Raw genomic sequence first — 144179 nt, 5'->3', positions numbered from 1 at the left:
TGGCCCGGGGTAAAGCTGCGGGTAACCGAGGGCTGGGACGAGGACGGCCACCACTCCGAGGAGTCCCTGCACTACGAGGGCCGCGCCGTGGACATCACCACCTCGGACCGGGACCGCAGCAAATACGGCATGCTAGCCCGCCTGGCCGTCGAGGCTGGCTTCGACTGGGTCTACTACGAATCCAAGGCGCACATCCACTGCTCCGTCAAAGCAGGTAAGGCGGGCAGCCTGCCCAGGGACGTGTCGAGGTGGGGAGACACCCCCGGGCCACGACTCAGCGCCCTAGAGCCTTCTGTCGCCTGTCTCTGCCGCGGGGCTCCCTCCTCTCGTCCCCGCAGGGTCCCCATCACCCGGCCTGCCCCGCCGGGGCTCCTGCAGAGCCCCGAGGGCGCAGCCGGCCTTCCCCCCGCCTCTTAACGACCCCGTAGGAGGAAAGGAAAGAGTGAGGGGGAAAGAAAAAACAAAGCCCAGCCAGCTGCAGCAGTTTTTCACAGCACTTTCATTTGGGTGATTTGCTTGGCCAGCCTTCCCACGAGAGCTGCGTCGCAGCCACACACCCTTCTCCTCCCCCCGTGGGGTCTGATGCTTTCCCCATCCAAGGAGCATGTTCAACACAAACACTCGTGGCCGTCTCCAGCCGCCTCTCTGGCTGCACGCCTTACTCGCGAGTGCTAATCTCCAAGTGGGAGCCGGCCAGGAAAATAAATAAGTAACGTGGTCCCCAGCCTCCTTCAGCGGTAGCCGCTAGGAAATTCCCAGATAGGGATACACATACACATAAATTTTTTTCCTCCCCTCCCCTGTGCTTACAACGCCACACGCTGTCTCAACCCGGGAACAGCTCGCAAGAAATCCCCGACTCGCAGAGTTTCTTTTCTTGACACTTGACACGTTTTTTGGTGGGGCAAATCTGTCAGCGAGTGACAGCCCCCAGCTCCACCACCTCCATCCATCCATCCAGCTGTATGACATCGAAAGCTCTTTTTAAGAGCATACTCTAGCTCAGCAACCTGCTGGATGTGTCAGGAGACACTTGGCTGCAAAAGAAAACAATGGGTTTTCTTTAAATATAGCCGTTTGCTTTGAACCCAGCAGCCCCATGGCAGGGAAACCAGCCCTGCCCTGTCGTGCCCACCTGCAGGAGGGGTTCATGTCCTCCACTCCAACTCAGAGCTCCCCAGAGGCTGAGCACCTCTCCTGGCCCCATGTGGGCTTTGTCCTGAGAGCCTGCTACTGCTTTTGTTCAGCTCCTGGGTCCTTTCTAGCCGAAAAGAGGCCCTGCAAAGCTGTCAGCTGCGTGGAGATCTGAAACACCCCTTTCAATAGCCAAGATGGGCTTTGTAGCACAAGGTGTCCGATTGTGGCGCCCGGTGACCTTAGCCCAGGAGCACCTCCTAATCCACCCCAGGGGTATTTCACAGGAGAGGAGCCACCCCAAGCTGCTCATTGAGATTCGGCACACAAGGACTCGGGGGCAATATTTGGAGGGTGTCAGGCAGGGTCGTGTGACTGTATGAGGCAGGCTGAAGGGAGCAGGCTTGAATTCCGCTCTCTCAGCCTGATCTTAAACTGTCCAAACCTCATTTCATGACAGAGCATCTCATGAGAAGATTAAATCCCATAATGCCAGCAGGAAGATTCTTTATCTAGATCTCTGTTTGCAAAAAGTATGATCCAGGAGACTGGAATGCAAAGAAGAGTTCCCCCAAGGCTTGAATTATTGTCACCAGAACAGAGGAGGGAGAGGCAGGGGTGGTAAAAGGGACATTGATAATGCGCTACAGCAAGTATTTAGAGCAAGCTTCTACATTTAAAATTCAAATACAGATCTTGAGTGCCTTGGAAAAGTGGCTCTGCTGTGCAAATAGTGCTTGGAAGGTCCTGGGTTTTTTGGAGAGTATGTGTGTGAATTGGCACATAGGGTTTCTGCACCTGAACAAATAGGGAGGGGGAGAAAAGGGGGGGAAGAAGCTGGGAAAAAAATGGAAGTGTCCTCTCTTCCAAGAGTGTCTGCATTTATTACATGAATCAGAATGACAATGCTGATCCTTTATTGGATTTTAATTAGAGAACCCAAACAAGTGCTGCTCAAAGAAGCAGATTTTCACACCTCTGCCAATTCACTGGCATGTTTGTAGAGCTGCTACACTACTACATCTATTCATCAAGTCCCTGAATATGCAAACAAAGCTCTAGCCAGACCTTTACTGCCAGCTTGTAGGAAGGTGTAGTTTACTAGCAGAGGCCTCCACATAAAGCACATAGCTTGTTTGTTGCCATGTCCTCCCTGAAGAGGGAGGCCTTGGAGATCTTGCTGCTTCATTTCTGAAGGAGAAGTGATAAAGTCATTAGCAAATCAATAACAGTCTAATTTTCACTCTTCCTGTCCTTCCTGAGAAAGTCATTAGGAGACACTCCAAGGATTTGTTTAAATCATAGGAATTTCAGTAGCAGTCACAGAGGCAAAATATAAAATCTGTCCATCTTTAGGAGCTAAATCACCAGGTCTTTTAACTGGTATAGGAAGTAACTGAGAGAAAGCAGGGAAAGGCAAGGGAGGGATGGAGAATCTCAACAGCTGTAGACACTTGCAACCTATAACCCAATATTTAAAAAAACAGAGTGGTTAGGAACACTGCAAGTCCCTCTGTTAAGACCGAGATCAGCCTGGAGCTCAGCAGACTTTTTTCCCACCACCCCACAGGTGGCTGAGCTTCCAAAAAGTGATTTGCAAGAGAGACAGAGTCGTATTGCTACTTTTGCTTTCTTTAAGTCTGAGATTGTTCCTCTCAGTAGCACAGGAAAGCAGCAACAGCTGCTCTAAACTCTGAGTAACTCCCAAGAGAGCTGGAGAAGGTGGAGGAGGCTTTTGCTTGGGCCTGGCACAGGTGTTGGGCTGCGCTGGGACCACACACTCTGAGATAGAAAAGAGCATGCTTCTTCTAGGGGGGAAGGAGAGGTCTCTTTCTTTTTTGAGAGATTGAAGCAGAGTGCTGGAGATGCCAGGCAGGGGTGCTGCCTGAGTGTGGGATGTGCCCAGTAGCTACCATTCTGATCAGGAAGGCTGGAGGCAGCATGGGGGCTTGTGCAGCACTGTGCAGGGGGATTTGGGAAATTTGGGTTGCTGCTTTGCAGTGGCAAAATTTGTGTGCACCTCGGGCAAAGTCTGCTCCTGTTCTCTGCTGTTTGCTGCCCTAGATGTGCTCCTTGAGTAAGAGCTGAGTGAGGACCCTGAGCATTGAGAGCACAGGCACTTGCTTACAGAAGATACTTTATGCCAGCAAAACCACTCGGCTTTGAAAGTCTGCAAGTTATCTAGCATCAGGTGTCAGTGCAGGGTAAACAGTAGCCAAATGGGAACTTCTTCCAGAAGAGATTTTGTTCTGGATCAGTTTTCTCAGTGGAAATATTTTGGCTCATTTCCTTTATGAGACAAATCACTCCTGTAACTCCTAATCCAGAGGAGATTTTGCACTGGCTCAAATCTGGCAGGAAAGGGATTCTCAATGGACCCACTGAGTGCAAATGGGGCGTGTTCATAGAAGAGGGTGGAGGAATTTCAGAGGGGTGTCTGGCTGTGTCCTGAGCTTTCTTGGTGGGTTGGGGTGGCTGAGGAAGTGATAAATTGCTGCATGCCCCTGTGTCCCAGCCCGGCATGTGTCTCTTCTAACCCTGCTGTGCCTCTCTCCTTGCACAGAAAACTCAGTGGCGGCCAAATCTGGGGGTTGCTTCCCTGGCTCGGCCACGGTGCACCTGGAGAAAGGTGGGACCAAGCTGGTGAAGGACCTGAGGCCTGGAGACAGGGTGCTGGTGGCCGACACGGAGGGCCGTCTGCTCTACAGCGACTTCCTCACCTTCCTCGACCGCGAGGACGGCTCCCACAAGCTCTTCTACGTCATCGAGACCCGGCAGCCCCGGGCCCGGCTGCTGCTGACGGCCGCCCACCTCCTCTTCGTGGCGCCCCAGCAGAACCAGTCTCAGGCGGGGACCGCCAGCAGCCGGGCGCTGTTTGCCAGCCGCGTGCGGCCGGGCCAGCGCGTCTTCGTGCTGGGCGAGGGCGGGCAGCAGCTGCTGCCGGCGGCCGTGCACCGCGTGTCGCTGCGGGAGGAGGTGTCGGGCGCCTACGCGCCGCTCACCGCCCAGGGCACCATCCTCATCGACCGCGTGCTGGCCTCGTGCTACGCCGTCATCGAGGAGCACAGCTGGGCGCACTGGGCCTTCGCTCCCTTCCGCCTGCTCCAGGCCGTGCTGGCCGCCCTCTGTCCCTCCGCGGTGGGGTCCCCGATGGGAGACCCCACGGCCCCCGGCATCCACTGGTACTCTCGGCTCCTCTACCACATCGGCAGCTGGGTGCTGGATAGTGACTCTCTGCACCCGCTGGGCATGATGGTGTCATCCAGCTGAGGGGACCCCGCGCCATCCCGACCGCCCGCCAGGCTCCAACGGAGAGACAGAGACACGGAGGGAGAGAGAGAGAGAGAGAAAGGAGAAAAAAAAAAAAAAAAAAAGGAAAAAAAAAGAAAAGAAAAAACTAAAAGAAAAAAAAAAGAAAAAAATACATATTTTTAAAAGAGAGCACGGATTAAGACTTAAAAATAATAATAATAAAATAATAATAATTAAGTAGGACAGTCCAAAGTAGACTTAAAGGGAAACAAAGACCCCTGGAAGTTCTGTTCTGTTTAGTTTATAAATATATATATATTTTTATTTGTTCTTTTGTTTTGTTTGTTGGTTTTTGTTTTTTTTTTTTCCTCCTCTCCTGGATATTTATTTCTTTGGTATTTTGAATAGATGTTTTAAATGATATGAACCGGACCTTCAAGAGCCTTAAATAGTTTCTTTGATAATTTATTATCATGTGAACTGTACTCACAGGGGAAAAAATTATTTTGTGAGGCCAAGCAAAACTGCGCAGAGTCTATTTTTCTACATGTCACGTGTGTCCTGACTTTCAGAAAGCAAAATTCTGTACTTTCCCATCTCTCCATTACATTGCTCCTTCATTTCAGCAAGTCTAAAAAACAAGCAAACAAACAAACAAACACACATAAAAAAGACAAACTTCATGGGGGTCCGTAAATTATATTTTTATACACAGAATTGTAAATTAGATTTTTTTGAGAGATCAATACTTAACTGAATCACATTTCGTTTTTTGAAATAGTGTAAAATATGAGAATATATTATTTTAATTTAAATAGTTTCAAATGTAACATCATTTCCTGTATTGTTTTCCATGTTTTGCTTTGTAAAAACATCATTTGGCCACGTTCATGGAAGTTCATGGAAGTCAAGACTGTTACACAAACTTTTTATTTGCAAAAACCGTAAGAAACTTTGTTATTTTTAACTTCAGAAAAAGTTTATTAGAAAATAATATTTTTAAAAAAGCGCACATGGCGGCAATTCTGTGACGATGGAGATGGTAGTTTGTACAGAGGGGGGAAAAGGATGTTTTGCATTAATAAATTGAGAAATAACTGCTGTAAATTTACTAAAATGTATTTTTGAATATTTTGTAATAGTTTTAATAGTTTTATAGAAATAAAATGTGCCATGCACAGTTTGGTTAGTATATAATAACTAAGAGTTCCTGGTGCATCCCATTTTTTTTTCCTTTTTGCTTATTGGTTTAGGAAACATGATGCCTAAATGAGTGCCCGTTATTTTATTTAGATGTGTTGCTTATAACATTTAATTTTGGTACTTTAATTAAGGAAACGAATCCATCACATCTGTGCATAACCTGGAATCTCTTGTACTGACAGTAGAACCTCACTTATTTGCACGAGCGACCGGCAGACGGGTTTCCCTTTGCCAGAGCCCTGGCTCCCCATCCCTGCTCAGGCGATGCTCCTCTCTTCCAGCTCCAGCCCCAACTCCACGTCCACTTCCCAGTCTGGAATGGAGACTGTGGATGCCTCTTAACATTGATTTCTGAGGGTGCTAAATCAAGTTTTCCCTTTGAAGCGCATTAATACGGAGGCAGGCAGCTGCCTTCACCTTGTGACAACCGCGGGATTTTGGTGGGCTTCAATTTGGGTGCCCAGAAGATGGAAATCTGAGGGAGAGACATTGACTTTGGTGAGTTAGAGGGATTCATGTGGCTGGTGCTGGAAGAAGGAGACAGCCACCAGATTTCACTGGCCACTTTGAGTAACAGCACAGAGTTTGTGGCCACTGAGAACAGAGCAAAACACCCTTTGCAAAACAAACAAAAGGATAAAGATTTGCTCATTTATCCTGAGAGACATTCCTTAGCTGTAATGCAGGAGTCTGTCCCGAGCCACCCATGGGTGAATGTGCTGGAGATGTGTTTTAGGAGCTGAGTGCACTGGGGACAGTGCTTCATCCCCTGCCTGGTCCCAGCCCCAACCCACCCCGAGGGGATCATCCTTGACAGGTGCTGATCAGTGAGGTTCTGCTGCACCGTGTGCTCCTCCATGGAGGGTTTCCAGGATCCCTTTAAAAATTTTGCAAAACATTGTGTGTGCCTGTGTGTGCGCATCTGCGATGGGACCGTGCCGGAAGGGAGCTTGCCTTGAATGTCTTCTCACCTTTTCTTTGGTTTCCATTGCTTGCCATTCTAGGATGTTCATCCACCTGGCCTTTTGCTCCAGAGACACAGCCATGTTCTCTGCTGGGATGGATGGCAGCTCCACATTCTCCCAGAATGTCCCTGACTGGGGCCATCTACAGAGAGATGCTCTTCCACGCTGAAATCCCAGGAGCTTCTGGAGTGCTGTGAGGAGCTGGTGGCCGAGTTCCATGCATGAGCACTGCTGTGTGAAGCCCCGAGAAATGGATGTGGTTTCTCCTTCCTGTCAAGTTCTAGTCCAGCCCCACTTACAACCTCCAAAGCTTGGACATGGCCAGGGTGATGAGACTTTGGAGTGACCACAGTGTGCTGCAGCACCAGGAGAGGAACCAAGCCACCCTCATGCCTACCCAACAAGAGGCATCACGGGGGACTGTGGACTGCCTGGTGGGTGCTGAGGACCTGCTGCACACCCCATCTTGGACTCTGCCACCTCCCTGTCTTTGGGGTGCGCTGAGGGCTGCAAATCCAGATGATTTGGGGCATGTGAGGATATGCTTGTGGAACAAATGAGTCTCTGCTCTAAGAGTCTGGCCTTAGTTTGGCAGCATCTGGGTGTCTGAGCTCTCTTTACTGTCTCTGAGAAGTGGTTGCCATTTTTTAAGGCCTCTACACTCAAGGAAATGACCATGTTGGAAGGTGCCTTCTCCAGAGGTCAGGTGGTGGAGGTGTTTAGGGATGTCAATGATCAAACTTAAAGCCACTGGTTGGAGGGCTTCAATCTAAATTGCAACTGAGATGTTGAAGAGCCATCAGACCAGAGCCCACACTTGTGTCAGGACAGGGCACATGCCTGGATGGGACCACACCAGACATTGCCTTATTTAATCTTCACCCAAAGGCCGAGATGAGCTCAGAGCTTTGTGGTGTGAGAGAAGCTTAGATGCTCTTACACCAGGATCAGCCTGTTTCACTGAGCAGAGAAATGCTGTGCCATGTTCTTCCTCGCACTTATTCCAAGCAGCTTAATGTCTTCCTCTCATCGTGTCTGAATTCCATCTCTCCATCTGGCACCTCTCATCAGGATCACCCCTCCGTGGTGTGTTAGAAGTGCTTCCTTAGATGGGCCAATCCAACCCATAGCCGCAGCTCTGGTATGAAGGATGTACTGTCATAACCTTGTGCAAAACATCTAGGAGATGTCACTGTCCATTTTCAGGATCCGAGTATGGCAATAGTTTGTATAAAATGTACACATAGTGGTGGCTACAGAATAGTTTATGACTAAATACATATCTATTACTGTCAAAATAATGTATAAGAATGTACTTGAAGCTATTATCCTTGTGCTCTGTTGTCTGAATAATTAAAGAAATTACAGAGATTTCCTGAAATGTCTGATATGTGATGGTATTCCTATTGCACACTCTCTGAGGATTTCACCCTGATGACATTGAAACCCAGAGCGGGGATCCTGTGGGATTTGGTGTTGAACTATTCAGACCCACCAGGAATTGTGCTGGTGTGGCTTCATGCGGTGGCCACAACCTCCTTGTCCTCCCACCTACAACCAAGTAGACACTCTGTCATTTACCTGTGAAATATTGCGTGGCTCTGCGAAGCCAACTCATTTGGAAGGGTTCTGAGGGGCAGCAGAGGTGCCCTGAAGGGCAGTCCACCAGCATCTGCTTGTCCTCTCCACCTCCCCCACCCAAGCCAATGTGAGAAATGACCCTAATGAGACTGGGACAAGTTTGTGTTTGCTTGACCAATAGCTCAAGCAGTGCCCTGGTGCTCAGACACCAGGTAAACCCTCCAAAGGGAAGCTTGGATGTGCCAGGAAAAGAGGATCACATCCACAGAGCAATAAAAATCCAAGCAAGAACTGGGGTAAACCAGGTGTTTCCCAGCCAGGTAGCTGTGCTGTGCCTCAGCCAGCAGCTCTTTGTGCCCTCACATGGGAAAGTTTGCCTAGCTGGATCTTTGAACATATATGCACATATATGTATACATATATAATATTATTATTATGATATTAGGAGCTCAGCACATCCCACCAGGATATAAATGTTTGCACTGGCCCTCCTGAGCATTTCACACCATGCTGAGGCTGAGCAGGAGATGTAAATCAGCCGGGCTGGGCGATAATTGGGCAGCAGTTTTGCAGCCCCAGTACAGCATCCATTTCAATTACAGGGGGAAGGAAACCAGAAAGAGCATTTTATCTTACTCATTACTACAAGCCATAAGGGACCACTAGATTTCTTAAGCTTTTGAAATTCTCTGTTCAGCAGTTTCTGCCTTAAAACTAGTTCAAACTTAACTGAAAAAAAAGGTCAATTTTCTGTGTACAGAGCCCTTCAGAGCTTTCAAAAGAGCAGTGTTAATGTGATCCTTGGCCTACGCGGGCTGAAAGGGAAAAAAAATCATCTTTAAAAAAAAGAATCTTTACAAGCGATGGGATTGTCTCAGATTTGATAGGGGCCCCACAGCCACTGTTTGGGCCAAGATTGTTAAATATAATTTTTAATGCTTTGCATTTGGGATGCTTAGACTTACGTATTTAAATAATTTTGGTTTTCACGGATGAAAAGGAGTGAATAAATCCAGGAAATATGAGTTTAATGATCTTGTTCTGGTTCCAGTGAGGGGCATGTTCCAAGAGTGGCATTCAGAGTTGATTTGAGTGCACAGGCAATTGTGCATCTTAAAGCTGAGAGCAGGACCCTATATAACTTCTTTTCCTTTCATTTTTAAGTGAGAGAAAGACATCTCTTTGGACAAATACTACTGCAAATCAGGACTGAAACCACAAGGTCAGGAAATCTATTTGGGGCAAAAATATTTGTTTTGATGTCCTGTGACCTAAATGTGAAATAAATATTAGATTTGCTCAGTTTGGTGTGAACAAATGTCTGTTTCTATTACTGAGGAGGAGAGGTGACAAGGGATGCTCTGTGTGGCGTGACTGTCAGGGGTCCTTGGCCACCAAATTCACATCTGGCAGGAGGGGTTGGATGTGCACAGGGGAGCAGGGATGCTCTGAGAACACCGTGTGCTTCATGCAGCTCTGCCCAGCTCCTGGACTCTGGGAATGGCACAGGGACCCCTTCTTCCTCAGCCCATCTCTGGGGCAGAGCTTGCCTGGACCAGACCTCTGTGACATCAGGACGTCTCCCTTGGAAAGGGGATGTGCTCACAGGGAAACCATACTTGGGAATGCTGCATCATTCCAAGTTTTGAGACTTTTGATGGCATTCCCTGCAAGGGAATGGATGGTACATCTGTGTGCAATTACAGCAACTTCCTTTTGGTCTCACAACAGACAGACACTGTGTCACAGACCTGTTGTAGGCTTTCACTGGGTGGAGGAAACTTATTTACAAGCAGGGTACAGATCAGGCTTTGGCTAGTTTAGAGCATTAAAGCATTTCATGGGCTTTTTTTTTTTAGGCTGTAAGCAGCCTCTGGTGGTCCCAAGTCTCACCTCACCCCATACTGGACCTGCTTAGAACAATCTGCTGGAGGCCACCCTCTGTCAGGTCCCACAGGTCTGCAAGGATGGAGGGGCTCCATCCCTCTGAGTAACTGGTATTGTTAAATAAGCTAACAGTTTTCCTAAACACAGCAGCCTTGCATCCCATCTACCAAGAATCTTCCTTTATAGTCTTCTTGCATTTATCCTGTGAGGAAGGAGACCAAAGAGTTAAAACAAGATTAGTTTTAAGAAACCCCAGACTCAGAATCTGGGACATTCAGAGCTCTGCCAAGCTCTGCTGCTGCTGCTCCTGCAGCCTGCCCTCAGCAGAGAGCTGAAACCTCACTCACCCAGCTCACCTCTTCCTTGTAAGTCAGCCCCATCCTGTTTTCTACAGCAGTAAAAACTAGTTTTAATTATTAGATAGTCATGACTGCAAATAAGTATTAGTCTCAGGATTGCTCATGAACAATTCTCTTGCAATAGTCACTGGTTGGGTGTAAGCTTTGCTGGCTTTGCCAAATGATGCCCTTTCTACTCAGCAAAGTTTTTCTGGAAACAGGAGTGTAATAAATGTACAGTATCAAACAAGTCTGTTCTGGCAGGGTATTTGTGTGAATAACCATTTTGTGCTAACACCAATGGAAGCTATGGGGTTCACAGGCATCAGAAAGTCCAATTGCCATTCAAATATTTGCAAATAATGCATATGTGATCCCACAAATAACAACAAACCAACCTGGTTGCTTTCATTGAGGAAAATGATTATGAATCACTGTGTACTGTGGGCTCAATCCAACAACCACCAGCGTCAAAAGAAACCTTTCCACAGCTTCAAACAGGCAGGGAGCTGAGCTGTGTTTGCTCAGCTTTACCTGGTGCATCCATCACTCTCATATTGCACCATCAAATAACAGAATTTATCAGGCGAGGAAGAATTTCCTAGAGCAGCCAAGAGTGGGCACATTTCACCTCCTGACTGCATATGTGCAGCTCCCACTGATGTCAGCAGGGTTATGTATGGGCAAAATGAGGTCAGACTGTGTTGTCCTACTTTGCGTGCCCTGTGGTATTACACTCAATTAAGTTTTGTCTCCCAGGACACAGCCTCTCTCCCACTTAAGTCACCAGGAACTTTGTCACTGCACAACAGTGCAGGAGGAGGCACGAAATGCCAGTCTTTGATCCAGAGTGCAATAAGTTTCAATCCATGTATTCAGGAACTTTCAGCTGCACTCTGAAAAGGGTGGGTTAAAATCAGTAAAAAATAAATATATCCATGAAAATCCAACATGGATCATCTTCAAGAGAAGGTAGCAGATTTGCAAACTCACCCAGAGCCTTGCAGAGTGTAGTAGACTCAGCAAGAGTGTCTTCCCAGGGCAGCAGGGCATCTTTCCTGCCCTCTGCAAACAGCTCCCCACTGATCCCCACAGAAAGATCCTGAATTTCATGGGTAACACTTCTTAGGCAGCACAGCAGAATCAGCCACATCTTCTGTGTGAGTGACCACATGCTTGACTACTTTGAAAATATTAACCACTGGTTATGAACTGAAACTATAAATAGGTGTAGGAAGGGGAAACATTAAAAAAAAATCCTTATTGCAGACAAACAAGTTGCCAGAACAATGCTGGGCTTTGAGTGAACCAGGTTTGGTCCTTGTCCCTTTGATGGGGTTTCTTCTGATTTTGAGCAAGTAGTTTGTTGTCCCCCTGGCTTTACCAGAAATGGGCAGAAAAATATCTCTGAGGATACTTTTCCACAGTCTGTGGGGTCAACATGATGAGAAACACAGTAAATCAGACATCAGATACTGCCCATGTGCCACTCTGAGGGATCTCCTCTGTGGGCACATGGTGAAATGCAGGGACTATCCAAAACCTTTACTGACAAATAGCCAGACTATTTGAAAGCCCTCTTGATTTATACATTGGTAAAAAATTAATTTAATTTTTAGATGTCTCACAGCTGCCAGTATTAGGCATCCTTATATATAAAATAAGCATGCTTCCTGCCAGATTTTTAAGTCCATTATAAATACCTTTGGAAAAGAGGACAGATGGCTTTTTGCATGATGCTAAACTCTGCATTACAGACATGCATCACAGGGAGGACCCACAAGGCCTTAGCCAGATCAAGGCTAAGAAATTATTTTGGCTTTTGATTGTGTCTCCCTGTGCCTCCATGGAGAAGAGATCCCTGCTGGCTGGAGGTGTCTGGCTGGACAAGAAAGATCTCTATGGACTAACGAGTGAGCTGAGACACCAAGAGCTCACAGAGACAGCTGCAAATATGCCTGAATGTAGGTGTTCTAACCTTCCTTCTGAATTCTGCCTAAAATGTCATGTCCGCCTTCTGCAGAGTCTCCCCATGAAGGCCCAGGCTACACTGGGACCATCTTTGTCTCATCCAGTGCTCCTGGTGTGGGGTGCATATAGACTTAGCTCTGCAGAGTGACCAAGCTCTGGGCCCAGACATTCACCCCTCTCTCTGTTCTGTGCTGGGCTAAGCCCAGTGTAGTCCAAACCCAGGGCTTTCTCTGGAGCTGGTTCTCCACTGAGGGATTAGAACTTCAGAGAGGCCACAAACCCAGTGCCTCTCTTTCCAAGAGCAAGGCACACTTGTTCAGCCTTGCCTGTGTAGGTATAAACACTGTGCACATTCAGCCTAGTTAATTAAAACTATTCCCACTTGGTTTTCCCCCGGGGGAAGGAAGGGAGAAGATAGATGCTCATGGGAGGGGTGCTAATCACATTGCTCAATGTGATCTAGAGTGGGACATGCAGTGCCGTGGGGATAAAAAGCTGTGGGGGGCTGAGGGAGCACCATGGAGAGCTGTCCCTGGAAAGAAATTTCCTTTAATGTGTGAGATGGGGAAAGGAAGAAGTGATGTGTTTCCAGGAGAGAGAGCAGGAGACCCAAACCATCTGCTCCCCAAGGCAAGGAGGCATGGATGGAAGCTTGCCCTGACACTCACCCAACATAGGCTTCTTGCTTGGGGCTTTTGGGGATCTTGGGAACATCCCACCTTCCAAAGCCCAGTTTTTGGGCAGCTCATGGAAAGGGCAGGAGAAGTCACCAGGGCCTGGGTGTGGGCACGACACAGCCGGGTCTGTGCACTGGTGCTCAGGCTGAGCGACACAGCACTGCCACCAGGAGCTGTCCTGGGCATCAGACACAGAACAGCCACAGCTCTCCCACCCTCTGTTCCTGAGTCACCCATGGGCACACCAGGAGTCACCCATGGGCACACCAAGAGTCACCCATGGGCACACCAGGAGTCACCCATGGGCACACCAGGAGTCACTGGGGCTTGCCTTAGTGGTGTGTGGATGTGAAAGGGTTCACAAGCAAGTGCCCCGGTCTCTTTGTGACATGCAGCATCACAGGTGTTGTCCTTGGCCCCCTGGCTCCCAAGCACAAGTACAGATATCCTCTGCTCTGAGCACAGGATATTGGGCCAAGCCCTTCTGAAACATTTTAATTCCAAGTCAGCTCTGGCTTTTGTCAGCGCTGAGCAGCGTGGTGCTGAGTTGGTGGTGCCACCATGGAAGGGATGCAGCTGGTACCCCCCAGAGCATGGGGTGATGCAGATGCCTCAGGTGCTCTGGTGCCTTCCAGCAGGTGCTGAATAATACCAGGTGCAGAAGAAAAGCTGTAGCTTTGTGGGATCTGCTGGTTGCAGCCCAAGCTGACCTATGTGCAGCAAGAAAGACCTAAGCAACACCAAGATTCTGGGCATGCCAAGTGTTCATGCCTTTCCCAAAACAGAATTAAACCAACTGCCTGTAGAAACAGGCAGGATGCTGCCACTCATCAGGGCAGGGGGCATGTCTCTGTGCAGCCCCTGCCCCATCAGGGACTCAGCATGGAGACATCTGGACAGCAGTGATGCCATTCCTGAGGGAGATGTGCCATGGATTCCTCACCTGGGGCTCAGGCTCTTGTGAGCCTCTGACAAAGGAAGCTTGCAGGGCAGGACCAAAGTGTCTCAAATGTTCAGAATGAAAGAAAAGTCAGATTTCATCCTATAGGTCCCCAAGGAGGGACCTAATTTTTTCCTTACAAATGTAAAAAAAAAGGCCAAGTTTGGACTCCCCTTGGAATTGCTCCTTGCACCTGGGAAGTGTTTTGCCTGATCACAAGGTGTTCCTTTTTAGGGGTGTTTTTTCTCTTAACAAGGAAATGTCTGTACTTTGTTTATCAACTGAAGCAAGGAATTAAATACACCTAAATGTTTCTCCTCATTTGGGTGTAACTGAAAAATTGGTGTGCAGGAAAATTGGAATATCTTCTTGTAGATTATACATCGGAGCAATTTTTTTCCTATTTATATGGATCTTGACAGGACAGAACTATTTATTGAGAGTTAAATAATGACATCTGCTATCAGGAATATCAAATCCAGTAGAAGATGTTTCATATTAAAATAGAAACTCATGGCCAAATTTCCTCTTGATGAATATAGACACAGCTTTATAAACTTCTTCAAAGTTTCACTCTTTACACCAGAATAAAATTCAGCCCAAGGAGCTTCTATTAACAAGTCTTATCCACATGTGCAAAAAGAGTCTGCTTTCAAAAAGCGTCTCACAACAACAACAACAACAACAACAACAACAAAAAGGCAGAAACAAATCCCCAGACCTTTCAGGCTTTGTTGCATTAGGTGGAATCAAAGTGACCTCTAGTGATTCCCTGTTAACCATGCAGCTTGGCAGCTGCCTGCACTGAGCTCAGGGGGTGAGAGGGGATGTGTGCTGCTCTCTCAGCTGGTAAAAATGCAATCAATACCTGATTAATGCAAAATTACGGCAATTAACAGCCTTTACAATAGCAATTCTTACAATTCTAGCGTAGAATATTTTCCCAATCTCTACCGTTTCTTTTCATGCAAGCTGTGCATTGTTAAAAGGAGTGTTTTTATCAGTCTGTTAAAAATCAGCAACACAATGAATTTATTAGTAACTTATCATCCATGTGTATTCTGGCACTGCTGACGTGCTGTTCTTTGGGAATAGACAGGATAGGAAGTGCACTAGATTTGTGATTTAACTCATTTGTTCCTATTTTTTGGAACAGTCACAGGCTGATCACAAAATTATTACCAGTTGTGTAGGGAGTGTGGAATGTTGCTGTGGGGCTAAGCCATACCCATCCCCAGGTTCAACCAGAGAGATTATCACCTCTGCAAGGTCATCTTTCCTCTCCCAGACTATTAAGGGTTTTTTTTTTTTTTTTTTTAAGAGCATAGAGAGAGAGGATGTTACAATTCATCAGTGGTGGGGGAAATGAAAATTGTGTATCAGCCAAATTATGTCGGTTTACCATGAAAATCAATACCAAAGGGGGTTAGAAATGGGATGTCATCATTCAGAGACCATGCAGGAGAAGATCTGTCAGCAGCAAGACGGCTGTGTGCTCTGTCCCAGTATTCCCCAGGGATATTTCAGGGTTGGGGAAGGCAGAAAAAATCATTGATTCCTCTGGCACAGGAGATTGGGATGGGCACAAAGGAGATGCTCAGGAGATGCTGAGCTCTGCTGGGACTCAGAATGTAGATATTTAAAAAACAAGTCTTTCATAGGTTAGATGTGTCAGTCTCTGAATCAGGGGTGGGTGAGAACCAGGACCCTATTCCTACCAGGAGAAAACCCACCCAGCTGCTTTGGTTTCATTCATGCTTCGAAGAATTAATCTCTGACCTCTGATTCTTTCCTGCCCTATCTCTACATCCCTTAAAGACCATGAGGTTTGACATCTGCAGGAAGAAGGACAGGAACACTACTTCTGCCTTGCCCTCTCTCCCTGCTGTCAGCTCTCCACGATGGCCATGCTGAGAGCAAAGTGCTATTTAAATAATTTCCAGGGTTGATTTTGCATTCCCTGTAATTTTCATGGAGTCTGTGCCACAGCCACTGCAATGGAACGAGCTCCCTTGCTGTGGTCAGTGCCAGGCTGATTGCCCACTTGCAATAAAGATCCTTTTTTCCCCCTGGATTTGTCATCATATTCCACTCCCACCAGCCAGTACTATTTGGGACATTCCTCAGACACACTTCAGAAGGACTTCACGTGGACATGAGGAGTTCTGCAATGGGAGTTGCCTGACTCGTTGTCTCAGCCTGACCCTCTGCCTGCTCTACCAGCCCTGTCAGGGATGCTGAGGACCCTCCTGCCTCTCTGGGGTGTCCATGGTGTAAAACCAGGCTGTATTCCTAAAAACATCTGCTTTCTACCCCCAAAATGCAAGGTTGGACCTGAGTTGGGCTGTTATTGACAGTGTATGATTTCACCTGCCACTGCTCAGGAGCATTTTCTGAATTCAGCCTCCTCCATCCTGTGGCATGAAGCAACTTGAAGGAGTAAAATGATGCCTGTGTTTGTCCAGGGCTAGAAATCAGCCAGAGAGAACCTATTTGTCTTCCAATAATGCATCCAGCCACCAGAGAGTCCCAGCCCAGGCTCTGCTCTGCCTGGGTAAACCTTCTATAGAGCCATGACTGGGGGCCAGGCAACAGGTCCCATCCACATTTCCCTGTGAAGTCAAATATGGCTCAATCTCTGTTTGTTTTTAAGGCTTAGAGACTGAAGGGAAACATTTTTATTTGTTGTGAGCAGCAAAACCAATAAAAACAGGTGGATGAGAAAAAGCAGGGGGCTCAGCACTGGATGATCTGGTGCTGACTCTGAATTATCTTTTAGGCTGAGGCATCTTTATTGGTGTTAAACCAAAACAGAATCCTTCTGTGCATCAGTTAATTTCTTTCACAAAGAAACATGCACATTTTATTAAGCTCCTTATAAATTTCATTTTCATTTTGGATTAAATGATATAATTTTAATGAAAGGCAGCAGCTAGAAAAATGCATTTTGTCTTGAAAGAATCACTTTCTGGTAAAGAACCATTTCCTATTTTTTAAAGCCAGGACTGTGATAATCCAAATACTTGCATAGCCCTTGGTTACCAACCCTGAAAGCTGTAAAAATATAATTTATTTTACAGATGCATGCGGTGGGTTTATTTTTCCAGCTAAGGAATGAGAATACAGAAGCTAGTTTCACTTTTGTGGTCTAATAGGTCAGTGCAGATTTACCATTTTAAACATGTGCAGCCATAAATACAAAACAAAACAAATTGTTGCTGCTGCTGTGATCCAAACTCCAAATTAAAAACAAATACAAATTAGAAATCCCCTTTAGAAATCTCATCTGTCTAAAGCTGCTGAAATATTGTCTTGATGACAGAACTTCTCACATAACAACACTGCATAATAGGTTGACCATTTAGAGTATTTTTACTAAACTTTTGTTTGTTTTGAATATCCTCAGGGGCATTTTTAAATTTGACTCTGTGAGAATGTGTTTGCATGTCAATTCCAGATTGTGTTGGTTTTTTCAGGTTATCTTTCGGCCTTCTTGTCTGCAGCAAAAATATTAAACACGTGAACCTGAAATGTTAAAAAAAAAAAAAAAAAAAGGAAATTAAAATAAAACTTGCTCTTGTATTTATGTCATGGTAAAGTTTGCACAGTTGAAATTGGGATCAGGAGATTATTCAAAAGTAGCAGGGTAGAACATTTAAACTCTTTGATGCTGGAAACCATAGAAAAGTGTAAATCAGCCAGCTGGGTACCAGCCCACCCAGCTCAGCCTGTCCACAAGAGAGTCTTGCCCCAGTCCTCCATGGGCACTTGCTTGAAGAAGGAGAAACACAGTGGTGTTGCATATTTTATAAAAGGCTCACTGCTGCCTGAAGGAAAGTTTTCCTAAGGGAAGGAGCTTGACAATCTGTTCCTTAGGAAATATCTTGCTGAATTCATTGGGACTGGAAGCAATGGTGGGGTGCAGGAACAGAGACTGCCCAAACAGCCTGGAGAAACCAGTGCTGCACAATGTGCTCCTGTAGATTCCTCACAACCATCTGTGGAGATTTGGGTTTTCTGCCTTGGTACCCAAGAGTGGACTTAGAAATGTCAAGGAAGAAGCAAGAGAGAGGAGGGGAAAGCACTGGGACTGAGGAGCCCCTTCAGCTCCTCCCCAGCATCTCCTGCAGGGTTTCCAAATGGAGCCAACCTCCAGACTTCCCTCATGCCAGAGGGCAGTGAGTCAAAATAGTATAACTACACAAGAGGTAGACCCCACCTGGTCCTGGTGGGGCTGCACAAGCTGCCAGGCACATTTTAGAACCAAAAGCAAAAAAAAAAAAAAAAAAAGTGTTTACCAACAAAACCTAACACTAATGGAAAGGACAATGCCTGAAAGCACAGCACGCTTTGAAGGTGTTGAGACTAGTGGCTCTTCCCTCTGTATCTTCCTGGGCTGTGTCTGTGGTTTAGCCAATTTTGTGATAGCTGTAAAGTGTTGAAAATTCATTTCCAGTCCTCTTCAGGCACCCTTGCACAACGCAGACCCTGACACATAACTGCAGGCAGACTTCACTCCTGGAGACAGCTAGCAAGCCTCTGAGTAGCAAAGAAGCCAATCTTTTTGGAGGTTCACAAGGAAAATTACTATAAACCAGGTTTTGCAGCTTGACTTTGCATAGGAATAACCTAAAGATTGTTGAAATGTCCAGGTAAAGATGGAGGTGTGCAGGGATAGCTTCATTCATCCTGCAGAGAGGAGCAAGTCAAAGATAACTGAAGTACAGCTGGAAAAGCACTTTGCTGTGGTTTCCAGGAAAATGCTGATACTGGACATGGGAGGAAGAGAGAAATGGCTCATGGATGCATATGGAAAATTACTGGATCCACCACAGAAATTCAATTTGTGCCTTTAAGCCCTTAACCAAGAATCCTTGCTGCTCTCCCCCCAAGAGCAGATGGGAACCAGCACTTGAGATGACACATCCAGAGAGGCTGATGTTACACAGGTCCATCAAATCAGCTGGGTTGGCAGGGCAACCGTGAAAGTAGAAACTAATTTGTGATAGGGAGGAGAGTGCCCGAGCAAGCACAAGTCAAATATCTTGACCCTGGTATTGCACAAAAAAACAGACCAGGTTTTAGATGAAAAAAAGGATCAAAGATTGAGAGCCAAAGATTGAGAGCCAAGATTGAGAGATTGAGAGAATGGGATTTATAGTACCAGACTGGGTTAGTTAATATAGAAGAGTTCTTTGGTAAAGTCAGCGATTTTATTTTATTTTTAGAGAGAACAATTGATCTAAGGTGAATTTGCAATGATGTTACATTAGAATGTGCTTCCTCAGCCCGAGAGGATGGAAACAAGCAGGGCTCATGTACAGGCTGAAGGCTTGGCAATGAGGGGCTGTGAAGAGCTCACCGTGAAAATGGAAGGAAGAGACAAATGGATTTCCTCACACATTGATTGTTTCACTTATCTACTCTAATGTCCTGGCAGAAATTTAGGAGTGTGTGATGGTAGGTGACAAGAGGAAAGCTGACACAGTCAATAAATGTGACCAAAATACTCACCAGGAAGCCTGAGACAACCTTGACCAAATAATAGAAATTATGAGAAAATGATAATCAGAGGTGAGTAAAAACAGTTATTCCTGTTATAAATGGAAGGCAAGAAGGGAGAACAGAGTCCCTCAGGCATTAACCACATCCACGAAACCATCAGGAATGTAGCATGCCTGTGCAAAAATCCAGCATGATGTTAAGAGGTATCAGGTGAGGCATTTCCACCAGAGCTGGGGGGAAAGCTTTGGGAAGAAGCATATAGGCACAAGGAAAAAGGGGTTTTGAAGTTGAATTGTTTTGCTTAGAATTCAAGTGAGTCAGATGATGATGGAGATATAGGAAGAAAGTCGGGGGGTTGTGTACTCTGAAAGAGGAAGGATTAGAGACGGGCCCTCTGCTGAAGGTTGCTCATCCTTTATGTACATTTACACTGGAAAATGTCACACCACCCATGGAAAAACAAACATTCAGCAACACATCACGTCTCTCCAGGAATTTCAACAGGTTTCACACGTATCTCTACAGCTAATTACTTGTTACTTAAAGCAGTGTTTAGCTTGCACTTACATGTCAGGAGAGGCTTCCAGGGCTGACCAGCCTGCCCTTTGGGTGTTGGAGCAGCAGTCAGGAGATGGGCAGAGGTCAGGGTGACACTGAAATACCCATCCCAACCCAAGCTCTGGTAAATCAGCCCAGAGGACAGAGGTTTGGCAGGAAAGAGCTCCAGGACAGATGTGCACACCTGGATGGGATGTCCAGGTGAGGTGCCTGGGAACGCTCACTTATGGCTGATGGTATTTTTGGTGACTGCAGTCAGAGCTGATGTGATGTGGGCAGGAAGTGAAGCTGTGACCTCAGCCAGCGTGGGCTGCTGAGGCCAGCCTCAGGCCAGCTCTGCTCCTGCCCAGGAGCATCACCCCACCACAGAAAGGTGCACAGGGCAGCCCCTGATGTCAGGTCCAATTTTGGGTGGTTCCTGCATGGACAAACAGAGTGCACAGCTCAGCCAGAGCCCAGTTTCTTCCCAGTATGATGAAGGGACTTTTGCCTGGCCAAACTTGAAGCCCACACCCAGCTTTTCCCTTGTCCAGCTTGGTGCCCAATTCGCTATTTCCCGTAGCAAGTTTCCTTTGGTTCAATAATCTGCTCTTCAATATATCCACAGTTATTATTGAACTAAAACCTTCCATTTTCAGCTTCATTCCAGGTAAAGAAACTAACAATTAACCTGATTCGGTTGTGAGTTAATTCATTTAATCTCCAGGTGCCCTTAATCTTGAAATTAATACCCCTAAAACATGGCTAAGTAGCATTCAACCTTCTTCCTTTAATTATGTGTATAATGAAGCTCATTTAGAGAGCAGCCAGCAGTATGGAGACCACACTGCAGGTACTGCCCCTCTTTCCCACTATGATCCAAATCCCCTTTTCCAGGTTAGTGTGACAGTCAGGACTTCACTCAGCATCAGCTGACAACATTGCTCCTAAAATGTCTCACATGGCACAAGGGCCTGGTAATTTTTGTTCTGTGAAATATGAAGAAGAATCAGTCTCAGTGGACCCAGCTTGTGGTGTGTTATGGTTTTGCTGCCCTCTGACTGCAGGTAAAGACATTTCAGTGGCAGCAGTCTCCTCCTGTTTCTCCCACCTCTCCCTGCATTAATCTTCTGCTCTGCCACACAGGACCCTGGCATCCTTCAAATGCTGCAACTGAGCAACAAACTTGAGTTGAACTATTGTTTTCTACCTGATCTCCTGAATCTGGAGGAAAGGAGGCGCTGGAGAGACCTTACCACTCTCTACAGCCACCTGAAAGGAGGTCACAGCCAGGTGGGAGTCAGTCTTCTCCCAAGGAACAAGTGGCAGGACAAGGCAAAGTGGCCTCCAGTTCTGACAGGGGAGGTTTATATTGGATTTTAGGAAAGAATTGCTTCAGAGGGAGGGCTGCCAAGCACTGGAACAGGCTGCCCATGGCAGTGGTGAAGTCCCCATCCCTGGAGGTATTTATAAGACATGTAGTTGTGGCACTTGGGGACATGGTTTAGTGGTGGGCTTGGCAGTGCTGGGTTAACACCTGGACTCGGCACCTTAGGGGTCTTTTCCAACCTAAGCCATTCTGTGGTTCTATGACATTTGATTTACCACGAGGAGGAAGGCTGGCATGGAACAGGGGTGTGGCAGGAGCTGTGTCCTGCAAGGAGTGCCCTTCCCAGCAGCCCAGACTGCAGCAGGCTGCTTTTCCAGAGCTGCTTGTTTCCTTTATGTTCATTATGCTCCTGTATAAAGACTGCTGGGGATGCCAGAGGGAAAAAAAAAAAAAGCCAAAAAAAACCAAAACAACAAACAAACAAACAAACAAACAAACAAAAAACCCTACCCAAACCACTGGTAATTAGTTTCTGTAAATGGGTTTCAGTCTGGTTACGTCTCTGGCTCAGTCTGATGTAAGATTTTTTTCACGTCCTTTCCAAAATCACATGTTAAAACTGGTTCTCTGAGACTATTCTGGGACATTTGGTGTAAACAATTCTGATGTAAAACTGCAACAAGGTGTTCTTTGGGGGTGTTTCTTTGTGTTTCCTTAGGGTGTTTCAAATCATGGCACAAGGACCATATTCCTGTAGGAAACATGATCTTGCTCTCCTTACTCTCTGCTCCCCTGGGAAGCTGGGCAGCTCATCCACCACTGCACACCTCCCAGCACACCAGGCACCTCTCCTGGCACTTCTGGGCTTGGCAGGAGCAGCCAAAACCCCAGCATGACCAACACCTTGTCCAGCATCACTCCTCCCCCATGGCCCAGTATGGCTTGTGCCAACCCCATGTGGGTCCATGTCCCTCCAACACCAAATCTTACTGCAGAGACAGGGGGAGGAAGGGGAAGATTAGCCCTACAAATGGATCTCTAACCCATACAAGGGATTAGAGAAAAGCACAGGCTCTTCCTGGGATGGAGGGTTCCCTTCTGAGGTGGGACAAGGCTCCCCCATCCCAGTGGCTGTGCTGGAAGAGGCAGCAGTTCAGGTAGAGGGTTAGGAGGAGACTGGGAGGTCCTGGGGAAGAATTTCTCAGGGAATTGCATAATGGATTACTGGCCTTGGGATGGGCAAAGGTGTGGCTGAAGGATGTATACCAGACTTATTTAATTTTATGAGGCTGAGAAAAAAGAAAAGCCCTTGTACCTTCATGCCCAGCATGAGTTCTTGTAACCAGGGCCAAAAATATCACAGAGCTGGCAACAGTCATTCACTGTCTGTCACACTGGCCCATCCTCCTCAAGATTCCCTCACCAACATAAAGAAACCTAAAAAAAAAAAATCTGAAGACTTTTGTTACACTTGGCATTCATTCTTCTCCTATACTTGACACTGGTGAGGCTGCATCTTGAGTGCTGTGTCCAGTTCTGGGCCCCTCAGTTTAGAAAGGATATTGAGGGGTTGGAGCGCGTCCAGAGGAGGCAACAAGGCTGGTGAGGGGCTGGAACACAAACCCTGTGAGGAACGTTTGAAGGAGCTGGGGTTGTTTAGCCTGGAGAAGAGGAGGCTTAGAGGTGACCTTATTGCTCTCCACAACTCCCTGAAGGGAGGCTGTAGAGAGGTGGGGTCGGTCTCTTTCACCAGGCAGTAACTGACAGAACAAGAGGACACAGTCTCCAGCTATGTCAGGGAAGGTACAGGTTGGATATTAGGAAAAACTTTTTTCACTGAAAGAATAATAAAGTACTGGAATTGTCTTCCCAGGGAGGTGGTCAAATCACATCTCTGGATGTGTTTAAAAAAAGACTGGATGTGGCACTTGGTGCTATAGTCTAGTTGAGGTGTTAGGGCATAGGTTGGACTTGATGATCTTAGAGGTCTCTTCCAACCTCATTATTTTGTGTTTCTGTATCTTGTCATGGGTAACTTCACACCTCCACTCAGGAAGCAACCCCAAATATCTTGTGAATAAACACCACCTTCATGGAGAAGGTTGCCATCCATTGTGTTGCCCTCCCTGCACTTTTAAATAAAACCCAGGAGATTTGACTAGAACGTGTCAGCATTTTTTTCATTTGCTTTGATGTTTTTGATGTTTCAAAAATGCTTGCCTTCAATACCTTGACCCCATGGCCTGTAAGGCCTCCTCACCTTCCCTCAGGTCTCTTCCTGATCCTTGGAGTGAGCATGACCTTCACCTGAAGCCTCCCTCACCCTCCTGCCCAGCTCCTGTGGATGGAGATCTGGGCTCTGGTTTGTCTCCTCCATGGTAAAGGATCAGCTGCAGCAACTGAATGCTCCCAAGTCCATGGGACCTGGTGGGATTCATCCTGGAGTTCTGAAGGAGCTGCCAGATGTTATGGTAGGACCCTTCCCCTACCAAAAGTCCTGGAAGTCTGGGGAGGGTCCCTCCTGATGGGAGCTACTCAGTATGAAAAAGGCGTGTGAAGGAAGATTCAGGGAACTACAGACTCTTAGTTCAACATCAGTTCCTGGAAAAATTATGGGAAAGACTATACTGAGTAGGCAATGCCTACTGAAAGGCATTTAAGGAATGATACAGTCACCAGGCACCATCACTGCGGGTTCACACGGGGAAAGTCCTGTCCTCAGGGTTCATGTTTTAGCAGACACACGAAGCTGGGGGAGCTGCTGGGCCACGCTGGTGACCAGGAGCTTGTGAGGAACTGATGATGGGTGGGAAGACACAGGCCTTTCCTGCTTGGGTCTTTTAGTCTGATGGGTTGGCTGGGTTTGCTTGCGGGATTTTTGGGTTCTTTTAGGGTATTTTTAGGCTCTTTGGGGTATTTATTGATACTATTTTGATAAGACAAGTACTTCTGTGCTCAGTAAATCACCTGCTTCATTTAAGCACCTTGAGAGGAGGGGAAAGCAAGGATGCTGCCAGGTATGAGATGCTCAGAGGATGCTGCCTCTGGGGCTCAGCAATCTCTTACACGCTGCCTTGTGTGCCCACCCCATCTCCTCTGAGGCCAAACCGAGGGGGAGAAGCCAAGTAGGCAGCACCCCTTAGCTGGAGGAGGCCACACTGGTGACACCGTGCACTCACTGTCACAACCCGCGGGACCTCGAGCACTTCACGGGTTAAATTCTCACCTCAAAATGCAGAGTCTCTCCAGAAACAGCCACATAAAAGAGGAGCAATGAAACAGAGAGTGATGCCGAGCCTCACTGAGCTGCTCCCTCACTGCTGAGGCTCCACAAAGCCCTGATTGCACCACGGTGGCTCACGGCAGCCATCTGGTGACCACAGTCTTCATCTTCTACAGACACGGGTGAGGGATGGCAGTGACGGGGACAGAGTGCTGTCAAGCTGCCGACAGAGCCTCCTCCCACCCTCCCGAGCTGCCCTGAGATGGTACCTGTTTCCCTCAGGCAGCACAGCACAGCCCTGGAGGGGCTCTTGCACAATAACAATTAATTAGATTTCAGATACATCATTTTCAACGTATCCAGTGTTTGCCTTGTCATCAAATCAGTGACAGAGCTAATAGAGCCAGAGAAATACAGAGACATTCAAGCCATTGCCATCATGCTTTTGTGTTTGACTTCATATGTGTTTCTTGCATACTCAAAATATTTAGGGTCTGATTTGTGTGTGTGTTGTTTTTAAGGCTCCAGCACAATATGTGAGGATGCAGGTTTAAGACTGGAGCACCACAAGCCCTTTCCCTTTCCCTTTCCCTTCCCCTTTCCCTTCCCTTTCCCCCTCTCCAGCTTTCAAACAAATGCACTCATCATATTTGTTCCTTGCAATTGATTGGACAAGAAGAAAAAAAGCCAGGTGCTTTTAGATCTTAATGCACATCTCTGCAATAAGAAACACGAGGGCTCTTGCTTTGAAATAAAACAGGCTAAGAGACATTTGCCAGTTTTAATCAATAACACAGGGAATATCTTTGCTCTGGACTCATTTATGCAAGAAGTCGTGTCAGGGTTTTGAGCCTCCCCGGGAGCAGAAGGGCAGGAGGGATGTGCTGAGTCACGGGAGGACATCACCCTGTGCAAGAAAACCTTGGTGCAGGATGTTGGCACGGGGTTCAAGCTGCCAAGATGTGGCACAAAAACTGTCGGAAAGGATCCTGCCTGCTCCGGGACAGCCCCTTCATCAGCAGCATTCACAGTGTGAGGACCCATTTCACCTCCCTGAGAGGGGGTAATTATTTCTTGTCAGTTAGACTCAATCACTGAACTCCACACAGCTGGTGGCAGAGAACCATTTAGCCTCATTTACCACCCTGATAGCCTTTTAGCTCTTCCACATTTCACACGGTCTCTGCCATTTCACCCATAAATTCTTCTTAAAAAAAAAAATCATAAAAATTTATGAGGAAAAAAAAAAAAAGGGCATAAAATGGAGGCAGCTAAGAGAAAAGGTACTAAAATTTTCAAATGAAGATGAGGTTACGTACCCCCAGCTGTTTCAAGTGCAGTGATTGAGGGTCTGGCTGATGAGGGATGATTACATTCCTCCTGCCCCTCACCCCCATTAAAAGCAGTGTGCATCCTCCCTCTGGATAGGGCTGATTAACAGTAGCACAGGGAAGACTTGCAAACAACCACATCTTCCCTGTTTTGACGCAATCCCTGAATTTTCCTGACTTAAATTAAGGAGCACAAGCCCTCTGCAATAAGCCAGCACCTTTAAACAGTCTGAAAGGTTTAAAGCAGGAGGAACTGTGGGTATCACTTTGCAGAGAGACCCTTTTGTGGCAGTATTTAAGATGGAAAATATACAGAGAAATTATCTTCTCATCACTTAATTGGGATTTGGCTGCCAGGACTGGTTTTGCCACACAAAAGTCCAGGCTAGAAACAGAAAAGGACATATTTACAATGCCAGGGTTCTCAGACTGTATCCAATCCCCACGATTCAGATTTTGCATCCAGCTACTGTTTGCAGAAGTGCCAGTTTCAATAATAATGTTAACAACGATAGCAATAATAATATTTTTAAATAAGCAAATTATACAAAGTGATGAAGAATTGACTGAGGGCTGAAGGAGCAGCCAGGCATCCCAAACCCCTGAATAGCTTTTGAATCTTATCAAAACAAGTGAAAGAGTTGCCTTCTCCTTTTTTTCTTCGAAGCTTTTAGCTATTTCCCCATTTCTCAAGTCCTGCAGTGGGATCCATGGTGATGAAGGCTGTGGAAGGCACCTGACTCACTGCACAGATAAACATAGGAAAGTCTCCCAGACACCCCTCCCTCTGCTCTTACTGGCTTCCCTGCATGTAAAGACTGTACAGGAACACCACAGTTACAGAAGGCACAGCCTAATTTGTTTGAGACCCTAGAAAACAGGATTGGAAAAGGCTGTGGGCCTATGCAGTCCATCCTCGTGCTGTCTTAAAATCCTTTTTATGAAAGGAGAATCCTCTCCTCAGTAATTGAATGAAAAGATTGTTAATTAGGTAACAATCAGTGGCATACAGGACTAGAATCAGAAGAAATAGAAATGCTTAATTCCCATTTTCTCTCCACAGCATTCCTAATGCCAACAGCATCTCCACAGAACAATTTTCCTGGTCAGCATCTTTATTTTTTCACCAGTTGAAGGCACACATTCCCCTGGGATCTTTTCAGAACAGCACAGATGGGTGAAAATATTTAATGTATATTCAGCAGTTACCAGAATTGACATCTGAAACCAAGGAGCAGTGGCACCGTGTGACCAGGCAATTCTCATTGAACCCAGCTAAGGATGTTTTCTGTAGCTTCAGCCCTGGTCTTTGAAAGGCTGAATGTGTAGAGCAAAAGCAGAGGAAATCTTTGACAGATGAACCATTTTAAAAAATCTTCCCAAAATAAATATTCACAGGGTGTTACCACTTATGGCAGTGGGGAGGTGGTTGATTTGGTTACAATTTTTGAAGTCCAGCACTAAATCTTCATACCACACATACACATGCTAATAACTCAATTCTGGAAGTGCCTGATGCATCCAACCTAAAAAGGCAGCAGTCTTTTTCCTCATAGATCACCCCATCTATAGATCAGGTATCTGCAATTAATTCACTGCTCTTCCTCTTTTCCCAGTGACTCTTACAGCAAAAATCCTTATTTATTAATACCATAGTGCATAGCTTTGCACTTTGCAAGATTAAATCGAATCTCACCTCTATGATTCTAATTCTCTAGCTCATCCAATTCCTCTAAGATACTCTGATCCTCCTCCTCAGCTGAGCCCTCCCTCATCTGTCTCCCAGCACGCTTGGTGAGCACGCTCCAACTTGTCCTGCCCAAATCATTACAAATTAATTAAGGTCAATCAAGACCAATTTTTGAAGCACACAACTAGGCATTTCAAGATTTGATTTTAAAGGTTTGTTTGCACCTCCCTTGGTCACCCCCTTTTCATCCCCTCAGTAACCATTTCTTAGCCACATTGATTTCATCCCTCTCTCCCTGGCTGTCAGCCTTCCAGCTCTCAAAGCACATCCCTGCATGAATCCTGCAATCTTACAAAATCACAAGTTCATCAGCAGAACATTCAACTTCTGAAGATCAACAGACTTCTATGCCCAATCTTCACCTGCCCTCTTGAAAAGGGAGCTGTGCAATGTTCAATCCATTCAGTTTAGGGCAGGAGTGGACTGGAGTCAAGGCTCAGTGGTGCTTCAACTTCACTAAAACATAAATTCCTGACCCAAGACCTGCTAGGGGCAGGGAAAGGTGGTTCAAGGAAGTGAGGAGATAGGACTCATTAAGTTTGGGGTTTGAGGGATTTTGGTGAGGTTTACTTTGGTTTGGAGGAGATGTGTAAGAGGTGATGTACTTTGTCCAAAGGAGGAGATGTGGAAGAGGCGATGATGCAGTCGGATATTTACAGTGTGCTCCTATTGTTAATACATGACAAAATCAAAGGTTGAAAACTAAGTTGTAACTTTGCTCACAAAGATGGCTCCCTATTTAAATCACTCAGAGGCAATTTTTTAACCCTGATGAGCCTTCTGAGGTCACTGTGTTGGTGTGCCCTCCTTCAGGCTACCAGCAGAACAAACCACTTGGGGTGTCGTTAGTCTGCCCCACGTAACGAGGTTCTCTTGAGATCCACCCCAGTAATTGTGTGACAAGCTAGAAATGCTTCCCTGGAAATGTATACACTGCATCACAGCTGCCACTTCCAGTGATGCCAGGATTTTTACATTTAACTTTGTGAACAATGTTAACAGACTACTAAAAACCCCTATGAAGTGCAAGACAGCTGATTCTGACCTCTTTTCTTGATCTACAGTAGAACAGTGGAATTAGCCTCCATTTATGTTGATATAATTGTGTTCAGGAAGTAACTGATGGCTACCAAACTGAGCTTGCCAAGAGCTCCTCTTTATGGCATGAATTAAGATAAGTAATATTTGAAAGTAGAGATCTTTCATTAGACATGTCAGTATGGCTAAAAAGCACCACAAAATCTTTAACACTCACAAGCTTTCCTCCTGTATGTATGTTATCTCTTTAAAAAGACACCCCTCTTATTTTCCAGACCCTTTGAACTAGCCACACAAGCACAAGTTCCTTTTACCCTCAGCCACTTTTGTTCCATCTGGGGCACCTTTACACAGCTGGTGAAGAACCCTGCCCTATGCTGCTGATGTAAAAATAAGCCCAGAGATGATACCATAATAAAAATGGTAAAATAATCCAGTGTGTGAAGCCTTTTTTGACAAGTCTGAAGTTGTACATCAAGCAACAACGCAGGAAATTATAAAAATCGGGTTTTATTGACATATTTTAGGTACAATAAATATATTTACATGTTCACATTTCAAACATGGAAATACATGTAAAAAACTTGTACACGAGATCATCTTTGTGTTTCCATTTTTACACTCACTCAAACAGGTACGACAAAGATCTCTTATGCACGTGGAGGATTTGGTATAGTCCAGTATTACACTCAAGCAATCAGCAGTGCACACCTTGTGCAGATGATGCTGTAGAAAACATGAGGCAGACGCACTCCCAGTGCAGTCAGCATGATACAGTCGGCTGCTGAATTTATATCCTGAACTGCTAATAAACAAACTCTGCAATCCAGATTAGAGCAGTACATTTGAAATGATTCTCAAAACACCCAGATACAGATATATATGTGTATATATATATATATTTATATACACTGCTTAGGACTTTACAGGTTAGGAAGGATCACATTCAGTAATAGTAATAGGAGGTAGAATCGTGTCGACAGTGTTGGTATTTCTACGTGGCAATAACAAAAAGTGCTATTACTATCACTGAATTCAAGAACAGAGCTCCTGAAAAAGTGAAAAGGATAAAACAGTTGTTAATCCTGTTCAGCCTGGCTAAATGCTCAAGCATGTAAAGGAAATGTCTACCTTCCCCAGCATGGGTAAAACTGCAAAGCAAGAGTGTTAAGTGGTGCTTCTCCAATGCTCGGGATGGGCAGCATGGCCTAAGGGGTGATACCTGTATCAAAGCAACCTCAACTTCAAGCACCAGAGTCTGCAAAGAAAAGTATGGTAGGGGGGATTTCAGGGCAGGACATCTTGGGTTCAAATACCCTCAAAAGAGCTGGAAGAACAGAAAACAGAGCAAAAGATTGAATGCAATACACTCAGTAAAAAAATCAGAGAGATGAACAGGGAGTGAGAAGGGCAGGAACATAACAAGAACACAAATGGAAATGGAAAAATGGGGGCAAATGAGATGAAAATGAGAAAAAGCATAACAGAGAGGCAAAGGGTACCACAGGAAAAGAGAAAGTTAACTTAATTCAGGGGCTCCTTTATAAATAAAATTATATGCAATGGTACAGAAGGTCAGCTGTGAATAAATAAATATTAGTATCTGGTCTCTGCTGGATCTGTAAGAAAAAAATGTCTATTAATTAGAAGTTAAACTGCTGAAAGAAGTTTCATCATCTGAAAAAGAAAACCTGCAAAGAAATAGTTTTGTTATTCTCAAAACAGAGATAAAACTGTAAAGTTCCAAGCTCAGCCTGACAGACACTAGGAAAAAAATACCATGCATATTAAAATCCATTAGATACACACAAAGAAAATCCTGAACAAACACAACATCAATAAAGCAGTGTTTGAAACTGTGATCTTCCATGTGACTACACACAACATTGCAATACAGCTACATTTAACTGTACACAGGTTCTTTTACAAAAGTATTTTTAATCTGCAATACTGTTTGAAGTTTAGATGGTAAAAACCACTGAACACAAGTGCTGTTACATAAAATAAGAGCAGTGTAACCTGTTGAAAAAGTGTATCTATAAAGCCCATTTCCAGTTAGAAAAATCAGTGCATCCAACCAAGAAAGCAGAGAGCAACACAGGCACCTAAAGACCCTGTGAGATTAACTTTCCCCTCGAGGTTTTCTTTAGTGCAATAAGGATCACACTTTCCACCAAAATAAGCAGAGAAGTAGAAAAGGGAGTTTGTTTGAAATTAAAAAACCCAACCCTGCCAAAAGCAGCATTATAAAGAACAAAATGATCCTTCCCAACCATATGACACCAGAAGTTGGCATACGCAAGGATCCAATATGAATCTGGTTTTGTACACAAGCCCCTGTGCTCATGTGGACAGTAAGTTATCTCCATGTTTAAAAATCAGGTTACAAAAAAACCTTACAGAAAATCCTTAGGATTTGATACTAATTTAAGATAAAATACTTTCAAGTATTATGTTTATGAATTAATTAGAGGATAAGGCATGATTTAAGGTAACATTGAAACAAAAGCTCTATGTTACCCTAAATGACCTTTATAATACAGCTAACTTTCTGCAATCTGTTCAGGATTTGTTTCCTTTACATTTAATTTCTCACCTATCACGATGCTAAAAAAAGAAACGAAAACAAAAGCACAAAAAAATGCATTAATAAAAGGTTTATGTCTCTCTGAACAAAAAATGCCTTTTTGACAGTGAACAGGTGACAACAGATTTCTACCCTCAAGTACCTCGACTGGCATCACAGACACAGTACTACACAAAGGACAGGAAAAGCACAATACTATGCCAGAGGACAAATCCAGGGTATCTCCCAAGCAGACAAAAAAAAAAAAAAAAAAAGAAAAAAAAAGAAAAAAAGAAAAAAAAAAAAAAAAAAAAACAGGCCAAAAAAATTCTCAAAAGAAGAAACCCCAGAGCCTCCCACCCCCCTCTCACCCCAGCTACAAGGGTGACACCCCCACACACACACACAGCCACGCAGTTAATGAGTGCAAACGGCAGCAAGTGCCTGCAGCAGCTTCCAGGGAAACTGCATCATTTTAACCTACACAGATGAAGGATACTATGTTTAAAAAAAATTAAAAAATATAGCACCAAGTAAAAGGTTTTTTCTTATCCCCAGTAGCTGACGTTAAAAACAAAACAAAAAAAAACTTTGAAGACCTGCAAGGTTATTCTGAAATAATCTTCAGTTTTACTCTCATCTGTGTCCTTGCAGTGGAAACCTAACATAAGTGAATTGAAATGCTCAGTCTGCTTGGCATTTTAAAGGCTAAAAGGACTTCTTTACAGAAATTCAGAAACCTGAAGCAAATCTTCAGATTTAAACAGGGTGGGGAATAAACTAGATATGCAAGGATACCATGCAGAGGGAGTGCCTGCATCCACTCCTCCTTCCCAAAGTCACACTGGGGATATGTGTGGGCTGAGGACAGCATCCCTCTGGCTGTGGAAACGCTACAGACCTGTCCTTGTCCCCCTGCCTGCAGCAGGGACCCTGAGTGTCCCCAGCACCACACCACAGGCTGGTGTGGCTCTGATAAGGTGCGGCACTGATAACACTGTGATGCACCAACGTGCCACCAACCTGGCCTACATGTGAAACCCAAACTGTGAAACCAAAACAGCCCCAACTTTTGAGGACAGTATTACACCACAGACTCGATTTGTCCCTGCAAACAGCACAATGGAACAAACCCAGAAAGACCCTGTGCCTTGGTCTGACAGTGTTTCCCCTCAGAAGTTTAAGGACAGAGTTGTTTTAGGGGTTTTTTTTTTAATTTAAAAAAAAAAAAAAAAGTAGAACATTCAACTAAAATACCACAGATCATATGGGTACTTCAATATTTTAGTCAAGGCAAAATATGAATAGTTATAAAGTGAATTTTCCAGTGGTACAAGATGGAAATGAAATAATTTGGAAAAAAAAAAAGCTGACTTCATAGACTTCATATAACCACCTGCTAGAGTTGCCTATTTAAATAATTATAAAATTATGCTAATAAAAACTGAACAAATAATACACAGATCAGGATATATGTATTGACTTACTAGCATCTTTATAAAAATTTGAAGATATACACAAAAACACATCAACATTTATGGAACCATATCCATTTAAATTTAGATAAGACAACACAAAAAACTAACAAATAGCTAAGATGTGGTTGACTGTAAGCGCTTTGAGTAGCATTTTAATTTTAAAAGTTCAATATTTACATACTACAATAAATGCCTTCTCTTTTTTTTCCATTATGCATCGTATTGTGAATTCACTACAAAGAAAGAACAAGATAATGGTTGCAACAGATCTTCCAAGAAAGTTCACTTAAAATGCTCAGATTTAACTCTGTGCTGGAGGAGAACACATCAAGAACACGTCTGTCTAGCTTTACCTCTATTTCCTTTGGGTTTTTTTGGGAGGAGACAACAAATGGATCTAAAGGAGCTGTATCATCCAAACCAATCAATGCCAAGAGATCCACTTTAAGTTAGGATTTGAGAAGTAAGAGAACATAAAACATTTTAAAAAATGACTCACCTAATTGCTAGTTTTGCTACTGAGTTTTTTAGGATATTAGAGAGATATGGTGACAACACAGGGTGTGAGTATGTATGTATGTGTATAATAAAACAAATATAGACATACATACATATGGTAGGTTTACATGTAGGAAGGTACTCAGATACTGCAGTAAGTTGCTGAATTAATCCCCAGCAATCCACCCATACCCTGTCTATGCACAAGCATAAATCTCCTGCAACTGCTGTTAAAGAGGATGCATCTACTCATTAAACAGGCATTGCTCACGTCACTCCTTCATTTAAATAGATATGAGGCCATTTCGTGTCTTTATTCCAAAGCCACACATTTGTCTCAAAAAAATAAAAGTTTAAAAACCCAACTGAATAAAAATTTTTAAAACTTAAGTTGGCTGAACCTCAAGCTCTTTGGGATGGATTCAAAACCCAAAGCAGGAGCGTTTCTACAAACTTCTTTGACTTTTGAATCAAACCCATATTCTTAGGCTCCAAGAAACCCTCTAACCCCAATAATGTTTGCTTCTGACAGGACAGCTGATCAACTGCAGATGTTCCTACTGCTGAACTCAGCTGCTGGCCTGTCTGGCGTTTGCATCTATCCCAGATTTCCAGGCACGCACTACTATAACTCCACTCTGAGATGTCTCCTTGTCCTGCTCACTGCAGAGAAGCTGCTCCCTAACAGTGGGATGAGCAACTGTTTAATGCCTTGTTTTAAAGAGCAGCAGTTATTTCTTAAGAATAAAAGTGACATAACCTGAGGAGGCAGCATAGGGGTCCCAGAGCTAATGGTGTGAGGAGTCAAACAGCCTGGGGCTGATCACTCTGCAGGCCTTTGGGGTTGGTCCCACTGAGCACTTCCTACCTGCAGCTCATGCTCTGCCCTGGGCTTGGCTCTACCCTGAAGCCCTAACAGCACTTCATGTACAGCAACTGTGGCTGTCATTAAACATTATGCATGAATTATACAGGTGGGTGTAAACCTCACCTCCATGAGAAGATTCTCATTCTATTACTGTGTCTTGTCACTAAGTTTTAAATGGACTTAAAGAATATTTCCAAAGTACCATGTTATTTTATATTATTTCAATGAACAGAGAACAGGTCTACCTAGAAGACTTTTGACAGTACTTATTCCCTTATTATTTTTGGTAACTTTTACTTAATTGAAAATCTGGGCCAAAAGTGGAAGAAAGCCAATTAGGTATCTGTGCCACTAAATCATCCCCCCCCCCCCCCCCAAAAAAAAGATACTATTAAAAAAAGGTACTTTAAATTTGCTTAGCTCGTGCCTTCCAGCTTGGCATGCCTATTTTGGACCTCATTTGCAGCTCTTGTATTTCATACCCACAGTGTTTTTCTGCAGTCACTCAGGTAACAAACCTACATTTCTGCAAGTCCCTTCCTTCAAAAAGTAGGTGGAGTGCTTAAGAGTATTCCTAAAATAAAGCATGAAGCAAAACATCATGGTCCAAAAACTAAGGAAATGTTCATAAAAACTGGAATCCAATATAAAGATGACATTTTAATAAGTTTATTCAGAAGTAACTAAAAAACTTGTTACTTTGGCAACCCCGTCTGGATGGTTCTAACCAAAAGGAAATATTACGAATTTTAGTTTGAATAAAATATAAGCTCCTTAATGTTTGCATGGCATTTTTGGGAACTGACACGCTCATCAGGAGATTCACAATGTCCTTATAGTCCTTTATGTATCAGGAACCCCACATCAAAACAAGTCCCTTCAGTTACGTGTTTCTTATGGTTCAGCATTAATGACAAAATAAATCTCAAAGAAAAAAACCTGATGGAAATAAAGCATGAGGCAACCATGAAACACTAACCCAGAAGAACTATCAGGAATGCACCACTCTTCCTGCGTAACATTTTTGAAGTGACCCACCAAATACTTCTTTTTCCTTGCATCTGGCAGAGTTATTTAAAACAACCTAATTACAACTCAGAGTTCACTACCCCACGATGCTACTGAAGGGCGAAGATCCTTGTTTTTAAAAACCAAGGGAAAATACAGCAGTGTTATTCCTCCTACACAGGATATTATGGAATAAGTGGAGTTGGAAAGAGAAAATGGAAGTCTATATCGGAATAGAAAAATGCACAGACTTATTTACAAAGATCAAAACTACAATTTTCCAGTGTCACCTCCAAAGCTTCTCAGCAAACTGCTATTCAGCAAAGCAGACCATGTTCAAATCTATGCAAGAATACCTTCTGTGCTCTCAAGTATACAATGCAACTAATTTGTTTAGAAAAATGAGTTTTCATTCAAATACCTTGCACTGAAGATAAGAGCAACCATTATCAAATATTCTTTGCTATTCTTTGAAAGTTTTTCAAATCTTTCGCTGTAACCGTTCTCTCTCAAGTCACTGCGGTCACACAGTAGGATCCTGAAGAACAATGTCTACATGCATCAAAAGCATTTTGAAAAAAAAAAAACCTCTATAATTCCATGTGGTTACAACAGAATGTGAAGAAACTGAACAGAAATTCCACCTTTGCAGATCCTCTCGAATTCACCTCTCCTGGAGGTCACCTTGGTGATTTCTGTAGTTCAACAGAGCAGTTACAGACTGAGCTGACAGGGCTCCCAACCCGATGGATTTTCCTCTCTGAGTCTGTAGCTCCACAGTACACTGAGGCTGGTGCAGGGGCTTCTCTCAGCAGACATCACTCCACAATCAGCGCCACGTTAATGTGGGACAGATCTATCATGTGCCTGTTAAAAGTTAAAAGAAAGTTAAAAGAAATTTAAACGTGGTGCTCAGACTGATTTGGGCATGGAGCTTCTATGAAGGTCACTAATCAACTAATCAGATGCTTGATTGGATTAGAGAAACAGTGAGCCAGAGGAGACTGATTTTATCTTCTGAAAGGAGGGAAGGAACCACGGCGGCAGCAATGCTTAATTATTTACCTGTGGAATTTCTGTTGAAATGCTAAAGCATGTGCTGGCTCCTTGAATTTTGCTATGGCTTTCCGTTGCTGAGGAAGCATCTGTAAACTCTGCAGAGACAAAAAGCCAAAACATATTTTTAATATTCACTTCAAGATCCACTTCACAATAGTCCCTTATTTTGCATGAAATCAACTGAAATTTTGCTGTATTTCTTTATTCAGAAACATAATTCTGTTCTCTTATTTGCATGCAATAAAAAATTAGACCAGAAACAGACTTCTGAGACTGCAGTCAGGGTCCCAGCTGATGGTGTTTGAGTTGGTGCTTTAAGCAAGTGTCCCACCCGGAAAACCCAGACTCTCACTTGTTAAGCAAAGGTGACAACTCTTCAATTCAATCCACACAGATGAGCCAAACCCCACAGCCAAACTCCCACCAAGTAAGAAGCATTCAACTGGTCAGAGCTCAACTGCCCACACAAGCACCTGGAGTCATTTACCTGAGGTACATTAAGGGATCAGGGCTTTCCACAGGTTAAGCAGGGCAGAAACAGAAAAAAGTGGTAAGTTCTCTCAACTGCATATCTTCACACTGCTTTTATAAAACAAGTGGCCAGCTTTTGGCAGACACCACCACAAAACCCCACTGAGATGGGTCCTCCACACAACACACATCTCCTCAGACAAGTCCATCTGGCACGTGCCTCCCATACCATGAGAGCAGCAGTTCACAAAGCTTTAGCTATGACAAACCCCCTACATAGTACTGAGCTCTCCAAAACTACAGCACACCTCAGCCAGGACTCTGGAGAACTCATGTCCTTATTCCCTGCTTGCTGATTCCAGAGAGCAGTCCTGTGGCCTTGGTTAAGAGGTGTTATCACACTTATGAAGATTAAAGTTTATGCTTTGAGTTAGCCCTTCAAGTTAGAATAATTTTCCAAAAGGCACTTGAGAAATTCAAGAAGATGAAGCTTTACACATTAAATAGCTACACACTCAACAATCAGGGAGAACATTCAGCAAGTATTCAGCATCACAGAATACTCAGGATGGAAATATGATCCTGAAATCCTGCTGCCTGTGAACACAGGCCAGAGATTCCAGAGTAATGAGGTTAAAACAGATCTGAAGGCTTCAAACAAAATTTCACAGTACCACAGTGATTCCAACATCTCACAGAAAGTTCTGGATGTTTAATAGCCTATGCTGCAGCACTTTAAAGACAGAATTGCTCTGATTCAGTTTCCAGTTATTCTTACAGCTTTGGATGCAGAATAAAGAATTATTAACATTCTACTTTTCTGAGTTTCTACATAAAGGCAATACAGTTTTATACTGAAAGTTTTATATATACATATATATATATATACACACACACACACAGAGACAAATGCATGTATATGGACACCTTAAAACTTTTCTAGATTATGACCTCCTGATAGATAAGTATAAACATAATTCTTTGCTCCTGCATTTTGCCTGGAACTCAGCACTTGGAAGATTCCAGCCCTCTCATGGTCAGTCTTCAAGATTTTAAACTTTGCCTTCAAAAATTCTGTATTTCCATCTAGGCTGTTAAAAAAGCACCACAGATCTTTGGAGAAAGTAACGATTCCTTGGGAAACAACACACAACCCCACTCAATACATTTTGAGCTTGATACACTTTGGTATCTCTTAGTGAAAGAATTTTTAATCCCACTAATCTGTTCCCTGTTCATTCAATCTAATGGAGCATTTTAAGCAAGATGTCATATGTCTAGATGAAATTTGCTATTAAAATTATCTACCTCTTTTTTGAACACATAGGACTCTCTTGGTAAATGTGTATTTAACAAGAGCCATGGCACCTGATAAGTCATGTCTCTCTGTATCCAAGTCTGACAATTCAGTTTTGCCACTTTCTGTAACTTATCTATCTGTGATTTTGAAGCAATTTATTTTGCACCTTCTTCTAACTGACAGGAAACTTTCCTCTCTCCAGGAAAATCACAGATGTTTAGTATTTCCACCAGCCTGTGATTTCAAAGTGAAAGCTGAGTGAAAGTTAAAGGATTCAGCAAATCTGATAAGCATCAGTAAGTTAATTTGCATTTTATAGCTTTTGGAAAGTTGCTATGATGAAAAGGTATAGCTAAGTCATTGCAACTTCTCAATTTCTAAGCTGGTAGAAATAGCATTTAGCTTTAAAAAAACCCACTCAGTGGATGATCTTTATTTCTTTTTAAATGAGAATGCTCTTGACACAGTTAAGCCCATTTTACCAACAAGAATGCAGTCATGCTGCAAAAAGCTGTGGTGAAAGACCCTGGATAAAGCTCAATTCACCTGCAGGTTTATCTGCAGGAATAAGTGACAGAGATGCTGAAGTTTGTGTTCTCCTCCCTATACTGATCTCACTTTTTTACGATTTGTAGAACTAGATCTTAACACATGTTTTCTTGACACCACTTTGCTTGCTAAAAAAGAAAGAACCATGAACTAAGTAAGTCTTATCACTGAGGACTATGCTTTGAAGACTAAAATTTAAACACAGCCCTTAAGTAAGATTTGGGAAGAACAAACTTTAAGAGTATCTCTGAATTACAACCAAAGCAAACAAAAATCTGTTCTGTTCAATGAAGTCAACACTTTTAATAAGAGAAAAACCTGTTTGGATCACCAAAAGGATGAATATTTCAGTGAACAGTTCAACAAGAGGAGCTGTACAAGATCCTAGGGAAGCATCCTTCCAGCTGCACCCTGCATGTCCTGCTGCCAACTGACCCTCCCCACAAAGTGAGGTCTCACTCCACTACCACAGCAGATTCTCCCAATGCTTTATGCTCCAGACCCCTGTTGTGATCAGCTGAAGAAGAGAAGCTGCTTTTGGTGACTTTTCCCACAAGAACCGAGATATTACTGCATTAATATTCTTGAGAGGCGCAAAAGTAAAATTTGATTTTGCAGTTTATACAAGCATGATGATGAATTATTAACAAGTTTCTCAGTAATTAGCATGTAAAAAATTGACTAAATGAAGACAGTCTGGTGTAAGGCAGACTTATTAACAAAATTAGGCAAAGCATCTAAATATTATTATAGAAAACTTATTTATACTTTCTTAAGAATTAATAAGCTTGTTGACTGACTAGTTTGGGTACTGTGCTCTTACACTATTACTGCTTTATTTTCCAAAGCAATAAAGAACCCAAAAGCAATCAAAACACTAAATTTTAATACTCAACTACTTTGGCAACAAGGCACCAGTTCTTGGGTAAGTTTACTGAAAAGCATCTTTATCAGATTTAATTTCACTGATCAGTAGTACAACTATGGAAACAAAAAACCAACCCATCTGATCCTTCACTGAACTGCCTAAACATAACCCATCACCCAGCCTGGGGTAAGGCAGCATCTTTTCAACTGCTGCACTTACACATGCCTAGATTTAAGACCAAGAATTAAGGACTGCAAAACAAACGATAAACTAATGTTTCACAAACAATACTGCTCCAGTTGGAAACTGCCTGAGAAAAAATTAATTTAAATGGGTTTAATTCAAATTCCCAGCCTCTGCTACGCTCAGAATATGTCAGCAAAAATGATGCATAATCACTTCATGTTTTTTAAGGTATATGAGGTATATACACTTTCTCTGGGTATAGATTAAAAAATCCCATCTGGTTCTGTTGCAACAAGAGACAATTACTAAGCTAAGTTACTCTGAAGATGTGACCAGGTCCAAAATGCCACCATCTTTGCTGAGTTTTCAAACAAATCCTCATCTATCATGACTTGCATGTGTGAGCATCATGCATCCAGCTAACACAGATTTATTTATGTTCTGATTTTGGGACAATACCTTCTTACTCAACTTAACTATTTAAGCCTTGAGCTTTATGTTTTAAGAACATTGATGATACGGCACACAACACATTTACCATAGGTGCAGGGCCTGAGCTGCTGCCATCCCATCCCTGAGCAGACAGGCTATTGGCTGGGCATAGAAATTAAGAGTTCCACTTCAGCAGAAACCTGAAGTGAAATTACTGCATACTCATTCTACTGGATTATTTCTGTCTTTTCGAATTTGGGGTGATTTGCAGTTTAGAACTGATCCTACATTTGGATGATGTTAACAGCTGTAGTCAGAAGAAAACATTCCTTGTGTACCCTGTGGTATTTTATTGTCTCAAAATATTCAAGGCATTATCTCAAAGACTTACTCCATCAGCTTCTGCTTTTGTTGATTCCAAACAAACTTGCTAGGAAAATACATCCAAAAATTAATTCATTTTGCAAATCTTAATCATGTTACCTTGCTAGTTTAACACATTTAAACTTCTGAATAAACTTTGGAATAATTTGGCAGCTGTTTTTTTGTTTTTTTTTTCAGTGATAACATTCAATAGCCTCTCTCCCTTTTTGAAAACACATTATTATTTGAAAACACAGAGGCACAAACACCACTGCTGATGGCCTCAGCATTGGCTGGTGGTGGGTCCATCCTGGAGCTGGTTGGCATTGGCTCAATGAGACACAGGGGAACCTTCAGGCAGCTTCTCAAAGAAGCCACCCCTGTAGCTCCCCCACTACAAAATCACAGCCATGCAAATCCAGTAGATATTTCTCAAAAAGTAATTCAGTATGTTGTTCTCAGACCTGAGGCAGCACCACACCCAACTAATGACAACTGCTCTCTCCTTTTCAAAGAACAAATATTCCTACAGCAATCCTTGGTCTGATGATCTCCACTGTAATGACAAAACACATGGTTCTGTGTTTCCCAAAGCACAACACCTCAATAGGAATTTGATCAGAGTGTGGTATTATTCTGTGACCTACAGACTTTGAAAGGCCAGTGATGGGAGGCAGAGGAGGATGCAGGACTGCCGCTGGAGACCAGCTGGTTCTAGTGAGCATCACTTTATTTACTGGGAGGGCCCTCACTCTTCCTCCATAGGAGACTTCCTCATTGCCACACTGGGCAACACCAGAATCTCCTATCATGAGCCTAAACTGAAATACCACAATCCTCCCAAACGTCACAGCTCCGAGAAAACAACTTCATTCACATCTTCTCTTTAAGCTGACCTAGTCAGATGTTCACCAGAGGATGAAAACCTCTTCTGGGACCCACTCAGGTGGAAAGGATTGACAATACACACAATAACTTCCAAGGGATTTCAAATGACTGGTTACTTCAGAGATTTGGCTGTACAGATCTACCATGCAGCACTTCCTGATAGCAGCCTGAGGTCACAGGTATTCTGAGCATGTTCCTGTGTGAGTCTGGAGAACAGAGATTACATTCTGACATATTTCTAGCATTAAAAAAAAAAAAAGCTAGTTTAGAGTGAGGAAGAGTATTTTACATGGAAGAGATTTAGGAAGCACAAAGCTCATACTGATCTTGACTGTCTTCTTTTTCTGCTTAGGAACTGCCATGGGAAGATGCAGATCTTAGGCTGAATGGAAAATTCAAGAAACCCAGTATTTCATAATCATACTTTTGATTGAGCATTTGCTTACAAGCTGTTTTAAAACATACTACTTAACTCAAAAACTTAAAAAATAATCAGCAGCTCTGTCTTCTTCTGCAACTGAACTACTACTACTAAAGCATGAATATTATAAAAGGACCATTCCCTCTGAATATATTTCCTTAGGCCTGAAGATTTACACTGCTCTTAAATTTCTCCTCTGTCCAAGCTCTGTAAGTAAATCTGCACTTGTACAATACTGAAATAGCCACTATGATCATAGCAGCACATTAACCTCTAGTAAAGCTTCACTGCAAAACCAAGGGCCTTGAGACAAACAGCTGGACATTCTCAAGTACAGAACAAGAGACTGTTTGCAGAATGCAAACACCTTTGACACCAAAGCTCTCAGAGGTTACACAGAGAGTAACAGAGCACTGGGAGATGGAAACCAAGCAGGCAGGAATGAGACTGGAGCAAGCACTCATTTCAACTAAGAGAGACACACGGGAAATGAAAGTTTCCTCCTTTACTTCATTTCTCTCACTGAAGTAAATGTACTTCCCAGCAGACAACACGTTCAGTTCACCAGTGGGTTTGGGATTAGGGATGGCAGTTCATATAAAGCTGCTAAAAAACAGGTCTATGCAGAAAGAAAGCAAACTTCCCCAACCAACATCATCTCTAGTGTGTGATCCAAGCTGTTCTGCAACAAGTCAAACAGCAGCACAGCAGGCACTTTCTGAGCAGAATGACCAGATTCTATTTTTTCTTCCCTTCCATCAATAAATGCAGACATGTTTTTATTGTCCTCACAGTCTCCTGATACCTGAAGCATCTTTCCTGGCAGTGACACTTCCCAGCCACTACCAGCAGGCACAGAGGCTGGGACAGAATGTATTTATTTCACCCTCAGCTGTTGCAAGCTCTCTTCCACCTTCTGTTCCTCCTTTCTACTTTTCTGACACCTTTGACTTCCTATTATTTGCCCTTAAAAGTACTGAGCTTTCTTTTTCCATATGCAAGGTGTCAGGGGAAAGGCTGTTCTGTCCCTGAGCTGGGCATCTGGCACTCCCACACAGCTCTACAGCAAGGCTGAACTGGACAGGCTCATGATGGAGCTGCTCTTCTTTTCCCCCAGCCCCAAGGATGGAGCAGGACTGGCCATATCTTCTCCCACAGCTTCTACCACAGCTGAAATTGCTTTCACAAGTAGAAAGACCACAGTGGTCCTCCTGTCAGCCTGAGCAGCTTATGTCAGAGGAGAACCTCCCTGCTGCCCTGCAGGGGCACCCATGTTCTGGGTGTGTGCATCTATGGCAATTCCACCGATGCCTCTGTGGCCTCAGATAAATCCAGCAGCTGGGCACGCTGTCAGGGCAGGGGGTTGCTGAGGCTGCCTTTGCATCAGTTGAGCACTAGGTAGCACTGTCACTCCAAGAAAGCAAAGCCAGGCACATCAGCTTTGGAACTGCTTTTCCAGACCAGACCAGAAATGACTGTTAGCAGAGCAAACCCCTTATTTGTAGAACTACTCAAAGTACACCTGCAATCCCAACATTCTCCTCACCTCTGATATACAACAGTGTATCTTCCCACTTTCTCTATTTTTAAGCATCAGAATTGATCATAAATCTTCACAAATACTGAGTTTTTGCACTGATGTTTTCTGTTTGCATCAATTTGATGTAAGAAAACATGATTAAAGATGATGATGATGGAATACCTCCATAGAACAATTCCCTCAGTACTCAAATTATCTGGAGATCTAGAAAACAGTCTATTCTACCTGCCACCATCCCAAAAAAACTCAGTTCATCTGAGGGTGGCAATAACTAGGTGAACACAAATCTCTTTAGACAGTATAAGCATTAAGCCTGGATTCAAGAGCAAAAAAAAAAAAAAATACAAGTGCTGTTTCTCATGACCTTTGCAACTTATTAGTAATCTACTTTACCAAGTGGTTCTGGATGGATGTGCATTGAATGTCACTGCTCCACCACCATCCTCAGGAGGCTTTAGTTTGGTCATGTGCACAGAAATCTCCTGTACTTTCCAACACTTTGGAATACATAATTTTATTTATAACACATAATTATTTTAGGATCAGCAATGAAATTTCACTGCAGGTACATTATTTGCTTCTGAAAGCTCATCCTCTCCAGACAGCAAAGTGTATGCTGGTAGGAAGCATTTCTGCTGATTTCATCATGGTTGAGTTGTAAAAGGCAGCTATAACAAAGGGCATGCTCCTGGAGCCCCAAAGATTTTCTTATATTCAATGTCTTGAGAATCTTAATGGTATTTTTTCCCTGTGTTAATAACAGAGCCCCTCTAGTGAAGCAGGGATGAGAATTAAAGAGTTTTCAGTGATTAGGCAACAAAAGTTATTTCAAAGGTTATACATGGGAAAAGATAATTTTCTCCATTTCTAGGGTACAGGAATGGAAAAATGCCATATTTCCAACTTCAACTCTAAGTTTCCCCCATCCTGTCTTATGCATGCCCAGTTATTCCCAAACTGTGACTCACAGACACCTCAATGGCAAAGCTGGGAGCATTGAACATCATAAATTGAGAGAAGTTTTTAACTTCCCTTCCCAAGGTTTGTGCAAGGTACTTGTACCTCGAGAATGATACTGACAAGAAAAACCTAAAAATAAAACCCCAAGCCTTTTGGACCCAGAAAAGCAAAGTAATCTCTTCCTCCCTGTTAACTCCATTGATAGACTATAGACTTCTCCCACAATTTAAAACTGTTATGCCAGCAAAGATTCACTTTCTGAGGAAAGACACACAGGATGATCACACTGAAACAAATTCAGGATATTTGGAACCAAGAGCTGGTGTGGGATCAGTTGCTTTACAGATGCCCCAGCATGGAAGGTGAAGATTAAGCAGAGGTCCTCTACCACATAGGAAAAGTGCTTGTGGTCTGTCCTTCTTGTAAAAGAGCAAGGAGATCCTTGGATTTCTTTCTCCTCTCTGGGAGCTCTGTCTCAGCCACTCCCGCATTCAAACCCTGACTGCAGCAGAAATTGATACACGAGATACTTGGATTTCTGAGCTGTGTCTGCATGCTGCTTTAAAGCAAGCTGCTTGTTTAACATCAGAGGGCTGTGTCCCACAGTTTGTGAATCCTTACCTTTAACCAGGCATTGGGAGTTGGATATATGTCATTTCAAGACACTAGGCATGAAGAGAACTCCCTAAGTTTTGATTCAGATTTAAATTTCCTTTAGAATTGCAAAAAATAAGTATGAGTTCAACAAACTTATTTCCCCTGGAGACAAATAAAATTAAAAATCTTGATCTCAAAAGAGTTCAGTTCCTTAAGCAAAATTTTGGTGAATATAGTCAACAGCTGAAGACAGGATATTCTACATCTTAAAGACTGATTCAGATAGAACTGACTCTTCTTTCCCTCTTACTATTTATTCAGCTCCACCAGAAACCAGGTAAAAACCTGGGCATCTTGGCCTAATTTCAAAAAAAGAAGCTAGGATTTCACACCTTGCTATTTTCTCACAACTGCCATCTCCCCAAATCCCTCTTACTTCAGTCCATCAAGCTGCAACACTTAATCTTAGAGGACCAGAGCTCTGCAGTACCCAAGAACTGTTTGCTGTGGTCCATGCCACCCACACTGTCCTCACACAGGAACCCCCAAAGCCTGCATGGAAAGCAGCCACTACTGGGCTCTCTTCAGCAGCTCACTTCAGCACTCCTCCCTGCAAAATCCCTTACATGAAACACAAAGGAAGAATGAGGAAATAATTGAGTCTCCCTTTGCTATCAGAGCCTCCTGACCCTCCCAGCTGCAGGGGATTTCGTGCAGCGCTAAGCACAAATAAGAGTTAAAAAATTAATTTACAGCCAGGAGAAAATCCACTTTTGTACTTCAGGATATTGACCTCTCTGAAAATCTAGCACCACCTGTATAAAACTAATTGCTGTTGACAGCAACAATGTAGATTTTCAAACATTCTGTTTTCCATTCTTGTCCTCCAAGTCACTTAAAGTTGTTATTGCATGTTCCTCATTTGGTGCATTAACACTTCTCAGGGTATCATTAAAAAACAAAATCAAAAACCTTAAGTATTACAGGTGGTGGAACCAGTCTCATATTCTTCCTACAAAAGCATCACTTTTTTCCTGCATATCTCACCATTCACACTTGTGAAACATCATTTAGTCTTAAACAAGCCAGGAAATTTCTAGCTTTCTACAAGTCAGACTTGAAATTCAAGTGCAGAATTAGCACAAGAGCATTCTGCATCACTAGCTAAATTCAAGCATCTTGTTCAAGTACTACTTCTAGATTTCTTGTAAGGAAAATGGATGATGATTCAGAAAGCTTAATTTCCAAAGGTACAGTTGATGTTGCTGCAAGAATACAAGTTCTGGAGGGCACAGATATGCATCAAATCCCACTAGAAAATTAGTCATTGTTTTTTCTCCTGTAAGTACATGCTTCTAAAGGTCTGTGACATTGGTTTGAGAGACCAGTGTTTGGAGTCTGCTAGGAAACAGCAAGTACTAAATAAATTTTTTAGCACATTCTCAATAACTTCTCTCAATTGTGAGATTTTCTTGCAGGGTTTCTATTAATCTCCTTCTAATATCCTCATGCAAGATTTAGCAAGTAAACACTGAACAAATGTACTTTGGAACTGCATTAATAATTTCCTAGAGTACTACAGAACACAAAGGCACAAAGTATTTTGTGAGGGTAGTTTTGCTTTCCCAAACAAATTAAACCTCTCTGAATTGATGACGTAAATAATTCAGCATTATTCCATTTACTAAATTAGGAACAAGTGAGGCAGAGTGTTCATTTTTAGGAGAGCAGTCTGTTTTGCAAGAGAGATGATCCTAGTAATAAAGAAGTCTCACAGAACACCTCCAATTCATGCATTGCATTTGTCTGAAAATGTTGTTCCTGTCAAAAGGAAAAAAATTTCTCACCTGTATTTTTCATTATTCATTGACTGATATTTTTAAATGCAGTAACAATAAGTCAGACAGGGCCTCGTAAGCTTTTCACTGCTTTGAAAACCTCCTGCTTTCCTCAAGTCATTTAACTGACACATCAGTTCCAGGAGGCAGTTTGTGAACAGAAGCTGCCCAGCAGATAAAACAGTGTGTGCATGTCATAACCTTGCCCACAGGCCCCTACTGAAGAGAACCTTCTCAAAAATTAAGGATCAATAAAATCCTCCAAAGAAGACTGTGTTTTCCTCTGAAAAAGTAGAGGATGCTACACAATATAAAATGTCCAGCGGGCCATTACGTGCTTGTGCCCCAGGACTGCAGTGACAGGAAAAGGTAAATGTCAAAAAGGAGAGTAGGTGCAAGTCAACAATAAACAAGGACAGCACCCAAAATACATTTGCTCTGATATGACCATCTGGCTTTAACAACCTCACAGAATGGACAGGCTTGTTTTGCCCACAAAAATAACAGAGATAGCACAGGAACTCCAAAATGAAGGAGAATTTTGCAGCAGGAATGTGACGGTTAGCAGAATCCTACTGCGCCTCCTGTGCTGCAATATCATCACGTGGTTGTCTTTGCTACCAGGTGTAGCTTCTGTGGGTGAGGGTGCCTTCAAACATAAATTACCAATAAACACGCATTGTATTTAGTGTCAGGGAATTAATTGAGCTCTCTGGAATGAAAGCCTTTTGGCACAAAAATGATAAACCAAGGTTGACCTACCTGAATGGGTCCCACTGACATCAGCAGGTTTTTCAGTTGGACATCAGTAGTTGATGAAGAAAGCCCTTCAACTGACACAATACAGGGCTGAGGTTTGCACTCCACCACTCGCAGGTTCTGTTTATTTGGCATCAAGCGTCCTCGGCCCATCTGGCCTGCTACTCCTCTGCCTCTGCCGTGCATAATGACCTGCCAACAACAAAAGTAACAGTATTTTGATTTACTTACCCACTGACTCTGCTTGCTGCACTTGACAGAGGATATAAAAGTTGGCTATTTACTTGAAGACTTGATTAAAGTACACAGTGATTTAAAACAGCTTGTTGTTGTTTGCCAATTTGAAAGGCCACTTTCTAACATATTCATCCACTGCTTATGCAAACCTCTTTTAGCAAGATAACAAGTTATATATTGAGTTATATATACTATATTCATCCTAGAAGCCTTAGCTCTAGCACAGATTGATCAATCAAGCAGTGGAGGATGTCAGACAAAAACATATAACCTAGTTTTCAACAGTCATCACACCAGCAGCATGTGTTCAGCTCCCACATTTTGAGTATGGACAAAAAAACCCAACAGGTGATCCCTCTCCTTCTTCCATTCTTAACCCATAGTTAAATTTGATATACTCACAAGATCAGCAAAGTGTTCCAAGCACCTTCAATCTCTACTGCTACCAATTCTTGATCTGTTACCAGAATGGAGTTTTATCCGCATAAGGCTAAATAACTTTAAAATAACTTTTTTTAAAGTTCCTCTCCCCTGTACTCTGGAGCAGGAAATGCATGGATTTAATTCTTGCAAATTAAATGTTGAACAGTCAGAGAGTAGAAAAATAACAACGAAACAGAGTAACAAACATTAAACAGAGTTAACACTTAACACTGAGTCAACATTCAACAGTTTCTTGATTCCTACTTGGAAGGCCTATGATGGGTAATAACTTTTCATACCCTTCAACATCAGCAACAAAACTTTACCCTTGTATGAAGCAGGGAGATTATGGCCAACAGTTCAAAACCAAGAACTAACTTAAAAGCCAAAATGCCAGCTACTTTCAAGGAGTGTGCCAGCTTGCGAATGCAGAGAAGGCACACACCGCTGCCAACCTGACACTTCCCTGCCTCCTATCAGTGCAAAAATCAAGTTACAAGATCACCAACTGTTTTGAGTGATACCAGCTTTGGGGATCCAGCAAAGAGCATCCTGAAACTGCTACTGTGTGCTCCTACATATGCAGGAAACAGCCAAAATAAAATCTTAAGCACAACTTCAAAAAACCCACTTGGTTTTAAAGCCAGAAAGCACATTGGTTACCATCTCCTCCAGTAGCTGTCTCAGGACACGTGCACTTCCCCAGGGAATGCTGAGCTGGCCAGAACATCAGCAGATGAAGCAACCTAGAGGCACTGCCAGTCTGTGCTGGGTACAAACAAGTCTCTCTAGATTAAAAGCTTTATATGCAATTATGCATCTCCTGGGTCATGCAGCCCTGCACTAGCCGCTGACAAACAGAATGCTGGTTATTAATAGAGCAACAAAGCTAGACAGTGAAACTTCTAGCAGCAATACGCATCTAAAAATCACCTTTTTAGGTTGATGGATTCCCTGGATGTTTTTGACTCCTTGAGGAGCTGGTGAATGGATCTGTGCCTGCTGCTGCTGTTGGTGCTGCTGCACTCCCTTTGTCAATGTGACCTTCCGCACTGGCTGCTGTTTCGGCTCCGGGGGTTGTTGAGGCCGCTGGGGTTGGCCCTCTGGGTGAAAAAAGCCAGCATCCTCTCCCCCCTGCTGAAATCAACAACACAACAGCGGCTCAGTGTCCAGGCACTGCACACCTTTGCCCTGAGCAGACTCCTGCCACATTCCAGCTCATTCAGAGAGTCCAGGGCTTTGCCTGCTAAAGCAAACTGGTGGCTGTGACAGGCACGTGCAAAGGCTCAGCCTGGAAATTGCACTTCAGCCTAAAATAAATCCGTGCTATCTGAAGAACAGTTTACCTTGTTCAGGCTTTATTATAATTACAATGGTCAATCATGTCTTTTCATATACAAAGCAACAAGATGTTTTCACTTCTCTTTCCAAATCATTCTTCCTTCCAGGTTACATGTGAACTATGGTGTGTGTTATATTTTTATTACTTTTTTTTTTTAATATAATGAGAGACATACACATTTCAGAAGGAGGAGCAAAGAATGGTGGAGGCTGGAAGAATCAGGAAAATGCTCTGCTCATCTTTAAACCTCCAACCTCCCTTTAGTTAAAAATTGATATTTATTTTGAAATGCATACTCATTCTGCCAACTTCTACACCAGCAGCTTTTTAAGCAGTCCCTTTCCTCAGACACTGTCTGTACTTGGAACAGTTCCTCAAGGTGTTTTTTTGTTTGCCTTACGAAGCTCTTATTATAGATTTGTAATCATGAACACAGTGGAACACCATCTCAGTGTCTCTCTCATCCAAGATAACTCTTGCCATAACATCTCTTGGTGCAATTGGGCACAGTAAAACCATGAGCTTAAAGCACTGAAATTACTCCCTTCCACTGCCTCTACCCAACAGTTTGGTTTTTTTCCTTTAAACAGGTGATTCTTGAATTTGTGTCTGCCTGTCCAGATTAGAACAATCACTGAAAATTCCATGGAGCATGAACCAGCAGAGTCTGACAGAAGATCAGGTACTTCTGCCTCCATGGCGTGCATTGTATTATAGTATGGTTTCAACAGCAGCACCTATCCATTGACAGGACTTCAACCTTAGACATCAAATACTAGTGAGCATTTCAACTGCAGAGGGAAGGCTTTGACTAACTCCCTAAAAAACTTCTGGTAACCTCACAGAAGCCCTCAAATAGAATGCTTGTTTAAGGGAAAAAAGTAAACTATTATGGAAGCACCTTTATTTACACAGGGTTTTCTTTTCCCCTTCCCTTAAATATTCACAAGCCAAAATTCATTTTGCATCTGTAACACATCACAAACCAGAGGGTTTCATATTAACTGGCACATTTTTTGTGGATAAGGAGACAAAACACAAGGGTGCAGAAGGAACAGACTCATGGTCTAATAGCAAGATAATTTTAATTGCGAATATAAATTAGTACCTCTCTCATTAAAGAAAAGCAAAAGAAATACCAAGTTAGGACTGGTTAGTAAGCCTCAGCTAAGAAACAGTCTGTGGTATGTAGGCTTGCAAGTTCAGTAGCTCAGAATTTACACCTCTAAATCAAGGCCTCTGCATTATAAAGTATATGCAGGCTACAACTTCTCAAGAACTCAAGTACTTAAATCCCAGACAAATGAGCTTCAAACCTCCTTGCACTACAACTCAAAAGCACAATCTGTCTCAGGGAAAAAAATCCTAATGCTCATCATGGCATTTGTCCACAGTGTCCAAAACAAGAAAGCAACAGAAATGTACATCTGTCTTGTCCACCTCTAATCACAAACAGGATGTTTTCTCTGCTGAACTGAATGGCACCAAGTCTTCATTTAAAGTTTTGTATTTAAACCTTTGAGAGCAGCAATTAGCGAGAAATTACAAAGCTTTCCCTTTGGTTTCTCTTCAATTTGTATTCAAAAATACAAAAGCAAAAGCACTCCTGAAAGACCCAAACATATGCACAAAACCTTACCAGCATTAAATCCTTGTTTTAATATTAGTTCTGATATCAACATCACCATAAGCTCTATGCCTTGATCAGATAATTTCTTTTATTCAACCCTACAGCAGCTGGAAGATTATGAAACTAAAAGGAACAAAAAAATTCTAGGAGGAATTTAAATGCAGTAACTGGGAGTTAAAATCTAATCTCTGCTAAATGCCTGCTGTGAGAATCACAAATATTTGCAACCATTTCTTTCCAAACCAAAAAACGATCCCAGCACATCGGAAGAGCATCTGAGAGCAAAGCCCTCAGGTATAAAACACATCCAACATGCTCATTACTGAAACTTCAAAAGCAAAAAATCATTTCACATAAAAGTCTAGGATGGCCAACAACCACCCAATATTTAACTACCAAGCTCAATTATCACCAAATAAAACTGTATAAACTGAACAGAGAACTGCAAGAGAGTCAAAGGCATTAGCACACCACATTGGTTTGCACTGATGAAAAATCTGATGGGGTTTGTTCCCTGCTGGGGTCTCAAATGCCACCATTGGCCTTTGCTGCTACCAAGATGCTTCTGCAAGTCTGAAAAGGTGGAAAGCTCTGGACTTTTAAAATGAATTGATCCATTTCACAAATAAGAAAACCTACAGAAAACAATAAAGAATGACAATGGAACAAGTTTTGCTTGATCCTGCAAAAAGAAGTTACGGAAAAGCAACTGGATCAACCCCTTCTTTTACATTACTACTCTGAACATTTACTGGTTTTGAGACAACTCAAAGAGGGGAAGCAGAGACAAAACTGCAGCACTGCTTCTCCAGAGAGGTCCGTGAGTCAGACATGGTGCCCCAGGCCCAACAGAGCTGAGCAAGTCAGCAAGACACTAGTTCCTGTTCCAGGCAGTCTGGCTTCAACTGAAGATAAAAACCTGGTGGTTTTATTAAGAATTAAAAACCAAATGTAACTGTTAAGTGACATGTGCCAACAAGCAAAATGACCCAGAAGAAGCATTTCAGCAGTAAATTCCTTTTTCACTGGTTAAAGACACGACAGTGCAAGGACAAACACTGTCCAAGCCAAAATGAACAACCTGTGTTAGTACCATGTAGTGTTGAAGTACTCTCACCACCACCATCATTCTTTAAACTTCTATGCAAGAAAACAAGTGGCTTTTCCAGGTATAACAATGAAGAACCAAGTCAAGCAAAACACCTGAAAAGAGCTTTTTAACTTCTGGACTTAAAGCTACAAAACCTCAGAACGTTATGGACAGGTCACATGCTCATAGGAGTACACTGACATTTTGGAGGAAAGGACATACAGTTGCACAGATGACTTGTACATATGCTGACTCCTGATGCTCCCTCATGAGCTGTATGCACAACAAGCTGGCACCAAAACACACAGCAAATTACAGGCAAGCAGGTAAGTCCACTAAAGCTGTACTGCAGTAGCTACCCCAAATGACATCTAAATCACAGAAGCTAAATTGCTAACATCTCTTCTACTGAAAATGTCTCAGGTCTAGCTCATCTTAAATCAATTTTTGCTTTACCTAAAGACAATTTCTGTATTGCTATTTTTCATCAGATTACATCGCTGCCTTACCCAGATTTAAATATGCAACAGGGGGAGGTATTAAAGTTTTAAGCCTTCTCATGTCAAAATACATTTTCTTTCCTAGAGTATTTCACAATGTACAGAGCTGCACTAAATTTTTCAGAGATGCATCTATGCATCATTATGACCTGTCTCACACAATTTGATGTACTAAACACTGAACCCATGTAGAAAGCCTTAGTCAACCTCAGAGACCTGGGACTGATTGATACAAGCTCTGATACTTTATACTTCAAATTTCCTCTAAAGTCCTGAGTAGAAAAAAAAATTCATTCTTTGTCTGCAAATCAATGAAGGAAGAATGTTTTCCTCTTATTGTCTACGCCTTAATTTATAGATTATAAACCATCCAGAGTTTTGAGCTCCAAATTTCCAAGTTTCACAAAGGGTCTGCCTTCCTAAGATCTGGCCAGGAAATGGTTCTCTTAAAAGAAGAAGAAATGTTTCTATTACTCAATTAAAGTTGGAATAATGAATTTTTTTTTTTTAAAGTTGCAGTTCTGTTCAGGGGAAAGTATAAAAAGTATCTTTCAAATTTCAAGTACTGAAAGATTGTGAGCAGTGCCAAAACAAGTTAATCTCAAATACTGTGTGTATATAAACAATGGTCAAAAGATTGAGGTAAAAGGATTTGATTTACATGGTGAATGTTTTTCAAACCTCTGCTCTGGAAGAATCTACAGTTTGACCTGAAACTAGACTAACAAAAAGAAATTATGCTATTCAATGGCCATAACTTTTAGATCCAATTCACTGATACCTATCAAGGCTGTTTTTCATCAGCCTCTCACTATACAGATCCATATATAGTCAGTGTTGTGTTTTGAGCAACTTAGAAAGAATTCTGTCAAATATGAGATCACAAATTCTAAAAGCAGAATTCTATGAAGGACTGCTTGAATTTAGCAAGCTGGAGCCTCTGTCATATCATTATGACAGTTTTATGATGAAGATGAAGTTTATTTGCCACCAACATTAGCAGGACAAATTTATTTATAACAAATGCTTTAAAATGTACTGATAAAAATGCCTATTGATACTGTCAGAGCTGCTTGCAATTTGACAGATCAAATCTTATTTTCATTCTTAAACCCCATGAAGGAATGGTATCACCAACTTGCATTCTGTAGTGAGCAAATTGATTAATCCCCCTCTATAGAAATCTCAACTCTTGATTACACCTATCAGACGTTAAGCAGCATTATTCTAGAGTGACAACACTTGACAAATTCCCAAACCACTTTTCTCAGCCTTTGTGGCCCTGCTAGCTTGTATTAACCCTGATGAAAAATTAATTTTCCTTATCTTCTGCTAAACCCCAAAATCCAAATCCGCCAAACTGGCAACTCTTTCTGTAAAGGTATTATGAAAACCTCTAAAAGATTAATTGCATGTCTTCAGGTGACATTAAATTAATTTCTGTACTCGTGACAGACATTTGATACTCCGCACTGAGAGGACAGATAACATTGTCAGGATACACAGAAGGACAGTGGTGCAGTGTCCCAGGGCAGCCTCTTATGAATTCTCCTTTCGATAAGGCCATACTTCACTGTCATTGGCACTGTTAGTGATCTTGCAGCCCACAGACCTCACTGCACAGGTTTCTATTAACTACCACAATGCTGTGTCTATCCATGTAATCTTTGTAAAGCTAATTCAAAATCATCCAATAGCAAAGGGATGCGCATGCTGGATAAGGGAATAAATAAAATCTGGTTATTTGAGTAAAAATAACACAGAGAAGCAAAATGTTGTCAGCTTTTCTGAGGTGCATTACAACTCAAATTCTCTGTAGCACGATGAAGACTTAAATCTTGTAGGGAAATCTCAGTCCAAAACAGTACTGTGATTGATTTCTTGTAAGAAAGGAGAAACCCCTCATCTGCTACCAGTTTAAGACGATATTTCTAGAAATTAGTACCTTTAAAGTACCACAGTAGTTGGGGGAGGAAAACATCCTTTTGGTTATAAAATTCATCTTTACTTGCAGGACAAGAGAAATGACTATTCCTGAGCTATATAGGTTCGCATAGGTAAACCTGTATTTTACTGATACTGCAACTGACTGTAGTAAAACAGACATCTACAAAGACAGCTGTGATTCCCACATAACAAAGAGAAAGAAATGCAAGGCAAAACCCACACAGAACAACAGTGACTTTCATCTAATATACAGGAGTACTTTTTCACTATAATTATCAGGAACACATATTAGAAGCAAACCCCTAATAATGAGCTATTTCTCTTTGACTGGTGCTCCAAATGCTTTACCACATTGATACAGCTGGCTGACAGACTGGGGACCTGGGAATAGGAAGCCTAATCACTTGCCAAATATCCCACAACCAAGTGACATGACCAAGCACTGCTTCTGAACAGTTGACGATCTGTTTTCAATCTGTCAAATGCCAATGAGAGACACCTGGAGACCTTTTTTTTTCCAGGCATTCTAGGACCTTTAAAAGGATTTTTTTTTTTTTTTTTTAAGAATAGCAGTAGTTAAGAAAACTGCTCTCCCACCAGGCTAGAAAATGCCACTCTATCAATAGACAGCTCATCATTAACAACTGGTTTAAGACATATTAATGAGCTAGTTTTGACTCAAAGTACACACAGCAATGAGCTACTTCAGACTACAAAAGTAATGAAAGAGCCACATCATTCCCAGTTCACACCAGAGAAAAAAAGACACTTCTGATGCTGCTCAGTGATTCAGTTATTTTTCCCAGCCTAAAATTTTTGTATAGGCCAAACTTGACCCAAGCAAGAGCACCCAGACTAAGCAATAAATAAATATAATGCAGAAATAGTTCCCTTCCTGTGATAAAAAGACACTGCTACACTGCTTCAGTGAGCCATGATGCGATGAGCATCTTCTGTGCCTAATGGTGTATGAAAAGCCAGAACAGGAAGAAGAAAACACCTTGCAGGAAAAGCAGCTAATTCCATTTAATCCCATGTACTAACACAATTCTTAACTGAAGGATCTCCTCATCCTCCTGAAAGGAGAACTAAGGCATGGAGAAGAACTGGCCAAAGAGAGTCTCAGCCATATCCATGCTGCATGAAGTTTCATTGGGAGTGACAAAAGCACAGCTTGAATCATGTTGAATCAGTGTTGAATCACAACTACATGGTTTTTAAACCACCCACCCGCTCATTATGAAAAAAATAATAAAAACTGCATGTCAAACTTAGAGCAAAATTAAGGTTCTGGAATGGACATGTCTAATACTCTCAGAAATACCTTCATTTTTATGTATCCTCTGCAGATATATAATGTAGATAAACAATGTTTTAAGCAAAATTTCTTGGTTCACTTTTCAGCCGCCAATCTGAGAGGTTTTTGAAAAGGGAATTTTAGGAGAGACTGGACATGCAGAGAAAGACCAAGAGAAAAAGCTCCTGTTGGAAAATATCAGCGATACAAAACTTGTGATGGCCCAAAGCTCCAAGAGGAGCACTTCCCAGCTGGACACCAGCTATGGCACAGAAGGCCAGTACTGGATAGCAGAAACCTGTACAACTAGAGCTTCGCTTCTTGTGCCTGTCTGGCCTTTCTACTTTCTAGTTCATGTTCCTTGAAGCTTAAAACTACTGGCAAATCAAATCCCTCTTGTCTCCTGCCTGAAGCTCCTGCTAAGTCTTAATAAAGACAACCCCCACTCCCTCCTACCCCAAACACTCCCGACTCAAGAGCTAAACCTCTGCACTAAAGGCCTATTCCAAGTGGTCCAACTTCTCAGCAGAGGGATGTGACTTCTCAAAATATTAAACTCTACAACTCTGCAAGCTTGCCTCCCAAGTTAAGAGACTGCATTTTCATATGAAATCTGACTTTCTCTTTGTAAAGCACTTCAGTGGTGTCACAGCTATCTTTAGCAGGAAACTGGGCTCCAAGATACTCTGTAACACCAAGATCCTACACACAGGAATTCCACACTGTAACATTTACCATGGCAGAGAAACTCTCCTTTGAGACTTAACAAGAGTGACAAGCAACAAATGCTCTGCTTTCTGGGTGCTCAGGGGCAAGCTGCACTCTTCTTCAACATGCAATTTAAAAGTCTCCTGAGGAAAATGAGAAACTTGTTCTGCAGTCTACAGTAGAAAATACTTTAGATCCATGTTATCCATAGCACAGTCAGATTCAATTTAGGTAAATATCTCTTCCCCCTTTCACACATTTTATGAGAAGCCCATAAAACGTATTATCTGTGTCTGGTTTGGCTGTTACCTTAATTCTCACTTTCTAAGTGTGCCCACACATGTCCCTTTATTTCCTTCTCCCAGTAATCAAATATGTCCTAAAGAGTACAGCTCAGCCCACCTCCTGACCCCAATTCATGAAATAAGAGACTCTGTCTCTACAGGGACCATCTTCACTGGAGGTCTGTGAGGACACAGTTTATTACTCATTTTCAAATGCTCCTGCCATGGGCAGGGACACCCACCACTAGACCAGGCTGCTCAAAGCCCTGCCCAATCTGGCCTTCAAAACTTCCAGGATGGGGCATCCACAGCTTCTCTGGGGACCCTGTTCCAGTTCCTCACCATGCTCACAGGAAAAAATTTCTTCCTAATATACAATATAAATCAACCATTCTTCAGTGTGAAGTCATTCCCCTTGTCCTTATCACTCCATGCCCTTGTAACTGTCCCTCTTCAGCTCTCTTGTAAGCCCCTTTGAAAGTCTCCTTGGAGCCTTCTCTTCTCCAGGCAGAACAGCCCCAACCTTCTCAGCCTGTCTTCAGAGGGGAGGTGCTCCAGTCCCTCCAGTCCCCTTACCAACTTTGTGGCTTCCTCTGGACACATATCAACAGTTTCATACAATCAAGAAATTAATGTCCACTTGTGAAACATTTCCAGAGTGAAATCTTGCAGGCTATGGCAGGCAGAGTCCTTCTTCAACAGCACTGATATTAATGCTGCTTCAGAGGTCTTGCTCATTTTGCCATGGTACCTGGGCACTCAGATTGGCTCCTGCAGCTCCCCCAGCCCACTCCCAGGTGGGCACTATCCATGCCTCCTTCAAACTGTGGGATACAAATAAACACCAAATCATTCTCCCATTTCTTAAAAAGTTATGACCTTACAGGGCAGAAGTTCTTTTGTCAAGGGTTGGGGAAAGGGCTTCATGAACTTCCCACACAAATGCCACAATTCTTAGTGTTTGCAATTCCTGACATATTTAGATGAAAGGCGCTTAAGAGCTTTCAAGTCAAATATTTTTAATTAAACTTGAACACATACATGCAAGTAGAAACAAGTACAAACATAAAGCAAAGTTGGTTGATAAGGTTACATTATCAAACAAGAATCATCTCAATCAGAATTATTTTCCATATTTAGAACTTCATATTCATCTCAGACTTCCCAGTTGCTTGAAATACGACTGAAGTTGTCTATCTTCCATTTCCATCTTGTTTTTGCAATCCAAGGACATTTTTTTTGTGACAGGCTTTTCAAACAGAAGGACTTGTCAGCTCTTTTTTCAAGCTTTTCATATGAAGCATTTCAGGTTTTCAGGAATTAGGATCACTTACAAGATACTGCTTGTAATGCAATAGGGAACACCAAGATTTTAATGTATTTTTATCTATATATGTATTTATGAAAAAACCCTCATTGTGCAGCCTTCCACAGAGACAAAGATTGGTGTGTTCTTGGTGCAGCATAAGAACCCGCATTTTCAGGCCTTTGGGACAGACACACAGCTCTCTGAGCATGGCAGGACATTTTCTGGCTAAGAGAGAAATCATCCAACAACAACATAAGATGACAATAATACAGATATTGTAAGATATTGTAATTTACCACAGAACCTCCAACTAAACAGAAAACATGTTCAGCATGTATTTCACGTGATCTTTAGATATCTAAGATTATAGCTGGTACAAACCTGTTCTTCCAGGATTAAAACAACTCTGAATATATTGACTTAAGGAATTAAATTACATTTGGTACTAGAACTCTTAACAGACAGATTGATGACAGAGAGCCCAAACAGCACCACAAACAGCCAAGGTGTTAAAAAACATGACTCATCAAGAGAGAATGAAAGATATTAGAGCTCAGAAACAGTTAAGATATCTTTAAAAGGAGAAAGAAATTCTTCCCCATCTCTCTTCAACTATAATACAAATAGTCAGAAATTCAAAATTATAGCAAGAAAATGTGATTTGGTCACTCAGAAAATTCTCCTAAATATACACATTTGACACTGGAATAGATGATCTGGGAAATCTGCAATAATGAGATCTCGGGAAAAGGCTGGACACATCTGTCAGGAATACTACAGAGTTCACAGAAACACAGAATAATGAGGTTGGAAGAGACCCCCCCTAAGATCATCAAGTCCAACCTATGCCCTAACACTTCAACTAGACTATAGCACCAAGTGCCATGTCCAGTCTTTTTTTAAACACATCCAGAGGTGGTGATTCAACCACCGCCCTGGGAAGACTATTCCAGTACTTTATTATTCTTTTGGTGAAAATTTTTTTCCTAATATCCAGCCTATACCTTCCCTGATGTAGCTTGTTCATAGTTCACGTGCCCTGTCAAGACAAATTAGTTCAACAGTCTTTTCACCCTTATTTTCTATATTTTTATGATCATATTTTCAAGTGATTGATTATGAGTGTTTCTTTCCTACACTCTCACTGACTTTATACTTACAAGTAACTTTAGGATTGACTTCAGGCTCCTCAGCAAGCCCAGCAAGTCTCAGATGCTTTATTAGTAAAATTTACAAGTATGACTACTCAGTGAACACACTGAGCTCTTGTATCTGAAAAGGACAGCTCTGAGGAAATGCCACAAAAACAAAGCACACTGGATTCATAAAAGATATTGCCTCCTTGGAAAAAATAAAACTAGGAACAAAAGCAAAAACAAAACAACAACAAAAAAAAAAAAACACCAAAAATCCCCAAAACCCACTCCCCTTCCCCCCCAAAAAACCCAATCCAAAACCAAATCAGCAACCAAAAAAAAATCTAAGTCCATGTGCTAAACACTGCCTAATTTTCCAGGAACATAACATTTAAAGGAGTCATTAAAATGGAAAACTATTCACTTTACTGCCATTCCTGCATAAAATGTATGTATATTAGAAAGGGATGGGCAAAGTATTGGGGGGGAGGTGAAGGGTGGGATTTATTTAAAAAATAAAAAAGCATCAACAGACAAAATCATTACTGACAGTACCTAATGTGTCACCTTGATACACAGACTTAGTCTGACACACTGGAAATGCTGAATCATTTTCTACTTTCATTTTCCTGAAGAACAAAAAGTCATAAATTAAGGCATCTTATGTATCAGGAAAACTGAACAAGTTAAAATATTCTTGGAATTTACATGGTAATTCTTAAAATTCCAAAAGCAAAATCTTCTCACAAAAGAATATTGTGGAAACAGATTAAAGACCATTTTGTCTTCTAAGGACCCAAGGGATATTTCTACCTGCAGGTCAGAGATCTTCAGTAGCACTGCTGTGCTCAGCCACACAAACAGACAAAAGCTCAGTCTGGTAAAGACACTGCCCTCAGGAAAAGAAGCCATTCTCCTCTGACAATATCTGTACTCCACAGTTCTCACCAACACACCACACTGCTTAAATGTTACACAAAAAACAGCAGCAGCAACACCAAACCACTGAATCCTGGTTCTACAGATGGCCCTACTGAATTAATCACAGTCCTTGGGACCAGGTTCTGGTTTAGCCCAGACTGGTCTAGAGAGAGTTAGTACAGCTCTGGGCTGGAGCAGCTCCTTCAGCTGAGAGCTCCCCAGCAGTGCTGAGCAACAAGAGAGGCTTGCCAGGCCTTGAACCCAGTAAGCTTCAAGAGGGAACCTGCCTTCTGTCTGATCATGAGCCATCCCACTTGTACAAATGTATTCAAAACATCTCTGCACAAAAGAGCCCAGGAAAGGAGAAGAGTACAAGGAATTAGACAGAGAGCAAGGGCAGGGATGCTTAGCTGCAGGACCAAGCCAGTGCATATAGATAAGAGATACCAACAACACTTTGACCAAAGGCAAGGAGTAAGAGGAAGCACTATTACATGCTAAGGAGAATGGCTAGGGAAAATGAGATTTGGCTTTTGCTTTATATTTAGTGCTCAGGCAGAGGTAGTGAAAACAAAATAAGCATGTGGCAGGACTAAAGCAGTGGAAACTATGTATGATCTCCAATCGTGGTAGTATTTGGAGCCCAAGCACCTTTTAATTCTTCTTTTAAATTCTGTCAAAAATGGACTAGAAGATTGTCTGCCCTGCTGCTCCATTTATATTTTCTTCCTTGTGTGGTCAAACAAAGTCACAGATTCAGCTTGTCAATAACTGATTAAAAATTCATCAACTATCTTGATCAGTGTTAACAGCTAATTGCAATGCTTGCTTTCACTCTCCCACAGCTGGAAGGAAACTTAAAAAGTCCACGGCAACATGAAAACAGTGACAAAAGCTACACATAAAGAACCTGCTTCACCTTGCTGACACCTCAGTATCTGAAAGTTAAGGAGGAGAGAGTAAATCTGCTTCTGTACACAATTAAAGAGGAGCTACACATGCATTTAATTAAGCTAATTGCTCTTGCTTACCATGACACTTATCTGAAACTAATCATTAATGGTCTTCTGAAACAGAGCACTGTGATAAAAACAATTCATTGTGAATGCTGCTGTGGGCACTGATAACTATTTGTTACGAGGAGCTGTATACAGTTGTGACTGGCATTGTTTTGTTTCATCACATAATAAAAGAAGTTGTGCATGACTGCTTTATTCAATTATACATGAATCACAAACCTGTCATACCTCTTGCAGGCCACTGGGATTCCTACAGACATACTTTTTATATATAAATATTTTTAGCTCAACAGAATTAATTTCTTTCAGTTTCCTGTACTTTATTCTTCTGTACTTAAGTTACCATGTCTGAGGAATTAGAACTGACAACAACCTGATGTGCAGGATGTCTATGTAGTCAATAATGCCCTGTACGTTAATATTTGGAAAAACCATATGTAGCTTGTTCATACAGTCATTATGTAATTCACAGTTCTGAGTGCAATTAAGTTTTATGAACTGTAGAAAAACGTTCATAAAAAGTAGTTACAACTTTGGCATTTCAACATCCTCCACATTACTACAGAGTAAAGCCTAGCCTCCAAGGCCTTCTTCAGTCCCTGTTACACACTGTTGTGTTTTCCCTATAAAATTCTCCAAATAATTTAAAAGCATTCTTCCAGAAAAAACACCTTCAATGTGCTGCTACCTTACATCATTCTTTCCTCCTCAGCATAAACCCAAGGACAGACTTCAAACACTGACAACATGATCTCTATGTCCCCTCATCTTAGTTTCTTTAGAGCCCTAACAAATTAACTTGTCTTTTCATTAAGACAGAAAAAATTTGGTCGAGTGACTTTCTCACCAAAACCCCAGATTTTCAATAGGCACACTGTCCTCAAGACCATCATTGTGAGTCTTCCACACCAGTGCTCAAGGGACACACTGCAGATAAAAGACCCCTCATCAAGAGATAAGGAAATCTCATTTAGATGCAGAAGTGAAATGGTAACATTTTAAACCCAGCCTGTAACAGAAAACACCCCCCCCTCCAACACACTGCTTTAATTAATTTCATAACATGCTTCCTAAGAAAATAAAAACCATCTTCCACTGAGTAGAAACCATACTAAGACCAAAAACTGCACACAACTAAATTAGGTGGCCTCACTTACCAAATAAGCAGGTCCTTTTTAACTAAACCTTAATTAAATACAGTCACCTAAATTCTTTCCTCTGAGCAATTATCAGACCTATCACCCTTAAGCAAAAGGAGCTCAACTGAGCAGTCTTTCAGATTTCAGACTCCAAGTTACAACTTAAAAGAAAGGAGTATTTCAATATGATTTCACTGGTAACTGCCTGGCATTAAAGCATTACAGGAAACACTAAGTGTTTAATAACTGCTAATAAATTACATTTCTGAAAATATAATATATAGACTATTAGGTATGCTAAACCTGTTACTTCCCTCACCAGCTCAGGCCCATTTTTTATTTCGGGATTACACAGAGTCAAACACACAGAAACAAACCACGAGGAGACACAGAGATGAGATGAGCCTTGTAAACTTACCCCTCCTGACAACTTAATCACCCTGACTTTGCTGCCGACATGGGGCCCATCACTAGCACTGTTTGTCCGCTGCATCACAGTCCTTTTCACTCCCGGCTTCTGCTCCTGGGGCCTGGCGGGGACCGAGGCCACTCGAGCCGCCTGTGCCGTGGGCAGCGCCGCTGCAGCAGGTTTGCTCTGTAACACTTTCTGGGGTGCCTGAGGCTGACTCGCAGGAATTGTTCTAGTTTGCCTCAGCTGCTTCACTGGCTTCATCTGCTGTCCTTGGTACTGGCCGTCCCCTGCGCCCTGGGGGAAATCTGTGGGTTTGGGGTGGATGTTTGCAACTACTGTGTCTTGCTTCCTAACAAGGAGTCTGTTTTTCACGTTGTGCCTGGTCTGCAAGCCGGAGTGGGGTATGTAGGGGCTGCCGTTGGTGGGGAACTCGGAGGAGTCCTCCTCGTGCTGCACGTAGGACTGCTGGGAGCAAGGCTGCTGCTGCTGCTGCTGTGCAAGTCTCTCCAGCAACTCTCTCTTCCTGGCCCCAGCCTGCTGCTGCCGTCTCAGCTCCTTCTGCTTCAGGATCTCCTCTCTCAGGCGCTTCTGCTCTTCTATCTTCAAACGATACAACCGAGTTTCTTCATCTTCGTCTGGGTACTACAAAGGAAAAAACAAATGAATTTATAAAATTCTAAACAGATGCCCAGCTCGGTCAAAACAACATGAAATTGTTTCAGATGTAGAGCTTTTTAAATTTTCCCTGATACCAAAGCAAAGCTATTGGCGGAGTGCATCTGCTGCTAAGGTTTATTTGCTATTCATTACAGACAAACAGCTCAAATCTGGTTTAGAACTTAGATATATTACTTCCTAGACAGAAAAGCTTTAATACCACTTGAGAAATCTGATCAGAATAATAATAATAAAATAATAAAAAAAGTTTTACAAATTGGAATTAATTTAAAAGTTTCCAAAACCAATTAAACTATTAATATAATTCAAGATATCAAAATATGTTTCAAATAGAAGGTAACAATACAGAGGCAACCCACTGTCACATAGGTTTTATCTTGCTCTTTTCTGACAAAGTAACAAAAGGTAGGGTGGTAAATGACCTGAAAGGCCCTGATTAGAACTATTGATTTTTCTCACAGAATTTTAAGCCTGATCTCAAACTCATTTGTCACACAATAATTGGTTATAATGAACAGCACAAGTCAATCTCTCTGACCTTGAACTCATGCACTCTCTTCAGAATCAAAATGTTGCCAAATGCAGTGTTGGAATATTAATGGTATATAGAGAATGCCTTTAATATTCCAGCCCTGGGCCTCTCTGAAAGTACTACACACCATCAAATAACCTTCCTAAAGATTCTTCAACTCTGGAAGAACGGGTTCTTATGAAAAGCTGTATAAAAATGGACAAGAGTCAAGGAAATGCAGATTCTCATCATCCTGGAAAAGAAATCAAATGGCTCTTGCAATAAAATCACATATATTTTTCAGAATTTGGAAGCATACTTCTTTATTATATTCTCTCTTTTTAACCATTTTAAATATTTAAGTTAGACTTATAGAGAATGCTTACAAATGGTAATGAGCACAACATTCTACTCAAGATGCAGCAATCACTCCTAACAACAGCCTCTCCAAGTAACCATACTTTGTATGCTGGTAAATTAATTCATAAAGAGTGCTAAAATATTTCTCAAAAACTGGGAATCTGTGATGAATCTTCATATGTCTTGCAGCAACTGGGTGCAAACTGTTTTTGACACAACTGCCATTTTTTGAACATATGTGACCCAAATGTGTGACTTGAAGGTTTGGGGTCTTTTTAATATTCAAGTGCTTTCAATCCTAGTGCACCCTAGAATCCTCCCCAACCCAAGAAAAAACCCACCAGAACAGATTCAGCCATAATGTTGGTTCATGGATGTGAAAGCCCAGCAGGGTCAGAGCTGCACTCACAGCACCCAGATGCACAAATCCTGAATGCTTGTTTCCTTCAGCTGTAGCTGCTTCTTCCCTGAGCAAGTACTGACAGGGATTATTCTCACAGTTACCAAAATCAGCTCATTGTCTCAAATTAGAAGTCCAATTACAAGCATGTAATTAGCAGTCTAATTAGAAGCCAAAACAATGGCTAAATAAGAGTAACCAATTTGCATTTTTAAAATTTGCATTTATTTTTTAAGTATAGGTTGTAGTTCAGGGATGAGGTCTAACACAGTTCTAACAGTTCTTTACATGAGAATGCTACATCCACCCTGAAGTTTTTATCTTTATACTTTGTGGAACATGATGGTGGTGATTAATAATCACTGTGACAACTAAATTAGAGATTTGTGTTGATAGATGGTACAGAAACATACTTCGACAGGAGGAAACCCAGATATTTCATCTTGTATTGACTACTGGAGATGCTGGATTGTAGCAAAAAAATAGAATTTTATCCTTATGAAATACAGGGAAAGATTAAGACCCTTAAAAATAGTTTGCAAAGGATGAGAAACATGTAAGCTCCAGCTAGGAGGAGGATGTGCTGTTATGCAGATCCTGATGCAATTAATAAAATGTTCAGTCATTTTCAGAGACACTAAGTATCACAATTACTACAATTGTTCAGAGGGAAAACTTGTTTCACTTAACTTAATGAATTCGTTTATTCACCTGCTTTGGTTTAGATCATAGTATTCTACAATGTATCTAAACAAAGCTGATGGATGCCATGAGCCAATACCAAGTTTACTTGTGGAGGCAGTCCTGTAATTTTTTTTTCCCTTATGCTCAGTTGGAACATTGCAGCATGAGTCTTAAGGAGACCACCACTTCTACCAGTGCCCTTTATTAAGAGGGATTTGCCTGCTCATTTTATCACCTAATAAGTTCTGAAGACCTTGGGAGACAGAGATCACAATGTGGCAGGCTCAGAACACCAACTCAAAGGTTGCACACAGCACAGAGATGTGTGCTTTGCAGCACACAAATGAGTCCTGCCAGCAGACAAGGAATGAACATCCCAAGGGACTCTGACTAATACATCCCTGCAACAGCCCTTGGACAGATACACTGATTCCAACTATCCCAGAATTAAACACAAAGATGACTGATATAAACTAGACATGAACTCTGTTTTTCTATGCAGTTCAAAGAATGCTTAGTAGAATATTCAGGCAACTTGATCTCAAATATAATCCGAAACTTTCCTTTCTGAACTAAACTCAGGAAATTAGTAATGATCCTTGGAAGTCAATCCCTTCTTAAAAGTTAAAATCATCAAGAGCCCTGAGGTTATATGACAACTGCAGATCAGTCTGTTAACAGAATAGAGGTAGACCTAAATCCTTAAAAAGCAAGGTACTACTACTGTTAAATTCTAAACAAAATGCCCCCACAGCTAGAGGAAGATAATATAAAGACCCTGTGATGATTAACAAAATATCTCCATTAGAAGTCAGCTTTAACTCAACTTAGTTGTACAATGGCCCAACAGATTGAGAAGGACAGCAAACTCCTTATCAGGATGAAAACAGGGGCAGTTAAATCCCCTTCTCCTCAGCACTTAGAGCACCTTATATACACCATCCTAGAGAGTGAGGGTATGTATGTGATGTATAGTACATATCAGTGACCAACAGTATGTAATAAGGACATTCAGCATAGGAACTGGCAAGACAGGGTCAAGATGAACACAGGACACTATGCCTATTGCTAATGACTTCCATCCCATTAGTTTAATAAGCCCAGTATAGATTTCTCCAACAAACAACAGCACTGCCAAGGAAAAAAAGAAAAAGGCAAGGAAAGCAAGCATTTTGCCTACAGAATCAACTGGGAGAAAGTACAGATCCTTTGAAGTTCAAACCACTGTAATTTTCACATCCCGTGTCTGGAAGCAACATTATCTGTAGGTGAAAAAGCAGAAAAACGTGGAGCAGCCTTTTCCCTGGATAAACTATTAAGCTTCACGTGCTTTGGGTAGAAAACTCCCCAACATGAAGAAAAGGTACACTGCACATGTATATGGCTCCTCCTTTTACAGGAGGCTGCAAAGTACAAAAGGTCAGACATGCACTTGGTTTTGTAGGGGTGGCTTGTTTCTGCCAGGTTTTGAGTTTGTTTTTCTTTTCTTTTTTTTAAGTGGAAATTCTCATCCATCTTTGAACAGCTTTAACACAATGCATTTCACTGAGGTTTGAAGGCAGACTGAGCCTTAGCTGCAGGTTTTTCTTCTCCCTCAAGATCCAAGGCAGTTTTGATGGAAAGCACCAAAAGAAAACATTACAGGCTGCTTTCCTGAATCTAGGTGAAGAGCACCAGCAAGAGAAGCAGCAGTTCCACATCCTTCTTCTGGGGAACCTAGAATGGTACTCTTGACTTAGGAAAAGACAGCAAGGACACACTCTATATCAAATTATTAAACTTTCTACTGAAATTTAAGTCTACTGCCAGTATCTTGCTTTTCATGTAGTGAATTAAAAAGAAATAAATCCACACCTTTCCAGAAATCTGCAGGATTAATTGCCAATTAATAGAACTAAATGCTGAGTCATAAGAACCAGACAATGTTCTGGTTGGCTCCCAAGGAACAAAAAAGGAATCATGCAACCAGGATCATTTATGTGTCTCAGCAAAATGGGTGCAAGAACAGAGCAGTCAAAATGGTTTGATCTGCGGCATAAACACAAATCTATTCAGCAGGCTTGTCTTTATTTTTTTAAGCTATAACATAAAAACATAAGAAGCCAGAATAATTTGTCTAAAAATTCATGTCAATTGTTTGCAAAAGGCACAGCCAGATCCAAATTGCATCATTTGGCTGCCTGTGTTCAAAACTACAAAATATCTGAATTAAAGGCTACCTATGTATACACACTGTACATTTCACATTGCTGATAACATCAGCTCCTGAGCCCGAGGAAGGTGTGAGACACCCTACAAAGCAGAGGTGATGTACATCTTGGACAAAGAGGGAGACAGTGAAGAACAAGGTTACAAGTTACTCCAAGGAGCACACTGCCCTCTTGCTAATTTCCAACTGGAAACAAAAACTGTGATGAGACTCTACTAAGCACAAGACAGGAGGCACCATTACAAAAATTTGGAAGACAAGTTATTTAAACAGGAGAAAATGCTACCATTTTTCAGGTAGTTCATAACTAAAAAGATGAAAATATTCAGATACATTTGATCTAGTAATTTAGTGCAGCAACTCTTTTCCATATTGCAAGCCTTGTTAGAAAAGACAGCAATGTAAAATCCAACAAAATTCACAATTTACTGGATTTGGAAGAACAGAATACAAAGGTTTTCTTTCACTACATCAAGGACATTATCCCCAGTGTAAGTACTAACATCAATACAACAATGACTATGCGGTGCTCTACTGATTTCCCTCCTGTTCTGAGCTCCAATATCCATTTCTCCTAAAGACACATCACCTTTCTCCATTCTCCCTCTTCTTTAAACTCAAAAATGCTTAATTCTGCCTTAATTCCTGTAATCCTAAACTGACTTCAACAGGAGCAGAATTAGGCCCAGATCAACCAGACTTTCCTATTACAATGACAAAATGCTAAGGATATACAATTTAAATCCTGGGGAGTAAAAGCTATTCTGAACAGGCATTTAAGGTCAGTATTTTGCAGCCTAACAGGAACACAAGCATTCCATTAACATACAGCTTTTAATCTTCTATTCACTCACATTGCAAACCTTTCAAATATCTATATTTAGGGTGAGCAAAACCTCTAACAGCCAATATTGCTATTTTTTTGGTGCTCCCTGAATGATAGGCCACTCATAAATACAGCCACTGACTCTTTAGGAAGAAAGATGCAAAGAAAAGTCTTAATTTTCCAGTTGAAGACACTTGGAAAATAACCTGCCCAATTCAGTTATGTACCATACAGCTAGAAAAGGTGACAGAACTTAACTCTTTCTCATCGTCATCAAAAGCAAAAGAACAGGATGAAGTCAGCTAATTACAAGAAAAACATACAAAAAAGACTGCAAAACATTATAATCTGCCTAAGGAGAGATATGTAATAACCTACATTACAAAAAACAGTGAAGAAAATAATTAAATGCTTGTAAATGAGCATTTTTATGCAGCATTCCCATCTGTAAGAGTGACAATAAGCAGCAGCAGTGAACAAGAGCACTGCAGTGGCACAGCAGAAATGGGACAACAGCTACTACACTGCTTGCAGCACCAGGCTCTGTTCCAGGTGTGCTTTGCAAGGACAAGGTTCTCCTAATGCCTGCCAAATATAACCACAAGGGCTTTACTAGGAGACTTCATTTGTTCCAAGACAACTCTGGTATTTTATCCTGCTTTGCAAAAACTTGCATAAAATAGGTATCAGAATTTTTTTAATGACAGTTTTGACTGAGAGAAATAAAAAGAAAGTTTTATTTGTTATACACCAAGAACTCACACTGGTAAGATTAGTTGGTCTGATAACCACAGGCTAGAGTATGTTTAAAATGTAAAATGGAGACAACAAGATGACTGCTTTGGGGTTGTTTGTTTAGTTTTCTATTTAATTAAAATAATTTTTTAAAATTTTTATCTTTTTCTAAATAGTGCCAGAGATACTTTGGAACCAATGCCTTAATTTTCATATGACTACACTACAGAATTACTTCAAGATTTAGCTAGGGAGGCCTGTGGCTGATTTTTCAAGACTTACCTTACTAATGGCCTGAAAGGAAAGGCTTCTCTATGAGGCACTGGATTATGCATTTTCTGTGACTGAGATTATTCCAAGAGACTGAATCGAGGGGAAAGAGATTACTTAAATATTTTTTCCAAAAAAGGTGAAAATCAAAAGCTAAAAAAAGGAATTTTTTTCATTTCCATTGAAATGCAAGTGCACAAGAGGTCAAACACTGATGGCTTTAGGTTTCTTTTGTGCCTCATTTATGGAAATTAGTTATGACCATCCCTAATTCAAGAACAAGATGAAAAGCTAATCATGAGCAGCTTAAAAGGAAGACAGCATTATCACAATTAAAGCTTTCAATGGTTGTTGAAGAAAACCTGGTCCTTGAGACAAGATTCATAGTTAACTATAACCATGAAGATTTACAGTTCTTCACAGAATAGCCTGACAAAGCATACAGGGTGCATTTAGCCATCATGCTCAGGACATAAAGAGCACCATCAGTCCAATCCCACCCACTTTCTCAAAGTAACAGAGCTCATGAAGAGTCTTCTCTAGCTTCCAGGAGATCTGTGCAGGGAAATGGTCATCTCTTCACACGACACGATCCAGTGGAGCTGAAAACACTGGTGGTTTGATTTTTTCAATTGTGCAGAATACCAGCAGAGCAAACAGCACCACTTTCACCAAAATGGAAAACTTAAAAGCATCTCCTCTTTTCCCTTACATGAAAAGGTTTAATAAAAAAAGAGATTTTCTTTTTCAAGAGCAAGAGCAAGAAGCTCCATGGACAACATAGCTATGATCTCCTGCATGAATGCTCAAGGCCTAGTAGAGACTGAACAGCCTAAAGGAAAACAGCATGAGGAAGACAGCTCTCCAAATAGCCTTCTTTTTTCCTTTAAGCCACACAGCATCATACAAAACAACAGAGAAGAGGCTTTCACACTTCGAAGAATATGATCACCTGAAATGATAATTTCCAAAGATAAAAATGGGCAAAGTAAGTATTTTAGAGACTTGTATGACTGATCACCTTTACTCAAATTCTGCCTTTTCCTAGTAGAAATGACAACTCCTCCTGCAAAACAAATTCATCACAGCCTTGCCAACCTTCCAAACCTTTTATGTCAATGGAGACTATTTCTGCTGTTGCAATAAAAGAGAAAAGTGCAATTCAGAAGGGAGGCCTCTAGTGGCACCAAAAAATATTTGGTGGATAATACATTAAGTGTGCTTTCAGTTAATCAATCAGACGAGAAAAGTTTTTTAAAGGTGGGAGCTTTGTTTCTTGTTGTTTGGTTTTTGGTCTTTTGTTTGACCAAAAAAAAAAAAAAAATCCCTTACCTCTGGTTCAGATTTTCCTTCTGGCTTTGCCTGGCCCACTGGAGTGATTGCTTTAGCTTTCATCTCAGGCCTTCCCTGGGAGTTGCCACCAGCAGTGCCAGACTTGGTGGCAGACATGGTGCTGGTGATGGGTTTGACCTGAGCAGCTGGGGTGGAGCTGCGCCGGCTGTTGCTCATGTCCATGGCGTGGGACGGGGCTATCGGCAGCTCGCGCAAGTTGCTGTTCCTGGGGGCAGCCGACTGCAGCTGCTGATTGGAACGCTTGACAATATTCTGTGATGGGGTACTCTGAAAGGAAGAAAGGAAAAGAATTGCTGACTTCCACCACAAACCAGGCTGAAGTGATTTTGGTTTCACATTTTCCTGATTTAGTTCAGTTTGGGAAAACAAGCTTTATGAAGAGGCACAATATTTTTAATGTCAGAAAAAAAAAAAAAAACCAGAAATGAGAACATTTTAATAACCTTTTTTTCTAATTAAAACCAAAATTTAATCTCACTTGTTTAACACTATTCTCAAAAACTGGATTCACTGTGTTATTTCCTTTCCTAATCAAAGCAATTATGCTAAACTATAGTTATATTGTCTTGAGCACTGCTCCAGTTGTCCTACCCAACCTACAAAGCAGCAGAATAGGCTGCATTGGAGAATACTCACAAGGCAGGAGAGGCATTATCTGAACCAGAAAATTGATCAGCAGTGGTACAGAGAGGCCTTCAAATCAAAAGAGTGGCACAGAACTGGGCTCTCACACAACCACAGACTACCAGCAGTTGTAAAGCCTTATAAAGCAAACCTATCTTTCACAACCTCTTCAATGCTAGTTCTTGGGCAACTGAAACATCTCCTATTGGACCCAAATCAAAAAGAACACTGAAGACCAGAGGAGAAAAGAAAGATATACATGGTATTTTCTAATGTGGATTATAAAATTATCAAGGCAGAAAATGAGCAAGAAATGGTAAAAGGAGGGGAAAGAGCAGGAAGGGAATAAATAGAACTGAAAACCCACACTGGTGAGTTTTGAAACCTGTGCTTACATGCCTGCTACTCATGCAGGACACGGATGTATGTGGTACTTACATGCCTTGGCTTCATTGGACCCTGTCGTGGCTGACACTGCATCCTGTTGTTATTTGGCTGCTGCTGTGTGGCTTGCATGTGAGGCCTGAACTGTGGCTGGTTCATGGGCATCAGGGGCTGTGGAGGCCCTTGGAGATGGTGATGCTGCTGCTGCTGCTGGTGATGGTGCTGCTGTTGCTGCTGGTGATGCTGCTGATGAGGTTGAGGTTGTGGCTGAGGCTGTAATGGAGGATGCATGGGACCCTTCACATGAAAAAAAAGTATTTTAGTTTCAAGGTAATAAACTCCATAAAAGCAGCTCCAGCCTCTCAAGTCTGTAGAACTTTAAGCAGCTATGAACCAGGTTACACTAAAATCATACAGAGGAAAGAACAGACCAACCAAAGCAGTGTATGGTCATTCTACTCTTAAACCTGTGTAAGGCAACAGCTGAAGTAAAAAAAAAAAACAAAAAAAGATGAATTCAAGGGTTCCTGTCCTCTACCCGTTTTTCTATTGCGGTTTATCCCGGCCCTCTGCACATCCCCAGAGCGCTGCCCCGCTCCCTGCCGCGCTCCGCGCCCGGGCGGAGCCCGCTGCCGGCAGAGGGCGCTGCCGCCCCGCGCTGCCCCGAGAGAGGCCGGGGCACGGCAGCGGGGAAGGTCCAGCGCTCTCCCGGCACAGCCGTGATGGCGCTGCGGGGCCATCCCCTCGGACCCGCAATGCTTCGGCTGCGTTACTCCCCCAGCCCTGTACCTGCATGCTGGGCTGCGTGTGCGGGGACAGGAAGGGCTGTCCGGGCGCCTGCAGGAACTGCTGCCGCGGGGGGATGAAGGGCCGCGGGGCGGCAGAGCCCGGCTGGTTGAAGTGCAGGATCCCCACCGGGCCCTGCGGCTGCATGCTGGGCCGCACCGGCCGCTCCCGGGGATACACCGGCTGCTGTCCCTGCTGGTTAAAGGCGGGCCCGGGCGGGCTGAACGGCATCGGGCTCTGCGTGGGAACGGGATGGGCGCTGTTAAGCAGCGGGGGAGGCGGTGGCGGTGGGGGGCTGCGCTGCTCAAACAAGGGATGACCTGGGAACCTCGGATCTGCGGGAATGAGAGAATTGATTCAATTACAACCGTCCTGGGACATAAACATATTTCAGAAACATAGAGCTATAGTCTGTTTTGGAAAGTAACCTGAAATTTGCAGAATGCAAAACTCTGTGGGATGTTTTAATTATAAGAGCTACCCTCAAGATATTGTTTCTCTTGTTCCTGTCACTTGTGTATAAAAGGAATTGATCCTTGAAAGTCCAGCATAACTGGTACTCTGCTGGAATGAGCAATACCTTTTGGAAATTCTACTTTAATAAAATCAATGAAGGATTCCAGTGATTATAGTTTAAGAACTCAAAGCATTGACACCATTTGCTGACCAGTATTTAGCACATTTTTACATACTGTACATGTGTAAAATATTTACAAAATTATATATATATACACACATTACATATATGTGGTATAAACATGCACTTACCTTCTGTTTTCTTTGCTAGGCTGTATCATTTTATCTAACCTTAAGAAATTTCTTACACTACACACACAATCCAGGCAGTTTAAAGAGTTACAAGAAGAAACTCAAGTGTATGGAGAGTACTCGTTATCCAAATTATAACAAAGTGCAGCAACTTCATTGCAACAATCACTTAGGTATTAATTTTATGTCTATATAAATATCCAGATTCAAGGCAGTTACAGGTGAAGACATATTTTTAAAAAGTAAAAATCCACATCAAAAGAAGCAAAAATATATTAGACAACCAGAATTTCTGGTATGTACCAGCCTGACTACATCAGATGGGATCTTCCAGCCTTCAGGTTCTTCTGAACACCTCATATTGTGGGATACACAGTCACAATGCAGTCACTTTACGATAGGTGGGTGTTAATGGTTAATGGGATTGAAAATGCTCACCTGCTAAGAAGAAAGGATCTCTGTCCTGAGGAGGTGGAGGAGGGAGTGGTGGAGGTGGTGGGGGTGGCCCTCTCCACTGGTCCTGGATTGGCAGCCTCGGGGCTTGGGAGAAGTTGGTAGGAACTGGTCCAGGTGTATGCTGCTGGAAGTCTGGAGGGCCCTATTTAATGAGGCAGAATTAAAATTAAGGCTACCATATAGAAATTTTTGTACTGTCTGCTATAACTTTTTTCTCTCAAAAATACAATTACTATATGAATTATCTCCTATCACCTGTACAAACCGACAGCCTTTACTGAGTCATTCCTTCACAATGGAAGATATATTAAACCCAAGTACAGTATCTTGAAATGAATTCACAATGTTTTAATAATCACTAGCACCACAGGAATGCCATTTCTTCTCAAGCTTATTGAAATCCATGCAATTATTGACCTTCTTTCCCATTAATCCAAAAAAATCTGTATGTCTACTTTAGAAGACATTCCTGACATTTATCTTCATAAACCATACCATTCTTCATCGTCAATTTAGCCCAATGTAAGCTACAGAAAGGAGCAGCTTTACTTAAAAAAAAAAGGGGGAGGAAGGACAATTTATGACATCCAGAAAATTAAAGAAGTCATCTTTCTAAAAGAATTAAGAGGAGAGTAACATTTCTGGTTATTCACAGTTTAGCATCTGAACCATTTTAAGAAAGAGTACAACATTTTCTTTCTTCCAGTAAGGCACTGGATTTTTTTTCTTTTTTTAATGCCTTTGCATATTGCAGGAAGCAGTATGTTAATACAAAACCAGAACTCTGCAGAAGACACATTTAATTGAGTAATTCACACTAGAATTTTTTTTATATCAAAAGTTGACAAAATACATTGGCAACCTCTGATAATACAGAGTAAACTTTGCTTCACATAAATTATATTTTCAACCATTTCCTTATTGTGTGAGTAAATCAAGTAAGTAATGAAAATAATCTGTGAACATCCTTCCTTTCTATAAAGATTCTGAAATCAGTGGTTGGGATCAGTTCTGTCTATATGTGATGCTCACCTTGAAGCTTAAAACTTGCATTGCTGAACACAAGCTTTTCAAAACAGATTCCAGACCAAAAGTTCCCTGCTAGACTGAAGTATTGTCATCAGGAAAGGACCAAACAACTAAGCTGCAGTAGCTTATCTTTTATCACTTGAGTTGCCCTCACCAAGGGTATGCACAGTCTCACCCTATCATATTTGTACTGTACAAAGACTGGAATTTTAGGATAAGAATTTCTCACACAGCAAGAATGGCCCTGGAGCATACTCAAAATCAAAGCAGCACAAGACAGCTGCTTTACAGACTTCTAGCAGCACAATACAACTGGGATTGGCAAGGCCCAAATAAGTAGATGAGAAGCATCAAGGATCAGATCCATTATTAAATTATTAGATCATTATTAAATCTTCCTGAAACACCTGAATGGGGATATGTGAGATATCAAGACCTCTTATTTGGGACCAAAACTATGACTACTTATTTTATGTCATTCTACAGCCATCAACTGTAAATACATTATCATTCCTAGAGATTAAAGGGTCTATATCCCCTTGCCAGTGTTTCCAGTCAGCCAGTCTCCTGTGGGTATTTCATTTAGTGAAAAGACATTATATTACACTCAAGCATGACAGTCCTCATAACATACACAGTTTGTAGGAGGAGCTCTACACTTCTGCAAGTGAACAGTCACAACACACAATATTCCTGCCACCTTGGAACTGACTACTGCCTTTGAATTTCACAGTCTGTCTGCAAACAACAGCAGTTGGAGCAAGATGGAGCTGTTTGGGATGGAAAAAAAGTGACATTTATTTGTTCCATAAAACCCTTTTCAGGTTTAGCTGAAGAAGGATGTTGAACTGCTTTGCCCTTTCCTCGTGTTGAGCAGGACAGCACTGGCTGCCTGCCAAAAGATCAACCGAACACAAACCTTGAGGACTCTGACCCTTCACTCCCAAAGTACGCCTCCAGCAGCACTGCACATAGGAGTTGCCAGAGCTACTTTCCACATAAGGTTAGATGCATTCCCTCATCTCAGAAGCTCTGGTGACAAAAGCCTATTTCTCGAAGTATTGCTCTTACAGCAATCCCAGGGAATACACAGCCCTTCCACATGCTGCACGTCCTTGAGGGAGGCACCCAGCTGACCAACTCATTTTTAGCTATTTAGTTATTACTTTACCAGTGGATAATGCATAAGGCCATTGCAACAGGAGCATGGGAGAACCCAGTTCAACAGAGCACTTGCACACAAGATGGTTTTAACCCTGCATCTGATTTACAGCACATAGTCCACATGCTCATCTTGCATCTCGGGATAGAGCATCGTCTTGACAACCTTTTTTCCCCATTTTCAGAGAGCTTGACTCACAAGTTCTCAAGTTCCTCATAGTTTTCCCTAGACATACGCCTACACATATCTTAGTCATTTGTAAAATAGCCAGCAAAAAACAAATTACGTGGAAACTTACTGAAACCTGGGCTAATAAATCTTAAGTGTCACATATCTGCCACCCGAGCTGAAGAACTGGCAGCAGCAATGATCTGTCTGGGCTTGGTTCCAAGCACCAAATGGCAGGGCAGATCATGGTCTCCTCTACCTGCTTCTTCCAAACTCGATGTATTCTGCCCTGGTTTAGGTAACAGATCCTTATCAGTCTCTCCTCTCACTCCCAGACTTCAGTTTTAGTGCTAGGCTGAAAGGCAACAGGCTTAGGTTACAAACTAAGCAGCATCTCTGCTTCTCAACCACATTTGTAACCTGGTCTCAAGCATCTCCTTCAGTATTAATTCCTGGCCAAATTGCCCAATTTGCCTTTTTGTTCTCCTGGTCCTGCTCACTCCTTCAGATACATTCTCTCATCCCCATCATGTCTTTCACTCTGGTCACTGGTTCCTAATCCCAGCATGACTCCAGCTTCCCAGCTTCCAGACTCCAAGCTGGTGGTCTTGTGTTGTGGCAGCTGGTCAAGAGCTCCTACTTGCCCAACTCAGCCCCTAATTTCCTTGCCTGTACACTTACACCAGGCCATCTCCCCTCTTTTGCCTGCCAGGGAAGCAGCAGGCACAGGTTGAAAAAAATCCAGTATATTTATTTTAAATGAACAATTCTTTGTACCAACCTGCCAACCTGTACCCTCATTATTATGCCCAGATCTGTCTCCTCCCAAGGCAGCCCTGAATTGCAAATGCATGGAAAGTCCTGTTGAATTTCACACAGCCCTTATGTAATGAAACATCCTCAGTGCAGCCAAACTCAATTTTCTTCCTTGGAAACTGAGCAATAATAAAACATTTCTAAATAACTCACTTGGGCACAAAATATTTTTCCACCTTTTCGCCTTTGGAATGAAAGTGTATTTGGAAAATTTCAACCAAAAGGATTCAAAATGAGACCAGCAACCAGCACAACATCTTAGTTTAGGCCACCGAAGTCTGTTAGTATTACACACACTGAGAACAGCTATATTTCCCATCATAAAGAAACAAACCTTTATGACATAAGCTTTAGGTAAGGTTTAGAACTGAGTAACACAAGGTCATTTTAAGTCTAAGAAAGCTCACACTTAAAAAAAAATTATAGCTTATTTGCAAAAAAAAAAAAAACCAAAAAAAACCAAAAAGCCATGAACCAATAACCAGTAAGACATTTTACTGTTAAAAATAATAGTAATGCTGATTTCAAGTTCCCTGTGATCTTCAGTACCAAAGGTGTCCATCCATCTTAAGAAGCAAAACATTTAATGTCCTCTAAATATCTGCACTGAGTTAACACAAAATAACAGGTATCCAGCTGTTATCCAAAATCTGGTGTCAAAAAATCCCAACAAATGCTCACTAAGATACATGAAGAATTTTTTTCTCTAGTTAGAAGTGTATGTCATTTAAGTACATGCTGCAACACAAGTTTGGCTCAAAATAACTCTTAAAACAGTCCAAGAAAGAACAAGAAGGAAATATCTGAAGTTTGGAATTCTTCCTATTGGCCTCTCTTTTTTCTGTCCCTAGTAGTGAAGAACTCTGGGATTTTTTTCCACTTTTTAAGATTCTGGATTCACTAACAAATATCTACTTATTTGATTGCTGAGCAAATTTTATCTTTGTGTCTGACATTTTGAAAAACTACTAAATTATGACTGATCACATTTCTTGGCTGATAACCAAAGGCCCATCATGCAAAATTAATTGCAAAGACATTTGTTATTTGCTGAAAAACGAATTACTAATGTTTGCTTCTAAAAAAAAAAAATTAGGTTGATTTTTTCCCTTCTTACAATCATGACAGACTGACCTCCACTTCTTTCCTAAACCAGCTTTGCTTCTATATCCCTAAAGATAAAAACTTCTGCCCTAAATAACAGTATAAACAGGGAGGGGGAAGCTTGTATTTTCATATCTTACATTGCTGAGATTTTTCTTCTGAAAAAGCTCCCAGGATAATTCCAACAGGAATTCAGTTGTGCAACTGATTCACATCACACACTACATGTGAAACTAAAACTCTAACGTTCAACTACTTCCAGACACACATTAACTCTTTTTTAAAAAGAAAACACATAAGCTATGGTGGGTATTTTTCTAATTATGAGGTCTTTGTCTATTATTCTGAAATGACATTACTTTTTTCCAATTCCATAGAAACACAACAATACTACCACTTCAGCTTTTACTTATGTCAAATTCTAACTGTCCTAAAACCAGTACAAAATAATATAACAGTTCTCCATTGCTTAAAGCTTTTGAGGGTGGGCTTGTTTTTTTGGTGTTTTTTTGGGGGTTTTTTTTGGTTTTGTTTTTTTTTTTTTTTTTTTTTTTTGTGTTTAACAGTAGTTAAACTACAATTTTAGTAGTGGATTATTTTACCATTAATGTTAAACTCTACATTCAGCAAGTATTTGTTGCTAATAACCCCCAAGTGCCCCCTGGTATTTGGTGGAAAAGACAACTCAGAGCTATTTAACTTCAAAAATTAATGAAGAGCAGGTGCAAAAGCCAGGTTTCATAATGGTCTATTTCTGATAAAATAAGCATACTGTAACATAGATGCATAATAAATCTTTATATGCACAGTAGTTACTCCCATTTTTCATGGTTTTGCTATCCGGACAGTTTCAGATTACACCCAAGTATTCAGTACACACATCAGCTAAGAGTCCCTGCAAAAAACATTTTAACTATTTTAACATTTTAACTATTACTTCACCATTATTAAATCTTTCAGGAAACTTCCTTACTCAATGTTCAGAACACTTATTTTTAAGCTAACAGGTTCCAACCTAACAAAAGAAAATGGAAAATTCATGTGATCAGCCATGGCTCGAAGGTTCTACATCTGAGTGCAACATTGGGGCCAACTCTAACACTGAGGGAAAGGACAAAAATTTATGTGCCTTCCCAGTGAGATCCCACAAGGCTGGTTCACACTCATACAGAAATGGTTACCATGACAGCTACCAAATGTCCATAGGAATGACCCAGCAGATGTCTGTATCTTTTCCTGTTTTTAAGGAAAGCTCTGAACTCCATAATTTAATTTATCCTTGTGCAATTTTATTTTGAAAATTCAAGAAGAAAAAAAGGTGGTGCATAAGAATACAAGACCTGAGGTCTAGAAGGAAATTACATTGGAAATAGGATTCTGTGTAGATTTCTTAAGAGAATACTAACACAGACATTTCAGAAATAGTTCAAAGGAGAAGATAACACCACAAGTGAAGTGCTACTGACAGGTATTTTGTCTTAAATCTTTGATTTTCTGATGTTTACTCTTACCAAAAAACATACCTACTCTTCCTCCCACACACACCATAATTTACTGCACTTCAGACTGACATTTTTATACAGTTCTGAATAACTGCAGGTTGTACAATTTCCCCTTTTACTACTTTCAATTATTCAGTATAGCTAAGGCATAACCTACACCTCATCAATCACTTTTGGAAGAAAAAAAAGGCAATGCCAGCTTGTGTCTACAATTCATTAGAGTTGTGAATAGCTCATTGAACATGACTTTCACACACTCATGCAATCCCACCTTCTGAAAGAACACGAGATAAGGTTACTTTAATCCTTTCAAAGAACTGCACTATTTTGCCTTCCTTTTATCCCTTTAAATATCCTTCCTAGTTAAGAAATTAACATTTTCTCTCATACAATTCTTACACAAATTGTACTTTTACTTTTCTGCATCTCTTGTTAATTACATGATGTTATCTCCAATAATCTATTCATGAAGCACAGATAACTTTGGTTACCAATAAAAGGGAAAACTTAGCATAAATTGCTTAGCACAAAGTTAATCTTATAAAGCAAGGAATAAAGAGGATCTAACAGCTATTATATGATTTATCAGCTTCTCTAAAAGGGTCACTCCACTTTCTTCATGAGACTAATTAAATACCTTAACAATGTCATTGAAACGTCATGAATCTTTCAATAAAATACACCCTGCCTGTACAACATGTTTTCATTTATTAATCTCACTTAAAATGCAAAGAGCTAGGAGAACCCCACTGACAGTTAAGCAGGGCCACTCAGTTAATTCTTCTTATATGGTTTAAATGCAAAGAATAATGACCACTATAAGCTATGACAATTAAAACTATAGCCATCTGTCACAAGATGTTAATCCTCTTATTTCAGCAGCTCCCAGACTTTTCGAAAAGCTTTCCTAAACTGCCTACCTTCTGTGCAAGAAACTGACTTTTCATCCTCTTGTGTAGGAAACCCTGCTCATATATCTTGGATATGTTTCAAAAATTTCCAAGTAGAAATATGTATCCATATCTTCCACGAAATATGGGTCTTCAAGTTTCACAGTACTTTCTTTTAGTTTGCACAGCATACAGAAAGGAATGACTCACGGAAATTTTTTATTATAAAATTAATTTTGATACTTTTTGAATATAGTTTCAGTGATTCAGTATTGTTCTTCTTATGTCTATGACAATTATGTAAGTCCATCAAGGTGAACTAAAGCCTAGCAAGCACCATGGTTTTCTCAAAAGATTTTGGATAAGATCACCTAATATTAAAGACACACCTTGAATTCATACCAGTCATGGACAAAGAAGTTCAGAGTGCCCAAAAAGTCCAGACAACAGTTTTATCTTACCTATATATGAGTCTTTTCAAAGTTACTTGAATATATTTTCTGAGGGGAAAACGTATGGAGATAGCCAAGCATTTGCTCAAGTCTGTGGACTGCACAGATCCTGGCACTGCAGGCAGACTGAGTCAGAGAGAATGGGTTGATATTCTCAACTGAGCTGAAAGTAATTTTTAATATTAAAATGTACTACACAACTGGGACAAGCTCCTCTCTGACACTACACAACTCCAAGAGATAAGAAAGAGTGTTGGGAGGCTTAGGCAGAAGTCCACATAATCTGTAGGAGAAATCACCAATGCCCTACTTCCCTGTTTAGGGTTTCAAAGTAGAATTCAGCCAACATGGTAAACCAGTACAAGCAAGGAGAGAAAGGCATGGAATCCCGTTATTTAAACCAACTCGTGATCAAATAGCTAAAATAAATAACAGGCAACGCAGACAGGGATGGGTATTCCCAGCAGACTGACAATCCCTAACAGTTCAGGAGACTAAAGCTAAAATTTAGAACTATTGTATACTAAGAGTGTCCCTTTTCAGCAAGTTTCAGGGCATCCCTGCAATACATCCAGCAGGAACAGATTCATGTTGCACATGGAGACAAAAACATTCCCAACTTCAGTGTGTTTTTAAAAGAAGCAACAAAACAGAGGGGCCCATAAGCAACCACTTCTCCACAGGAGAACTTCTGCTTCAGAGAGTCCTTAATGAAATACAGACATAGAAAATGTACTGGTAACAAGATCCCAACTTTAGATTTAAATTCCTAATTTAAAGTGCTGATGTGCAAAAAACCACACTCCCATCCATCTATTTGGTAGGGATGAAGGAAGAGTGAGTGCCTCCAGCAGAGACAGGCCATAATGAGAAATAGTGTGACAGACAAGCTGTTGCAACTTGCACAGACTGAAGGGAAGAGTAAACCCGAATCTCTCAAACCACAAACCTAAGGAAGTTCTTTAACACTGAATTCTTAAATTAATTCATCCGGAAGATTCAATTTCACTTAAGTTTGCAATCCTCTGCAGGAGTGGGGTGTTGGAAGAGCACATGATCATTTTTGTTTGGTGCCTTCTAACTTTTAAGGTTAAGTACAACACAAACAAATTGGGGAAAGAGTGTAAGAGACATTAATGTCATTTCGAACAATGAACTCTCCCTTGAAAGATGAGGATTTCATAATCATTTAGTAAAAGACAGTAAAATCCTTCTGCATAGTTTTTGTGCTGAAAGCTAACAGTTTTATGGATGTGTAAAAAATTAGGAACCCCTCCTGTTGTAGGAACTAATGAGATAAGATCTTTCCCTTGGACTTTACAGAAACTACTCCATGGAAATATTATCACGGTGTTTACGTGTATCTTGGTGGCCTGCAAGTCACTAACAATTAGAAACAACTTGAGGCTACAACTAAACTGGATCATGAATATCAAACTTAAGATTTCTATATTCCAAGCTTGAAGTTGCATTTACAATTTATTTAAAATCTGAGCACCTCAGTGTGACCTAGGGACGATGCTTCTCTCTTTAACAAGAAATGGTCAGGTTGCTACAAAAAAGTCAAGAAGCAGCCAGCTTTATTGAAAAGAAAAATGAGAATTGCTGCTAACCTGGACTTTGAAAAGGATCTGATTACTTAATAATCAAATTACGGGATTGATGGTCTTTAGTTCTGTTAGGAGATCTCATTTTGAGATGTTCTGCACATCTCTGACCTTACAAACACATTGATGTGAGAACTTTACATACTCAGAGTTCCCAATATGCCTCCAAGTACTATTCATGCATTGCATAAAAAGGCCTGAACATTTTAATCATTTTTGGGTATCCTACAGTCAACCCATAACATCTCTCTGAATTGCCTTATTTTATTGTAACAGTAATGACTTACTGCTTTATAATAAAATGAAGCATTTTCCCTTTAACAGCCTAAAGAATTAGCAAGAACTGAAGGCACAGAAGATGAACAAATACCAGTTTACAGATTTACTCTTTTTCATATTGTGATGACAGAAATGTACTGAGTTATCTTTTAAAAGGACATTTTCTCATCTCAGTGAAATAGCTTAAGAGAACTACACTATCACCTAATACTCTCTAATATTATAATAGATACATTCTCTATTCAGTGTTTAAGCTCTAGATTACTCATACAGTATTGTACTCAGCAGACTGCATATTTTAATTGGATTTCTTTACAAGTCTTGATTTCTGCAAAGTAACTCTTTAACAGTGCTTAATGAACAGCAAAAAAGCACATATATAAAGCATAATACTTTTCCCTTCTTTGTATTGATTAAAGTTTGTGCTTTGCTTACAGAAGTTTTTTAAAAGCTTCACATTTCATTCACAGAAATACACAAAAATCAAAGTACAACCTATATAGCTATATAAACAAAATTTTTTACTGTAAGGTTGCCTGAGCACTTGCACCATCCTTGGAGATATTCAAGGGCCATCCACATGTGTTCCTGGGCAACTGGCTTCAGGTGGCCCTGCTTGAGCAGAGGGATGGACCAGGTGACCTCCAGAGGTCCCTGTCAAACTCAGCCATTCTGTGATTCTGTGTTTAGCAGGTACTAAAGCTGAGATTGAAGAAAATCTACCATCATTAACACAGAGGAAAAAAAAATCTACAATACTGGTTCTCCTTAGCTGTGTTAAACAGCAATCACCTTACAGAAAGATAAATGACAGTAAAATATAAAAGCACAAGTTTTCTACTCCATTTTACTGTCTATAGAGCATGTGCACACAGGAGCCAACATGACAAGTTAAAGGGTTACTGCATTTAGAAACCAGCTATTTCTCTCTTATTTAATAGCTGTTACCATCATGTTTAGCTGCTGCTGCTCCTCCTGCAGATGGGAATTCATTGATATGATTAAATTTGATGGTATGATAATGTATGGTAATCGTGATTAATCAGAAGCCCACTAGCAAATGGAGGATGTTGGGTATTATGTCACCTGCATTTTAAACTGCATTCCCTCTATGGCAGCCTGACAATACTTGACAGCTGGAGCGATCTCATGCTGCATTTGCTTGCTACTACTTATAGATCTGATAAGAGAAAGTGCCCATCATTCCTTCACTATCTTAAGTGCTGTAATTACAGACCTTTGCAGTCAAGTTGTGAAAACAGTACCTGTTAAAAAACCAAAGCCTTTTGCTAGCTGCTGAACAAGCTCTGTCTCACATCTGCAAGGGCTATAATCTGAAAAAATGTAATTTGATGCAGCAGTCTCATTCAAACATGATTTGCATGAAATGCTGTGTAAAGCAGTATCCAAGAAACGTCAATCAACACCACCTGATACCATGTATTCTGTTAAATGGAAACAAAATGCTTTCTACACTACCTGTGATCTGCCACTACTACACAGCCATAGAGGGAAAATTTCATTTACTGTTACTCATTATAGTGAAGCCATAGCTAAAGCAAAATAATTGTGAGGAAGTAAGAGAATCATTTTCACAAGTGGCTTTTTATTTCCATTAACAGTTTGTTTCCTACGTTTGTCATACGTACTGTTGCAAACATGTACAGGTTACTAAACATCAGTTTAGTACTGATAAACTGGCTGTGGTCAGATGCAGGACTCTTTATAATTTGTCCTTACTATGTGGATTATGAGTACCAATTGCTAAAAAACCCTTACATGTAGCAATTCATGATTGAATTTGAAACAATGGGGAGAAATTTCCTCCCTATTTACATTTCCCACAACACACAGCAAACACTTTTGCAAGGAGTTTTGTTTTCAAAAGCACTGCAAATTTCTGCCTCTAGATCCTGTAAGAGGTGGTGCAGCCACAGACCCAGGCCCACTGTAACACCATTAAGCCAACCCATGTTTGCTAAAATGATGATGGGTGATCCATGTTAGTCCAAGGATCACCCGGGAAAAAATAAGTAAGCTATATTCTAATGTACCTTTTATAATTAATTTGTATAGCACTAATATATTGCTTTTTTAAAATAAATGTTTCAAACAACTGACCATGAAGAACAGCAACTTCTGTTTTCAGAAGTCACTTGTTTAAAAACCTCTCACAGATTAAATCATAAAGAAGTATTTAAAAACAGTGTCTGGAACACAAACAACACTTGAAAACTCAGAAATCAAACTACTGATTCCAGAAATTATGGAAAAAATTAATCCAAGCTAATCAACTGCCCTTCACAGCATACATCTGAGACACCACCTGATGTGCTGGAGATCAAGTGGAAGCATGTTGAATGAGAACATGAAGAAAGTTTACTAAGGTTTTTGCTGTTTAAGGAAAAAAAAATGAATTCTTTGAGATAAAGATTATTTTAAAAATAAGTTCTAAGTTCCAAAAACAAATAATGTCAAATCCCCCTGGGAATAAAAAAGACATACAACATAGGCTATTCACAAGGGCCTGAGGATAAAGTCTTAAAAATACTAAATAAAACATTATTTATGTTTTACAATTCAGCTTCTTCAGACATGAATCCTACAGTTATGTGAAAGACACCCACCCAGGGTACTAAGGTGCTCTATCAAAAGAGAAAAGCTTTGTGCATTAAAAAACAGCAAAGCCTTCCTGACACAAATTAGTCAGGTAAACGCTGGTGCCACTTCATCTTGTGCTTGGTGCCACTTCAGACTGTTCCCAACTTCAGCTCTGAAACTCAAGTTGACCACACATGTCTGTGGGCTGGGCACCTGCCCGGCTCACACCACACCCAGGGTGACAGCCTAAGGACAACAGCTGAATGAGAATTTATCCCAAGGTCCTGAAAGCTTTCCTGGCCAAAGGCACACAGCTCCATTAACAGGCTCTGCTCTCTCTGCAGCAGCTGCAGAGGAGGATCCAGGTCACAGACAGAGGGGGAATGGCTTCAGACCTGAGGAATCCCTCTCTTCTGCCTTTAGCAGTGGGAGGCAGGTTCCCCCCAGCTTCCTCTTCTCTCCAAATGCCCCACACTCCAGCCACAAATCTGGATGCTAGGGATACCTCATGATTTCTGGCTGAAGAACACTGACACCCTCCCTCTGCCACATTCCATGCCAAAGTGGGCATGAGAACACTTCTTTCACTTTTGTATGTCCAAAAAATACTGCACACGTGTCTCATGTAGTACTATTCTTCTGGTGTTCATAAGTTAAATGAATGATGTTTGAAGCCAAAAGCTTCTATACATTTTTCTTCAGGCAAACACTGAAATATTTCAGACATGGAATGTGCTGGTGGACTCAGGTAAGCTGATGGTCCAGATTTCTTCACCCCTTAACTTCCAGCTTCACACTCACTAATGCTCTGGCCTCTGTAATAGTCAGTTAGCAGCAGCCCTTATATAAGAGAAAGTGTTTTGAAATACCTCTTCCATTTTCTATTTAATCTCCTCTTCCCTTGTTTTATCCCATCTTTCTTCACACAACATAGGAATTGAAAGAGAAATTAGCCCAAATAACAAACACTGGATGAAGGACAGAAATCACAGTAGTCCCTCTTGTGTAATATAATACCCTCCAGCTCCTTTCCCTGCACTGGGGCATCCACAAGAATTAGTAAATTGGTCAGAAAACACATGAAAAGTTCAGAAGAGCCATATGAGCAGTCTGTGAATAAAGTCTTCTGTGACCTTCCTGTAAATGGATCATTCTGCAAAGTAGACTGTTGTTACCAACTGTGACATCAGGACAGGAACTCTGGAAAAGGCCTTTTAACCACTTTAAAGCAAAGGCAGATGATAAAGTCAGACCTTCAGAAGTACTCTGCCAAAGAGGTTATTTAATCTATTCCTTAAACTGTTTAAAGAAAATATGTATTTGGCACTTGCACAGGTCCAGGTTAATTCAAACCATGCTTGTAAACTGGATTACTAGGAACTACAGCCACGAGTACTGTGCAATTCAGACAAACAGAATTCACATCCTTAACTCCCAGATCCCACAAGTGCACCATGTTTCTCAGCTGTGACACACCTCAGATGCACCATTTATTCAGTTCTTATCAGCTGCATATGGCTCTCAAACACCATTCACACCAAGTCACCTCAAATGCTTACAGATTAACAGATAAAAGAACTTGATTGTTTGATTCAAGATCACTGGAAGTAAAGTAACTGTGTGTACACAACACAGATTCATTCCCTTGCATCTTTTCCAGTACTCCCTCTCTAAACATTCCAGGAGTTAAGTTTTAAGATAGAAGTAACTGAACAATGAGCTCCACCTTGAAATACTAGAATTGAAATTCAAGATTAAGGGAATTTAATCAGCCCCCACTCTAAGCAGGTTCAGTCCTGATCAACACTAGCCTGACATAGCACTATGTTATTTCCTATAATTTAGGTCTCACACCATATGTTAACATGCTCATTACAACTTTGTTCAACTCTTCAATTACATCCTTCTGCACAAGGTTGTAAGAATTAACCATTACATGGTTACAAAGTCATTTCATCAGCCCTAAATTAACAACACCTGGTTTCCAATAGATTTATGACTGGCAATTGATTAGCTCTGATTGAAGTTCTTCCCATATTTGGAGCACACAGGCTCTCTGCACTGAGAGGTTTCTCTCCTAGATAAGATAGAAATTCAGAAACAAATTTTTCCTTCGGTATGGCATTGCCCACTTCTTGTCTCTTCTTGCAAGAATTTAATTACTCTTCGTGTTTCCACCTCTGTCACATTCAATCAAAAGAAACCATCCAGTTCAAAGTTCAAGGGGAAAGCAAATATTTAATTCTAACCCCACTATCTTTTAGCAGCAAAGCAGTCAGAAAAATCAGTTAACTATTATCCTTTGATTATGCAATCCTAAAAACAAGAGCAAATTCAAGTTATTACATATCCAGAGATTCTTTATACAATGAAGAAAAGGCTGAATGAACTGTACATAGTCTGGAGTAAGTCTTTGATCTTTTCCAAATGGCTTGTCAAAATTGTCTAACCACTGCTGCATTGCTTTAAGTCAACATTTATACATAAACAAGTGAATTATAATAGCACAAAGGCATCTGACATGTAACAGCAAAAAAGGTAGTTCTGCAAGATAAAACGTTAGCCAGAAAGTAAATTTGTCTTCAGCTCAAGAGCTAACATACTACATTTAATAAAACAAACATGAGATATGTACACAGTGACACTTAATTCCTAATCCTAATATGGCTGATAACCCATGCAAAATTTATAAAGTACTTCATAGGGGAAGTCCACTTTATAACTCAGCGAGCCATGGAAAGATGAAGCAACTTTCTCAGGGTCATGCAGCATGTTACTGCTGAAGTAGGAAAAAAACAGTCAGGGCAACCAAATGACAGTGCCAGACCTTCGTAGTTAAGTCAGCCCTCCTCCTTATGAAAATTTAATTATACTGACTCTTTTCTGGTGCACTGCTTGTATAAATAAAAAGACAGCAAGCAGTCAAGTTTTTCCTGCAGGCTAAAGGAACAAGAGTCTGACCGAAAAATGTTCAGTTTACTTTATTCCCTTTTAAAAATTGCTGCATATAGATTAGTTAGGTTTCCAATACTTCTCAACTTGCAGCCCCAAAAGTGAACAGAACTAAAATCTAATTTCACACTCAATTTTTAAAAAAAATTTATTTCCAATTTTTCTATGCTGATGTAAACACGCTTCAAAGATGCCAATTACAATGCCTTTTCAGATACTCCTTATCCTCAATTTCTTTTCAATCCCAAATTGTATTTACTAGCAAATCAACTTAGTATCAAAGAAAAACAAATGCAAGACACTTGTTTTCATAAAAAATAACAAAACTACTTTCAAAATGCAAATAAGGTCTCCCCATAATACTAAAGACTGTTGAAGAAAACTATTTCCTCTGAAAACCACAATATTTTTAATTTAAAAAAAACCTCAAAATATCTTCTTGAAGATATAACATGAATTTACTTAATGAAACTGTGGGTTTACAACTTAATTTTTTAAGACTTCACGGAAGAAATGCAACAATATCAAGACTGTTTCTCTGCAAAACACAGATATCACGTTTCCTCAGCCGTAAGTCCTGTATGAAAAATATTCTGCACTAAAAACAACCAGGTCTACACTGGGCAATCAAAAGTCACAGCAGGTTTCTGAAATCTGCTTCTTTCCAGCACATCTGATTTCTATGCCAGAGATACTATACAGATGTTCAGACGTCTATCTTCCTCCTTCAGCACTGCACATATAAACATATTTTTTCTGTGTATTATATATTTGGGAAGTATAATATATAGGTTTTTACTTGAAAATACTTTAGGTAATATTGCAACCTAGGTATTTTGTTTATTTTGATACCCTGCTAACCATTTCAACTAGAAATTTAGTATAACAAAACTGAAATTATAAGTTCTAGAAGCATATACTCTTTCCACTCATAGAGTTTAAAAAAATTATGAAGTGAAATTAGCCTAGTGAAGCAGCTAAGTGTCTTGTTTGTTTTCAAAATTAGAAACATAAAAGAAAGCAAGGTCAGGCAATGCCAGTTCTATTTTTTATATAAAAAACATGAGTGTGTTGAAATACCTTTAGTAATGATAAAAACGCTGCATTTTACAATAAATACATATTACTGCTTTTTAAGCTTAGGGATTATTTCAAATAGCCTTTTATTATAACAAATAAAATGAGGATTCTATTTATACAGAAAGAGTTGAGTAATAAAATGAAGCCCATATTCCTTAAGACAAGATGCATTCATGCCTTTCCCACTGGAGAGACTTGTTCAACAATTTTACAGTTAAACAGAATTAATTCTACTCTCAAAAATCCATTGACCTTAAGCTTTTAACAAACATTTTCAACTGCAGAGTGTATTGTCAATATTTACAAATCCTTAAAATTATATTTCACTAGAACAGCTTTTATTTGCTATATTAATATTTCCTTGCAAATGTATGCTTATCCATATCAGAGAAGAAGAAACAGCTGCTACTCACAGGAAATCTCTGGGGTCCTACTGCAGGTCTTGGCTGGGCAGGAACTGGCAGCAAGGGCACTGAAACAAGAAGCACCTTTTAACACCATTTGTTTTACCTAACAGTTGTTGTAGTTATTTCCAAAAGCAGTTGCAAAAAAAAAAGCCATGATTAAAATCTGCTACTTTTACCCTCACATGTCACAGTTCCTACAATTAACTTTAACCAACCGTTCCCTCCCCTACAACATGCAACAGGGCAATTAGGATTCTCCTAGTTAATTTACATAATTTAGTTCTGCTTTTTCCAGAATTAAATTGCTCCTTGTTGCAGGAAGGAAAACTAGAATGGTTATTCAAAGACATCCCTTAGACAAAGCTGACAGAGACACTAACAATAATTTCATGTTTCAAATGGAAGGATACATGATTAATTTGCCTTCTCAACTTCACACCACTCAACATTTCCTAGGCATCTCCCAGTCTCACCACCAAGCTACCACAAGGAGCATGGACATGAGAGACACTAACTGGTAAAAATCACTGCTCATGAGGGTAAAATGAGGCAGGCATCTGCAATTAACAGCACACAAAAACTACTTAGTCTGTCTGGCCTTGCCACCACAGTGGTGTGTGCAACTGTAATCACAGAACTGCTGATCTGAGATGAAAGACAGTGACTGCATAGAGATACCAAGAAGAATCAGGAGACCTTTTCCTGAAAAAAAAAATAACCTCTAAAACTAGTATTTCAGGGGGATTAACATGGATGATCTCTCCTTACAACTGCACTTTGAAATGCTAGTCACAAAAAGCTGTTTCTCAAAACATTCACTTAATGTTATGGCAAAATGCACAAAGTGCTACAGCTGGATTACCTTGGGAACTGAACCTATGTTCCAATCTCAAACACAAAGTGTAATGACAGCTTTCCTATTTTCCAGAGCACTTTTTATCTCCTCTCACAGTTGTGTAAGTGGTTAAAATACAAACACTTCCACGTTAAACGAAAGGCCTAGAGAAGTTAAATAAAGCATTTCCAACCACCCAATGTGTTTGCTCATTTACTAAAAGCTTTTAGTAGGATTCTTCTCCAGTTTGTTTTTAGCAATTCTGAAAGTGATAGGGAAACATTTTCCAGGAGGATTAAACACTGACTTTGCAGACAGCTACTGTGTTACACTTCAGAGCAGGAAAGATATTAAGAAACGCTTCTAGTTTGAGAGAGAAGTTGGGTGCATTTCCCAACACAGAAGTTGGCCAAGATGCCTCAAAAATCCCTTTTCCCTTGGTAACCAAGGCACAAGAACTAATGCATTTGTGGTTATTTTTCAGTTCATGTCCATGTCTGGCTTCTATCCACTGTCATTAAGTACTTGTGGTTTGCTGGTTCAGAGACTGATGGGGTAAACTAATTGCAGCAGTCTTTCAGCACAGGAGGACTGTGTGCAAGCTTTGTATCACATTACACCAGAAAATGACTGGAATAGTTTCATCCTGGCTTCTAATGAACATCTGTTGGTATCAAACAGCCATGGCCACACATTAAAAAAAATGATAAGATGCTCTTGACAGACCTAGTCCTAAAATAGTTCAGGTATTAAGGGCCAAAGAGGCACTGAGAAAAAAAAACATAAGGTGGGAAATGTAGAGAAATGTCAACTGAACTAGAGTCTATTTCAGTATCCTGCCTCCAGAAGTAGCACATAAATTCATATATTTAAATATTTTAAACAAATTTTAAATATTTTAAACAAATAAAACTCATGAAAGTTAGTAGTTCAAACTCTGTGCCCTTTCAATCCTTGGACACTTACTTAAGTAGCAAAGAAGTCTCAAGTCCTCATTTTCTTGATGCCAAATATTCCATAGGTGTGAAAAGTATGTTGTTTCAAAAATAATACACAGAATGTTGCAAGACACTATTTTAAGAAGATTAAATTGCTTCTTGCTATAAATTCCAATGCTATACTTGAAAAGATGAAGAAGTAATTCCCACACTGATTATTCAGGAGAATTACAACACGATTTTTCCCAAGACATCAAACAGTTTTCAAAAGGTGAATGGCATAGTGAGCTGCCATAAACTGCTCATTAGTTCATGTCAATTTTGGCAGTGCCACAGTATCCCTGAAATAGTTACTTGTGGTATAAACATTTAAGGGGAAAAAAGGCAACACCTATTATCACAGGTTAAATCAGTACTTCACAGGACATCTATGTACAGTCCTCCAGCACTAATGAATTGATCATACTCAAGTTTGGACACACATTCAGCAAAAATTACTACCTACAACTCAAAACTAATTTGCAGAATAGGACATAAACAAAAGGTAAAACTATGAGACAAACTAAAAGATATGGGATTCAAATGCCACAGAAGGCACAGATGAACACCAACTGCACAGTACCTGCAGCAGGTATCCACAGAGACACATCTTTTAGGGGTTTGACAGACCAAGTCCTTAATCATTTATAAAGCCTCAAAGACTAAAAAAAGTACCAATCCATTTGAAACAAAATTGACTTGAAAGTAACTGGTTTTTCCAAATCAGGATTCAAGGCTGGACAGGGAGATGGTGACCACTGTAAAGAGATTTGCCTTTGAAACATCAAAGGAATAAGCCTATGATAGGATTCTTCAACAGTATTTCTACTCCTTTTCAGGCTGAAGTAGCTGTCTACTAAGAGCTCTTATACAGGGTATTTTATTCACATAAAAATTTTGTAACAATTTACAGGAGGTTTGACTCTATTTTAGAGAATACTGATACAGTCGATGCATTTCAAGACTAACTCAAACCAAAAAGATGTTTAAAAAGCATATTTCTATGATCTGCAGTTAGGAAGAGTGTCCCTGGTGCTGACAATTAGAAATGTGTGAGCTTTATCCTGCCATAAAATTAGAGAGGAAAAAATGCCAGTCTACACTAAAACATGACAGCACACCATTAAAATTACCAGAACCTAAGTGTGCATTTCATGCACTTCCAGACATGGCATTTTTAGCTTCCAGGCATCACATTTTCAACAAGAGAATCCCAATAAACTTTGCACCTATCTGACTGTATTCTCCAATGCATAAAGCCCCTCATGTATCTGGAAATATGTTCAGCCAAGAAGGAGTAGGACATTATCAAGAACACGAAGTCAATCTGATCTTTTATATTTCCTGTTACCCTGAAAGAAATGATGCTGCAATTGAAACACATACTTTTGCTGCTAACCATCAGTCTCTGCCTACTGGGGCTTCAAGTAGATGGATTAAAGGAAGAGTTTTTAAGAGGAAGTTTGGAACAGCACTTCCTACACTGGAATTTCTATCTACCATTTGCCTGCAGTGACTGCTTTAAAATTCATCTTAATATGCAAATACCATTGAAGATGTTAGAAATATGCTCATGTATCTACAGAAAACTCCTAATTTCCAACACATTTTCACACTTGCCTTATGTGTGCAAGTGTTTACTTTCATGTAACATAACTGTACTGCTACAGATTAAGACTGAGATGGCCATTACTCTCAGTCACTGCAGGAAACTCAGCTTCCAATATATGCTCTCTAATCAAGAAGATGAAACTCCTACAACGACTTAAAAGATCATATTTAACAGTATGCTGCACACCTATTAGCAGAAAAATTCAGCAGTCTTGCCAAGGACTCTTTCAGCAAAATGAATGGCACAAAGGGATTTCATATGAAGCAGCTGCCATTGATACACAGAGCAAAGAATGTCCTTGTTGAATGCAGGTTTTAACATCATTCAACAATCGATCACTCACTCTCCAGGGCTGCTCAGTGTAAGAGAACACCTGAACTTTTACAAGTCAAGAAATGAATGTGCACATAAAGTCAGCAGACCTAAGATCTAAAAACACCCACGAACACCCTCCGCTTTACAAATCCAATACTGAAGATCTCCCAACCTGCAGGAGGTACACAACTTTCTGGAAATGAGGATGTGCATGAAGACTGAAAAACAGACTGTGAACAAGATCAAGCAAGAGACCTGCAACAGCTACAGTGCCACAGACAGTGGTAAAGCTGAGAAGAGCCTGAAGCTGCCAGTAATGTGAAAAAAACCCTCTTTAGACAGAAGGAAGAAAATACACTGGGATACTTCTGACATTAGGCAAAAGCACAAACCCTCAGTAGCCATTCCCAGTATTATGATCACATTTGCTTACCTAGATAGAAAAGATCTGGTACTGTTTTACAGGGATAGAGAAAAGGCATCTAGAATAGTCTAAAAGCAATTTTTGCTTCTTATTAAACAGTAACTTACTTTGGTAGTGCTAGAAAAATGCACAGAAGATACAAATCCAGAAGTAAAAGGTTCTTTTGGAGAGTTTCCAGATAATCTGTCCTGATGCACAATTTTGTGGGAAGCACCACAGGGAAAAGCAAAATAAGCTCTCTGACACAGCTACTACAAAGCCATCTGTGAGAAGCACAACAGACCTCCCTCCATACACTGGCAATATTCTACCCTGCCAAATTCCTGCTTTTCATTGGTCAAATCAATGAAGCAAAGACAGCACTAGCTTGGAGTTCTGCTGATGTGAAGGGGGGAAAAATACAGAAAATCTAATATTAAATATGTATAAATATTTATGTTTTTCTTTAGTCTGTCTTGTCCCAACATAATGAGAAATCAGAGCTATGCAGGTGTCTCTTTTTTTAACCCTCTTTGGGATAAAACACTTCCTAAATAAGCAGTAACATGAACAGATTTCGAGAGCTACCCTAAGAAATTCAGCCCAAATGTTTGTGTTAACTTAGAGAAAAAACATATTTGCAAATCAAAACAATTACAGATGTGATTCTGTGAAAGGAGAATTGAGGGCATGTATCTTGTCAAGAAAGGACAGTAACTGGTATCTTTCACAGAGCAATTACGTTGCAAGGAGTGCCTCAGTATCCTCTCACCAAAACAGGTAGATAGTCCTGGGAAGTTTACAAACTGCAGTACTTTCCTAGTTTTGAAAACTGGTATTTACTGTTTTTTGAAAAGCACAGTCTCTCTTCAGTTTCCATTTTTTACTGCTCTTCTCAGGCTTTACATTAGAATAGCAAACATGATAAAAGCTGCTTGCTCAGTTGGCCACAGTCCAACAACATTATGTCTTACTTCGGGCAAAACATTTGTTTCAAGCTTCAAGAAAAAAACCCAGCAGCCTGAAGCACATTTCCATGAAGTGATAAACAAACAAATTGTTCCATCTTTGGCAAAGAATGAGATGAGTCATGCTTGCATGGCTGGAAAGGTGTTCAGAAAGCTCACCTTGTACAGGCGTCACTACTGTCCCCTTGAAATGTGGGTTTATGTGTATGTTCTTCGGTTGCTGAGGTGTCACTGGAGGGGGAGTCATCATTATTCGAGGTGTTTCTATCTGAGGGGGCATATGTAGCCCTGGAGGAGGAGAAGAATGATGCTGATGCTGTAAAGGAAGCAGAGATTGTAACTGTTGCTGCTGCTGCTGTTGTTGCTGCTGCTGTTGCTGTTGTTGTTGTTGCTGCTGCTGCTGCTGCTGGAACAGACTCATAACAGGTTGCTGGTGTGTTGGAATTAACCTCTGTGAGTGAGTCTAAAGTCAGACAAAAGAACAGAGTCACTAGGCTTTAAAGTTAAAATATCCTGACATAAATGAGCACAAAACCAAGACATCTCTGGAGAACAATTAAGGCCAGTTATGAACAGAGAAACTTCCTTTCCCTATAATCAACTGGAACCACTAAAAACCATCAGCACAGGAAAGCAAAGGAGCAATCAAAAACATTCATATGAAGGAGAAGACAGCAAAGAGCAAAGAAGCACAGGGAATGCAGACACATTCACTAATTTTTAACAGTGAAACTGACTAGTTTCATATATAGTCAGGTTCTCCGTATGTCAATGTTATTAACTGCAATAAGGTTTATGTGAAGATCACTAGAAATTTGAGTCCTAGTACCAAAAGAAATCCGCTACCTTTTGACACATGTATACAAGAGGCTCTTTGAGATAACAGACCTAGCACTATCAACAAAAGCCAAAATACAAATTCAGATATCAGTGCAGCACAAATTCAAATACTCTCCAATATCAGTGCAGCACACCTATCCATACTGCTTGAAGAAAAAGCTCATTTGAAGATACCTTTCAAAGGTATCCTTCCGAACACAGCAGAAAGTCTCTTGCTGCTCAACTCTCAAAAGCAAATGGCCAAAATCAGTGCTAATAAAAAAAAATTACTGTTTCTTTTCAGAGACATTCTTCTGCCTCTCAAGTTATGGTTACTAGATCTCAGTCCTAGACCACTAACTTCCAAGTGGCAGTGCAAGAAGAGACCCAAAGAGGCAACCTTTTAACAACAAAGGTGTGACAGACTGTTTCTTGTTTCTTTCAGCAGCCTATACATAAAGCAAAACAGCTACACAGTATGCACAAGACACTGTGATGAGCAAAAAATATTTACATTTAAAATCAAAATATCTTGCAATGACTGCAGCAAGACAGAAAAAAAATTATTCAACCTTCACTCCTTAAAAAAAGCACGAAATTTACTACTGCAGGGCTCTGAAGCACTGAGATATCCACCGACTCCTGCCAATGACCAGCACCTACTTACTGCTGTTGGAAAAAATCACCTTTGTTTAACACAGATGACCTTGTCCTGCAAAGATATACAAAGACTTTGCTCTACAATCTCAGCTTCCAGTATATTTCATGACCGTGAACAAAAATAAGTGTTGACCTCTTGACCACTTGCTGGACATGGTTTTGGTACGTTTTTTTTTGATGGAAAAAGTCTTATTATTGTGATACAAAGCACAGCAGAGAAACAGAAAGCAGGAACAAAGATAAATTTCATTTGAAATCCCAAAATAATAACTTATCTAGTAGTGAAGTGCTGATTACTGTCCTAGGGTTTTATTTACCTCCATAGTAGCATAGCTTATATGCAAATAGATTTTTTGAAGAGGTATCAGCAAAAATATTACCTTGACAGAACCACAGAAGTGTTTTAGAGAATCATATTTTTTAAACTACATTATTATAAATAACAGGGAACTGAACATGTTTCCATGTTGCATGTACACTTCTCAGAGGAATTCAGTTTTTCCTCCATCTTCATGCAAACCAGCAAGTAAGTCTGACTGTGATTCATCAGTCAAAATGCACTTTTCATTTGGAGGTCTTGAGATTGCTCAAGGTGAAGCCAGTAACAGGACTAAGCACATACTTTACAATCAGCACGTCACACAAAGCCCATACTGCCTGACAGTGCCCTGAAAGAGCAGAAGGTCTACACTGGAATATGTATTCCACCTTTGCAAAGGTTCATGATTTAAAATGCACTTCCTGCAAGGATGCTCAAAGAATACTAAGGATTGAAAGGTACCATTGATGGCTGGTTTGGCAGCAGTGCAGGCCTGTGATCCTTCATTCTTCCCCTATCATTATTGTCTCTCCTTTGTTCTCCCATTCCGTGGCACATAACTGAGCCTCCTCTTCTCCCTCCTCTCCTGGAGCCATATCGCCCCTGCTTAAGCTGCCTTTCCCTCTCTTCAAATTCACGTAATGCTGCTTGGGCTTCTGCAGAAAGCTCTGTTGAGAGAAAAATGGGGAAAATTATTTTAGCTTTGTGCTGAAAAGGTGGAAAACACAATGACAAATAAAACACTGCCAGAACTACAGAAGAATCCCTGTGACTAACATAAAATTTGCAGGCACTTTGATCTCCTTTAGGTGGCATGTTAACATTTCGTTAAAGACATTTTAAAAAGGAAAAAGCACAGACACTTGTGTCTTTTGCACAGGCAAAAAGCAGCAGATAAATGAAACAAAAATGAACAAAAAAGGTTTGATTGTTTTATTTTTGAAGATGGTACTGAAGTCTGCCTTCTGCTCTAAGAGGAGGCTGTGGCTCCTCTCAAAGTTTTGTTATCTTTAACATCTCACTTATCTGCAGATGTCAGGCAAGACAACAAATCTGCAGTAAACTTTACAGTAAAGGATCTGTTGAGTGTTCCATATAAACAGATTTTATGCACCAGACTCTTCTGCAAATTGGCCTATTCCAAAAAAGGACATTCTGCTTGCTCAAGTGTTTCTAGTATGTAGCTACTTAATTTTTGTTTTATCGTATGTGGTTTACAAACCAGCTGTACTTCACAAGTGGTAATTCCACTGAATAGAGAGCACACATTAAAATCTCTGCTCAGCTCAAGTCAAACACATGGCTGCTGATAACACCCACCCAACTCACATCACAGGTAAGCACCAGAGACCACGTGGTACTTGGCAAAGATGACAAATTTGCTTGAAGCCTTGGACAATGCTGACAACATTAAGTAAGAAATGATGCGGTAATAGGCCCAGGTAATGAAATCGTATTAAAATACAGAAAAGGTCTACAACAGACTTCAGGAAACACACCAAGAAAGTAAAAGCAGAACCACTCAACAAGATTCAATCACTTACAAAGGGTAATAAATTTTATCTCAAACATGCAGCTGAACCTTTGTCATGTGCTAATCAGATCCTTTGTTACCCCTAATATTGATTTCTGCCTCTAACAAGCCAAAATTAAACTACTAAAAACAAACACACTCCTGACAAATAAAAGCATATTTTGAATTAACATGGTATTTACTTGACAATACTACACACAGTGGCCCTAATATCTGAATATCAGAATTAAAGTAATTAATATCTGGCAGGAAGCATTCCTACTATGTCTCCACACCACAAGATATCCTCTCCCAAGAATACATAACTAAATCAATTAGAAAACTCTTACAATTTGTGAGTCTAAAGGCCAAAGCTACTTAAACCACCACCATCTTACATCTTCATAAGTAATCTCTATTAGTCTTTGAAGTGGAGGATTGACAGAAGGGCAGAAAAGGGTGAGCACAGAGCATTCCCTCTGCGGCAGTTGTTCTTACTTGCCTACAAAAACTACCTGCATGACTGAGCTACAAAGACTGTAAATTTGCATGTCCCAGTTTTCAGAAGTATTCAGCACCTCCACAAAGCAGGAGCTTTCCAGTTTTTAAAACTTTTGAACTTGCTGATGGCCTGTAAGAACACAGCAAACATGACAGACTTCTAAAAGCCCAAGTTTCCTATTTCATTTTTGCACATTGGTGATGAGACAAGTTTCTCTACTTCCTTTTCTCTCCACTCTGACACCACTTAATGGCATAAAGTCTTAACAAATACTCTCATGAAATGCTACCTTTGCCCTCAAGGCACCTGCACAGCAGAGCCCAAGACAATCAGGCTTTATCAGGAATATCTTACAGAATGCTTAGAATGAGGGCAGGAACCACAGTCCCTCAAGTCTTAGGTATAAAATGTGCATTTCTGACAAAAACTAAGAGAAATGTACTCTTGCCCAAAGCAATCAAAAGCATTAGATGCAAGTAAAACAACTGCCATAGCCATCTTTGGCTGCCAGGGATCAAAAAAGCTGGTTAGGTGGGAAAAAAATGAACTCTGATTTCAAGTCTTCTTACTCTCCACACCTGAAGCAAGTTGTGCTTCTCCAGAAACCCACAAACATGGAAAGGCCAATGTGGGCTTTGATCTGACCTGCCTGAAACACAGACCCCTACTTCCCATATATCCATGGGGGAAAATAGTGCCACTATGTTGCAAGAGAGTAACTCTCTGTCCCTTATCCAGAAATTATCCAAGTTCTGCAGGGCATCCTGAGAATTCTGTTGCTTGGACAGTTGTTTTGTTTTCCCTGGAATAGGACAGGCAGGGCAATTTTTCTGACATCTTCCACACTACAACCCTGAATGCAGCAGGGCTGTAGTCTGGAAAATAAAGTTTGGTCATTGCAACAAGTACCTACCACTGATGATCAAGCAAGATAAAAAGCAAGGTTCTATTTCTTCCATATGTGAGGAAAGTAATTTTTAATGAACCTGGGAATAGAGCTAGGCTTCCTAGAAAGCAAGACTATGGCCAAGTCTCTCAGCCTCTTCAGCACACATCGAAGGGCACTGAATAAAAACAACTCTGGAAGAAAGAATGGGCTGCTCCAAACAAAATTGCTTCAGAGCACTGTGCTGATTAAGCTTGGGGAAGGGATGACAGCATCCATGCAAAGTCCAGTCTGTCAATCTTGGATGTGCAGAATCACTCTCTTTAAAATACATAAATTGTTTTCCTCCTCATCTTACACAAACTGTCTCAAATTTTTAAGGCCATGTCCTTAAAGGCACAGTCCACACACTCAGTTTTTCAGCCAGAGTAGGGGCCAACTTTGGAAAAAAATCCCAAACAAAACCACACATAAATTCACATTCATACTACATCTATGACCACAGAAGTACAATATAACCATTGGATTTTAAAATTAAGAAGATTACATCAACATCAAGTATACTTCCTCTACAACATGCCGCTGAGGGCAACTGTCCTACCTGTGAAGAATTTTGCTTAGACACGTAAGTGCAGGTTCAGAGCCTTCTTGCTAACGTTAAGACTGATGCCATGAGCACCTCAAGTGCTCCATGTAGCTACACATCACCACACAGCAAAATATAGTAAGCTCTATTATGAGGGGGCCTGAATATTGAATTTGAAAGCACTGTGTCCCACACATAGAGATCAAGCAGAGGAGAAGGCATGGGAGATGGTTTTGCAAGGAGGGAAGCAACAGAAACAGTCCTTGCTTCCCTGAAAGCAACCTCAGACTGCTCAAGAAAAGAGGTGATGAGCAGAGTAAGAACAGATTCTCTTTCCTTCCCTGGGCTCTTCCAAAGCACAGCCAAGAATTCACATGAATACAGCTTCTCCCTGGCTAAGAACTAATGCACAACTACAAACATATTCATTTTCATATATTTGCAGTGTGTTGTCATTTCTCCTCATCATCCAGATCTGCAAACCGATTATATCCCGTGCTTCTGGATACAGAGCAGCTGGACAAATTTAAACACTGACTTTAAGTTCCCAGCCCTGCCTGAAATCTCAGACATGAGGCATCACAGTGAACACAAGCCAACTAAGCAGGGCATAACAAGAAGTACTGCCACATCCAACTGACCTTTGCTAGCACTTCGCAATTGGCTGTGTCTAAGTCTCAGGGGTTGGGTTGTGTATTTTTGACAAGACAGAAAGGGAATACTTTAGTTTGGTAATACCAAAGATATTTTTCCTCTTCATATTCCTTAACAGGTAACTATGTCCAGAGAATAATGATAATTCCCACTCTGAGAAGGCTTCACCTACAGGCACTGAAAGACGATATGTACTTCTTATCAAAGATGACAAACTTGATATTGCTAGAAATCAATTGCAGAGCTGTCCTACAATACCCCTCTCCTGAACTTTGAAAATCCATTCTTTACATTATCTTGAATGAAGAAATGTTTAGGAAAGATCTTAGCCACATTACTGAGAACACTGTATTTTTACATTTTTTTTACCAGCACACACTTGGTCTCATCTTGACTGTACAGTTCTCACACACACAGTTAATGCAGTGAATCAGCAATTATTTTTCTAGTGTCTCTAAGTGTCAAGATTAATTTCACTATTGCTGGTAATAAAATGGTTTCAAATGACATCTTTAATCAGTAAGTAAGAATGCACTCTTCCAATAGAGACAAGCTGTCACAAAAGGTCACCAAAATGTGACAGGATGGAAATTACGTCTGTTACTTCAACTGAAATGTTAATTCCTCTTTAAGTGTTTTCTGAACTATGTTCATATTTTAGAGTAAGGAGATGTAGGTCTGCAATGAAATTTCATTTTTAAACCATAGCAGCTGCAAAATTTTACTCTATAATCTTAAAAGGAAGCAGATTATTTATATGCAAACAGAATTTTTTGTGGTTTAACCTTCTACCACATGGTCAGTTATCTGGCCTCTATCAACAAATTATTAAGAAAAACTAGTGTGACTAGCAATCATTTCATAACAGTAATACTGTGTTTTTGCCAAACATTAGTTTAAAAACCTCTTCGTAGAATCATCCACATGTGCACTTATCTTTTCCTTGTATCTCAGATCACTTAGAATTACATTTAAAAGTCTAATTCAAATCACTGTTCATTTAATAGTTAAGCTCCACTACAGGTTTTCTCCTTATTGGCTGGTCTTGGTTTTATATTAAACTAAAGAATAAATCCACAGGTACCTGAAAAAAAATGCAATTGTCCTTTACCTTGCAATTATGTGCAGAAATTTGGTTATTCCAGTGCACTCTTGTTTTTAAAATATTCTGTTTTGTCAAGCCTATACCTTTTGTATTGTACAAATATTGATTTTTGTACAAACAAGATACAGTCTGTTTGTGGCTTGTAGAAATAAGGTCTTATAATTGCAAACATATTTGGAATGCACCCCAGCTAAAACACCTTTACCTTTTACTATCATTCATTACAGCTCTGCAAAACAATCCATTGCCACAAAACCTCACCCAGTGTTTCTGGAATGTTTCTCCTTTCTCTTGTCACATCTGAGAGCCTGATGATCGTTCCTTCTTTCCGTTCGGTTTTGAAACGTAATCGTCCAGACTCTTCATCATCATCCTCCTCTTCATCAGACTCTTCTTTTGTTTCTTCTTGAAGTTCCAGAGACCCAATAGCTGCCTAAAGCACAAAAACCAGAGGACATGAAGCCTCAAAAAACCAAGTCTCATGTAAACAGTATGAAAAGCAAAGCTTTCTTTAAAAGCCCCTTTCTACAAATTTTGCTGCTATTATACATTGTGCTCATATATAATTCAGTGAATATTTAAGAGCTGGTGATTTTTTTAATAAAAATATATGTACTACATAATAAATAATAAAGTAAAATAGATTTGGAAAATAAATTTGCTGTAATATTTAAGGAGATATTGAAACTCTAGTTAGAACCTCCCTCCATCTGATTAGCAGGTATTTCTGCACACAGATTTTTATCACTGAATTGACTATGATGAAAACTTTGGTTACTACCAGATTCAAATTATAGGAACAGTAAAATCCTAATTTTCTTTTAATCATTTAACAACTGTCAGTACATGCTGTTAAAAAAATCCAACCAACCAACAAAGATAGCCTTGTATCTCAATCCCATTCCTCTAGGTATGTATGCCTTTACTTTGTTCCTCAAATATTTCCCAGTTTCAATTCAGTAATTGATGGGGAGAATAAGAATAGGATTGGATAAATTTGAAAATACTGAATTTGTATTCTGGATGCTATTGGAATGCTTCTGGAATTTACTTTCCAGTTCTCTGTAAAACAGAGAATATTTATTTAAATAAAACAGTGTTCCAAATGAAAATGGATCCCTCTCCTTCAAATTAATAGAAACTAAAAAAAATTTCCTTTTCCCATGTAGGCCTGATGAAAATGTCCAGTGTTACACAAGTTATACTGGATTTCTACAGCTGAAAATAAGAAGAGTTCTAATATCCTGTTATTCTCCATAAAAATTTTTGGTTGTGTATTTCATTATTTCTTGTACAATCCAACTTGTCCATTTCTTAGAGTCTGTTAAATTAAAATGCATATGCATTTTAATTCTATGCAAAGCCACTAAATACATCATAAATTTTATGCTGTTTGAGGACAGTTAAAAATGTAATATGCAAAACTGGTTTAATCTTCTAATTAACCAGATCAGTGAAGAAATTTATATGAGAAAGGCACAGCAAGTGTGACAGTCAGGTGGACAGATATTAAATCACAAATAAAGAAAGAATTAATGGCATAATTGTGCAAGAGATTGCTAATTTCCCTATCCAGCAGCCTAACTTCATCCATAACCAAGAAAAGAAAAAGTGTGAAGCAAGAGACAGGGTGACCTGGCAAAACAGTTTCTGCTTTAAAAAAGACAGCAAACCTTATGAACTCAAGCTCAGCACTACTCAGTTTTGGTCTGGTGAATAAATGATCTGTATACTTAATTACAGGGCATTAATGGGCTACTGATCCCAAGTTGCGTTTTATCCATTACAGACAAACTTTTAAGCACTCCCATTTCCTGACCTCACAAAACTTCTTTAAGATACAGCTAAAATAACAGTCAAATTTTACAAAAGGCTTTAAGGCTTTCATGTTACAAATATATTTATTCTGGTGTAACAACTTTATCATATTAAAAAAAAAGCAGGTAAAAAAAACCAGGGAAAGCAGGACAAAAAAAACACCTTCAACAAGACTGAAAGAAATCCAAACCTCAAAAGCAAACCCAACTGAGCACAACTGGTCTAATTAACATATCCACATATAATCAAAATACCTTTGAGGGCAAGCAGTTGATACTCGTGGAACAGAGGAGGGATTTTAGCAAGGAAAGAGATGCTAACATGGTTTAATGAAAACAAACAACACTGAGAGAAAGACAGGGCTGGCATTTTACTTTGAAAAGAGGGACTCCCAAAAGAGCAAGGAGTACAAATATCTCTATCAAATCTTATTTTTATAAATATCATAAACCCTATAATTTTACTGTCTCACTGCTTCTTTTTAGAAACTTTTCCTTCAGGATCAGGATTTGGAAGTCAGAACTGCAGCAGCTGTTTCACAAGACATTCTCACACTACACTGAGCCTCCTACTTTACCTATTCTAAAGCACAAATCCCAGACACGTCCACTTTCTACATCCACAGCCCTTAAAAGCTACATTGAAATTCTGGTTTTTATTAATCAAAGACTGGTCTCAGTCACGTAATCTCATCTCTGAGTGCTAAACTTAATCGTGCAAGGCTCTATGTGTAGCTCAAACTTCAGAATCAGAACTAGGAAGGGTAATGAAATCTACATTGTCCTGAAAACTTCTGCTATGTTTTAATGAAATGCTATTAAAAAAAACTTGAAACTGTTGCATTTTGACAATTACTCATTCTGGGAAAAAAAAATCTATTCTAAAAAGAAAACATCCCAATTTCTAACAAACTATCAGACAACTACTTACCTACATACAGAACAATAAAAAAAAATCCTAACTTTTCTAGACTAGCATTATTCTACTCTTATCCACTTATACCAATTCTGAAGTCTTGGTCTGACTCACTTTATTCATCAGCATAGCCAGCAACAGCCATACAAGCATTAAATATCAAAGACAAAATAAATATCAAAGGAGCCAATGAAAAAGCAGGCACCAAGGCAAGGCAGTGCTGGAGAATGGTAACTGACCCATGAACAAACCTGATACACCTTTTATTGAGGGATTTATGCAATGGAGACATAAACATGTCTGAGAGCCACCCATATGCTCTTTCCATACAGCTCCAGGAAAGGTTGGCTGAGCAGGGTAGGAGCACACACCTTTCCCCTGCAGTTTGTTCTGCAGTTATAAAATGCAAGATTCCGACATTATCTTTTCCAGCCTCGCAGAAGAAGCTGTTTTGCCAAGGTTACAGCATGAATGGATTCTGTATTTCAGAAAGACCCAACTGCAGACACAGAATTAAGACATATTATTATTTACAGGATTGGCTTTAATACCTGCTAATCATGAATATCTCTGCATATATATTAACAGTCTTTGAATGGCCACTTTAGGTCACTGGACTGGATTCACCAGCCCAGGCTTCTCAAAGGGAGCTTTACATTTTCCACTATGACACCTACCACAAAACTACCAAAAAGCTTTGCTGACCCTTACAAAGAAACAGAATGACCTTTTTTCTGCCACAAGGTCAGGGGTTCCTGCAATCCTCATTAAATAATTATGCCCTAAAATCCCAGGCACTGAGCAGGACTCCACACAATGGGTTATGATCTGCTATGGAGAAGGGGTAAGTGCTCCTGCCTTGCTTACAGGCAGCTGCAGGAATGGGAACAGACACAGCACAAGGGATGCTGCAGAAACACTGACAACGTGATCCTCCGAAACATGGGATCCTCCCAAAGTGTTCAGGAGAGCTTTGTGCCAGAGATTTGTAAGATGTGCAAAACCAACTAAATTAAGGTGAAACAAAGAACTTTTACTAACAAGCAGTAAAAAAAGGAAGTGGAGGCATCTACTACAGGTTAGCACAAAGAAGCTGCAATTGTTCAATCCCAGGGGATCAAGAAATAACAGGGCAAATAAGAGGATATTGTACCTATTCCAAGGGCACCTCAATTGCACAGATGAAGAATGGAACTAAAAAACAAATCTAAGTGCCTTAAAATATGTTTAAAAATTGGCTGTTTTGATTTGCACTCTTTTCACCACTTTCCTCCAGGCTGGCAGGTCGTGTTTTCAACTTTGAACAAGAGAACTGAAGTGCAGAAGTTTTGGCTAAACACAGATGGGACAAATCAGACAGACATATTGGCCTTTTTTTTCCCAAGCCTTTATTCTATCAAAGAAAAGCAGTATGCAGCATTTCTTCATGAAATGCTTTCTTGATTAAAGTACTCCTATCTTATCAGCATAACCCAAGACACGGTTTAAATTATGCAATGATAAATCCCCTACCATTGACTTCACAGATTACTTCCAGTATAAAACAAAGACATCATAAATTCTAATTTCATGAGGTTTAATTCTTACAAACATTTCACAGAGGTATTTAGTGATATTTTTCCTCTAAAATATTTAGGACATGATACATCATGTGGCTGTTCTACACCTATTTGCTGCTGAAACTTCTAGGTGTTGGGTTTTGCTTTGTACCATAGGAAGGCAAAAATATTTTCTAAGTACTGCTACATTTTTCAAGGAAGCCATACAGAATGTTGCTTATTTAAAATCCAAGTTCTACAATTTAAAGCACTGTTACAAAAACAAACTTTATCTGCCTATTCCCCACTTCTCCACCTGAGTGCCACTTGTAACAATGGTCTCACCTCCCTTACTCACTTGTTTCCCCCATCATGTTCCAATTCCCCAGCCAGTCAGCTTTTCGCTTGGTTTACAAAAAGATTTCTTATTTCTTCATGCAATATAATAAGAGGCTTTAGCTGGTTTTAATGTGGTAACTGTTTAAAATAAAACACCACCCAACATCCTTCTCTGTTATTCAGATGCCAAATTTCAACCAAGAGATAATAATGCTCTTTCTTTGCACCACATCCATTACAGTTCCACTGTTGTGTTGCAGGAGAATACCAACCCTTACCCCTGTTTACAAGCACTGAATATTATGACATTTAAGGAAAAGTGCTGTTAAATAACACTTGAATAAAGAACAAAACTCTTCAGAGCTGGAGGCAGGTGCCTAACCAGGCAACAAACAGAAGTGAATACTCTACAAAGTTTCTCTCCCATGGTGGTATTCTTCTTTGGAGAGTGCGACTGTGAGCCTACTGCCAAATGGAAGTAAGATCCATACAAAATAAGAAAGGAACAAAAAGATGGTACTCTTTTGGAAAAAAGAAACCTGTGACAATATACAAGCCATCAGAATAAAGCCAAAATGTAGAGTAACTGAAGGTATGGCCAAAACATTCACCTTCTATGATGAACAAATTCCATAAATGTTCCATTTATAAAACCAATTAAAAACTTGCATCGATAGTACCTTTTGAATGAGACAAATTTAATTCTGAATTAGACAAATTTAGACAATGTGATTATTAGAGAATTCTCACTGTGGAGTTCATACTCCCAAAATGAAGCTGTGCTTTTTTACAGCAATAAGTTTAGCAGTGAGCCACAGCTATGTATTTAACTTTACATGACGTGCATTGTGTCCATCATCTCAGACTGCAGCTGCAGACACCAAAAATGCATCAGTTCACCTCCAAAACACCAAAACAAAAATGTGTATCATCAATCCAGTGAAGGAATAAAAAGTGTTCAAGGATTTCACAGTTCTTTTGATGAAGGGTAAATTTAACACCTGGGAAGTAAGACATAAATGACATGAAAGTGCATTTGGTGCAAGATGTTACACTTGCAACAGAGGAGGCTGAAGGATGCAGGTGGTCCCTTTCAATGCAGATCTCCACCTACCAAACAATGTTGTTTTACTAAGATAGGTTTGATACAACTGGAGCATCACAGCACACCCAGTTGTGAGAACTTCATACAGTAATACTGCTGTGTCTTTGAGGAATTAATTTCCTGATGAGTTAAAGCTCCAAAGAGGAAATACACTCTGACTACACTTCTCAGCAGGTAATCCATTCAATCCTATTTAATTAAGAACTGGAATAAAAGTAATATTAAAGCAGATTCCTGGTGGGGAAAGGAAAAAATCTTACATCAAAAACTTGCTGCAAATTAAAAACAGTTGTGATACTCTTGCCTAATAACAAAAGGGAAAACCTTGCAACAGAGTTGAAGTGGCAAGATAAAAAACCAATTCTTTTATGAAAGCTTGCAGGGGCACAAAATTTGGTATTGCACATGCATGATACAGGATTTCTGTAATTTTTATAAGGTTAATTAATTAGTTTATCTAGCCAGTACATCCAATAGGAAATCAGTAACCCAACCCTAGGTCAGTTAATCCAGGGCCTTCTTTCCCTTTTTTCTTGTTATGTCTCTTAGGTTCTGGTAGAACATAAGATGCCCTTGTCAGGAATTATCTTCTTAAGAATAAGACTAAACAGAACTTCAAGAATGTATAGTAAAGGTTTGTTTAACTATGAGAGAAGGCAGGAAAAATACTAGAAGCTACACAAATATGTATTAAAAATCTACAAGGCTACAGTTATATGAAAAACATATAAAAAAGCTAAAAAACCTTTAGGCATCACTACCAAGCTATAATTAGTGAATGCATACTTGGCAGACTTTAGCATAAGATTTCTCATTGCAAATGAAGGAACTCTCCATTTTCCTCACTGAAGAAGATCAATCTCACAGGAATTTCAGTCTCAGCTTTCAAAACAACCACCTCTTTGTCTGTCTACAATACCAAACCTTCCATGCTTACACTCCCCTCCCTCAAAGGGGGATACCCCAGAACTGTATATACATCCCAACAGCACCAATGATCCATCTGGGAAGGGAAGCAGCTCAGCTCCTGGAGACTTAACAGATTGTGCAGTATTACTGTCATCTCCTACCCAAATGGGCCCCTGAAGTTTCTAATGTTGAAGCCAAGACTAAATATGCACATTTTGAGCTTTCCCTTATGATTCTAATCCCAAGGAGGAGAGTGGAGCTGATGTATTTGACAATATAGATGCTATCACAATTCATTTTATACACAAAGTACTACCACCAGTAATTCAACACTGGCAAAGTTGCATCAATTCTTACCCAGCAGTATGTACAAGTCTACAAAATCAAATTGTAAAAGAACTATTTATTTTAAGTTTCCATTAAATTCATTACATACCTCTTCTGATTCATTAGCCATTGTCTGGGATTCTTCCAACTCCTCATCAGCTGCATACTCTTCTTGTTCTTCCATTGCTTGCTCATTATATGACTGCATGTAATCTTCATCCTAAAGCAGTAAACAGGAAGGTGAAAAAACACAAGGCAGGCTGAATAGGTGGGGTCTGACTGCATTGCTGCAGCTTCCAGAGTAGAAGAGAAGTATTGCATCTCTGGGAATAGTCAACTATAAGTGATATGGCACACATACAGCAAAATTAGCAGGGCTTTTAACTAGACAATGATTTCAATATTACCAAACCCAAAACAGTTTCCATTCATATCCCAGCAATGTCATCAAAAAGATCCCATTTAATACTGTTTGCCCCAACTACTTCTATACATCTGCATCCACTGATGACAAATTCATGAAGCAAACACTGCAGGACTTTCTGGCCATAGCACATATACATTAACATCAGATTTCATCCCATCAAATATAAACATTCTTAAAGCATTCTGCAAGTGCTTACATATGAGTGGGTTCAACTCTGAAAAATTATGAAGATAAAACAAAAGTAAAATCTTGCTTAAGTTTGCTTGTATTTTCAAACACCTCACTGATCACATAGAGTTTTAATTAAGATTAAATCATTTCATTAACAATTAAAGTCAGTTCATGTTCTCTAATATGCTGCCTAAATTATATTGAATTATGCAGGTGACATTTTCTGAGCTAACCTCCAATCTCTTTATTCAGGTTTAGACAGCTCTCAGTTACAAAAAGGATGAACAAGCAGGACATCAATCACTTTGGGATATTAGCACCTTAAAGATGTCTTTAGCAGGTCAATAATCTTTTCACCTTGGAAGGACTTTATCAGATCTTGTCTAAAGCCTGGATAAAAGCTTTTGCATTAAGTACTTCTAACAATTGGCAGTGTATCTCCACCACACAAAGCTGTTTTCTTCCTTAAGGATACAACCCTCAAGGTCATGATTCTCAACTGCTTTCCAGCATGACAAAGGAGCATTACCTACCGCCAAACAAGCTGTCAACACAAACTTCGTCACAGCCTAGATAAAGAAACTGGCAGACAGTGATAATAGGTCTAATTTGCCCTCCTCCCCAGGGAGGTAAACAGATTTGAAATCAGTCTAAAACCCTATGCACGTGAAGCAATGTTATCTTTGAAGATACAATAGAAGGAAACTCACTGGAAATTCATCTAGGGGTTCATTGATTTCAAGGTCTAGCACTTCATCTTCTTCTCCAGGCTCTTCTCCATATTCTATTTGGTCTTCTGTCAGTTCAGGATCATTGCCTTCATAATGTCCTTCCTCTGCATACTCTGAGGCATATTCTTCAGGTGCTTCAGATTTGTCATAACCAATTTCATCTTCCCCTTGGTCATACTCAGATTCATGTTCCAGTGAGGGATCGTTGATGGACTTGGAGAGTTCGTACGATGTCAGGATGCCAGATGTGGCATTGAGGCTCACTGTGACACCTGGAGAGCTGTGGGATAGGGGGAAATTCAGAGGCTGAAGTCTAACTGGCAACTACTCACAAAGATTCAGCAAAACAAAGCCAACAAACATAAAATCTCCAAGTTGGTGGATAGAATTATACCCCATACACTATTTGACTCCATGCCATGTTCTCATAATGCATACTAAAATGTAGCTTATCACCAGCTGCAGGCTATTTGACCAGGGGAATCAAACCAACCAGATGGTTTAGGAGGTCAAACTGGCAGAAGTCCTGCTTGGTAACCAAAGCAGACCAGATTCAATTTTAATTCCAAGACTAACAAAAAACCAAACACAAAATAAGTATAACTGCATCTGTTTTCCAAATCTTTCAGAATACACTAGTAAAATACTTTTTACTAAATGTATTAACATTGTTCATTCTTGATTATCTTGAATTCAAACTTGCATTTTTATGATAGATTTAATGTTCTACTGAATATAAAACAGTCAAGAACTGTAATGTAAATGATTAAGACATTCTTAACTAGCACAGACACTGAAAAAAAAAAACAATCAATACAAAAACTGGCAAGTTTATAATCTGCAGGCAAGCAAAGCAAAGCTCAGGGTTTACTGTTTACAAAAGCCAGTGCCATCAACACAGAAAAGCAACTAACCAACAGCAGACTAGTTCTTGATTTGAGAGCTCTGTGTATAAGGAACAGAAGGATTTTTTTTTTTTTAATAACATTTCTATTATTCCCCATTTTCCTAAGTTTGGGGGACCAAGATCCAGGCAGCTTTGAGCTATTTGCATCTCTAAGAGAGAGAAGATTTAACACGAAAGTGAAGACATTATGCAGGATTATCATTATCCTCCCAACTACAGAAACACGAGGTTGACTTGAAACATAAGAGGAAGGGAAAGGCTCTCTCTGGCAAGAAAGCTGCTAAAAATGCAAAACTTGTCTTCAGAAACCTGCTTCCACTGAGCAACATTATCACATTTGAGATATTTTATCACCACTGTGTTTGGTCACACAGCCAACCCTGCTACCCAGGGGTCTCAAGGAGGACATACAGCAAAAAAAACAGCCAAGGATTCTAACCGGGGTTCCCCTTCTTTAAGGGAACAATCCCACCCTCACTCCTGCAGGGAGGAAAATGGCAGCCAAAGAAGAGATTGATGGTGGAGCATTTTATCACATCCTCATCGGTCCAACATAAGGACAGGAGTCCTTATCCTAATTACAGCTAATACAGGAGATCTCAGAGATGGAGATACACCTACGTATGTTACACACATACATCCATTCATAGCCCTTCAGATGACAAGCCCTGCACAGCATGCAGTAAGGGAAAGCTGGAAAAACAGGCCAGTAAAAGCAGCAATAGTACTGCATCACTTCGGCATTACAAGCATCTTCTCTCCTACTTCAGTCCAGCTTGAAAAGTAAAAACAAGAATACACTCATTTTGACTTGTAATGCCCATAATTCAGCTCAGGAACTGTATTACCACAGGGTATTCACAGGGCAGGATTCTCAGTAAACTCCCATAGAAATATCTGCTCCAGCCTATTCAAAATTTTCTGCTATGTAATTGTACACAAATATTTAAGTCACAAATTCCCCTCCTCGGAGTCTCAGGAGGTAAGATAGATTTTTAAAGGAAAGACAGCAGAAAAGGACTATATATGAGTGATGCCTTTCCCTTGGTCCTAAAAATTAAGAGCCAGACACGGTTAAGGGATGATAAAGGGTTTTTACCTTGGTATTTAATAAGGATCCTTACGGTGCACCATTTCACCAAAGTGGAATGTACCAAAATGCACACACCACATGACAGATCCCATACACAATGTATAGACCTTACAAATTAGCATATCTAACAAAGATGCCCCAATGAGAGGCTTGAATAAATAGTGTGATATCCTCCCACCCCAAGGAATTCCCCCCTGCAGAGGCCAAATCTCCACTTTACAGGATGGATTCTAGAGAGGACCTTGGTGTCTCAAGATAGCACAGGGTTTTCCAGCCTCCTACTATGAGGTCTTTAGGATGTTTGGTCTCCTGGCCTGACAGAATATTAGGACTATGCTAAATTATCAGACTTAAGGAATTACAAGTATGCATACTAAGAGTACTGATGATACATAAAAGCAATATAAATGGTGTATAAAGGAAAAGGCAAAATATCATCTGGCATCAGGAGAAGGAAGCTTACCACAGTCAGCAATACAGAGGCAGTAAAGAAAGCTCTGTAAGTGCTTATAATTAATTCTGTATGCACAGCAGATGACACAAATTCTTTTTATAAGCTTTTCAGAGATTTGAATAAATTTATTAGATCAAAATAAACAAGAAATAATTTTACTGAAATGTTAAGAATGGTACTGAGTACATTATATATACATCACTAAGTAGCTGGCTAGGTAACAAGCAAAACTATTTTAAGTATATACCAATAACTTTAGTTTAGTTTAAAAGTTATTAGTTATCAGTAATAGGAGTCATTCATAGCTCTGAGCTATTCAAAACAAGATTCAAAAAAGAAATACCGAAATTCTTGTTCCTCTTCATTGTCACTTTGCAGCAGATCATCATTCAGCTCTTCATCTGACAAGTCTGACTGATTCTAGGTTTCAAAAAAAGTCAGCCATGAACACAAAAGATACAAACTTTTAACAAAGGACTGAACACCAAATATTTTTCATGAAGAAAAGTAAGACCATATCCTTAAAGAAATTACCTAATTCAATAAGAAAAAGCGCACAACACAAGATCCCAAATTTTAAAATACATCTTCAACAATCTTATGGAAATTTCCAGAACTCAAATTTCTTTTTCACTGATCCATTCTCAAATGTGGCCAAAGATGACAACTCAATTAAGACAGACCAGGAAGGAAGGTTAGCTCTGGTACACAGCCTTGTGACCTTGATGCACTAGGCAAGTCAAGAAAAATGCATGAATTGCAACTTCTAGAGGGAAGAGATGGGTGACTAGAGGAAAGGATATGATAAAGAAAATTGAAAAATCATGACTACTTTGTAAGAGAAGAAAAAAACATAACAAAATACTGTGTTACCTCCTAATTTGTCTGTCAAATTAAGCAACTTTCAGCTGTTCGTGTTTTTTTTGGTGGTTTTTTTTGGTTTGTTTTTTTTTTAAGTAATTACCCCCTAGGGAGAGATAACTGCAGTTCTGCTGAGCAACATTTCAAACCCCTAAAGTAATAGGGCCAGAGGGTTACACAAAGATAGATTTATCTAAAAATCTAAAAGTACTGGGATGGGATTATGTAGAAGTTCAGCCTAAATAACCCAGGGAAAACTTTCTGAGAAATCCATTATTACACCATCACATGAGTCCATACCCACAGATACTGCCCTGTAACATGGCAAATCAAAAACAATAATAGAAAAAGCACAAATAACCATAATACACTGGAGAATCAAGTACTGGTTAGTATTCACATATATCATTTCTAAAGATAGGTAAGTAGCTTTATCACCTCCATTCAATTTTAACTGCTTCTGGTTTTGGTAACTGTGTAACAAGCATTGGCAATCATTATCCTCCTGGAATTTTATTCTCTTTAAACCAGCACATGAGAATAAGGAACTTCCTATCTTTAATAGGAAATGCTTACAGATACTATAATTTCAAGAAGCTAACTTCCAACACTTATAGGATGACTATAAAAATACTATAACAAATAAAACAACTATTGATAGAGCTGAGTTTCTTAACCTATGCATCTCCAACTGGAACTTCAGAAACTACTTTCAAAATTAGTTCATTTAGAAGATAAAATATAGCAAGAGATGGCCAGTCAATTTGATTTCTCAAACAGAAGTCCAGTCTTCTCTTACTGATATCTGGCAAATCCAAAGATACATTCAGCTCTTTTCACTGAGTTCAATTCTGGAAATAGGTACCAGCAGAAAGAGTCTATAGCAGACATGGAGATAACTTGTTTATGTTCCCCAGTTTTAGCTGTTGCCATATGTTTCCCCTCACTTTAAAGGGGAAATCCTCTGCATACTCATCAGACAGCAAGGTAGCAGGAAAGTTCACAATGAGTGTGAACATTCAAAGACAACAATGACTGCTTTTTTATTTCCTCTCTGGTAAATACTGCTGGTATTTTAACAAGTGATTTTTAATAGCCAGGAAACTGGCACTCGGATTACATTTTCAATCATGCTAATTAGCATTCAGGAGACCTAACTGGGTCAAAAAAAATTTTTCTCTAAGTTTTATTTTAAAAAGCCACACTTGGAGGTATTTCACAAAAGGAAACAAAGCCCTGGGTGCAGAATGCTCTGGCAGCAAGGTAGACCTCAGGTACCTGTGGCTGTCAGGCTTTGGGGAGGTGACTGTAAAATACATGAGGTAAAACCAAACACCTGAACTGTCTTAAGCTGAACAACATTCACATTTAATATCTGCAACAATTCACCTAATGCACATCTCTTACCTTTTTTCCAGTTAGCAAATCCTCTCCAAGCAAGTCATCATCAAGTTCACTGCAAAACAGTAATAAATTTTAAAAAGCTGAACTTAACAAAACAAACCCACAAACCTTACAGGGCATATACCTTAAAAAACTGCCTCAAGGAGAACTGTTGCCAAGCCAGCACAAAGCCTATTTTAGCAAAGCATTCAGGGAATAAAAGATTTTACTTTTCAGTGAAACAACAAATCATACATATTAAAAAAGTCTGCTATTGCACAGTCATTTCATTTCCATATGCTCTCCCTTCCATATCTCCTCAACTAAACACAGCAGAGGAACCTATCCAAGCACAGGCACAGCCAGACAAAACACATCCATTCTAGATCCTTCACTCCAAGGCCACTTGGACACATTGTCCAAACTCCAAATTGCTGATTTCCAGCTCCCCAGGGAGGACGTGAGACAGGAATGTCCTGTGGGCAAGACTCAGTGTACAGGTCCCCATGTGGCCTGAGCTGCACCTCAGCAAGGAGCTGGGAGGCTGGGAAGCCAGCAGGCTTGGGAGCCTGGATCTGTCCTAAAGGCCAGGCTTAGGCCTTGATCTTTCATTTATATACTTTATTCCCTCCTCCTCAAGTTGAGGATAAGGTCAAACACACATTTGTAGGGTGACAAAATTAACTGCATGTTTCATCAGTTTTATATTTGTGCACAAGAATTCAGGAAGCACAGAAATATTGGCTTACAACACTTCTGCCATCACAGTGCAACTGCCCCATAAATACAATTCAGTGCAAGGAACTACATTCAAGGTGAGCTAAACTTCAGAAAAACTGCTTAATTTCATTCCTCCTTCAGTGAAAGAACTATCTAGTGACATGGATGACCAGATTCTCCTTCAATAATAATCACTTGTTACTAACAATAACATGTATTAGAATATGAGTATCAATACTAAAATGAGAAGCCAGTGATTTGAAATATGAGCTGCACTTTAAGAGAACACTATTTCTACCTGCACACCTTAAAAAACCAGAGACACAAAAATCACCATGCCTTAGGTAGCACATAAAAATCAAACCATCCCAAGTGAGAGTGGCCTATATGAACTGAAAAGGAATTTGTGTAACAGTTCCTTAGGACTACGTGGGAAATACTTGAAAATGGGGAGATAATCCCAAAACGTAAATCAGTTGGTTTTGCAGCTGGATCAATCTCTTTCAGAGCCAATTACTGTACAGATAACACAGGAGGGAAGGGGCAGTGAGAGTTGTAAAAATCTTGTGGTCTAGGAAAGAACAAATGATACACCAAATAAGCCCTAAATAGGACATTATCATCAGTATACAGAATTTATCCACTGTTACTGATCACAAATAGTTCCAGGAATGGCTGAACATTAACAAATAGCAACTGTTTTGTGCTCAATGTAATATTAAACGAAAACTGGGAGATAAGACATATCACACATTCCAAAGAGCAAACTGACTAGAATTTCAGCCATTTCTTTCAGAGATAGGAACCTCTATGTAACAGAAATGGTTGCAGAAGAATTTCCTACTTCAATTTTGTCTCTTAAAAAAAAAAAAAAAAGAAAATCACTAATCTTTTCAACTGCCAGTAGTCTGACAAATGCACCAAAATGTTTAAAAATATTTCCAGCACTATGGCCCACAATTGACAGCTTTTAATAAACTGCACTAGAGAAATTCCAAGAGATGGCAAGAGAATATGTTACAGCAGCATTCAAAGATAAAAACCAAGTTCAGGTAGCAAAAAATTCAGATTAGGGAAAGGAATGCAAAAGGAAGTGAAAGATTTAATTAATTATCTAAACATACCTAGGCCTATTGACATTACTAAAAAGCATCCTTGATGTGACTATTTAGAAAAAAACAACATTTGATCACTAGAATTAACTGCAAACATTCTAGATTTTCAGAAACTCTGACCTATTGCTTGACAGTCAAAAAAATTAATACCAGGATACAGATGAAGTTTGTATGAGAAGCAAAACATTCACGGGGTGCCCTTCATAACCTATTAAAACACTCAATGTCATTCAGTATTTTCATTGATAAATTAGAAGAAGAATGACCATGAGTAACTTTTTGAGTAAACAAAGTTAAAGTGAAAAACCTGCACAGTAAAGTGGAACTATCTCAAGCTCCTTTCTAAGTAGCCAAATCTGAAGCTGTCTATAGAAAAAAAAAAAGAGGGACCAAAAGGACTAAATCTGACTATTAAAGAACAAAGCAAACAAAGAAAAGAACCACCAAGAAAACACACAGAAAACCCCCAGACACTAAGAGATCTCAGGCTAGCAGAGAGAAATAGACAAAAATGAATTATTGCCATTTGATATCACACAAATCCACATAAAATAAACTGGAATAAAAGTACACACCAATGATAGTTCCAAAAGCATCTCACCCTTGCTATCATCAAGACCCGAAAGTCCTTCCAAAACCACAATACTAGGAAATTTTTGGTAAAGATAGTTTTGGGTTTGCTGCTCTCACAAGAAAGAGACAGATTTTCCTCCCTTTCCTCAACTCCCGATACCCAACATTTTCCTCACTGAATAAATTTAGCCTACTCAAGTAGGAAAGAAATAACAAAAAAAAAAAAGAAGCAGACAATAAAAAATGGAAATTTTTCAGTCAGTATAGAAAAATCAGTAATCTCAAAGAAGGGTCTGAATAAGTGAATTTCAACAAAAATCAGCTACTTAATCTGCCCTGTCATCTTGAAGGAGAGCACCAGAAACACAGGTTTTTCCCAAACTCAAACTTTGGGCTACTTAATGAGATAAATGTACAAATTAACGAGATAAAGACATCAGACTGGCCCTTTTAAGCCTCCAATTTCATAAGCATGCCTCATTAAACATGAGCAGTAGCAAGGACACAAGTATTTCAGGAAAAGGACTTGGAAAAAATGGGGAAAATTCTCCAAGAACAATGCTACATTTGTATTCCCAAATAACTGGGGCCTTCCAGCTCTCAGTTAACACCCTCCAGGGTTTGAGAAATGATAGATCTGAAAATGCAACACTATATATAAAATAAACATACTACTAATAAATATATTACTTCTATATTCAAAATTTTATAATTTATTTTAATTATTTAAATGACTGGGGGATGAGACTCAGTCAAATAACACAGTAGGAGCTGATGGCTGATGAGGATGTGTGACTATCAGAACTCCTTCATCTCCCCCTCCCAAATGATGCTTCAGCTGAAAACAACACATGAAGGATTAAAACACCAAGATTACTGTGTTCATCCAGCCTTTTTTCCATCTTTGAGAAACTATGTCCTACACCGAATTAGGCCAGTAGGTAAAACCCCCAAGCAATTGCATTAGGCAACATATCCAGTACAGCATTTGTAATTGCCAAGAACCCACAGAACTCAACATTTACAAAGAGAGCTTTGCAATTTGAAGAGAATAATATTAACCAAAAAAATATTCCAACACATGCAAATAGTATTTTATTAGATACAGTTGTAAAATAAAACTTCTGAAATGATCAGCAAGATAAAACTCTAGAATCTTCTGCTCTGCACCTGAAACCACTTCCCTCACAATTTCACTACTGAATTTTTTATCATCTCTCTTTAACTAAATACAGCTAATAATAAACACATAAATTAAAAGGTTTTTTTTTCTTAAACTAAGTCCTTGTATCCTTCAAAGTCTCAGCTTTGTGAAAATACTCTAAAACTACTGTCAAGCCCTATTAAAACCAGCTTTGCACAAGCAGTTTACCTCTGGGTAAAAGCTTCCAACTTTTGATGCAACAGCTATTTGACTCTTTCAAACCTTATCAAGTGAAGAGTAGGGCAGCTACACCCAAATGTGACCAGTCAACAGCTAAGAGCCCACCCATTTATGCAACAAAGGCCAAAAGATCAGAAAATATTCTAATACAAAACATTCTGCCTGGGACACTGATTTTAAGGTTTCTGAATAGCCAATCCTGGGGATGGGAGGCAGCACAGGAGAGACCCAACCTGAGCAAATTATTTTAATTACACTCTCAGACCAGAGCAGCTCCTTGGTGCACCTCAGCATCCAACCCTCTAACAGCTGAACTGGCCTGACAGAGAGCAGATGCTCATCAGCAAACAGCAGAACACCCTGGATGTACCAGAGCTACTGCCCAAATTCTTCACTCACACACTCGCCTACTGCAGCAATGAAAACTGTCCACTCAACCTAGCAGAAAACCAAGGCAGAGGAAACTCATGCCTCTGGAATGGCAATAAATTTAGAGCAGTTGATTTACTCCAAGGGCTCAGCTCAGTGGAAAACTACTTACAGTAAAATGTGTTTACTACAATCACTTGAGTGATTATTAGAGAGGACAGAAATCTACTTGGATTTTTTTTTTTCTCCCTTTTAGAGTGAAAACCACTGGAAAAGTCTGAACAAGTCTATTACTACAACGGAATCATAGAAAAATAACAGAAATAAGTGAAATGTTTTCTCCCAAAAAGAGTAGACCAGTGTAGCTAGCAGCTTGATTCCTGTCTCATAAAAGAACACACATTCTCCCCTAGAATAACCCAGAGCACACACACTTCTCTATCTTTAGAACAGTCATGTTGAAGAAGCTCATGCCTAAGCTCTCCTCCTCTTCCCCCACTTAAAACTGAAGTAGAACTTTGAGTATAGGAATTTAAACATCAAGGAAAAAAAATTAAAAATTAAGTTGAGCAAATTCAAGTACTAGCAAATTCTATTTTAACCACTTAGGTCTACTAAATATTTAAAAGCAAAGCCAAAACATTAATTGCAAAATTACACACCACAAATACTTTGTATTTATCCAATTTTAAATGGCATCTCTTCACAATGCTCTATATTCCTCAAGGCAAGTACATGTTTGGCACAATCTAGCACTGGCTGACACATACAAAACAACCAACATCTTCATTAGAATCTAAATGTGCACTGCTCTAAATGTTACAGTACAAAATACCAGAATGGGAAAACAGAACAATGCAATTCAGCATACAGAAACTGAACATGAAAATATTCTACCTACCTGTCCCAGTCTTCATCTCCAGCTCTTCTTCTCCAAGACCTTTCTGCACCAGGCTTATCAAACTGATCAAAGTCATCATCTGTAAAAAAAAACGTGACTACGTTAAATAATTCTTACTGAAATTGAAGCACAGAACAGAACTCTCCAACTAGCTAAAAGTTAGAAAATGATGTGTTCATTGACAGCACCGGGTACATTTTGGGAGTATCCTCCCAAAGATGTGCAAAATTCACAGAGCTCTGGTTCTCCATTTATTCACAAAAGTCTTACATATTCATATAATTACCCAATACACCTATATAAATGCATTACCCCACACACCCCCACTTTGTATTAAAATGTATTAAAATGAGTCCAAAGTTCTTTTTACGCCTGCGCAGTCTCTTGACTGAATTAAGTCAGTGGGCTTTGAAATGGGTCTGTGGTCTTCTGAGATCCCAGTGACCTTCCACTTCTGCCTTGTTGGCAGGCTTTGGACCCCTTGGCCATAGCTCAAGTTTCAGGGCCCAGGTGCAGGTCACAGTTTCTTCATTTTCACAATAGCTCCAAGTATTTTTCCTGCTTCTTCAAACACAGTAAAACAAGTAAGTGATTTATATCTTAGTCTTAACTACTCTATCTGCTAATAATTAACTATTTCACATTATTTCTACTCTTCTTGGTATACTCTTGATCATTATAAATTGTTTTTATCCTCCTAACTAGATCTAGGTAAACTCTTAACTCCTTCAATTTCTTTGAACCTTTGATTCAAAATGAGAGTTTGCCAAAGCAACCACACAGATGGGATTTTCTTGGTGGGTGTGGGTGTGCATGTTGTTTAGAAGATGCAAAAATACCTTTCTACTTTTCAATTAACATGAAGAAAACAGATGAATACCAGCATAGAATTATAGAATCATTAAGGTTTGAAAAGACCTGTAAGATTGCCAAGTTCAACCATCAACCAGCTCCACCACCATGTTCACCATTAAACCATGTCCTCAGTGCCATATCCACGTGTTTTTTGAACCTTCCAGGAATGATGACTTCACTTCCCTAGGAAGCAGCCTGTTCCAAAGCTTTATAATCCTTTCAAATATGTAATCTAAACCTCCCTTGGCATAACCTGAGGCAATTTCTTCTCACCCTGTCCCTTGTTACCTGAGGGAAGAGACAGACCCACCTAGCTACAGTCTCCTCTTAGGTGGTCCTCTCAGAGAGATAAGGTCCTCCTGAGCCTCCTTTTCTCCAGGCTGACCCCCAGCTCCCTCACCTGCTCCTTGCCAGACCTGTGCTCCAGACCCTGCACCAACTTCCCTGCCTTTCTCTGGACACACTCCAGCACCTCAGTGTCTTTCTTGTAGTGAGAGGCCCAAAACCGAACACTGGATTTGAGGTGTGTCCTCACCAGTATCAAGCAAAAAGGGAAGATCACAGCCTCTGCCTTGCTGGCCACACACATAAAACCAAAATGGCCTTCTTGGCCACCTGGGCACACTTCTGGCTCATGGTCAGTCACTATCAAGTGACATCTCCATGCTTCAACAATAAAAAAACCCAGAATGTACACAGCTTTGCCTTTTCTCACTGTTGCAACAAGGATCACCAGAGGGAAACAGAGCACGAGCTAAATCACTGGCAAAATGTGCCAGTGAAGGTCATTCCAGGAACAGCAGCTCCCCAGAAATGCATGAAACTAGGTGCAGTGGAGGTGATTCAGCATCATCTGCCAAATCTTTGCTTGTCTTGGAGGCCACAAACTCATCCACTAACACTGAGCCTGCAAAGGCACTTGGAAAATAGGAGTCAGCGTCAGGACAGCACAGGGCAGGTCAGCAGCAGCAACACAACACAGAAGAGAGAAGTCAGGTGGAAAAACCATCAGTCATCTCAACTGGGGCAGTAAAACCACCAGAAGTCACTGAAGATTACACTCTGTACCTAAACATGCCCTTGCCTTCCAAGAAACAACTGCTGCTCCACATTTCTCTCAACAAATACCCTAATTTAGCCCACCACTTCCTCTTGCATAGCTTAGTTTGCAAATGACAATTTTGCTACTTAAAAATATAAAAACTTCCATTTCTGTGAGAATATGCAAAGGTCATTTGCTCTGTTCAGACATCATGTTTTGTCACATGGAAACTGGAAGCACATACCCTGATATACACTCAACCTCCACTCTCCCCTTCTCTCACTACAGCCCAACAGAGAATGCACACCTGGATTCACTCTCTTTTCACACATTTTAACAATTTTGGTAAGAATTCAACAAGTAGACAAAAGTTATGCTCAACACAGAGGGAAAGCTGCTGCAGTTTAATGACCTGCAAAATACAGGAGGTCAAGCAATCCAACCCTTGCAGTCTGACACTCTGAATTGGGATCACTGAGATGCCATAAATCCACTCACTCCCCTGAGTCTATTTGCATTCAACTCCTTGACCAAGTACACTGCCAAGGAACAACTGTTTTATTCAACTGGGGGTTTTGTTTGGTTGGTTTCTTTAATAAACCTCCAAAACCAAATCTGTCTTCAGCTCTTTACACTCAGCCCAGTACCCTTAAGTGAATATTTCCCATATGCAATGACAAACCTAGTCACTTCTCACTTCATTTTATCAAAATATCAGTGTTAGTGACTGATGGAAGTTTAAAAGAATGTAAAAACATTAAAAAGAGAAAATCCAGATCTTGCAACATCACTATATTAAGAACACTGAAACCAGAAATTTGAATCATAAATAGCTATGAAAGAAAGAGTGCTTGGTATGAATTATGATGCAAGTGTGGCAACTCTTATTTTGAAACAGTAGCTAGAAATAATTCTCCTTGATGAGGTTTTCTCCTTTACTATCAACAGGTATGTCTGTATTTTAATTAATCTTTTATATTTAACTGATTTACATAAGCTAAAACCATTGAAAACAGTTGTTTAACATTTCTCTGCTCAAACATCTATGTATTGCAACCTCCTATTCCAATTCCTATTTTACTCACAGAGGAAAACCAAACAAATACACAAGTATTTCCCATCTTTCTCTTGAACACTAAATTAACTAATTCTGTGGTCTCTGGGGAAAAAAAAAAAAAAGCCACATTGCTCTCTCTGTGGTCACTCAAAACCATGCTGCAGTGCCTGTCTTAGTGCACTGACATTTTAAGGGCACAAATATCCTACACTGACACTATTCTTACAGCTGGATTACAGTAATCCACTGACTTGATGTAACCACCACCAAAGATAATTTTTTAAGGTAAAATAATTGGTTTGGCAACAACCCAAATAACAAGTGTCCACATATTGCCTAACACAGCTCAAGACAATGACCACAATGATCACCATCAGGAAAACAGTAAATTCTTTTTAAGCTATGCCTGCTTGCAAGATATATTTTTTCATGCCAGGCACCCCTGTAGCACTAGAGCTGCATTATAAACCAAGAGCACTTGAAGATCTGAGCTCTTAGGACACAATCCTTCCAGAGATGGACCTTCACATCAGCCAGGTTTAAATCTAGACAACACAAAATTACACACCAAACCCTTCTCTCCACAGCACAGTGAAGCACTTTTTGATACAACTCAGGGTTGACTTTTCCAACCCAGGTGTTTCAAGTTTCACAGCCATAAAAATGTTTTAACCTATTACTGCTGCTCGTGAAGAAATTATAGCAAAGGACAGTCCAAGTTCCTGGCAAGTTTCTGAACCTGACAAGTGTGGACTTGAACTCTCACCACTCAGCCAACATCATGAAACCCCCACGCTCCAGTTCTTCCAACCCCTCCAACTTTCTCACATCTTATTCCTTATTTATGAGCAACTTCTATCAAAATTCAGAGCTGAATCACATCCAGCAAAGCTCTTTTCCCAAGTGCCCTCTAGCAGGATGCACACAAAATCCTCAAAAATGACTGGTCCATTTGCCTGTAGTGACCACACCTTGCAAGAAGTGCTCCACACTTCCCCTTCAGCTCCCTGTTCTCATCTCTTCTCTCTCCATCTCAACACACATAATATAAAGATCTTTGGAACAGAATGAGACAGCTTTTCTTTTTTATGCTTATTTGTTCTGTTTCAGCTGACACTGACAATGAGCATTACAAATTATGCCATTTTGACATTAAGGACTGTCAGAGCCCAGAGTAGGTTGTAGTTTTCCTTTAGAAAAGGGGGTCACAACGGTCACACACCTACAAACAGCATTCTGTGCCAGCTTTATTAGTGTGACACAGCAGCTCTGAAATGAACTCAGGCCTTGCACCTGCAATGTGATGTGATACCTAACAGTCCTCACGAGGCATCATTTTCTCTCCATTTCTGAAACCACACAGACTTTTATTTTTCTTCGACCTGTCTAGGCAATAACATCATAAAATACCAGTAAATAATAATCAATGTAACATTTATAGCTGCTTCTCCTTGAGAAACCTGTAAGTCAATGTTTGTGCCACAGGTGGTTAAATGCCTGTAAAACATTAACTTGTACAGAAATAAAACCACTCAGCATCAGCAGAGTTCACAACCACTGAGAGCAACAGCCAGTTGTTTTGTTTTTTTTTTTTTTTCAATAATTCTCAGTATTACTGTGTGGAAGATAGTAGGAAAAAAAAATTGATGGTAGAAATCCATGAACATCAGCTTTTAAAGCATTAAAATGTCTATGGCAGGGAAGAAGTTCTGTATCTCTTCCAGCAGTCTCAGTGCAGCCGTACACAGCAAATGTTGCTGAGACCCACCAGGTGCTGGCCACAGCTCTTCCTCCCAATTCCAGGTGCCCATGGCAAAGCTCCCCAAGACCATGTTTGTGCATCAGCTGGGTACCAACTGGAACATGCTGATAGGTGATCTCTAAACACATTAAGACCCCTCTAATTTCCAGGCAAAACTAGTAAGGAAAACAAAATAAATCCACAGCAAACCAAAGGAGACCTATCAAACACCAAAAAAAAAGCATTAACTGAATAAGGAAGCAGAAGAGGCTGGTTATAGAGGGAAAACCCAAACCAATCCATCACTTGGCTCTTCCTACTGCAGTTCTAAGAAAATCACCGTGATCCAAGGGGCAAGGAAGTTTCAGGATGCTGCAGAGAAGGACTAATGCTGGCTGATTTGGTAGACCAACCTGCCATGCAAGGCTCTGGCCAGCTATGAAGTAAACACAAACATACTTGGGCCTCACACTGAAAGGTTCCTATTTTATTGATATTTATGATATTTACCCTGGTGCTGCACCAGCAGTGATGCAAATCGTTCCATACAGCTTATGTTCTGGATCTATGATATATGGCCAAATATATTTTTTCCTGTTCTACGAGAACAGATCATCCACACCAGAAATCCACAAAATGCAACCCTCATTTATTCTCTGGCTGTGCTAATGGCAGTTTCTAACTCTGTGGATACCCCTCCAATAAAATCCTCACTAATTTTTTTGTGTAAAATGGAAGTCTTAAGCTGCACAGTTAAGTCTTACAAGCGTAGGAAGTGAATCAGCAGAACACTGCAGAGCTCTTAACATCTTAAAATGGTACTAACAGCCTAAAAAGGTAGTCACACATAGCAACTGTTGCTACGACGGAGTATTTTACTGCAGTGCCATGGCCAAGACTTCTGGAGTAAGGAAAACATTTGACAAGTGCATTTTTAGTCCTCCCAGACCTACACCTGAAAGCTTTCTGGAATGCTAACCAGGTGCTGTCTCATAAACCTGAACACTTCAAAATTCTGTGTTCTGGTTTGCTTCAGCATCACACCTTCATGAACACAAAGCTTATTATTGTAGCTTTAGGCACTGAAATGACACTGAAGACTTCTCCTTATCAAAAACAAGATAGAGATGCCACAATGATCCTATAGGTCAATGGATAAAAAAGTCCTATGTACTCTTTACCCAACAGGTCTTTCAATGAAGTCACTAAAACTCACTGCTGTCGAGCAAAATAAAAATAAACCCAATAGCATTCTGTGATAGGTAAGGGAGCTAGTAAAAGGAAAAAAAAAAAAAAAGAAAAAAAAAAGAAAAAAAAAAAGAAAATAACAGAAAATTAGAGGCAGAAAGGTCATTTACCACATGAAAAAACACCATTTCTCTGTTCTTCAAATAATACTGAATATAACAAGCCCATCTTGCTCTATCCTATTCAAAACACTAAACATGACAACTTGGCAGCATTTCAAGAGCAAGATTCCAGATTAAAAACTTTTTAGCAGATTGTCTTTATGTAATAGCATATTTCTACAAAATATTTTTCTTCATATTTCATTGTTAAAGGTTGCACAACACACAGGAATTGTAAAAACTTGATTTTCAGCACCTGAGTACACCATGTAGAAACAGCTGAACAGTGAACTGAATTTTGGTATCTCTTGCTATGCAACACAAAATAACAGGTTTCATGAGCAATGTCTGTGCCTGTAGCACAGGCTGGCAATGTAACTGTTTAACAAAAACTTCTGGTAACAAATCCTGACAGCATCCAGCAGAAAAAAACCCATGAGGTCAACAGGAATTTCTGAATCCAAGTCTGTGCCACAAACCCAACACTTCATGAAGCCCACTACAAATCTAGTCCCACTTATTACAAAAAAAAAAAAAAAAAAAAAAAATCAACCTTTCTATACCATCACAGAAATCATGTTCAGTCTTACTAACACATAATGCACAAATACACCACACAAACAGTTTAGTTTATCTGTTCAGGAACAGATACCAGGCAGCCTTGATATCAAAGCAAGTCACTAGCAGTATGCAAGATCAGAACTAATTATGATATGCTGTCTGGAACTGAAATTTTCTAATCAATGCTTGAAATAAACAGGGCCTCTTCTTCCTTTTCTTTTTTAATCAATAAACTACATATAAACCCAAACCCACCAAGTCACAAAAAAAACCCCAAACTACTTTCAAGCAAAAAGTATTGACATCCAAAGTCTGGCTGAACTAGAAAATATATCTGCTTTGGAAAATGGAAGTGCCATAGTCCTTGTTTTACAAATGCTGAACAGAGAAGGAAGGCCAAGAGTTTACATGAAATCCACATGAGCTTGGTTCCCAAATGGATTTGGACACTGATGAGAAACTGCAACTCTCCAGAAATTCTCCAGCATCTTTCACAGCAACCAAAAGTTATACTTAAAACTGAGGCTGCATCACAGCACAACAAAACACAGGATGAATCACAAAACTTACTTGGAGGTTTTTTGGTCAAGTCTGTGACAGCCATCTCCTTAAATTATTCTGACAACAAACTCTATGGGATCTAAAATCTGAGGTTTAGTATTTGATATAAAATAGTTTGGCCTGGCTTTTGTAAAAACAACTGATACCAAGGCTATGTTTATTTCAGATGACCCGAAAAGAGAAGACATTCAGAAGAGTGAAACCATGTCAAAAAAGCAGAGAGATTAAAAATTGCTGTGTTTAAAGGACATCTCCCTGCCTCAAGCACAATGCAGTACCATTGTTTTTTGGCACTATTTCTTAGTACAATACTAAGTACAACACAAGGGCACTAGTTCTTGGTACACGCCTGAGCATATTATTTCATTACCTGTAAACTTCATAGACCACCTAAGACTTGGAGAAGTTTTAATGTGTGCATCACCTAGACACAAATGCAGAATCTATTTTCTGGTCCCTGGAGGCCACTGCTGAATAGGCCAAAGCACAACAAGTTCAACTGAATTTGTCACACTGGACAATTTCTACTGCATCCTTGGACAGTGATCCACACCACACAGAATGTACCACACATGCTGCACTAGCAGGATCAGCTTTGCTCCACTTTTTGTCATCTGCTTCACAAGAGGCTTTTAAAGCCCTGACATTGCTGAGAATGCAACAACAAACCTCATACATGCTCAAATGAAATGAAGCTGCTGACAGCCTCAGAGGTAAAGAAACACCCATTCTGCTACTCTCAGTGCAGGACTTCCAGCAGGAAGGGACATATCTGTCAATGGGAGCCTCTCCAACTCCTCCCCCACTCCATCCCATGTCATGCCTCACAACCCCAGGACATCTCCACCCAAAGTCTTCTAGGCCACTGATGTTCATCAGAAGTAAACTAATCTGAAAAGAAAATTTACAATAATTTGCCCTTACTGCAGTATGACTGACAATGAAAAGATTCTCCTTGCTTTGTTTTGAACATGGTTTGTTGTTTAACCTGTAACCATCTCTCCCTAAATGAGACTAATATCTAGCTGCACAGTGACTGCAGTAAATATCAAGAAAAAATTTCAGCATCTATACAAAATGGTTGCTACCTTATATGATCATTAAATCATGTAACAGTCCAGGTTTGAAGGGACCCTCCAACACCACCTGGCTTCCCATGAAACAGGGAGCCTAGATGAGATATTTTATCATGCACCCTGTCCAAACACATCCTGAAAGTCTCCAGTAACAAAGGTTCCATCATGTCCCTGAGGAAATTTTTCCAGTGACTGATTATCCTCCCTATTAAAAGAGTAATTCTTGTAGCAAGTGAAGCCTCTCCTGGTGCAATTTGTAGCCATTGTCCCTTGCCTGCTCCGCATGGATCCTTGTGAAGAGAAAGCCTCCATCCTCTTTGTACTCATGCTTTAACATTATGTTACTCAATATTCAGTGTTTCCTCTGGTTCTGTTTTTGTATGCAAAATTGGAATGAAGTTTGGGAACCACTGCCTTATCAGTGAACAACTATGAGCCCTCAAGATCCCTCATCACTAGCACACTCACCTCGACTTTTCATGTTTCAACATGCAGCCATTCTAGAACTTCAAGCATGTTGGATCAGGCTGATTAGCTAAAGAATTTGCAAACTATTACGCAATTGTGAATTACTTCCAGAGACCTCACAGACCATCACTTCAAAACTTTCTAGTTTGTGAAACCCAACACCAAAAGAGCCTTAACCTTCATCCTTAGAAAGCTTTGCTGCATCAACATCTGGTCACAAAAGTACATGTGAATGCTTTATTCTAAAGAATCACACCTGTATTCCCCCAAAGCTTTAAAGATTATAAATGACTGATGAGTACACACATGCTGCCCAACAGACACATCACCTTCCTTCCATCAAATACATTTAAATGTTCAGCCAATGCAGACATTCCACATTTCATTCTCAGTTCTGTAACATACACTTACAGAGGACTTAAACTTTAATCTGCATCCTCAAAGCCAAAACTATCTAATTTTATCAGCTGTTATGCTACAATGTCATCAAACTAACACTAATTTATATTCCTAATACCTATTTTGTACTATTTTACCAATCATTAGCTTTTTTTTTTTTTTTTAGAAAACAGTGGGGTGCTGTTATGTCCATATTTTAAAGTCTTTTACTCACCCCAAAAATTCAAAAACTAAATCCAAAACATCAGTTTCTACAGTTAAAACTTTAAATAATCAAAGCCACTTAGTTCAGAGCTTCTTTCACATGCTACCACTACTGACTTTAGATAGCAGTCCCTTTCCAAAAACAGTTGCATATTCCATTTCTGTAAGTTCTAGGTTTTTTTGACTGGGTTTTAAAAGTGTATTGAACATCCTCAACCAGGAATGTTCCCTGAGTAGTCACGTGGACATAAGTGTGTGACCTGTGGGTTCCTCCATTCAGCAAGTGTTGCACCAAGACTAAACAAACATTGTCTATATGGGGGAGGGATCAGATTTAAGTGGCCACCATTTATTGATGAGCACAGTGTGAACACTGAACAAACAACTGCTTGTGCCCACTTAAAACAAAGGGGTCCCAATTCACCCTTGGACACAAATGGAACTACAGAACAGCAACAAAAATCAGCCTTGAAACAGCAGTTTCACCACTTTGTTGAAGGTTATGTGCTGCAGCACATGCCCTTGTACATGAAAGCACGTTCATTCAACTTGAAGCAGGTTAAAATATGAGAATCAAAATGCTTCAAAAGTGAAGCTTTCTTTAAATTACTCCATCCTCATAATACCACAAAAACTTCCACTTAGTACATGAATGGAAACCTTACTTCCACATCACAAGTGGAACCACAGATCTGAACCACAGAAATTAGCACAAAGATTTTTCAAAGTAACTCCAATATTGCAGTATATTTAACACTGCTGTAACAATGCTCAAGGTATTAAACTATTTGCTGTTTTACTAGTAGTGCTGTCCTTCCTAGCCTTATTCCCAAACTCAACTCCTAAATTTGGGAATTTCTTTGTAACAGTTACCTTTATGTATGGCAAGACTTCCCATAAAAACGTAATTATGTTTATGTGCCTTGTTACCCATCAAACCAACATGGAGCACAGTCAGACCCCTCAGCTGAGTGAGCACTGAACCAATCACCCCTCTCCTCCTCGACAACAACTTACAGAGACTAAATCACCAAAAACTTTTGTACAGACATGGACAAGTGGGTCAACTGACCACTCTGATCAGTCTTTAGCAAAAACTGCTACTCCTGATGAAACCAAGCACAGAAACACACAAATCCTGTTAACTGTATCTCTCCTGAAGCCTCCGGAAACCCCCTGAAAGACTTTCTTTTAATCACCCAACTAAATATTCTCATTTTAAGGTTTGTTTAATCAGAACCACATGGCTGTCTATTAAAATGCTGCGCGTAGAGGTGTCTGTAGTCACGCACAGTGGAACAAACACCTGAGAGTCTTGGAGTCAAACACTGACTTCATTTTACACTCCTCAAGTGAGATATTCCACTTCTGCATAGTCTATGAAATAAATTATAACTACACCACAGATTAAAGACGCGTTACTCAAGCCACACACCTGTACCTGTAAAAACTGTGTGAAAAAATACCTGCCATCCCTACAGGTGTTTAAAGAAAGGCTGGACGTGGCACTTCGTACCATGGTTTAGTTGATACGGTGGTATTGGTCATAGGTTGGACTGGATGGTCTCAGAGATGTTTTCCAACCTAACTGATCCTGTGATTCTGTGAATATCTTTCAATAAAACCCACTCACGTTCCCCGAAGGCCCCGCACCCGCGGCGAGGCCGCTGTCCCTCCGGGCCCTGCCCCGCCGAGCGGCCACAGCAGCTCCCATCGCCGCACGACGCCGACTCCCAGGACCGGAGCGGCGCTCCCGGGAATCTGCGGCGCCGGGGCAGCTCCTGCTGCCCCCGATCCGCGCCCCAGAGCCCCGACCTCGCGGGACGCGCCGCCCCCGGCCTGGCCCGCGGCAGCGGAGGCGCCTCCGCCCCGGGCAGGCCCCGCAGGAGCCCGCGGTGCCCGCACCCCGCCGGGCGCGCCGCCCGAGCCGGCCCCGCTCCCCCGGGCGCGGCCCCCGAGCACCCACCTGCGCCTCCTCCCAGCGCGGCAGCCATGGCTCTTCGCCCGGCCCAGGCGGCTGCGGCGGCGGGTCGCGGCAGCGCCGCGGTGCCGCCCGCCGGAGCGGCGGGTGCCGGTGCCGCGGCGAAGGACGCGGGCAACGGGCCGGGAAGGGCTCGGATTCAGCGCCCGGCGGGCCCCGCTCCCGCCGCCGGAGAACAACAAACTAGCACAACATGGCGGCCGCCACCGCTGTCGCCGCCGCGCTGCATCCTGGGACGGCGGCGGACCTCGGTCCCTCCTCCGCGGCGGGGGCGGGCGGGCGGCGCGCGCCGCTGGTTGGTCACTCCGGCGCCCCCCGCGCGTGCGCGGGGCGGGAGGGCGGCGCGCGTGCGCGGCGGCGGGGCGGGCGGGGCGCGTGCGCGGGGGCGGCGTGAGGGCGGAATGGCGGCCGGGGCGGGGCACGGACCCGGGCAGGGCTCGCTGTGCCAGCTGCGTGCGGGGCGGCCGAGCTGGTGCTGGTGCAGGTTCCCCTGGCCTCGACAAACAGTGGGAGTGGGAGTGAGAGGCTCCCTCATGGGGGTCTGTACATGTCTCTTGCGGACGTGGGTGACTCCTCGTACCACCGCTGAAATGCGCGGCTCACAGTGAATCCCGGTCTCAGCTTGGGAAAGACCCCTGAGATCATCGAGGGCAACCCGTGACGGAACACCAGCATATCAATTGCACCCCGGCACTGAGTGCTGCGTCCAGTCTTTCTTTAAACGCTTCCAGGAGCCGTGACTCCTCCACCATCCTGGGCAGCCCATTCCAATCTCTAATCGCGCATTTTGTCCAACCTAAACCTCCCCTGGTGCACCTCAAGACTATTTCCTCTTGGCCTATCGCAGATTGCTTTAGAAATGAGATCGACTCTCCGTTGACCACTCCTTTCAGGTGGTTGTGAAGAGTGATAAGGTCGCCCTGAGTCTCCTTTTCTCCAGGCTGAACACCCCCAGCTCCCTCAGCTGCTCCTCGTCAGTCCCCTGCTCCAGACCCTGCACCAGCTCCCTTTCCTTTCTGCGGCTCCAGCGGGTCCCGTGTCCTTCCTGAATGGAGGTCCCAGAGCTGCACACATGGGCTGTATTGAGGCTCCAGGAGTCACAGGTCCGGCTTGGACCACCGAGTTCAGCTGCCTGTTGGGTGACAAAAATGCTCACGAGTTAATTAATTAAATGTGCCGTGAAGGGGATGGGTCAGGGTGTGTTAGGGAGATCTGTGGTCCCCATCTTTCAAGGCTTGAGCATGCAGGGAAGTTAACCCATGTATTAATTGAAGTGAAGAAGTTCAGATCATGTGGTTCTTGCTTCCCCACTCAAACCTCACCCGAGTTCTCCCTTTGCAGGTTCAGAGTTACAACACGCTCAGCTTAGTTCACTGCAGGCTGCGAATTCCTTCCTGCTGGCACTCCAAGCACTGCCCTCCTGGCCGCTTGGCTACTTGCTCCCCTCTCATTTTAAAAGGACACAGTGTGACTGCTGCATATATCAGTTTGGATCACTGATCAGAAAGTAATTACCAAAAAGTTTCCCTTCCAACCTTCCTTCCTGACTTCTCCAAGTTTTAACAGGGAAATCCAGACTTTTGCACAGACCAGGTTAAATGCAATATAAAATTATGCCATGATATAAAACAAACTTCTAGGTTATGCTACTTGTAAGGAAACCAAATCTGACCTAAAACAATTTAATGGAGCCTACTATAACAAGACTAGTTCAAGTAAACGGCAAAACTTTCCCAGGTGGACAAGTCCTCATGGAAATAATTAACAATGTTAGTATTTAAATTATCAGCGTTATCTGATTAAACCCTCGCTATGAGAATAGGGAAGTTCTCATGTCACTTTGTTCTGTGCTCCCTGCAGACTTGTCTCTACATTGCATTTGATCTCATTTTTCAGGTTTTCTTCACAACCATTCAGCCAGAGGTTTATTCTTTATGTATTCCTACAAACTCACAGCCAAATTCTGCCTTTAATGTGGGAAACAGGCCATCGGTAGGTGATGCTTGCTGACAATTTAATGTCTAGTCCATCAGTCCAGCTCTGATTGCCTGACATGGGGGTGATAAGTGAATACAACAACTACCAATGGTAAAAACCCATGAGGATTGCAGTGGGGGGCCAGGAGTTCACCAATTGCTTCTTGGTATTGATCTTTCTTTCCTGAAGCTGGTTTGCGATACAAAAAGGTTTCCTGGCAAGGGAGGGAGTTTCCTGGACCCTTTAAAGGCTGTGTGGGGCAAGACTCAGCCAGGCTCAACTGCAGCCTTTTACAAATCACAACTCTCTTGTCAAAATTCTCTGTATCCCTTTTGTTTGATGCTGGGAAATTTTTAAATATAAACAGTGTTCACAATTGTCAGCTTTGTGGAATTCAGATATGTAGAGGAGTGCATTTTATGGATAATTTATGCTCTATATTTTTGCTCATTTTAATAGCAAATTTTTTTGACTGACAGTCCAAACAGAAACCAATTTACCATTTTCTTTACAGACCAGTCCAATGTTAAAGAGGAATAACAGGACACTTAACTATTATTTTGTTAATATACAAACATTTTAGCCACTTTGCACTGCTCTGGTACAAAAAAAAAGTGGCCATTCTCAGGTGTCCAAACTTCAGCAGGTGTGAAACAGGGACCTAAATAATAATGACAGAGACAGGTATGGTGACTCTACTCACCTTCACTCAGAACTTCCTATGAATTTTCAAATTCCAGGAGCTATACATGCTCTGCATTTTGTATAAAAAGCTCCAACTTTTACTCTCTACTACCTATGCCATGCTATAAAATGCAAATGTCCTCCTGTCTTCTCGGTAAGTTAACATAGAGCTTCTGGAACCCATGAGTTAAAAATATTTTAGGTGAACTAATCATCATCAGTTAAAAAAAATACTTCTAGAAATTCTGCATGAATAACATATTTGCCTGTGTATCTTCCAAGCAAATCTTGTTGCAGTCAGGAATGCAACAGATTGTCTTGCAAAGGGATTAAGGATACGACAGAGAAAGAACTCAAGATCCAATAATCCTGGTTGTGCATTCACTGCATTACTGGAGCAGGTTGTCAACTTCACCCTGATTCACATGCTGCATTTCCTGCCTCAGATTTCTTCTTTTAAACCTTTCAGTAAAAATTGTTGTGTCCTCACTTCTCTACATTAACCTATTTCTACAGTAATAGTCATTATCAGTTTTATTTCCAGTGGGTTTGGATGTTAACATTTTCTTTTCAAAATAATTTGTAACTTATTTCTGGAGCAGACATAATCTTTTTAAAAATCTTTTTTATTCTTAAATCATTATTTATTTTTGCACTCTAGAATGGTTAAAGTCAGTCAGAAATCCAGTACAGCAACCTTCCAAGTTTAATTCTACTAAACACTTGGAATTAATATAAGGGTGTTTAGAACAGTGTTGCTTCCTAATTCCATAGACGAAATATACTTTTTACTTACTTTTGAACCACAGTTACCTCTTTGTGAGCTTGCTTTCTAGTCTGGCTAAACCAGACTGAGTTTTCACAGCATGGCAGGCTGGCCCAGATGGGCAATCCAGTCTGGGTTTGGCTCATAACCTCCTTGTGCTGAACCTCTCAGTGACACCTGACATCTTCCATCCAAAGTTAAACCTGTCTTTGGGTGAAGTCCTCCAAACCAGACACTTAACAGTTCCTGGGTTATTTCAGCAACATCCTGTGATGCAGCAAATGTCCTGTCACACCTGACAGGAAATTCTGGATTTAAAGTGTACAAATGAGAGGTGCAAAAGCAAATTTGCTCTTTTGTAGGTGTCACTGGGCCTGATCTATGACCTGTTGGAAGTGCCAGCAATCATAGGAGGCAGCAGTACCTCTTGAAAGAGAGACACAGATGAAAGGTGCTTTCCCTTTGAGCCAATCCCCTGGAAGGGCAGAGGCAGATTAGGAAATTTCAAAGTCTTAAAAACTAATAAATGTACTGAAGGAAAGAGAGCAGTGTGAGGTTTATAACAAAGTATATGAAAAACACTGGTGATAAACCTTGAACAGAAACATTTCTGAGTGTGTTACAGTCCCATGACTAAGTATAGTTTCAGAGCTGTGGGCAGCGTTCATGTGTATCCAATTTTGGTTTCACTGTAATTTTTCTTTCTGTTTCCTTCTGCATTCTTGTTGCATAGTTATCCCCTTGTTGCAGCTTATCTGCCTTGTAGTCTGCAATCCACTTGATGCATCTTATTTCAACTGTAATTTCTTCAGAGCAATGTGACCCTGGGACCCCTTAAGCAGCTGCAAGGGTGGAGGACAGGAGAGCTTGTGAGCTGAGAAATGGCCTGAGCAAGCAACGTCTCAAGTGTGTTATTGTTGTGTCACGTGTGGAGTCCCTAGAAAGCTGGTCAACCACCAAAGATCAAAATCTCAACAGAACACATACCTTGTTGTAGTGTAAAATATATACATTTTTAACAGCTCCAACTGGCTGCAGGGAGGTTTGGGCTGTGCTTTGGGTTCTGAACAGAGAGCAGCACTCAGAAGCCTGGGTAGTGCTCTGGACCCCAGTGTTTGCAATATATTTTAGGAATCTAGTTAAAAGAAATCAAGAAAAACCAAGGAAATCCAAGTGTTAAATGTTTCATAGTGTTTTATTTCTAATTTTTTTCAGTCTGGATGCTGGAAATCTTACTAAACTTTGCTTCATTTCACCAGGATCCCATCTGGTGTCAAGGACAGCACATGAATCAGGGTGAAGTTGACAAATGTAAGGCAGCTCTTCCTTTCAAGAATTACTCAATGTAGTGGATAATGTCTAACATCCCCCATTCTTAGGTAAAGGGAGTGGTACCCCATGATAAACATATCAAAATAAATAAAGATTAGGAGTGTTTCCCAAGATTTCCTGACAAGGAGCCAATGTACAGCATTGTTGGCCTTGCCCAAATGCTGAGCTTTGGGAAGAGCTTGCTTTCTCTGGACACAGGCCAGGCTGTAAAAGAGCAGAAGGACATGTGATGGCTCTAGGCAAACCTCAGGGCATCACAAGGAACTCCTGTGGCTCAGATTCCTGTGACCCATACCTGTGAGCAAAGCACGGTGCTCTGTGGAGCCCCACTGAACATTGTGCACAGGTACCAAATGTCAGCACTTGTGTATGAACTTCCAGATACGAGCTCATGTTCCTAAGAACTCCTCGTGCCAGAAGGCTATAATCCCGTTAAAAGCCTCTGGGAACTACTGCAATGCAAATAATAGCAGCAATAATTAGCTCTGCTTTAATTGATACTGTGTATTCCTCAAATGTCAGTGAAAATTTGCTTTGCTAAGCCAACAACTTCTCCCCTGGAACTCTGCTGTCTTTACCAGAATTACACGAGGGGTGAGTTTGGATCATTGTAGGTTCCTGGCATAAATTATCAGCTGTTGATTCCTTGCCCTTTAAAACTTGGCAAGCATACAAGAAGAGTTTGCCAGACATGCAAGAACTAGGTCTATGCATTTATGGGTAAATCCTCTGGGACTATGCACAGAAAGGAGTACAATTTGCTAGAAGTAGCCAGCTGTGAAATCCAGGAACTCCTGCACACAGCTCCAGCAACTTAGAGCATATTTAGCCTGGCGTCAATACCAGCGGTTCCTGGAAGCAGTTTTTGCACCCTCAGCTTTATGAAAGCAGAATGTGATAGCAAGAAACCCTGTAAATGTGTGGAGATGCTAAATTTACAGAATAATCCTAATGGGGGTGCTTTGGAGTTGCATAATCTAGAGTTGGTTTATGGTTTATCCCAGTGGCTAGGACCTGTCTCTGTTTAACGTTGAGAGTGCAGGTCTGAGCACATCATTGGCATAAATTAGTAAAGATAACGCACTCCAAAGCTCTCAGCATCTTCAGCATGAACCACATCCTCATCTGGACCTTACTGAGCACCTGAGAATTTTAATGTCCTATCCTTCATGGGCAGACATCTTACTTTGTATCACTGATACCGCTCCATGATCAGATGCTCCTCAGGGCTTCTTTCTAAGGGCAGGATAAATGTTCTGTGCCTCTGGTTGTGTAAAGGTCAGAGCTAAGCTCGTTGTGTGACCTCCTTCACTGAGTTACATTAGATGGGCTGAATGGTGCCTCTTAGCTGTGGGAGACCTCTCTTGGTCAAAGTGAAGGGAAATAAATCCCAGCCAGAGTCTCTATTTTTATAATACTGAGCAAGATTAGTGCCGCAGTGGATCTCGAGTCCAACATTTTCCACATTTACCAGAGAAGGACTCCTGGCTTGGAGAGCTTCAGTGCATTGCTACAGAGCCAAGCCATTTCTGTGTTTGCTGGGCCTAATGGGTAATGGGTTTAGGCTATAATGGGGAGCTTCAAAGACTCGGAGATACAATGCACCTGATTTTATGGGTTTTCCATATGTACAAAAGTGTTGTTGCCAAACAGACTCAGGAACAGATCACTCTAGCACATTACTAATAAGCCAATTAGTGAAATGAAGCATTACGAGTAATAGACTGCTTTATGCAAGTATGTTTGTGTAGAAAACAGAATCATTTGACCTGGGTTTACATTCAGGAAGACCTTGGCAGTATGATATGTGGTGATGGTTGCTATAGCTGTTATTGATCAGTTTCTCTTTTCATCCTGATATGTGTGGATTCAAATGTAACAAGTGATGTGAGCCTTAATGAACACAAGGATGCTCAGGATTTTGACCTTATCATGTGTTTTTTTCAGTAGCTACATTTGATCCACAGGTTTTGCAACACCTTCTAACATTAACTTTGGTTATACTATTTTTCCAATACAGTCATTAGCAGAACCAGTATTTTATTTGGTCCAAAATCCACATTTTTTTTACATTCAGCTAAATTCCTTACAAGGAAGAATGATAGAATTAGGGCTTATGTATCAAATCAGTTTGATTTGGGAACTTTAATTATCTAGTTGATCCAACAGATTTATTTAGCACAGCCTATACACGTTAAGCTGAGTACCTTTTTTTGTAATGAATTCCTGGCAGCCCAGGAGCACGTTATGGAACATGAGCCATTACAGTGGGCTGAGGTACAGGGAACCTATAGAGATGCATTATCCAATGCACAGGTTGAAGTGCTATCTTGTATAACAAATTATTGACTTCATTGTACATAGTACTAGGATTTAATTAAGCGATAAGGCCCATCATAGTGGCCCTTTATCTAGCAGATAAGGATTTACCAAGCTTACCCAAGAGGTCTTTATCTGAAAGATAAGAAAAAGGTACATAAGGTGCCTTCTGCTTTTAAATCTTTAATTGAAAGACCTTATTTTTTTAAGTTCTAGGTTGTTTTTTCTTCATGACTTAGTATTAAAGATTCAGATGGATTTTTGTGAGGGAGGTCGTAGTAGGGAGGAATGTTACCAGTCACCTTCACTGTGTGAAATTAATAGGATTTATGTCATTTTTATTCACAATATACCAGCTCTCAGATGAAGTAGAAATTTAGCCTCTGATTTTTCCAGTGACTTCATGATCCCATGGCCATAAAAAAGATTCATTCATTGACAATTTCAGAGAGTTGTAATTGTGATTATGTTGTGAAGTTTAGGAAAAAATGTGATTTCACAATACACAAAAATGGAGGAAAAATAATTTAAAGACAGTTCTTTTAATGACTGTGTTGTCAGCTAAGCTAAATGATGCCTAGTCCTTTACCTATGTGATGTAAAGATATGTAAGCAGAAAACATATAAAGAAATTAAAGCTAATGCAAAGAACTGGCACTTAGAATGAGATTAACACACTGGAAAACACAAAATAGTACTACTGCTAATGCTCAGTAGAGAAAAACAGTGTAAATTCCAGAGAAAGGAGAGAGGAGCATATGTTTTTTATGAGAAAGGCACACATAAGGGCTACTGCATGGTTGAAAACAGGACAGGATCTTTGGATTTAGCTGATTTAATCCCTAATGTTACAGGCACTTTTTAATAGAATCGTTTCATAAAGGCTCAAGCTCTTTTTGGGAGTAGCTGGGCTATTGCCTCCCCCTCCCTTGGAGGAAGGCTGTTGTGCAACATCCGTACACTCATAATTACCTGGCATCTTCCAGTTTACAGTATGACTGGATCCCTGGCCAGTCCATACTTGTTTTTTCTTCCCTGCTGATGCTATCTTTTAGCGTAGTGACATTTCTTCCTTCCCAGTGTTTTTTATTCCCATCCTCATGTAAGCCCAGACATCAGTCAGCCTTTACCACGGTACCCTCCTTGGGCCATTCTGTCCTTGCTGGTCCAGAAGTGACAACCACCAATTGACTCTGTGCCCCTTCTGGGACCAGGGACGTATCAGACTCACTGTTCGTTCCACCTCAAGTTGCTTTGTGTATGCTCTGTGAAATTCTCCTGAATTTCCAGGCATCCAAGAACCTAAGCTGCCACATACTGGAAATTCAGTAGGTTACTGCCCAAAGCAGTTGTCTACCACATAAATTGATAGCGTTGGCAGCTCTGCTTGTGAAAGACCCCCTGTTCCCCAGATTGTTAATCATCCTGCTCTGCACCTGTTCCAGCTTGAATTCTTCATGCTTGAGCAAGGGCAGTAAAGCAGAGTCTGAAGGGATCAGATTGTATTAGAAGAGCTTGGAGCAATTCAAGCCAGGACCGAGTAGCAATTATAATGAGAGATACCCTCCAGGTTACACGAGAGGCAAATTGCCTCAGCGGTGAGCAGAAGTTTGCAGTGCTGCTTTGAGCCTGTTTGTTCAGGAACCAGGGGATTTCATTTCCATTGTTGACAATATGACACCTTTTATGGGCAATTGATTACCATTCTTAAAAACTATCTGGCACAGAGGCAATAAGTGAGTGGAAAGGTGTGAATTAAAATATGTACACAGCTAAAGACGATCACTCAGGTATTTACTTAGATCTGAAATTCCAGCTGCAAAGCTGGTATTATTCTCTATTGCAGCAACTATCCTCCAGTAATTGCCCCATGAGCAATTTTGCTGTGTCTTTTTACTTATTTATTTGCAACTTTGAGAACTGATTGAGCTTTCTGCTTCTGAGAAAGCTATAAGTAGGGTCCCTTCACTTTAATATACCCCACATGGAGTTTCTTCACATTGGTGTAACCTCTCATGCCTGCAAGTCTTTTAAACGGGTTTTTGCTGCCTCATACTCCAGAGAAGCCAATGAAGATTCATCCACTGGCTTCAGCAGAATAACTTTCCCACCACACACTTCATGTTTATTTCACTCAGAAAAAGATTTTGTCTGAATGTTGCCCACGGGCACTTCTGTTGTTCTCTTCTTCCCTGACAACGTGGGAACAAATTCAACAGCCCTTCACTTACATGTATTTAAAAATGAAAATTATTTTGCTTAGTACATTTGAATGGTATCTTATAAAAAGGGATATTTCTTCCTTGAAATCACACTCCAGCAGGAGCTGCCCCAGTCAGCAATGTGTGCTCTCTCTCTCTCTGTAGTTGTTCCATTAAAGTAGTGTGAAAGCTACAACTGTGTGTCCACTGTCATTCTGTGTTAGAAGTCAGGGGTAAGGTAATGATATGCAAGGTTGATCCATCTCTAATACTTTCCTTGGAAGTACAGTTCTGCCGTTTCTGCTGTCAGCCTGTATTTAGAGTGCAGAGAGTGCTGCATGACTTGAAAGCAGCAGTAGGCAATTCCCAGTTTAAGTCTTAGATATTTACATATTTATGCTCACTTCAGCAGAGTAAATATGCTATGAATAAATCCTATTATGTTTGAAACTGTACTTACAGTATAATAAAACCACAGTACTGTGGTGCAAACTCAGGTTTTATTTTGGCGTCAATATGAACATAAATTTTGTAAATTATATATTGTTAACATTACAATCATCATCCAAAAGTAATTAGAATACCTTGTATCATGTGAGAAAATAAGGAAGAAAAAGTCCTTCAATCTTTAAACAAGAACTGAAGGAAAAACATTGCCTGCAGGTAAAACAGTTCTGGTAGAAATGGCCAGTCCAACAGGGGTGACTCTATAGCTGTTGCCTTTGTTATTACTGTTTTTAAGTTGTGTGCATTTGAATGTGCCATCAAATGCAAGAGATTTTTTTTTTTCAAAGGGCATTGCCAGGTATTGCTGATACAATGCCATGATGTTACATGTGTCACAACCATATGCTGGTGTTGAATTCTGGAGAAGAGATCATTTGATACCTACCAAGATTTCTTAGAGTTTATGTTCTGGAAAAGGTAGTTGGCTGCTGCTTGTGTTTGTGGGATCCCTGCAGCAGTTATTGCAGCATTATGCTAAGATGAGGAATCCCTATCAGAAAGGAAGCAGTCTTTTCTTGTAACAAAAACCCCAGCCAGAACACCTGCTTTGTGTTCTGAGTCTTGCTACCAACCTATTCCATGACCTTCCTCAAGACATGACACCTTCCTCTGCTTTTATTCCCTTCCCATCCTCCACATGTATGTTGTGTACTCTTCATAATATTACCATCCAAAGGAATTTAAAATGCTTTCATTATTTCAAAGCACTGATTTGTTTGTGTGTGTATGTGTGTGTGTGTGTGCACAAATCTTTACACCAACATCTCATCGGGTAGACTCCTGAAGAAACCAGCAAACTGCTCACTGTAGGAAGCTCTGTAGTGGGCTCCACATGGTTGCTTTGCTTTGACAGCTTGACCTCAAATCCACTGAAGTAGAAGTGTTTACCTCAGCACAGACAATCCCCTAATGTTTGCCAAGGGCCTTTTGGTAAATTCAAAGATCATGTCTTGCTCCATCTGCTAGATGGTGTATGAAGACTACCCATCTTAATTGGAATAGTCATAGGATTTTCCATGGAGTATTTGACAGCATCAATCTAGGCTAAAGCTTTCACATTGAGGGATGACCTGGATTGCAGAGGGAACTTCCAGGCTCAGAAGCAGACTCAGAGAAGCTGAAAGTGTATCACTTTTGTGTATGTCCTCCTAGTGCAGGGCATGAGAAGTCTCTTACAGAGAACCTGAATGAAGGAAAAGGAGTTGAAGGACTTGTGGAGTAAGGAGAGTTGAAAAATAAAAAAGGTGAGGAACTAGAAAAGCTGTAAAAAGAAGAAAATGTATCTCCAGCTAAGCACGTCAGAACTTAAACAATAGATAGTCATATCAGGTTGCTGATGATAATTCAGGCTTTGCTGGACACAGGGATTTGGGCTGAATCAAGTAATGTCTACTTGTCAGAAAAAAAGATAAGAATATCAATTAAACCTTTTGAAATTTTCATTGAGACGGAAATGTTCTTCTTAACTTTGAGGGAAGAATGAAAAAACCCATCTCCAAAAGGCATTTGATGATGTTTTTCAGACAAAGTATTATCTCTGAAATTTCCAGGTGGAATACTTTTTAAGAAAGGCCAGTTTTAACAGGAGTTGCAAATAGAGGCTGGTACCAGTGCAGTCTGCAACCTTGGACTGTATGTTGAGTGTGTCAGGGGTAAAGAGTTGCTGTGCTTATCTCAGAGCACCTTCATGCAATGCTCAGGTGGCTGTGCCTACCGTAGGACATAAACCATGCAACTTGCTTTCTGTGGAGTTGGTGTGCTGTGACAGTGGCCATTTCACTTCCCAAAGTTGCCCCTCTGTTCCTTTATGATCCTCATTACTGTCCTCATTATATTTTCAAGATATTGTTTTTATTGCTTTGTGTGTTTAGTCTGTGAGTTCTTTGAGGTAGGGACACTCACAAAAGCTAGGAGAAGGCAAATCCTAATCTGAACAGGAGAAAGAAACACAAAGATCTCATAAGAGCATCACTTTGGTCAGAACTTGAGGAAGATTAGGAATCAGTATGCAGTTCTACTTTGAGCAGCTACTAGCAAAATTAGCTCAAGAAACAGAAGAAATATAATGTGCATTGCCTTTTATTGAAGTCTGGGTCAAATTTGCTTATATTTCTTTGCAGTTTGGTTTAGAGAAAATACAGATTTCCTTCTGTTAGACGTCAATACTGTGTTATTATGACATATTCACAGGCCATTTATTCAGTCAGCACAATCTCAGGTCACACTACTCGCCACAGGACCATTATTTAAAAAGCAAATTAGTCCTTCTATTAAGAGAATGGCTACACCTGTGTCAGTAAAGAGACGACATCAGAGGTCACCCTCTGATCCCCAGGATGAATGGTCCAGCTCACTGAACTCTTGTTACCCCCAGAAGAGGGTGGCCAGGCTCTCCTCACCACTCACCACTATTATTACCATTTTAAAATTAAGAATAAAATGCCACGGGAGAATTAAGGGTCTATAGAGACATATGAGCTACGTCAGAAATTGCTGAAGGCTAATGTGACAGAAATCAAAGCTTATTTTCTAGACTTCTTGGGTTTGTGACCACAGATACTCCCAGGGTTGCAATGCAGACCAGTGCAGGGATACCAGCATGGCTTGTTTGGACCTGGCTCAGGAGGCAGAAATAGAGCAGTGACGTGCAGCTCCAGATACACCAATTCATCACAGTCACGCTGCTTCCCAGGCAGAGCAGCATGGACCTTCACAAGGATGTTGTCCAAGATCACACAAGAAATTTGATGTTATGGCAAAACTGAATTCCTCTGCCCTAATTCTCAGCCTCATACAGGACTATTGGGTCATTGTTCCCCCCTTAGGAGGTTAGATTTCATTTCTGTGGCGAATCAAACACAAATCTCCAGAAGATTGTTGTTCCACAGAACACAGACTGCTGGCAGTTGTTCCCAGACTCAAAGGCCCATAAAACAAATTATGGGGTTATTTACTGAGAGAACAGAAATATACTTTTAAATTGTAGCAAATATATTTCTAAATTGAGTCTATTAGGATTGTGATGGGTAGGATTTTTGACGTTGCTTTCAGTGAATAGAGCCCTGAGAAATTTGAAAGCATGAAGACATCGAGTTGTTTTTATTTTA

General features: G+C 40.7%; 2 protein-coding genes across 6 annotated transcripts in view; one reads left to right on the top strand and one right to left on the bottom strand.

Moving 5' to 3' along the window:
* Positions 1 to 4462, top strand: part of SHH (sonic hedgehog signaling molecule) — a 10027-nt gene extending 5565 nt beyond the window's left edge. The window contains exons 2-3 of the mRNA XM_053983391.1: positions 1 to 214; positions 3698 to 4462. The exon at positions 1 to 214 is cut by the window's left edge and continues 48 nt beyond it. Of these exons, the coding sequence (XP_053839366.1) occupies positions 1 to 214; positions 3698 to 4404 (921 nt within the window). The 3' untranslated portion in view covers positions 4405 to 4462. The remainder of the gene's footprint in view (positions 215 to 3697) is intronic.
* Positions 4463 to 29154: 24692 nt separating this feature from the next.
* RBM33 (RNA binding motif protein 33) lies at positions 29155 to 131360 on the bottom strand. Of its 5 annotated transcripts, none has more exons than XM_054000614.1 (19): positions 131272 to 131360; positions 119993 to 120071; positions 114955 to 115003; positions 113030 to 113106; positions 110212 to 110512; positions 109013 to 109123; positions 102214 to 102385; positions 97169 to 97374; positions 95068 to 95371; positions 89805 to 89863; positions 73732 to 73891; positions 72529 to 72860; positions 71794 to 72036; positions 70711 to 70998; positions 62712 to 63347; positions 48905 to 49108; positions 47315 to 47503; positions 36146 to 36234; positions 29155 to 35947 (listed from the first exon to the last, which is right to left on the bottom strand). In XM_054000614.1, the coding sequence occupies exons 1-19, from the start codon at positions 131297 to 131299 to the stop codon at positions 35899 to 35901; spliced, it is 3576 nt and encodes a 1191-aa protein (XP_053856589.1). In that variant the 5' UTR covers positions 131300 to 131360; the 3' UTR covers positions 29155 to 35898. The 5 variants fall into 5 exon arrangements, with proteins under 5 accessions (XP_053856589.1, XP_053856669.1, XP_053856741.1 ...); XM_054000694.1 differs by having other exon boundaries at positions 48905 to 49105; XM_054000766.1 differs by having other exon boundaries at positions 95068 to 95224.
* Positions 131361 to 144179: the final 12819 nt, after the last annotated feature.

Source organism: Vidua macroura, chromosome 1 (assembly GCF_024509145.1).
Source record: "Vidua macroura isolate BioBank_ID:100142 chromosome 1, ASM2450914v1, whole genome shotgun sequence".
NCBI classification, from domain to species: Eukaryota; Metazoa; Chordata; class Aves; order Passeriformes; family Viduidae; genus Vidua; species Vidua macroura.
Note: the sequence above shows the minus strand (reverse complement) of the source record. Positions and strands in the feature narration are given on the sequence as shown.

Coding starts and splice junctions, on each gene's coding strand:
- RBM33 (XM_054000614.1), bottom strand. CDS start 131,299: ATGGCTGCCGCGCTGGGAGGAGGCGCAG. Junction 73,892..89,804: donor TAGGACCCCAGAGATTTCCT/GTGAGTAGCAGC, acceptor CTCATTAAATAG/GGCCCTCCAGACTTCCAGCA. Junction 63,348..70,710: donor AAGGAAAATCTGAACCAGAG/GTAAGGGATTTT, acceptor TTTCCTTTGTAG/TACCCAGACGAAGATGAAGA.